Source organism: Pipistrellus kuhlii, unplaced genomic scaffold (genome assembly GCF_014108245.1).
Source record: "Pipistrellus kuhlii isolate mPipKuh1 unplaced genomic scaffold, mPipKuh1.p scaffold_m20_p_30, whole genome shotgun sequence".
In the NCBI taxonomy this organism is placed as follows: Eukaryota; Metazoa; Chordata; class Mammalia; order Chiroptera; family Vespertilionidae; genus Pipistrellus; species Pipistrellus kuhlii.
Genome location: NW_023425530.1, coordinates 4,478,828 through 4,614,019, shown reverse-complemented (window position 1 = coordinate 4,614,019; position 135,192 = coordinate 4,478,828). Strand labels below are relative to the sequence as shown.

General features: G+C 50.2%; 8 protein-coding genes, 1 long non-coding RNA gene and 3 other non-coding genes across 33 annotated transcripts; 5 read left to right on the top strand and 7 right to left on the bottom strand.

Annotated features, from left to right (window-relative positions):
- Positions 1–7,143: 7,143 nt before the first annotated feature.
- On the bottom strand, positions 7,144–14,451 carry MRPL4 (mitochondrial ribosomal protein L4). 5 transcript variants are annotated; one of them, XR_006743053.1, is made up of 11 exons: positions 14,213–14,451; positions 14,062–14,128; positions 13,832–13,982; positions 11,800–11,851; positions 10,514–10,631; positions 10,164–10,269; positions 9,468–9,574; positions 9,259–9,391; positions 9,020–9,185; positions 8,675–8,985; positions 7,907–8,034 (listed from the first exon to the last, which is right to left on the bottom strand). XR_006743053.1 is itself a non-coding variant. In XM_045589205.1 (10 exons), the coding sequence occupies exons 1-10, from the start codon at positions 14,267–14,269 to the stop codon at positions 7,889–7,891; spliced, it is 1,014 nt and encodes a 337-aa protein (XP_045445161.1). In that variant the 5' UTR covers positions 14,270–14,417; the 3' UTR covers positions 7,144–7,888. The 5 variants fall into 5 exon arrangements, 3 of the variants coding, with proteins under 3 accessions (XP_045445161.1, XP_036315505.1, XP_036315506.1); XR_004991831.2 differs by having other exon boundaries at positions 9,259–9,368; positions 14,213–14,423; XM_045589205.1 differs by lacking the exon at positions 8,675–8,985 and having other exon boundaries at positions 7,144–8,034; positions 9,109–9,185; positions 14,213–14,417.
- A 13,800-nt stretch (positions 14,452–28,251) lies between these two features.
- LOC123653321 lies at positions 28,252–29,716 on the bottom strand. Its single transcript, XR_006743051.1, has 2 exons — positions 29,573–29,716; positions 28,252–28,961 (listed from the first exon to the last, which is right to left on the bottom strand). It is a non-coding gene; the product is annotated as an uncharacterized LOC123653321 (long non-coding RNA).
- On the top strand, positions 29,205–37,339 carry S1PR2 (sphingosine-1-phosphate receptor 2). Of its 4 annotated transcripts, XM_036459653.2 has the most exons (3): positions 29,208–29,357; positions 31,291–31,368; positions 34,883–37,339. In XM_036459653.2, exon 3 carries the CDS (start codon positions 34,925–34,927, stop codon positions 35,981–35,983), a length of 1,059 nt encoding a protein of 352 aa, XP_036315546.1. In that variant the 5' UTR covers positions 29,208–29,357; positions 31,291–31,368; positions 34,883–34,924; the 3' UTR covers positions 35,984–37,339. The 4 variants fall into 4 exon arrangements, with proteins under 4 accessions (XP_036315544.1, XP_036315546.1, XP_036315547.1 ...); XM_036459651.2 differs by lacking the exon at positions 31,291–31,368 and having other exon boundaries at positions 29,205–29,357; XM_036459654.2 differs by lacking the exons at positions 29,208–29,357; positions 31,291–31,368 and adding an exon at positions 29,531–29,683.
- A 19,010-nt stretch (positions 37,340–56,349) lies between these two features.
- Positions 56,350–98,606, top strand: DNMT1 (DNA methyltransferase 1). 11 transcript variants are annotated; one of them, XM_045589196.1, is made up of 38 exons: positions 56,350–56,580; positions 63,011–63,047; positions 63,966–64,073; positions 64,264–64,498; positions 65,804–65,879; positions 68,028–68,103; positions 69,303–69,340; positions 70,205–70,268; positions 71,817–71,854; positions 72,295–72,358; positions 75,125–75,159; positions 75,500–75,545; positions 75,641–75,721; positions 75,797–75,906; positions 78,965–79,083; positions 79,373–79,465; positions 79,935–80,086; positions 80,244–80,431; positions 80,536–80,716; positions 82,418–82,515; positions 82,713–82,860; positions 84,370–84,485; positions 84,678–84,882; positions 84,957–85,090; positions 86,597–86,770; positions 87,701–87,922; positions 89,763–89,955; positions 91,237–91,321; positions 91,482–91,610; positions 91,759–92,041; positions 92,525–92,666; positions 93,812–93,978; positions 94,323–94,500; positions 95,568–95,763; positions 96,090–96,253; positions 96,460–96,576; positions 97,678–97,768; positions 98,202–98,606. In XM_045589196.1, exons 1-38 carry the CDS (start codon positions 56,369–56,371, stop codon positions 98,285–98,287), a joined length of 4,881 nt encoding a protein of 1,626 aa, XP_045445152.1. In that variant the 5' UTR covers positions 56,350–56,368; the 3' UTR covers positions 98,288–98,606. The 11 variants fall into 11 exon arrangements, with proteins under 11 accessions (XP_045445152.1, XP_045445151.1, XP_045445150.1 ...); XM_045589195.1 differs by having other exon boundaries at positions 72,292–72,358; XM_045589194.1 differs by having other exon boundaries at positions 70,202–70,268.
- Positions 63,126–63,282, top strand: LOC118731471. Its single transcript, XR_004991883.1, has one exon. It is a non-coding gene; the product is annotated as a U1 spliceosomal RNA (small nuclear RNA).
- Positions 98,607–109,605: 10,999 nt separating the features above from the next.
- Positions 109,606–114,367, top strand: EIF3G (eukaryotic translation initiation factor 3 subunit G). The gene is made up of 11 exons (XM_036459418.2): positions 109,606–109,729; positions 109,858–109,904; positions 110,448–110,531; positions 110,640–110,728; positions 110,851–110,910; positions 112,173–112,277; positions 112,369–112,558; positions 113,433–113,540; positions 113,643–113,779; positions 113,857–113,963; positions 114,240–114,367. The coding sequence occupies exons 1-11, from the start codon at positions 109,710–109,712 to the stop codon at positions 114,253–114,255; spliced, it is 963 nt and encodes a 320-aa protein (XP_036315311.1). The 5' UTR covers positions 109,606–109,709; the 3' UTR covers positions 114,256–114,367.
- On the bottom strand, positions 114,034–116,944 carry P2RY11 (purinergic receptor P2Y11). The gene is made up of 2 exons (XM_036459417.2): positions 116,880–116,944; positions 114,034–115,721 (listed from the first exon to the last, which is right to left on the bottom strand). Exons 1-2 carry the CDS (start codon positions 116,884–116,886, stop codon positions 114,619–114,621), a joined length of 1,110 nt encoding a protein of 369 aa, XP_036315310.1. The 5' UTR covers positions 116,887–116,944; the 3' UTR covers positions 114,034–114,618.
- A 279-nt stretch (positions 116,945–117,223) lies between these two features.
- LOC118731146 (suppressor of SWI4 1 homolog) lies at positions 117,224–121,052 on the bottom strand. Of its 4 annotated transcripts, XM_036459411.2 has the most exons (12): positions 120,961–121,002; positions 120,702–120,872; positions 120,112–120,213; positions 119,874–119,924; positions 119,595–119,765; positions 118,799–118,875; positions 118,499–118,606; positions 118,288–118,411; positions 118,128–118,206; positions 117,893–118,022; positions 117,654–117,817; positions 117,224–117,574 (listed from the first exon to the last, which is right to left on the bottom strand). In XM_036459411.2, exons 1-12 carry the CDS (start codon positions 120,976–120,978, stop codon positions 117,369–117,371), a joined length of 1,401 nt encoding a protein of 466 aa, XP_036315304.1. In that variant the 5' UTR covers positions 120,979–121,002; the 3' UTR covers positions 117,224–117,368. The 4 variants fall into 4 exon arrangements, with proteins under 4 accessions (XP_036315304.1, XP_036315303.1, XP_036315306.1 ...); XM_036459410.2 differs by having other exon boundaries at positions 118,128–118,411; positions 120,961–121,052; XM_036459413.2 differs by having other exon boundaries at positions 118,128–118,411; positions 120,956–121,036.
- On the bottom strand, positions 118,681–118,760 carry LOC118731480. The gene has a single exon (XR_004991889.1). It is a non-coding gene; the product is annotated as a small nucleolar RNA U105B (small nucleolar RNA).
- Positions 119,983–120,069, bottom strand: LOC118731479. The gene has a single exon (XR_004991888.1). It is a non-coding gene; the product is annotated as a small nucleolar RNA SNORD105 (small nucleolar RNA).
- Positions 121,053–122,098: 1,046 nt separating the features above from the next.
- ANGPTL6 (angiopoietin like 6) lies at positions 122,099–129,968 on the top strand. 2 transcript variants are annotated; one of them, XM_045589192.1, is made up of 7 exons: positions 122,099–122,239; positions 123,351–123,437; positions 126,123–126,699; positions 127,867–128,041; positions 128,553–128,740; positions 128,816–129,086; positions 129,562–129,968. In XM_045589192.1, exons 3-7 carry the CDS (start codon positions 126,130–126,132, stop codon positions 129,750–129,752), a joined length of 1,395 nt encoding a protein of 464 aa, XP_045445148.1. In that variant the 5' UTR covers positions 122,099–122,239; positions 123,351–123,437; positions 126,123–126,129; the 3' UTR covers positions 129,753–129,968. The 2 variants fall into 2 exon arrangements, with proteins under 2 accessions (XP_045445148.1, XP_036315308.2); XM_036459415.2 differs by lacking the exon at positions 122,099–122,239 and having other exon boundaries at positions 123,262–123,437.
- SHFL (shiftless antiviral inhibitor of ribosomal frameshifting) lies at positions 129,931–134,714 on the bottom strand. The gene is made up of 8 exons (XM_036459423.2): positions 134,557–134,714; positions 133,931–134,054; positions 133,685–133,734; positions 131,826–131,864; positions 131,484–131,633; positions 130,934–131,037; positions 130,646–130,800; positions 129,931–130,221 (listed from the first exon to the last, which is right to left on the bottom strand). The coding sequence occupies exons 1-8, from the start codon at positions 134,575–134,577 to the stop codon at positions 130,004–130,006; spliced, it is 861 nt and encodes a 286-aa protein (XP_036315316.1). The 5' UTR covers positions 134,578–134,714; the 3' UTR covers positions 129,931–130,003.
- Between the last annotated feature and the right edge of the window lie 478 nt (positions 134,715–135,192).

The window sequence follows — 135,192 nt, the reverse complement described above, 5'->3', positions numbered from 1 at the left end:
TGAGGACTCTGTATAATATTTTTTATTTCAGACAATGTATTCTTTATTTCTAGTTGATCCCTTTTCATATCCTCATAGGTCTCATTTATTTTATCGGCCTTTTCTAGGAAATTCTTGAAAAATCTTATAAGTGTGGTTTTGAACTCTATATCCAGTTGCTTCTTGTCCTCCATTTTTTTTGTTTGTGATCTGTTTCCTTGTCTCAGCATTTTCACAGCTTCCCTGAGTTGGTAGGGTGGCTTTGTGTGCTAAGGTGTCCTATATGGTTCAGTGGGCCAGCCTCCCAGTTACCTGAGGTGGACAGTCTTGGTGTAGTCCTTTTGGGCTGTGTGTGCAGTCTTGTTGTTAAGCCTTGCTTGTTGTTGGTATCACTGGGAAGTGCTGATCTTCAAGCCAGTTGGCTATGAGAATCAGAAGTGTCTCAGCTAGGAGGGTTTCTGTATTCTGCTTGGATGGGGCGGAGTCTCGGGGTGGCACAGACAAGCTTTGTTGAATCCCGCAAGATTAATTGCAGGTGTGTGCATCTCTTTGGTATAAGCGCAGACAAGCTTTGGATTCCTGTCTGTTCCTCTCTAGGAGAGTCCTATTTGCGGGCGAACGAGAAAGCTAGCCACTGGAAGGGCTTCTGGGCTCCGCTTGGATGGGGCGGAGTCTCGGGTGGTGCAGACAAGCTTTATTTAGCCCCTCCCTACGAGGGTCTGGTTTCTGAGACACCTCTGAGAGATCTCTGCCCACTGCCTGACAGTCTGGCCTCTCCCTGACTGGGGCCATCTATCAGAGCAATAGGGTGCTTCTGTTTTCCTCCCAAACCAGAAAGCCAGCCGCGCGTTAGCTGTCTGCCCTCTCCGTGCTGGGAGTGAGCCAGTAGCGAACTCGGCTCTGGCCAGCCTGCCCTCTCCTTGCTCCGCAAACAAGCCAGCAGCGAAGTCGGGCGGCTGCCTTTTTGCGGGCACAGTTCTCCGCACCTTCACAGTTCCTGAGGTTCAAAGTGCCTTCTCTCTCCTTCCCAGATGGCAGAGCCTCCTCTCAGCCAGCCATCCAGCGCCTCAGGGCGATGTTTCCCCTGTTTTCCAGTTCTAAGTTCAAATTTGTTGTGGTAGGCTGCATTTGGGTGTCTACCCTATGCCACCATCTTGGTTTCTCCAGAGAAATACATTGATCAGTTGCCTCCCATATGTGCTCCAAGCTGGGATTGAACCCACAACCGGTGGACACTTAGCCTGTTCCCATGTCTTGACGACTTTGTAAATAATGAACATGGTGTTGCATATATCTTTTCCAGGTAGTGATATTGTTTCCTTCAGATAAATACCAAAAGTGGAATTGCTGGATCATATCATAGTTCTCTTTCTCTCTCTCTCTCAAATAAATAGAATCAGCCCTAGCCAGTTTGGCTCAGTGGATAGAGTGTTGGCCTGCTATCTGAAAGGTCCCAGGCTCAATTCCGGTGAAGGGCACATGCCCTGGTTGAGGGCTCGATTCCCAGTGTGGGATGTGCAGGAGGCAGCTGATCAATGGTTCTTTCTCATCACGGATGTTCCTATTTCTCGCTCCCTCTCTCTTCCTCTCTGAAGTCATTGAAAATATATTGGAAAAAATAAAATAAAATCAATGGATCAAACAATATGTGGCCTTTGTGTCTGACCTCTTTCACTCAGCATGATATTCAGAATATTTACCATAAAGACTCATCCATATAATAGTATGCATCAGTATTTCTTTCCCTTTTTGGCTGAATAATATTCCAGTGTAAGGCTATATATCATTCTGTTTATCCATTCATCTGTAGATGGACATTTAGGCTCTTTCCACCTTTGGCTATTGTGAATAATGCTGCCATGAACATTGGTAAACAGACATTTGTCAGAGTGCCTGTATCTTCCTCTGTGTATACTTCATTCCTGTTTATAGTTGAACTAGTGGCCTGGTGCATGAAATACACGCATGGGGTGGGGGTTCCTCAACCCAGCCTGCACCCTCTCCAATCTGGGACCCCTTTGGAGATGTCCGACTGCTAGTGTAGACCCAATCCCAGGCCTAAACCAGGAGTTGGACATCCCTCTTGCAATCTAGGACTACTGGCTCCTAACCGCTTACCTGTCCGCCTGCTTAATTGCCCCTAACCACTCTGCCTGCCGACCTGATCACTCCCAACTACCCCTGTTCCAGCCAGCCTGATCACCCCTAACTGCCCCCACTTGCTGACCTGCTTGTCCCCAATTGCTCTCCCCCACTGGCTTGATCGCCCTTAACCATCTCTGCCTCAGCCCCGCCACCATGGCTTTGTCCAAAAGGATGTCCAGAAGGTCTCCCGGCCTAATTAGTATATATCCCTTTTATTAGTATAAATAATATTCCTTTTCATGGACATATCACTTTTTGTTCATCCACTCATTAGTCGATAGAAATTTGGGTTGTTTCCATCTTTAGGCCATTGTGGATCATGCTGCTCTGAGTATTTATACGTCTTTGTATGAACATGTTGTAGGATCTTTGGGGTATATGCCTGGAAGTGGAATTTGGGATCATATGGTAATTCCATGTTTAACTTTTTTTTTTTTAATTTAATATATTTTATTGATTTTCCACAGAGAGGAAGGGAGAGGGATAGAGAGCCAGAAATGCCTATGAGAGAGAAACATCGACCAGCTGCCTCCTGCACACCACCCACCGGGGATGTGCCCGCAACCAAGGTACATGCCCTTGACTGGAATCGGACCTGGGACCTTTTAGTCCACAGACAGACGCTCTATCCACTGAGCCAAACCGGTTTTGGCCCATGTTTAACTTTTTGAGGGACTGCCAGACTTTGCCACAGTGGCTGAACCATTTTACATTCCCACCAACAGAGGGCAATGGTTCAAAGGGTTCCCATTTCCCCACATCCTTGTCAACACTTACTTTTTATTATTATTATATTGCCATCCTATTGGGTAGGAAGTAGTAGCTCATTGTGGTTCTCCAGTCCTTCTGGCTTTCCGGTGTACCAGCCCAGCATAGGAAGCTGGGAGCATGCCTGGGACAGCGGGTGCCAAGGGGATGTGGTTGTTGACAGTGCCGAGAGTCCCGGTCACACGCTGTGACCTTTAGCAAGCCACTTCCCCTGTTTGCACCTTAATGGCTTCAGCTACAGAACTTGGAAACACACATCTCAAAGGGTGGATGTGAGAACAGAGAGTAGTACTTATTATACCTCTTGTTTGTTTCTGGAGGACTTGCTCTGAGAATCCATCTCACACTCCCCTGGGCAAAAATGCATGCTTCCTCCTTTGGATTCCCACAGATCATGTTCATACTGCACTACAGCTCCCCCTAGTGGTCCTAGGGTGCAGAGTGAAAATTCATGCAGTTGGATGTCATCAAAGCGACATTGCTTTTCCCTCGACCGCTTTATTCTATAGTGGAATTTGCTCTACCTGAGAATTCCCACTGGGACGCAGGCCCGAATCAGCATTACATCCAAATCCCCAAACTTGACTTGATGTCTGATGGGAGCCCGGGATCAAGCCTCTTCAGGATGGAGGCCTCAATGGGGAAGAGGGGCTTGGTCCCTTTGCCACTGACTTTCTTTCTGCCCACCCTTCCCCCTCTCACCAGCCTTTGGGTCCCTTCTGCCTAGACACAGGGAGGAGGGGACAGGGCAGTTCCTCCTTGGCTAACGGCTTTGTCCTGTTTGGATGACCCAGCAGTGTGTTCAAGTGGCGCCCCCTGGTGGATTTGGTGGGTATGTGATTTGAGGCTTTTTCTTTCCTGGGGACCCCTTCGCTGGGTTGGGGAATCTGATCCTGCTTCCAGGTCAACTGAGCACCAAGAGCAGACCCTCTGGCTCCATCAGGGCTGCCTCTTGTCCTCCACGTTTCCCAGGAGCCAGGTCCCAGCTTTCCTCGCCTGAGCCAGCCTACGTCCTGCCTGCCTTTACAAAGGACACTTTTCAAAAGCTGTGAAGTCCTCTCCCTCTCTGGGCTCTGGGCTAGCCCTGTCCCAAGAGGGTGGGATGGGGACTTGCAGGTAGCACAGCTCCCTCCTCCCCCGAAGAAATGTCTTCACCTCTCTCTCTCTCTAAAAAGGCTTTTTATTATAGAGATTTTCAAACATAGGCAACAGCAGAAAAGACATATGATGATGCCACATGTGCCAACTTCCAGTTCTCACAGCCCATCCTGCTCCATCTCTCCCCTTATATACTGTCATAGGCTCAACTGTTTCTCCTCCCTGCAAAATAATGATGATGATGATAATAATAAATTAAAAAGAAAAAGAGAAACTCCTCTTACTTCCAGTACCAGTGAATATGACTGTATTTGGCGATACGGTCTTTGAGGATGATGAAGTTGAGAAGAGGTCTTATGGTGGACCCTAACCCAACATGACTGGTGTCCTTATAAAAAGGATAAATTTGGACACACACACACACACACACACACGTGCATGCACATGGAGATGCCATTTGAAGATGAAGGCAGAAATTGGGGTGATATGTCTACAAGCCAAAGGACACCAAGGATTGGCAGCAAACACCAGAAGCCAGGGGAGAGGGATGAGACAGATTCTTCCACACAGACTCAGGGGCCAACCCTGCTGATCTTGGACTTCTGGCCTCAGAGTTGAGCTGATACATTTGTTGTTGAAGCCTCCCTCCCCCCCAATCTGTGTTATGGCAGTTTGAGCTCACACTCCCTCCCCCACCCCCACCCCACTCCCACCATTTAAAAGCATGTTCTAGCCATTGGACCTTTTTCTTTAAAAAATATATTTTATTGATTTTTATGGAGAGGAAGGGAAAGGGATAGAGAGTTAGAAACATCGATGAGAGAAACATCGACCAGCTGCCTCCTGCACACCCCCTACTGGGGATTTGCCCGCAAGCAAGGTACATGTTCTTTGACTGGAATCGAACCCAGAATCCTTGAGTCCACAGGCCGACGCTCTATCCACTGAGCCAAACTGGTCAGGGCTGGACTTTTTTTTTTTTTTTTTACTAGCTCATTTAAAAAAAATATATATATATATATATATATATATATATATATATATATATATATATATATTTTAAATTGACGTCATTTAATGGCTATATACTGTCCTGTTTAAGATCTGCCATTTTTTTATTTTTTTATATATTTTATTGATTTTTCACAGAGAAGAAGAGAGAGGGATAGAGAGTTAGAAACATCGATGAGAGAGAATCATCGATCAGTTGCCTCTTGCACACCCCCTACTGCAACCAAGGTACATGCCCTTGACCGGAATCGAACCCGGGACCTTTCAGTCCGCAGGCCGACGCTCTATCCACTGAGCCAAACCGGTCCCGGCTAAAAAATATATTTTTTTATTGATTTTTTTACAGAGAGAAAGGGAGAGGGATAGAGAGTTAGAAACATCGATCAGCTGCCTCCTGCATAACCCCTAATGGGGATGTGCTGGCAACCAAGGTACATGCCCTTGACCGGAATCGAACCCGGTACCCTTCAGTCCGCAGGTTGTCTCTCTATCCACTGAGCCAAAATGGTTTCAGCCAAGTTCATTTTTAAAAAACATTTTAAAAACTATATCTTTATTGATTTCAGAGAGGAAGGGAGAGGGAAAGATAGAAACATCAACGATGAAAGAGAATCATTGCTCGGCTGCCTCCTGCACATCCCCCACTGGGGATTGAGCCAGCAACCCAGGCGTGCGGCCTTGGCTCGAATCAGTCTGCAGGCCAACGCTCTGTCCACTGAGCCTAACCACCTAGGCGTAGCTCATTCTTTTTAAATTTAAATTCTTTATTGTTTAAAGTATTACATGTCTCCTTTTTTCCTCCATCGATCACTTCCCAGCTGCTTCCAACCCGTTTTTCACTTTTTAAAATTTATTTTTATTAATTTCAGAGAGCAAGGGAATGGGAGAGATAGAAACACCAATGATGAGAATCACTGGTTGGCTGCCTCCTGCACACACACCCACCTGGGGACCCAGCCCACAATGTGGCATGCGCCCTGACGGAGAATTGCCATGACCTCCCAACTCACACTCCACCACAAAGCCACACCGGCTGGGCCTTTTTTCATTCTGATCTGGCTGAGGGACTCAGTACAGGAAACATGTCCTGACCCATTTTTTGAAAATCCATTGGGCAGGGGCTGAACGTTCGGTTTCCTGATGACTGTGCTGTAGACAATTGAGCCTGTTACTTCCAGTTTTGACTCTCTAGACTAGGCTAGGTGCTGTCAGGACAACAGCTGGGTCTTATTTCAGGCCTTGACGCCTCACAGGGTCGGTCAGAGGCGCAGGGAAAAGCGGGTAACAGTCCGTCTCAAGCCCACACAGCACTTCCTGCTCAGCCTCTGAACCCTTCTTACTACCGGCTCCAAATGACTTTCCTGTTGTTTACTTAGCCAAATCTGGTGCTTTAAGGGTCAAACTTTATGTCCATTGAGAATTTTCAAAGAATGTGTTTCAAGTTCTGAAGTTACTCCCAAGGGAAGCATTTCAGAGATGTTTTTGGTGAGGGACAGCCCAGCTGGTGGGTGGTCTCTGTGGCTGCCCGGCCTGGCTGGGCCTGCACACAGATGACAGTTCTGGGTGACTTCAAAAAAAATCAGCCACATTATTTTATAGTCTGTATTATGATATCTTTAAAAATATTTTAAAGATTCCAGAGAGGAAGGGGGAGAGAGAAATAAAAACAGCAATGTTGAGAGAAAACCATTCGACTGCCTTTTGCACATCTCACACTGGGGATCAAGCCCATAACCCAAGCATGTGCCCTGATCAGGAATCGAACCGTGACTTCCTGGTTCATAGGTAGACATTCAACCACTGAGCCATGCCTGCTGGGCTGTATTATGATTATTTTAAAAATTAACTTGGAGCAGAGACCAGTTTGGCTCAGTGGATAGAGCGTCAGCTTGGGGACTGAAGGGTCCGGGGTTCGATTCCGGTCAAGGGCATGTACCTTGGTTGTGGGCATATCCCCAGTAGGGGGTGTGCAAGAGGCAGCTGATCAATGACTCTCTCTCATCCATGTTTCTAACTCTCTCTCTCCCTTCCTCTCTGTACAAAATCAATAAAATATATATTTTTTAAAAATTAACTTGGAGCCGTGCGGAGCTGGAGGCAACAGAAGGATTAATTCAGCAGATGCAAGAATTGGGATACTGGTTTGGTGTTTTAAAAAAATGTATTTATTCTCTCATTTATTGACCACCGTGATTCTGATTCTGAGCTCAGGGGAAATCAGGAGCGCACATGGCACCCACTAGTGGAATCAAGGCCCCACATTGGACCGAAGGACCATAACAAAGGGGACCCAGAGCCTGCTAGGAAACAGGTGTACAGCACTGTGAGCAACCACATCCCCCCGGCACTAGCTGTCCCAGGCACGCTCCCAGCTTCCTGTACGCCTGCTCTCCTAACAGGGTCCGGGCGCCCGAGAGCCAGGCCGTGGCAGGAGCAGGTTCCCAGGAAAGGGCAGTGCTCTCACCCAGGGAAGCTAACTCCGAGCCATTCCTATAAACAGCACTGAGGTCGCCCCTTGAGGAGAGGGACTGGCGGTGCCCAGCACCGAGGAAAGAGCCCGACTTGCCAGCTGGAATTATCCACAACATGGCAACGAGCTGTTCTGTTTCTCCTCTGTAATTAAAAAATAAAGCTTATCTTTAAAACAGAAGACAGAATTGGACGGGAGCTTGACTGGGCTCTCTGCCGAGCTGCCCTTCCCGGTCATGACCGTGTGGCCTGCCTGGCCTGCCCCACCACTCTTCCCGGCCTCAGCTTCCTACTGGGACGAGGGAGCCTGGGCAGTGCTGCCCTCACAGCCGCCGGGGTCTCTGCGAGGCTCAGCAGCACTGGCATGGACACTGCAGGAAGGAAGGCAGCTGGTGGGCCCTGGGGCGCAGGGGCGGGCTCAGGGGAAGTCGCAGTAGGGCAGGCGGAAGGGGTAGAGGGGCGAGTAGCGTGAGTCCTGCCAGAGCAACTTCTCCTCCAGAAAGGCAACAGTCTGCAGGGTCAGGACCAGTGTCTGGTGCTTCAGCATGCTGTGCACGTTCAAGCCTGGGGAGGCAGGGAGTGTAGTCAGGGCAAGGCTGTACCCATCTGCAGCCCCTTTCCCTCCTCCCGGGAGCACTTCCCCTTACAGAGATACCATGGTCTGGCATGGGGTCAAGAGCCCTGCAGCCTGGATTCAAACCCTGGCTCAGCAGCTCACCATGGGGGAACCCTGGGCAAGGGACTGTCAACCCATCAGCTTCGGACTGAGAGCCTCCCACGTGCCTGGCTCTGCCCTCTGCTTGGCCATGATTCCCATGGATGGAACCAACCACAGACAGAGCAAATGAAGAAAAACAATGTACCAAGGTACCCAGTGGGGCTGCAGTTAATAAGGAAGGAGAGAGGGAGGAGGGAGGGCAGGGATGGGACAAGGCAGGTCATGCAGGTCCTGGGGGGGTCTTGGGGAGGACTTGGGCTCCCCACCACCCCCGAGAGTGCAGGGGGAGCCATGCAGAGCTGGAGAGGGATGTGCGCAGACTCAGGTGCTCACAGGTTGTCGTCTGGCAGCTGGGGTGGGGGACAGACTGTGGGGATGAGAGCAGAGGGGGCTGTGCTGATCAAGGCAGCGGGCTGGCCCAGGGTGGCAAGAAGCGGTCAGCTTCTGGATGTGTAGAGACAGAGCCAAGTGTGTGAGCTGACTCACTGGGGCGGAGGGTGACGGCGTGGTGTGGGCCCAGGCCACTGGAGGGAAGGAGATGCCCAGGAGGCAGCAGGAATGCAACCAGGAGACTGGGAGAGAGCTCGGAATCAGTCGATGGGCAAAGCTGTGCTGTACTCAGGACAGACCTGACCCGGCCTCTCTGCCTCTGAGCGAGGAGCCAGGTGGGGACAGCCAGTGGCTCTCGCACTCACTCCACGCCCAGCACTGTGAGCGCAGTTGGACAACATGGTATCAGAGCATTTAAGACAGACATCGTTCTCCCAGTGCTTCGTTTGGCCTGTTGAGGATTCGGGGGGCGGGGGAGGGAATGAGGGGGGGATGGCGTAGAGGGTAGTTACTGTCCAGGGCCACTCAGTGATTGAGCGGCAGATACAGGACTTAAACTGGCCCAGGCACTCCCTGCACCCTTCACTCACCCACAGCTGGGATCAGGTTGAAGGTCTTCAGCCCTGATGTGGCAGCCACCATGTTCTGAGGCATGTCCTCGTGCACTCTGAAAGAGAGGCCGGAGGTGAGGCCTGCAGAGGGCGGAGCTCAGCCCCACCCCGCTCGGCCTGCATCCTCACAAGTCCACCAGCAGCACGGAGTCCCCCCAGCGGCGGTAGCAGGCCAGCTCCGTCAGGTACTGAGGGTCTGCAGTTGGCATCTCCAGGGAGTCCACGATGTGCAGGTTGTCCTGATGGGAGGAAGGACAGAGGTCTGCGCTACCATCTCCCAGGCCCTCACAGCCCGCACACAAACACCCCAGGGGCTCCCAATAGGACCGGGGCTGTACCTGAGCCAGCTTGATGGTCAGCGCCACTCTGAGGCCTTGCACCCGCATCTTCATGGGCAGCATGTAGTAGTAGCTTGTGGGGCCCCGGGGGCCATGGGCAATACCTCCTGTGGGCACAGAGGTGTGAACAGGTGAGGGCCCAGCTCGAACTGGATGTAAAAAATCAGCCCCAGTGGTAGGTGAGCGGGTGGGGGTGGGTAAGCTGCCAGCAGTCAGGCTCAACTCCAGCAAAGAGGGCAGGGAAGGATGGAGGGGAGGCCTGATTAGGCATCCCCTGAGACTAGTAACTTCACTTCTCTAGGCCTCTGTTTCTTCAGCCATCAAACCCCGAGTGAGGATTGTCCACCTGTATGTCCACCCTCCCCCTGGGCTCTGGAATACAGCACAGAACAAGATGGAAGGATCCCCGCCCTCACGCCATTCCTATTCCTACAGAGGCTTGATCGCGGAGGGAATCAGGGCTGGGCATGGCAGCCTAGGAGTTTGGGAGTGGGCGTGGACGGACAGGGAATCCAGGGGAGGTCATGGAGGGCTGCCTGGAGGAAGATGGCCCCGACACACCAGAAGCATGAGCAGAGTTGACCAGGCAAAGGGGAGATGACTAAGTCAGAGCTATCTGGGCGGAAAGGGTGTGAAGGGGACATGGGGAGGGTCCAGCAGCCATCAGTGCCTGGAATGGCAAGGTAAGGAGCTCATGCAAAGGCAGAAGCTGGGAGGTTTAAGAAGATCCTCTGAGTGTTGTGTGATGTGGGCCAGGAGAGATGAGATGTGAGGCAGGGCCAGAAGGGGCTGTGGCCATAGTCTGATGAGAGAGGCCAAGGCCGGAGTTGGCTGAAGGTGGGGAGTCGGGGAGAATCGGGGGATGGGAAAAGTGAACAACCCTCTGCCTGCATGTGGGCGGTGAGGTGTGTGCGTCTGAGTCTTGCTGTCGCTGCCCCAGGCGGGGTAGAGGGAATGGGACCAACAAGACAGCATGCCAGATGTGTAGAGAGAAACATCCAGACCCCGAGTTAGCCCAGAGCCTCCGGCCCGCCCTGCCCACTTGCCTCCTCTCCAGATTGGGGAGCGGATACTGCCATGCCTTGCACGCCCACTGCCTTTCTGTGGCCAGGGCTTCCGGCCACCGCCCCGCACCTCAGCTCTAGTCTTGGTCTTGGCATAGCTCTGTGGACACAAAGTGAGGGGGGTCAGGTTCATGAGGCAGACGTCACTGCGGCCAAAAGGCACCAAGCCCAGAAATATAGCAGCGACCTGGATGGACTGGGCCTGCCATGGGGAGCCAGAGAGGACACAGAGAATGGGGCTCTATCAGGACAAGCACAGGTCACTCTCAGAGGGAGGAAGGACAGAAAATCAAGAGTTCCCTCCTGCACTCCCAAATGTCAGTCCCAGAAAGGCAGGGACTCTGCGGCCTGGCAGCAGTAGGTGCTCAGTATTTTTTGGAATCATTCCAATGTGGCTGCAACTGAAAGGAAGGTGGAGCGTGGGGAAAGACACGGAGAATCAGGGAGAGGTGAAGGGTGGGGAACCATGAGGATCTTTCAATGCCAGGCTAGCCGCTTCATTCCTAGAGCAACAAGGAGCCAGGGAGGGTGTGGACAGGGGGAGAACTCGTTAAACTTCGGAGGTGGGCAGATGGAAGGCAGAGATCCTGACTGACGATGGCTTCTTCAACCTTGGTCTTCACCATGACTCCTGCTGACCTCTAAGCTCCACTGGGCTGTTTTTGGCCCCTGCCATAGGGCATTTGCATATGCTGTCCCCACTACCTCCACCCCAGCCCCACTGTTCCCTTCACCTAGTTCCTTTTAAAAAATATATTTATTTTATTGATTTCAGAAAAGGGAGAGGGATAGAGAGATAGAAACATCAATGAGAGAGCATTATTGGTCAGCTGCCTCCTACACACCCCACACTGGGAATTGAACCCACAACCCGGACATGTGCCCTGACCGGGAATCTAACCGTGACCTCCTGGTTCCTGGGTCAACACTCAACCACTGAGCCACGTCGGCTGGGCTCACCTAGTTACTCTTACTGCAGACCTGAGGTTAAATATCCCTTTCTGTGGGATAACTTCCCTAACCATACATTTACAGATTATCACTACTTGATTCACGTTCACCTCTCCGACTAAGCTGTAAGCTTCATGAGGGCAGGAATCTCTCCTGTCCCATCCTCTGGCACCATGCCCAGGGCACAGAGGGCGTTCAGAAAATGCTCAGCAAATGACCCGCCAGTGGATGGTCAGGAGAGAGAGATGGGCCCAAGCCCAGTAGTCTCGAGACAACACCCTGAGGGGCTTCCACCTCACCCCACGCAGGACACTCACAATTCTCTTGAAGTTCTTCTGCCAGATGGCGACCTGGTGCAGGATATCCAGCCTGTGGAGGAAGGAGACGCGAGAGGTCTCCGTCAGCTTAAAACCTTCCCCCAGTCCCCACCCACTAGATGAAAACCCAGGCTCCTCTCTTCCCCCGCCAGGGCTCTGTGTGGTCTGCCTCAGCCTTTCTTTGACCCCAGGTCTACACACTGCCCTCCATTCCATTCTGTGAAATGGAGTCTGGCCTCCAGGTCTTTGCATTTGCTGTTCCTTCTGAGCGAAACGCTCTTCCCCTGACTGGTTCCTTCTCAGCCTACAGGTCTCGGCCCAAACGTTATCACCCAGAGAAGCTCCCTTGCAAAAGAGAGAGCTACACCTTCCTTCTTTCCTACCATTACGGCTAACTGAATGCCACCTTCTCTGTGAACTGGTTTGACTCTTTAAACCTGCCCTGTCCCACACAGTAGACACTGGCCACATGTGTGGCTACTGAACACCTAAAATGTGGGCAGTGCCACGTGTTAAAATGACAACATTTTAGCTACATCAGGTTAAATAAATTATATTGAAAGCAATCTCACTTGTTTCTTCCCGTTGTTGTGAAAAATGTGACTAGCAGATTTTAAATTGCATGAGATGAGGCTCACATTATGTGGCTACCCTGCACACAGCTGCCAGGGTAACGGTGTGCCAGGGGTTGGAAAACTATGGCTAATAGGCCAAATCTGGCCTGCTGCCTCTTTTTGTAAATATGTTTTACTGGAACACAGCCATGATCATTTGCTTATGTATCATCTATGGCTGCTTTTTGCACTACATTGCTAGAGATCAATAGTTGCCATGGAGATGATAGTTGCAAAACCTAAAGTATTTACTATCTGACCCTTTACCGAAAAAGTTTGCTGACCCTTCCTCTAGATTAGGGGTGTCGAACTCAATCAGAGAAGGGGCCAAAATCTAAAATCCAGCCTAAATCGCGGGCCGAATGGTTTACTGAACAGTCATAAACTGTCATTGTGATGGAAACGCAGCGGAGTGCAGTGATGACAGCGCAGTGCGGGCCACATTGCAAGGCCTGGCGGGACGAATTTGGCCCGCGGGCCTTGTGTTTGACACATGTGCTCTAGATTGTAAGCAACATCAGTGTTCATTCACTACCTATTACAGTAGGTGCTTGATAAATATTTACAGAACAGAATATGTTGTTTTAAAATTTCTTTGTTACCCTCTATTAGATGAGGACTCTGTTCAGGCAGGGGCAAACCAAATCAATAACACTAAGAGGGGTGAATTAATAGCATCTATTATGGTACCAGACACCATTCACATGAGGAGCATCATACAGCTGGGCAAGCAATACCCCAGCCCTGGGAGTTGGTGCACATAAGATTGAGATCCTGGCTTTAAAGCTTACAAGCTGTGTGACCTTGGGCCAACTTCTTAATCTGTCTGTGTTCAGTTTCCTTATCTACAAAACGAGGATAACAGATCGCCTTCCTAGTGTTGCTATGAGATCTAGTTAACTAAAATGCAAATAGGCTGTACCAGGCACACAGAAAGGATTTAGACACTGCTAGTAACCGATTTTTGCAAACACCAGTAACAGCAACGATAATCAACATTTCTACTGAACTTATGTGCCGGAAGCATCTCATCTAATCATCAGGGCAGCCTCCGGAAGTCTGACAGAATGGGGGAAGGCAGGATTGGAAAGGCTCTGCATCCCCAAGCCCTGCAAACTCTGGAGTTCTGCATCCTTAACTGGCCTAGAGGCTGTTACCCTCAGCTCCCAACCTCACTACCATGCAGGAGGGAAAAAATCATCCCCCCCTGCTTTTTCCTTCTTCTTTCTTCTTCTTCTTCTTTTTTTTTTTTTTTTCAATTCGCGCCTCGGATAAAACTCATTGCCACTGCGCAAAGCTATCATCATCCCCTTTGGAGAGGTGGAGAACCTGAGGCTCCAGCCCAGGTCAACCTGATTCCTAAACCCGCGCTCCCTGTCCCTTTGCCACCCAGTTCACCATTTCGGCTCGCAGTTCACCTGGGCGCCGTGGAGAAAACGTCGGGGTGCAGCTCGGCCAGACCTACGCGCTCCTGCTCGAAGCCCCGCAGGGACTCGACCCAGGCCTGCACCGGACGCCGGTGTGAGGGCACGGGGAGCTCGCACTTTCGCAGCACCGGTGCCTGGGGACCTGAAGCAATTGGTAAGTCAGGGGTCTGGGGAAAGGGTTCGAGCTCCCTGTTGCCGCCCCAAGACCCCAGCAATCTCACCCGGGCTCGCCACCGGCTCCGGCTTCTCCGGTGGCTGCGCTGCCTCTTCCGCCAGCACGCTCAGCCGCTGTAAACGGTGGGCGAGAATGAGAGACGACCCCTGCACCCGCCAACCTTGGCCCTTCGACCCCACTCCCAGTCCCGGCCTCACCTGGCAGCGGGTGGGCGGGAGCCAGGCCCGCGCCCCGGCCCGGACCAGCCGCAACATTGCTCCGCAGCTCCGCGCGCCCCGAGGTCAGGGCTCCCTCTGCGCGCGGCGCCTGGTGATGACGTCACGCCCGCGCCGCCGCCGGCTCCGCCCCCATTCGGGGCCGAAAAGCCGAGCGTGCAAGAGTGAGGACGCTGAGACCCCACCGCCATCCCAGGACCCCCGTTTCCATTCCTGGCCTAAAGGGCCCCCTGGAAACGCGACCCCACAGCATGGAGCCCCCCAGGCCACCCTCCCCCTGGAAGAGCCTGTGCTCGTTCAGCCAATGGGCTTTAAGTCTGGAAAAGCGGCCCGCCCATGGCTGGGCGGTTCTGGGGGGGACACTTAGCAATGGTCGGCAAACTCATCAATCCACAGAGCCAAATAGCAACAGTACAACGATTGAAATTTCTTTTGAGAGCCAAATTTTTAAACTTAAACTTCTTCTAACGCCACTTCTTCAAAATAGACTCGCCCAGGCCTCGGAAGAGCCACACTCAAGGGGCCAAAGAGCCGCGTGTGACTCGCGAGCCACAGTCTGCGGACCACTGAAAGGGAACGTGACCAGTAGCTTTTACGCATCTGGTGGAAGCCACGACCTCCCGGCCCCGCCCCCCATTAGCCTCCTAGACTCCCCGATGGCTTTTCAAAGAGGTCTTGCTTGTTAGTGTACTTGCGGGGTCTTACTTTCTACAGAAAGCCCTCAGGATTGAGCCTGCAGGGCAGTGCCTATCCGCTTAGATTCCCCAGCGATGGGTGTCTCCCCCTCCCTGTCACCCAATCCCCTCAGAGTAGGTCTGTGTCTCCCGCCCGCCCAGGCCAGGTTCCTGTCCCGTCAGAGCACTGCCAGGGTTCTCCAAGGAGAAAGCAATGCGGAGAGTCCAGAGACCCCCATCGTAATCCAAATGCTCATTTATAAATTCTCTGCCACGTTCCCTGCACGACCTCCAGGGGCGCTACGAGCCCATAGCAGCCTTCCCTTCCTGGTCAGGCCTGGTCACCAGGGCGTAGAGGTCTGGACGGACCTCTGTCAGTTTTCCTATCTGGAAAATGGGGCGGTTGTAGGACTTTAATGAAATAAATGGAGGCAAAACGTTTCATGCTTGTCACAAGGTGAAAACTTAATACATCACATTATTATCATTTTTTAAAATATATTTTATTGTTTTTTCACAGAGAGGAAGAGAGAGGGATAGTGAGTTAGAAACATCGATGAGAGAGAATCAACGATCAGCCGCCTCTTGCAACCCGCACCCCCCACTGGGGATGTGCCCACAACCAAGGTACATGCCCTTGACTGGAATCGAACCTGGGACCTTTCAGTCCACAGGCTGACACTCTATCCACTGAGCCAAACCGGTCCCGACTATTATCATTATTATTAAAGGCGAATTTTGTCATTAAAATGAGACAAGAGCCAAGGAAGGGATGAGGGTGGACCCTGGAGGATTTGAAAGACGAGCTAAAGATACAGGCTTTCTCTTTTTTTCTTTTTATCTGATATATATCATATGAATATTTGTATGAAGTATTAATTAAAACTTACAATGTATTTCATTGTGTACTCTATCCCTGCAAGAATAAAAAATGTGAACGTGCCAAAACCGGTTTGGCTCAGTGGATAGAGCGTCAGCCTGCAGACTGAAAGGTCCTGGGTTCGATTCTGGTTAAGGGCATGTACCTTGGTTGCGGGCACATCCCCAGTAGGGGGTGTGCAAGAGGCAGCTGATTGATGATTCTCTCATCGATGTTTCTAACTCTCTATCCCTCTCTCTTCCTTTCCATAAAAAAAATCAATAAACTATATTTAAAAACAAATGTGAACATGTGTTTAAAATTCCACATTCTTTGCAGTTTAAAAAAGTCTTTTAGTCCTTTGTTTTGTAGAATTCTATTTATTCATTTTATGTTTGTGTTGGTAATTTGCACGTGGTAAAGAAATTTTCAAAAACTACAAAAAAGGTAACTAGCACGAAAAAATCTGTTTTCTCTAACCTCTGTCCCCTGACCCCAACTCAGTTCCCTTCCCAGAAGTCACCACCACAAACAGCTGTGTGTCTCCTCTCAGAACCAGTTTGATTTTACAGGCAGATTGCCAGGGGAGTTAAGATTTTTTGTGATGAATGATGGAATGGCACTTTGTTGCTTAATGATTGTATTAGGCACCTACTGTATACCACGGGAGTAAATCCAGTAGACACCCTTGAGATATAGTCCAGCGGAGAAGGCTGAGGGTTTGGAATTGGGGGGAGGGGTCTTCAGGGTCTGTGGGATGAGGTCTCAGATTGGCTTCTCTGAAGCTGTAACCGGGGAGTTAAGGGTTGAGGGTCCATTGGCAGTTTGTCCAGAGAAGAAACGGGCTGAGAGAACAGAATTTACTAAGCCTGGAAATGAGTAGAGTGTGAGAGGGCTGGGACCTGAATCTTCCAATGGCTGCATGCTTTGGTTGTCAGCTCCTTCACTTATGTTGAACCCACTTTAGGGTCTTTGCAAGAATCTCCCTGAAAGAATAATTGTAGATGTGCGTTTAACATTCCACACTGTCTCTTCTGCTTAGAGCATACTTTTCCCAGAGCTCCACATGGCTTCATCCCTCACTTCCTTGGATTCGTTTTTCAAAGGTCACCTCTAGCAAGAAGCCTGTCTTGACCACCATATTTTTTTAAAATATATTTTATTGATTTTTTTACAGAGAGGAGGAGAGAGGGATAGAAAGTTAGAAACATCGATGAGAGAGGATCATGGATTAGCTGCCTCCTGCACACCCCCTACCAGGGATGTGCCCGCAAACAATGTACATGCCCTTGACCGGAATTGAACCTGGGACCTTTCAGTCCGCAGGCCGACGCTCTATCCATTGAGCCAAACAGGTTTCGGCGATATTTTTTTGTCTTTTTCTATTGACCACCCTTTTTATTTTATTTAAAAAATATATATTTTATTGCCCTAGCCGGCTTGGCTCAGTGGATAGAGCATAGAGCATGTGCCAACGGCACATGCCTGAGTTTTGGGCTCAATCCCCAGTAGGGGGCATACAAGAGGCAGCCAATCAATGATTCTCTCTCATTGAGATAAAAAAATTAAAAAAATAAATATATAAAAATGTGTATGTGTATATATATATATATATATATATATATATATATATATATTATTGATTTCACAGAGGAAAAGAGAGATAGAAACACTAATAATGAAAATCAATGATCGGCTACCTCCTGCACACCCCACACTGAGGGTCAAGCCCACAACCTGGGCATATGCCCTTGACTGGAATCAAACCAAGGACCCTTCAGTCTACAGACTGACACTCTATCCACTGAGCCAAACCAGCTAGGGCTGACCACCCTTTTTAAAATTGTGGTCTCCACCCTTGCCCTTTTGACTCCCTTATCTTGCCCCATTTTTTCCCATCAGTATTTACTAGTATGTTTTAAAATCCTACGTAACCCTCCCCTTTTTATTTATTATTATTTTTTAAATATATTTTTATTGATTTCAGAGAGGAAGGAAGAGAGAGAGACATAGAAGTATCAATGATGAGAGAGAATCATTGATTGGCTGCTTCCACTGGGGATCAAGTCCTCAACCCGGGCATGTGTCCTTGACTGGAATTGAACCCTTCAGTCCCCAGGCTTACACTATATTCAGCGAGCCAAATTGGCTAGGGCAGTGGTCATTGGTCAACAGAGCCAAATAACAGTACAATGACTGAAATTTCTTTTGAGAGCCAAATTTTTAAAACTTAAACTTCTTCTAACGCCACTTCTTCAAAATAGAGTCGCCCAGGCTGTGGTATTTTATAGAAGAGCCACACTCATGGGGCCAAAGAGCCACATGTGACTCACAAGCCACAGTTTGCCGACCAGGGGGCTAGGGCAATCCTCCCCCTTTTTAATGCTTTTTGTCTGTTTTCTCTATTAAAGTATAAACTACTCCAGGGTAGAAATTTTTTATATATACATATACATACACACACACACACACACACACACACACATATACATATATATATATATATATATATATATATATATATATATATATATATATATATATATACTAGAGGCCCGTTGCATGAAATTCATGCAAGAGTAGGTCTTTGCAGTCTACAGATTCATGCACTGGTGGGGTCCCTTGGCTTGGCCTGTGCCCTCTTGCAATCCGGGACTCCTCAGGGGATGTCAGAGAGCCAGTTTCAGCCTGATCCACATAGGCCTGATCCATACAGGAGGGAGCCCAATCCTGTGCATTGAGCATCTGTCTCCTGGTGGTCAGTGCCCATCGTAGCAACCAGTCAACCTGTCATTTGGTCATTTGGTCACTTAGGCTTTTATATATATAGAGATACTGATTTCATAGAGGAAAGGAGAGTGAGAGCGAGACAGAAACATTAATGATGGAGAGAATCATTGATTGGCTGCTTCCTGCATGCCTTCTACTGAGGATCAAGCCAGCAACTCTGGCATGTGCCCTGACTGGTAATCGAACCACAACCTCCTGGTTCATAAGTTGATGCTCAACCACTGAGCCATGCCAGCCAGGTTCCAAGGCAAAAAGAAATTTTGCTTCCTTTTGTTCCCTGCTATAGCCCAGCATGCCGCCTCACACTTATAACACAGTAGGGGCTCAATACATGTTTCGAAAGTGAATTCCTTCTCATTGCCCTGTTGCCGAGGTATTATCAGAAACAGAGAGAGCACTTCCATTGTATTAAGGTCTCTAACCCCCTGGAGTCACAGGCGCATAGGTACCCAGTAAATGATAATTTACCCAGTGGCACTGGAGTCACATAGACACGGGTTCAAATCCAGGGGCTGCTGCTGATTGGCCACATGTTTAATCAGTAAGCATGACACACACAAACCTTCCCCGCCCCCGCTGAGCTGTGTGGAGGGTCAGAGTTCTCTTTCCTTTCACTTACACTCCCCTCAGTCCTTTTTATCCCACAGAGGGAACCTATAAACAGGAATCAGATCACATCCCTCCTTTGCTCAGAACCCTCTCACTTCCCGTTCCCTTAGAGCCAAAGCCAACGTCCTCACTGCATCCCACCCTCCTCCTCTATCACTCTTTGGTCTCTAGCCACAATGGTCTTATCACCAGACCTGTCCATCCCACACCAGTCTCGGGGCCCTTTCATCTGTCATTCCTTCTGCCTGGACCACTCTCCCATGAATGTCAATCTTCATGGCTCACCCCCACATCTCCTTACGGTCTTTGCTTAAATGTCACCGTCTCAGCTGACACTGGGTCTAAAATCACTGCTCCCCGCCGACCTTACATTCTGCTGCCTTCCCAGGTGTCACGTGTTTCCAGAACTGTCACCGTATACTAACAGACGACATCATGTTCTTATGTTCCTGATGCTTGTCTGTCTCCCCCACTAGAATGTCAGCTCCTAGATGGCAGGGTTCTTTGTTTCTTTCCCCACTGGACTCCCCTGCTGAGGAGGGCTCGCAGCATGTTCCCCATACACAGTAACTCAACAAACAGAACGTAGAGAAAGCACTTTGCACAGGGCTCCCCACTTCCCCCCACCGCCCTCTCCCCTCTGCCCCGCAGCTTATTGATTTTAAGCCTTCATGAAAGGGAAATAATGACCTTGAGTCGTGCATACTGCAAGGCTCAAAGTTTGACCATTTTGGCCTGAGCCTTGGTGGAGGTCAAAGATCAACATGTCCAGCTCACTCCCGTGGATCAAAGGCTCAACGGCAGGTAACCCCTGTCTCCACTATCAGCCTTGTGACTCTGCTGGCCACAAGTGTGATAGCAATTTAGGGAACACACATCATAAACTGGAGGGCCCCCCAACATCTGGTCTTTCCTGGCCTCCCTCCCCCCCAATCACTGTGCAAGGGTTTTCACAAAAGCCAGTGGTTAAGGCTGCGATATTGAGGGCAGCCCTCAGGAGATGCAGAGCATGGGTACAGGCTTCTTGGGGGGTTAGGGGGGATCTGACCTACTGGGGGGAGCTGACTAAAGTGCCCCCTCGCCACCTGCCCGAACATCTGCTGTGTGTTTGCAGCTCCGTTGGTGGGTAACTGCCAAACCCTGGAGGAGGAGTCTCCCATTGAGTCAGCCCTCCACCCCCAGGACGGGTCTGATTTGCATAGTCATTTCCATGCCTGTTTAGTTACCTTCAGTTTAACCGCAATAGGAATTTGGAACAAAAAAAAAAAAAAAAAAAAAAAAAAAAGGCACAGAACCAGCAGGTCTTGGCAGAAATTCAGACCCTCCTCAGGGGAGTAGGGCACCGCGGTTCATTGGGTCTCAATTTCCTCCTCTGTGAAATGAGGTGTAATGGGTCCTACCTCACATGGTTTGTACCCAGCTTGAGCCTGTGTACCCTCAGCCACCCACTTCCCCTGCTGGCCCTGTCCCACAGCTAGGGGCTGACCCCTGCACACAACATTTCCCTTGTCCATTGGTTTCTGCCCAGATTTTGCCAATGGCAGGCACTGAGGGTAGATTGGGAGGCAAGAGGATCTTTTTTTAAATGCATTTTTATTGATTTCTGAGAAGAAGGGTGTGGGAGGAAGAGATAGAAACATCAATGATGAGAGAGAATCATTGATTGGCTGCCTCCTATACACACCCCCACTGGGGATTGAGCCCAAAACCCAGACATGTGCCCTGACCAGGAACTGAACCATAGGTCCACGCTCAGCCACTGAGCCACATTGGCCAGGCCCTGTGTGCTAATTTCTAGTCTCACCCTGTTTACACTTTGGTTTCTTATCTGTGAAACCGCTATATTAAATCCCCTCTGTTTGAGATATTTATATTTTTCTGATGTAAGATAGCTGTGAAGGATTTTGTTTGCTTTTGTTTTAAGATACAACTTAGATACAGTAAGTCTTCCCTCATCAGTGTACAGTTCTGCAAGTTTCCACAAACATATATAGTCATGTAACCATCACCACAATGAAGACACAAAATGGTTCCATTACCAAAAAGTTTCCCTTTCTGTAGTCAAATCCTTCCTTAGCCCCAGGCCCTGCCAGTTACTGGTCTGTTCTTAGTCCCTATAGTTTGGCCTCTCCGAGGATGTCATAGAAATGGAATCATATAGCCTTGTAACCTTTGGTGTATGGCTTCTTTCCCTCCTTATAATGCATTTGAGATTCACGCACGTTATTTATAATTAGTTCCTGCCTTTTGGAACTGGTGGTTCCAAATATATTCCTGAGTGACCTGTGTAAGGATGGACTGCAGTTTGTCTATGTTCCCTAAGTAGGGCAGCTGCTCGGTTTGTTTGTTTTTAATCCTCACTGGAGAGTATTCCTTCCATTGATTTTTCTTTTTTCTTTTTTAGAGACAGTGGTGGGAGGAGAGAGAGAGAGAAACATCGATACAAATGAGACTATTGCCTCCCACATGTGCCCTGACGGGGCAATGGATCGAATCTGCAACCAAGGTACATGGCCTAGACCGGGAATCGAACCCGAGACCTTTCCTCGGGCCGGTCCTCTAACCACTGAGCTAAACTGGCAGGGCTGCTGTGAACTTTTCATGAGCTGATATTTGCGAAATGTTCAGGACAGTAACTGGTGCAGTAAGAATGTGTCAGTCATTGCTTTTATGCTGGGTGGCGGCGGGGGAGGGGGGGATGGTTACTGAGAAGTGGGTTCAGGTGTTCCCCTTCCCGCTAACGGCTTGCCTCCCTTGTCCGGAAGAGAGAGCCCACCCTTCCCAGGCTGGAAGGGCCACGGCTGCATCTGGTGCCGACGTGGCAGGAACTGGCCTCCCAGCCCATCCCTGAAGCTGAAAGTGGGCCCCGAGCCCATGGATGGAGGAAACGCCTGCCAAGATCAGCATCTGGAAAGCTTCTCTGCAGCTGGGGCCCCCTCCCCCAGTGCCGGGGTGATGATGAGAAAGTTGGGACCTGTCTCAGACACTTCTTTTTATGCAATTTCTCCTGCCAAAAGCGGAGAGCGGGGGTGGGGTGACAGTAGAGACCCAGAGAGGCTTGAGGACAGGCCTGGGCCTCCTTGCTCTGGGGAAGCTCAAAGAATCAGAGATCTGAGGGTTTCCCTCACCTGGATTACAGAGAAGACCGTCCCATATCTCACCAACGCCCCATGTGCTCCCGAGGAGTAGCCATCACCCTTCTGACCCTCTGGGGCAGGACTGAGCATAAACAAATTCAAATAATCCCCACTACTGTGTACCCCAGCTTCTTCACCTTTAAATTGGGGTGAGAAGGAAGAGGCAAAACTATGGAGACAGAGAAAAGATCAGTGGGCAGGGCATCATCAGTGCAGCCAAAGGTTGCTGGCTCTGTTCCTGGTCAGAGCACATGCATAGGTGTGGGCTGGATCCTGGCAGGGGGCATGCAGAAGGCAGCCTATGGCTGAAGCCGGTTTGGCTCAGAGCGTCGGTCTGCGGACTGAAGGGTCCCAGGTTTGATTCTGGTCAAGGGCATGTACCTTGGTTGCGGGCACATCCCCGGGGGGGGGGGGGGGGCAGGAGGCAGCTGGTCGGTGTTTCTAGCTCTCTATCCCTCTCTCCCTTCCTTTCTATAAAAAATAGATGAAATATATTTTAAAAAAGAAAAAAAAGAAGGCAGCCTATGGATGTTCCGCTCTCACATTGACATTTTTCTCTCTCTCCCTCTCCTTTCCTCTCTTTCTAAAAATCAATAAACTATTCTTTAAAAGAAAGAAAGAAAGATGCCGAGACCGGTTTGGCTCAATGGATAGAGCGTCGGCTTGGGGACTGAAAGGTCCCGGGTTCGATTCCGGTCAGGGGCATGTACCTTGGTTGCGGGCACATCCCCAGTGCGGGGTGTGCAAGAGGCAGCTGGTCGATGACTCTCTCTCTCATCGATGTTTCTAGCTCTCTATCTCTCTCCCTTCCTCTCTGTACAAAATCAATAAAATATAAAAAAAATAAAAATAAAAAAAAAATAAAAGAAAGAAAGAAAGAAAGAAAGAAAGAAAGAAAGAAAGAAAGAAAGAAAGAAAGAAGAAAGAAAGAAAGGAAGGAAGGAAGGAAGGAAGGAAGGAAGGAAGGAAGGAAGGAAGGAAGGAAGGAAGGAAGGTCAGGGGTTACCAGGGGTTTGGGTTAGGGAGGGATGAACAGGCAGGGCACGAAGCATCTCTAGGGGAGTGAAACTATTCTGTATGCGAACAAGTCACTGTATGTTTCATGAAACCCACAGAAGGTGCAACACCAAGAGCAAACCGCAGTGCACATTCTGAGCTTGGGGTGCTGGTGATGTATCCGCGTAGGCTCATCGATTAAAACCCAGCACCTCCGTAGTGCCATGCGGAGAGCAGGGGAGGCTTTGCGTGCCTGGGGGCGGGGGGACACAGGAGAAATCGCTGTACTTTCCGCTCGATTTTGCTGTGAATCTGAAACTGTCCTAAAAATAGAGTCTGTGTGAGACAATAGGATGATGATAATATTCCCCACCTCCTAGGACTGGGAGGATTCAGAGCTGCGCTCAGGACAGTCTGGGTCATGTGAGCATTAGCCATTGTCCGCGGCCCTATAATTAGTGGAGGCTGCTCGAGTCTCTTCACCTCTATGTTCCCTTCCTGGTAGCTCCCAAGAGAAGGGTCATTTCCTTCTTCGCCCACTGTTCCCTCTCAGGAGTCCCTTAGAGCAGCTTTCCCTTGGACGCCATCTCCCCCGCCCCTGCAGACTATCAGGAAGTCCAGGCCTCCCGTGCTTTCCAGCTCTCCAGCCCGTTCCCTCGGCTGACCCAGCCGAGACCTTGTGTTGCCCCAGAAGTGGGAGGTGAGAGGGCTGAGAAGAGGAGACGGAAGTTGCCTGTGGGTGTATCTCTGTGTCTCTGAGGGTGTCACCTTTGTCTAGTAGCCATGGTCTGTCTAGCAGGCGCCAGCTATGTCTGGCCTTGACTTCATCCCCACCCCCCAGGTCCCTGGAGGGATGGCAAACTGCTGAGCCAACTCAGGCAAGTGGGGGGGGTCACTTCCTCCCCAGCTTTTAGGTCCCCACAAAGAGCTCAGATTTCCGCTCTGATAGCTCCCCGTCGAGAAGAGACCCAGTTTGCTCTGTGCCTTGTCCCCTGTGTGTTGAACACCTGGTTTCGAGAAGTTGCCCGGGCAACACATGTCACTTGGCAGAGGACTCAGTGGGGTTTTGCTGAGGTTTCAGTGGACCCCAAGATCTGGCCCTGAAAGGAGTGGACGCTGAAACCTGGTTCAGGAAAAGGAGCAAAGTCACGGTCTCTTTCCTTATCTCTGCATCAAAGCCCCGTGGATCTGTATCAGAACTGTCTGGTTTCTTCACTGCCTCCTCCGTCAGTCAGGTATGGATGACAGAGACCAAGGAGGCATCATCAGAGCCAGCACAGAGCATTATATGAATATACTAGAGACCTGGTACACGAAATGTGTGCACTGACGGGGTGGGAGAAATGTGTGCACTCTCAGGGGCAGGGAGCCCTCGGGGGATGTCCGACTGACAGTGTAGGCCCACTCCCCACTTCTGGGCGAGCAGCGCTCCCTCTGTGGGAGCACACGGACCACCAGGGGGCAGCTCCTGCATGGAGCATCTTCTCCCTGGTGGTCAGGGTGCATCATAGCGACCAGTGGGTCTGCCGTTTGGTCGATTTGCACATTGGCCTTTTATTATATAGGATATGCTGCATACATATATGTCGCATTACTATAATCTTTATGCATTTTTTTGTTAATCATATAAACATGTTTTGTTTTGTTTTAACTCTCTTCACCTGAGGATAAGTTTATTGATTTTAGAGAGAGGGGAAAGGAAAAAGAGAGAAACATTGATGTGAGAAAAGTCAATTGGGGATGTGTTGCCTCCCGTACTTGCCCCAAACAACAGGTGATTGAACCTGCAACCCAGGTACATGCATGTCCTCGACCAGTAATCAAACCCAAGACTCTTTGGTTCTTTTTATTTATTTATTTTTTAATATATTTTATTGGTTTTTTACAGAGAGGAAGAGAGAGGGATAGAGAGTTAGATACATCAATGAGAGAATCATCAATCAGCTGCCTCTTGCATACCCCCTACTGGAGATGTGCCCGCAACCAAGGTACACATGCCCTTGACCGGAATTGAACCTGGGACCCTTCAGTCCGCAGGCTGACACTCTATCCATTGAGCCAAACCAGTCTCGGCAGACCCTTTGGTTCTTGGGCTGGTGCTCTAACCACTGAGAAAACTGACCAAGGCAACCTGTTTATTTTTTTTTAATTGTTTAAAAATATGTTTTTATTGGGTGGGTGGGAATAGATCAACCAAGAACTCGTATTCAGACAATAGGGTGATTAAAGTGTGGGGTGAGGGCAGGTTAGAAGGGGTCAATGGGTGAAAAAGGGGGACATATGTAATACTTACAACAATAAATATTTTTTAAAAGAACTTACATTATAAAAATATGTTTTTATTGATTTCAGAGAGGAAAGGAGAAGGAGAGAGAGATAGAAACATCAATGATGAAAGAGAATAACTGGCTGAAAACAGTTTGGTTCAGTGGATAGAGCGTTGGCCTGAGGACTGAAAGGTCCCAGGTCCGATTCCGGTCAAGGGCATGTACGGGCACATCCCCGGTGTGGGAGGTGCAAGATGCAGCTGATGGATGTTTCTAACTCTATACCTCTCTCTTCCTCTCTGTAAAAAATCAATAAAATATAAAAATGTAAAAAAATTAAATTAAAACATTTTTAAAAAGAAAGATCGGTTGTCTCCTACATGCCCCCGACTGGGGATCGAGCTTGTAACCTGGGCATGTGCCCTGACTGGGAATCAAACCATGACCTCTTGGTTCATAAGTCAATGTTCAATCACTTAAACACGTTAGCCAGGCAACATGTTTATTCTTAATAGAAATTTGTTAATATTGATAAGTTCAATAATAATATCAATATCTTTATTAATAGTATTTTGTATGTTTATATTGATCATTATTATTACAGGAATGATTTTACAACTAAAGGTCTGGTGATTTGTTACCTTTTATTTAAGTTTTTGAATTGGTAATAGGAACTAACCATTGCAAACAGTATTACAGGGCACAGGATGAAAAGTCTGACACCCCATCACCTGTCCTCCTGAGGTTAACCGCTGTGACGGGTGTCTTGTGCCTCTCCCAGAGATGGTCTGTGAGCCATACACAGGCAAATGCGCGTGTATTTATACAGCCCTTATAAATACACACAGAAGTTCAGGCAAACAACGCAAGCTGTTCTAATTTGTGTGTTTTTCAAGTTAACAGGTTGGAGACACTTTCACTCAGTACAAACAAGACTACTCCATTTTAATTCTGTAATAGGCATTAATGGATCTATTAAATTTTTTTTTATTGATTTCAGAGAGGAAGGGAGAGGGAGAGAGGTAGAAGCACCAATGAAGAGAATTATTGATGAGCTGCCTCCTGCACGCCCCCTACTGGGGATTGAGCCTGCAACCCAGACATGTGCCCTTGACCGAAATCGAACCTGAGACCCTTCAACATGCAGACGGATGCTCTCTATTCACCGAGCCAAACCGGCTAGGGCTCAATGGGCCCATTTTAATGTCCTTTTTTCATCATTTTGCTTTCCAATACCCTTTATGAAGGTATCAAGCAGTATAGTGTTCTCTTTGATTAATTTCAGCTTTATTGACATAAAAATTATAAGGTAGTTAAAGCACACATCATAGTAATTTGATATACGTATACATTCTGAAAGAGTTCTCCCATTGACTTAATTAATATATCCATCACCTCACTTATTTATGTTTTTGTGAGGTGTGGTGTGTGGTGTGTGGTGTGTGTGTGTATGAACATTTAAGTTCTACTCTCAGCAAATTTCAATATCATACGGTATTATCAACTATAGTCACCATGTTTCACATTTGATTCTCAGATCTTATTTCATGTTATTGCTGAAAGTTTGTACCCTTTCACCCACCGCTCCCCGTTTCCCCCACCCCAGCCCCTGCCAGCCGCTTTCCTGTTCTCTGTTTCTCTGGGCTTGACTTTCTTTTTTTAGATTCCACATATAAGTGATACCGTGCACTATTTGTCCTTCTCTGTGATTTTTTCTCTCACTTAGCATAATGCCCTCAAGGTCCATTCATGTTGTTATAAATGACAGGATTCTCCATATTCCATTATATTTTATATATATGAAATTATAAGTGGAAAATTATATATAGAAATATATATATTACATTTTTTCCTTTTTTGTTGTTAATCCTCACCGGAGGATATTTTTCCATTGGTTTTTAGGGAGAATGGAAGAGAGAGGGAAAGACTGAGAGAAACATCGATGTAGGAGAAACACACCAATTGGTTGCCTCCTGCATGAACCCCCGACTAGGGCCGGGGAGGAGCCTGCAACCAAGGTATTGTAAATGCCCTTGACCAGAATCGAACCTGGGACCCTTTGGTCTGCAGGCCAATGCTCTATTCATTGAGCCCAAACACTTATGGCTCACATTTTCTTTATCCAGTCATCCACTGAGGGACACTTGGCTTGTTTCCATGTCTTGGCTATTGTGAATAATGCTGCCATAAACATGGGAGTGTAGGTATCCTTTTTCATAATTTTATTGTTCGTTTGTTTTGAAGCACCTACCCTCTCCCTTCTTTTTTATTGCACTGTCTGGGTATCAAACAGTCTTAACTTTTTAAAAATATGTGTGTTTTTGTAATGTATTTTTAGTGGGCGTCAAGCCTGAAACCCAGGGCATGTGCCTTGACAGGGAATCTAACCAGCAACTTCTTGGTGCATAGGACAATGCTCAACCAACTGAGCCACACCAGCGGGGCAAGCAGGCTTAATTTTTAATTAATTGATTGTTGGAATATTTATTTATTTATTTTTAAAAAATATTTTACAGAGAGGGAGAGAGATAGAGAGTTAGAAACATCGATGAGAGAGTCATCAATCAGCCACCTCCTGCACACCCCTTACTGGGGATGTGCCCGCAACCAAGGTACATGCCCTTGACCGGAATCAAACCCGGGACCCTTCAGTCTGCAGGCCAACACTCTATCCACTGAGCCAAACCGGTTTCAGCTATTGTTGCAATATTTAAACACGTCACAGTATTGTGCAGGTTACAACAGCCAAAAGGCACAAAGGAATCAGAGTGAAACAGCCTCCTCCCCGGGACACTTACGTTTCTTCTTGCAATATTCTGAATCTTCTGTCCGCGTCAGGTAGAAATCAACCCCCCGGGGGACGCGGCGTGTTGCCTGCTTCGTCTCTACCCTTCAGGAGAGTGTCTGGCACAAACCAGGTGTCTAGCGTATTTGGTAAATGAACATATAAGCAGATTGTTTATGCGTGTTCACAACTAGTGCAGGCTGAGTGAGGAAAAGGGGTGGGAACTCAAGAACCAGGTAGAGGATGGGCCCCAAGTTGGAAGGCAGGATACGACTGGGACCTGGCAGCGAGGGCGGGGCTGCCGTGGACAAAGGCAGGTTAGGCTGAGGGTTGCGTCTCCCGGGCAGGAGGCGACGCGGGATTCTGGGATCCTATCAAGGCAAAAATCAGTTCTGTGTTTGGGACAGTGCGTGGCGCATGGTAGGCACTTGATTATCTTTTGAAATGAACACACCATAGGCCTTGATGCCTAACTGCTGCGACGGCACACAGTAGGTGCTTCATTGGCTCCTTGCTGAGTCAAGGGGACCCCGCGCTCTCCTCCCATCCCGGGGTCCCAGGGGCGGGCCGGCATACATCTGTCCTTGGAGACGGCTGTTTCGGGTTCGGGCCACCTGGCCAGGAGGGACACAAAGTCACGGGGCCGAGTGACGTCAGGCTCCAGCCGGTTCTCACGGGAGGGCCTGGGAGGGGCCGGGCCGCGGGGGGCTGGGGGGCGCGGACAAAGGGACGGGCGCACCACCCCCGCCGGCCCGCGCGCGCCGGCCCGGCCCGGCAGACCACATCTGGAATTCATTTCTGCCCCTCCCTCCCGCAAGGGGAGGAGAGGAGAGGAGAGGAGGGCGGGGCGAGGGGGGGCAGGCGCCGTCTCTCCCCGCCCCCCTCTCGGTCTCTACCCAGCCGGGACGCAGCCGAGCCCGGCGGGCAGCCCCAGCCCCAGCCGCGGCCGTCTGGGAGCGCCGATGCCAAAGCCCCTCGGGCCAGGGCAGGGACCCGGGCCGCCTCGCCAGGTGAGCATGCGTGGCAAGGGGTGGGGGGGAGTGAGAGGCGGGCTCGGTGCACTCGGGGCGCGGGATCCGAGCCGCGGGGCGTGGGTGGGGGGCCTGGTCGGGGCCGGGGTCGGGCGCGCTCCCGCTGCCCTGAGCGAGGAGGGGTCGCCGTGCGCCCTCCCCGCGGCTCCGATCGGCTCCCGCGGGCCCCGCCGCGAACCCCTGACTGCGCTCACCCGGCGGCAGGAAGTTGGCTCCGAGGAGGAGGCGGAATCCAGGCTCTTTTGGCCGGAGCCCGGGAGGCAGGACGGCGCGCCCGGGGAGTTTGGGGAGTGCGCGCGTAGGAGGCGGGGAGGGCGCCCCTCTGGGCTCACTCGGGTGGAGCCAAAGGTGCAGCGCGCCCTCCCGCCGCGGAGCTCCCAGGCCGAGGGGCGGGGCCCCCCGAAGCAGGCAGGCTTCACATCTGGCTCCCTGCCTCAGTTTCCTCGAGTAGTCTTCCGTTCCCTCCCCCTCCCCCGGCGGGGACCTGGCTTTGTTCTGGGAGAGAAGGGAACGTGGCCGTGTGGCTCCCGCGCCTCTTCTTCCTGGGGCCCGGCGATGGGGCGTGCGTGCAGGCGCGCGTGGCACGGGCCCCGCTGGGTCCCAGGCCCCGCAGAGCTTCCGAACCTCGCCCCCTCCTCCGGCACGGACTGACTCACCCGGGGATTTCCACCCCCTCCCCAAACTCTCTCTGGTCAGATGCTCCAGACGCCGCGCGCTGAGCCCACAGTCTCCCCTGTGGCTGAGGTTGGTAACCCCCTCTCCCCCCGTGTCCTCTGGGAGCACTGAGGCAGGGCGCCTGGCGGGACGGAGTGGAGCCCCCAGCCGCACTTGGAGATGTGGAGATACCGCGCTTGCTGGTGTGTGGGGCCAAAGAGAAAGGAGGTGCGGCCCCAGCAGCCCGGAGTGTGGATACCGTGCATTCCACCGCCAGATAAGGAGGCTGAGACTGTGGCCCGAGGCGGGGGCGGGTCCTGTCGCCGTTGTCTGGGCCTCTGGGCTTCGTTCGCCTCGTAGGGAGGACTGCCCTCAGAGGACTGCCTGCAGACCCCGGGCGTCTCCTTTGCTGCTTGGGGCTGAAGCCTCCACCCTCCCTGGCCCCCTGGGGCCTCATTGGTTTTTCATTGATTGGTTGGTTGATTGGTCCATCCATCATCCGTCCATCCATCATCCGTCCTCCATGGTTTCTGAGCACCTGGTGTATGCTAGGTAGCAACCCAAAGGGCCTGCACACGGACTTGGTTGCCGATACTTACATTCCACGGTGGAAGCCAGACAGAAAAGTAGAAATCATACTTTTCAAACTTGTTAAGGGCTGCGAAGATAGCAAAGCTAGAGGCTCTGAGGGGACAGTGGCTGTAACAGACCAGGGGGTCAGAGCAAGTCACCTTAAAACAAATCTGGAAGATGAGGAGACTCACGGATTTGGGGGAAGGGCGTGTCAGGTGGGGGAACAGCCGGGGCCAAGGCGAGGAGGTAGGGTTGGCCTGTAGGAGGCCAGTGTGGTTCCATGGCTCTGGGGGAGGGTGGGAGGAAGCTAACGGGCAGAGGGCCAGGTCCTTTGGGGCTAGTGGGGAGCCATGGAAGAATTTGGAGTGACATGTTGGAGCGCCCCTGGCGGCTGTACGGAGAATGGCAGTGCAGCAGGGCCCTGACAGCTGAAAAGAAACCAAAAGAAAGGGTTTGGGGCGGATGCTGCCCTAGGCAAGAGGCATGGGATCAGTGAGTGACCACTGGGAACTGAATCACAAGGCCTGCCTCAGTGGAACTTGGGGAAGGGGCTCCTGGAAGCCCTGAGCTTCCTCCTGCCTCCCTCCCTCCTAATCATGCCCCCCCTTCCCCCCAGTCTGTCTGTGTCTCCTTCCCTGCCCTACCCTGTCTCTTGTTCCCACTCGTCCTTCTTGCTCCATGTCAGGCCTGGACATTCCCTGATTCCGAGCCCAGTGAACTCTTACGGAGCCTCTGGGAGGGAGTCAGGGCGGCCTCGGCAAAGGTGAGCCGGAGTCAGGCCCGGTGTGTGGCCAGGCCTGGGAGCCGACACAGGGAGGAGCAGCAGGCAAGGCATGCATCTGCTGGCCCCAACCTGGAAAGCATCTACTTACCTTAATACTTAGCACAGCTCTAGTTGGGAAGATGAAGTAGTGTGGGCCTCAGTTTCCCCTTCTCTTACGAGGAGAGCCACCCCTCCTGAGGATGCCTACAAGCCTCCGGGGCTGCAGAAAATGAGCGTGCGGTGCCCTGGTCTTGTTTTCCAGGGAAAAGATAGACTTTTTGGTCCGTTCCTAGGATTCAAGGGCTGAATCCATTTCTGTTTTATTTATTATCCTAAATACATATTTTTATTGATTTCAGAGAGGAAGGGAGAGAGATAGAAACATCAATGGTGAGAGAGAATCATTGATCAGCTGCCTCCTGCACGCCCCCAACTGGGGACGGAGCTCGCAGCCCAGGCATGTGCCTTTGGCTGGAATTGAACCCGGGACCCTTTAGTCCGCAGGCCTGTCCTCTATCCACTGAGCCAAACGAGCTAGGGTTGAACCCATGTCTTATTTCCCCAGGAAGTGGCCGTAAATCTTTCTCTTGGCTGCCTGACTGGAGAGGGGGGTGGCCCCACTTCAGGGAAGGAGGGGGGCAGCCACAGGACACGCCCCGCGCTTCAGGCCCCACTAGCAAGGGTGCTTCCCAGGCCAGGGATGGGTTTTTGATTCTCAATTTTAAACTCCAGGAGGGTCCCAGTAGGCCCGGGCGGCCTGGGGATGTCTGGTGAGGATGACCTGGCGGTCAGACGGCAGTTCAAACTCTCCCCAGGGACGTTCACACAGTTTTAATTCTCCTCGGGAAGAAGCGAGTTCCAGCCTTCCAGAAAGAACCCATTCTGTGGTGGTAGCTGCTGAGCGCTTCCAAGCCTGGCCAATCAGATGCCGAAGATGGAAAGCTCAGGCCAGTGAGCGGATAGCTCAACACCTTGGGATTGAAAACAAGCCAATCAGGGGGCAGGCTGTGTCTGGCCCGACAGTGGCTGGTAGGGCCTAAGCCTGCTTCTGGCCCTCTGCGGGCAGAGGGCATCGGGGTGCCAGAGGCTCTGTCCTGCCCAGGAACAAGGGGCCTCTGTGTGGCGATCTGGGCAGGGCAGCGGCCCCGGGGACGCACACAAGCCCTTCTCTGTTCCCAAACTGGGACGGATGTCCCTTCGCCCGGAGGGAGCAGCTGCTTCCCTGTCAGGCCAAGGTCCGGGCCACCTCCCCGAGGGGGCACCGGTGACGGTGACGGTGACAGCGATAGCCGAGCGGCCCCGGAAGTCCCCCATCACTCCCCGGCTCGCTCAGAACCGGCCCAACCAGCCTTTTCTGGAAGGCGGCTCCTGGCGCACATGTGGTCCCTGCCAGGCCTTGGCAGACATGTGTCCAGGGATCTGGGGAGGGCTCTTCCTGTGCCCCATCCCCCAACCCCATTTAGCAGGCAGTTCCCCTCCTGAAAGGCAGACTGCACCGCTTTGCTCTGCTCCTCAGAGACACCTCCCTCCCAAGCTGGAGGGCGGCCATGGTGTCGGCCTTGCATCCTCTCTGCACCTCTTCCCGCCCCCTCCCCCACGGATTGGTTTTCCTTGCGAGGGGGTGACTCAGGCTTGCATGGAAACAAATCCCGTCCCCCTCCCCTCCCCTCCCCGCGGGGCCGCACGCCCCCTCACCTCTCACATGACTTCAGCGCAGCTGCCCCGTCCTCCCAGCCAGGACCTCCCAGGCTGGTCTCGGGTGTCTCCCCCAGCCCACCGCCCCCTCCCAGCCTTCCCCACAGCGGATGTGACTGGGGAACCAGGACTCCACCCTGTTTGTTCCAGGGGCCTCACATCTGGATTTCATCCTGCCTGGGAGGGGGTGCCAGCGCCCTGCCTCTCCCTCCGGACCCTCTGTCCCAGGGCAGGGCTAGATGGTGCTGATGAGAACAGGCTGTCGGGAATCTTGCTTGGCTGGCTCAGTCAGCATCCCCTCCCAAGAGATTGGGTGGAGGGCATCTAGTCCCAAGCATAGTGTGGCAGGAAAGAGGGAGCTAATCGTGCTTATTCCGGAAAAGGCTACCTCGAGCAGCGTTCAACAGGATTTTAAAAATATATATATTCTATTGATTTTTTTTTTTTACAGAGAGGAAGGGAGAGGGATAGAGAACTAGAAACATCGATGAGAGAGAAACATCGACCAGCTGCCTCCTGCACATCCCCTACCAGGGATGTGCCCGCAACCAAGGTACATGCCCTTGCCAGGAATCGAACCTGGGACCTTTCAGTCTGCAGGCCGACGCTCTATCCACTGAGCCAAACCGGTTTCTGCTCAGCAGGGTTTTCCTGTCACCCTGTGAAGTGGGCTTTCTTCTCCCCGATGCACAGATGAGGGTGTTGAGGCTGTGTGCCGATTGACTTGCCCAAGACTCCACAGCATGTCAGAGGGGGTGTGGCGTTGACACTAGATTGTCTCCCAGGCCTGTGTCCTCGGGGATGACATGACCTCTGGGGATGCTGGAACCTCAGGGCCAACCTGGTTTACCTCAAGACCTTATTTTGGGAGCACCCGTAGCCTCAAGGCTTACGCCCAGCCTGAAACCGAGGGCAGTGGGTGGTAATGAGCGGGGCATGGTGCTGTCAGCACCACGCATCTCTCTGACCCAGGTTAGCAGGTGGCACGAGGCCCAAGGCTCCAGTGTATTTGAGAAAAGGGGCAAGCCCTCCAGTTCCTGCCCACAGCTCCACCTCTGGGTAGGCGAGCAAGGCTTCTGGAAGGAAGTCCACTTGTGTCCTTCATGCCATTTGTGGGAGCTTCTGCGAGACAGTGTAGCCTAGAGCAGTGGTCGGCAAACCGTGGCTCTTTGGCCCCACCTGGAGTGTGGCTCTTCCACAAAGTACCACGGCCTGGGCGAGTCTATTTTGAAGAAGTGGCGTTAGAAGAAGTTTAAGTTTTATTTATTCTTAAAAATATATTTTATTGATTTTTTACAGAGAGGAAGGGAGAGAGATAGAGAGCTAGAAACGTCGATGAGAGAGAAACATCAACCAGCTGCCTCTTGCACACCCCCCACCGGGGATGTGCCCGCAACCAAGGTACGTGCCCTTGACCGGAATCGAACCTGGGACCTTTCAGTCCACAGATCGACGCTCTGCCACTGAGCCAAACCGGTTTCGGCAAGAAGTTTAAGTTTTAAAAATGTGGCTCTCAAAAGAAATTTCAGTCGTTGTAACTGTTGATACTTGGCTCTGGTGACTAATGAGTTTGCTATCGAGGCTTTGGAGCCGGTCTCTCTGGCTCTGCCACTTACTGACTTTGAGACTCTGGCAAAGTGAGTTGACTCCTCTGGGTCTCCCATCTGTGAAGCAGGGATCCTGATCATTTTTGACTTCGTGCTGGCCCCTCAGTGAGGCGTGCTGGCCCTGGGACTCAACCCCTCGGCGTCCAGGGTCAGAGCCCAGGCAGCGTCCACAGCCCCCTGACCTGTCTTATCTGTGTCTCTTCTCCCTGCAGCTCTGACAGCTCCATGGCCTCGGCTGGCCACTGAGCCCCACCATGGGCAGCCTGTACTCGGAGTACCTGAACCCCGACAAGGTCCTGGAGCACTATAACTACACCAAGGAGACTCTGGATGTCCCGCAGACGCTCTCCCGCCAGGTGGCCTTGGTCCTCATCATCATCCTGTGCTGTGCCATCGTGGTGGAGAACGTGCTGGTGCTGGTCGCCGTCGCCCGCAACAGCAAGTTCCACTCGGCCATGTACCTGTTCCTGGGCAACCTGGCAGCCTCGGACCTGCTGGCGGGCGTGGCCTTCATAGCCAACACCTTGCTCTCGGGCTCCGTCACCCTGCACCTGACACCCGTGCAGTGGTTTGCCCGCGAGGGCTCGGCTTTCATCACGCTCTCTGCCTCCGTCTTCAGCCTCCTGGCCATCGCCATCGAGCGCCATGTGGCCATCGCCAAGGTCAAGGTCTACGGCAGCGACAAGAGCTGCCGCATGCTGCTGCTTATCGGGGCCTCCTGGCTCATCTCGCTGGTTCTCGGTGGCCTGCCCATCCTCGGCTGGAACTGCCTGGGTCACCTCGAGAGCTGCTCCACCGTTTTGCCGCTCTACACCAAAGACTACGTGCTCTGTGTGGTGACCATCTTCTCTGTCATCCTGTCGGCCATCGTAGTTCTGTACGTCCGCATCTACTGCGTGGTCCGCTCCAGCCAGGCCGAGGTGGCTGGCACGCAGACGCTGGCCCTTCTCAAGACAGTCACCATCGTGCTGGGGGTCTTCATCGTTTGCTGGCTGCCTGCCTTCAGCATTCTCCTCCTGGACTACGCCTGCCCCGTGCGCGCCTGCCCTATCCTCTACAAGGCCCACTACTTCTTTGCTTTCGCCACCCTCAACTCGCTGCTCAACCCCGTCATCTACACATGGCGGAGCCGGGACCTGCGGCAGGAGGTGCTGCGGCCCCTGCAGTGCTGCCAGAAGGTGGCGGGGGGGCAGGGACGGCGGGACGGGACCCCCCATCACCGCCTCCTGCCCCTCCGTAGCTCGAGCTCGCTGGAGAGGGGCACCCACATGCCCTCGTCGCCTACGATTCTGGAGGGCAACACCGTGGTGTGAGGGGCACGTGAGCTGACAGCCAGGCCATGGCAGAGGGCTCCGTGGGGAGGTGCCGCGTGACCTCAGACAGAGGTGGGGCTGCCTAGCAAGGTGGCCCACGCCCCAGCCCTGGGTGATATTGAAAATATCTCATACCTGGGAAGGCCAGCGGAGGCCCTGACCTGCGGAAGGAAGAGCCACCGGCAGAGGCCTGGAGGCCAGGGCGGTGGCTGGTGTGACCCCTCAGAACTGGCTCAGGGGACGTCTGAGGTTCCCTGCAAAGGGCCTGGGTGACAGCAGGCAGGCACTCAAGGGGAACTCAGGGCAGGGGCCATTGACAACTCGGTACAAAGGATTTCGTTTCACGACCTCTCTGACTCTCCGCCTTGCCACATTCTGGCAACCTCAGGCCCCCTCCCTGGAACCAGTGCCCCGGGGCTGGAGGCCTCCTCCCTCACTGTCTGGGCAGCCCTGGCTGATAGTTCCCCAAGCCCGAGTCTACAGCTTCCCCAAATGTCAGCTGGTACTTGGCCACTTCTTCCCTTTCCTCTTACTCCACGGGATGCCAGGAAACCACGGATTCAGGGGGAGGGAGGGCCGGGCGCTGAACCCCATGCTCAGACCTCGTTGGCCAGTTGTACTATTTGGGGCACAGAGAAATCACCAAGGGCCGGGAAAACCTGTCTGCGGAGCGGAGGAGGGCTCAGCGTGGAACTTGAGAAAGTTCTGGGGGAGCTGTTAGCCCAGGACCCTTCCACCTCCCCCTCAAAACAACCACCCCCGGGCTACTCACACCTCCGGCCCCAGCTGAGGTCCCAGCTCTCCTAAGGCAGGGCGGCTGGAGTCCACTGGGCCTCCTTTCCAGCTGTAGCGACTGGAGCAGGGAGCCGGGGTGCTGAGGACGCTTGTGGGGGCTCTCCCCGAACCTGCTCCAGAAGGACTCTGCTAAATCCTGTGGATAAGTAGGAGGGTCCTTGCGGTACAAACATATTTATGTGTCTCTCGGTGTCTGTGCGTGTCCTTGTGTGTGCGTGTGCGATGTCTGCGACCTGTGCCCATGTGTCCCCAGGATGAATGCCATTCCGTCTCCTCGTGTCTGTGTTGAAGCTGCCAAAGAGGGGTCCGGCCCCACACTCAGACGCCTTCGTAATCGCCGGCTCATGCCCCCATGTGAGAGCTGGGCTGCAGCTCACCTGGGAAAGGAAACCTCATGCCTCAAAGTGACTTCTTGTGAATGCACAGGTTGGGAGGGTCTTTTGGGGGGCAAGGAGCCAGATGGGGGCTTGCCTCCCCTTATTTCAGCTCCCCAGATGCCCCCACGCCCCCATTGTCTGAGACCAGGCCCAGGCCAATAAACGGTTCAATTCCTCTTTCTGATGCCTGTTTGTCTTTTCAGGTTTACGGTGGTAGTTCCCCCATTATCGCTCCGTGGCTGGGGGTGGATGGGATGGGGGAGGGTGGCTGCTGCCCAGGCAACCCACCGCCCTTTGCCAGTCTTCCCATTCCGTGTCCCAGACCAGGGGCCGCAGTGGCTGCTGAGAAAACAGGGTCAGCGCTGGCATCTCCCCAGGACAGTTGTCCAGGGCCTTCCTCTTTTCCTTAAAGAAGGGTGTGGTGGCTGGTGGGGACCCCTTTGTCCAACCCAAGTACATGTCTCTCCCTGGGAGCTGGAGAGATTATCACAGGGTCCTCCTGAGAGCAGTATTCCCCAGAGAAATGGCTGACAGAGCATGTTCCAGGCGCGTCGACGTGACTCCCCAGCAGGACTCCTTCTGTAGGGCTGTGGGTCTAGAGAAGTGACGTGATCCGCTCAGGGCCACACAGCCCGCTGGAGCAGCACCGGTCCGGATTCGAACTCTGGGGGGGCTGACTTGAGATCCTGCCAGCTCTAAGCCTGGGCCAGGGAAAGGATCCCCCACTTTGCCATGCATGGGGCCAGCAGAAGCCCAGATGGAATGCAGCCGGAGGGTGGGTGCCTCGCTCAGCTCCAGGGTGACACCCCACTCCTTTGCCCAGACGCACAGGGCTCAGTGGCTCCTCTGGAGAGCTGCACTTTGTTTGGGAACACAGAGCCCAAGCTGAAGCCTCGCCCAGCAACGCCAGCACAAATACTAGGGCGGTCAGCGAGGGAGAAGTGAGGCAGGCGGCAGTCAGAGGCCGAAAGGCCTGCGCCCCCCTGGGGATTCCCCTCCCGCCAGTAGTGCAGAGACAGTCTCTGCAAACTCGAGGCCTTAGTAGAGTTTGGAGGGAAGAGGCAATGGTCAGGCAAGAATCAATACATTTCCCCCAGATACTTACATGCTTCCAACGCCTCCTCCTTCAGGCCTGCCCTAACCATCTCCCTTCCCATCTAGCCCATCAACCGGCAGTATTTTATATAACAATTTACCCCCCCCCCCATTAAAATATGAGAACCTGGATGTAAGGATTGTATTGTCTTCTTCACCACTGTGTCTAGCATGTTAAGCAGCACTTAGCTCTCCACCACAGGCCCTTTGCACCTGCTGTTCCCTCTGTCTGGAATGATTATCCCCCAGGCATCCTTGGAATTCTTCTCTCCTTCAAAACTATATCCAGATATACCATGGGTGAGGCTTCTAGCCTCGCCATACATGAGTTTCTTTTTTTTTAATTAAAAAAAATTTTTTTTTATTGATTTCAGGGTGGAAGGGAGAGGGAGAGAGAGAGAAACATCAATGATGAGAGAGAATCATTGATTGGCTCCCTCCTGCTCATCCCCTACTGGGGACTGAGCCTGAAACCCTGGTATGTGTCCTTGAACAGAATCGAAGCCAGGACCCTTCAGTCTGCAGGCCAAACCAGCCAGGGCTAGTTTCTTTTCCTATCTGCCTCTCTTGCTACTCTTTTAACATGGAACACGCTTTGCTTCATCCTGTTTATTTTTTATCTCCCCTTTACAATGCTAGTTCTATGACAGCAGGGGTTGGTGTCTGTCTTCACTGTTTGGTCCCAGAACAGTGACTAGCACACAGTAGGTTCTCAATCAATGTTTGTGAAATAAATGAAAGCAAAAGCAAATGATGGTCGTCTCAGTAAGTGGTACTCCCATCAGCACTGTAAAAGGTTAAGGAAACTGAGGCACAGAGAGAGCGAGTGAACTGCCCACGCTCATGTAGCATGTGAGTGGAAGTGTCGGGATTTGAACCCAGGCAGTCCTTGATTTAAAATGGCAATCACATCGGATCCTCCTCAGTATCCTAAAGATCCACGTTACTGATCTCTCAAATCTTGGAGCCTAGAATGGGGAGGGACCAACCTAGAGGGAGGCAAGGTGACTTTCACCTCCTTTCCTCCTAATGCCTGTTGGATATTAGGAAGCTTCAGAATCATCTGGAAGAACCTGTTAACATGCAAATTCTTAGGCGTTGCAGTGACAGATTCTGATTTGAATAGGTCTGAAGTGACCCCAGCAATGCCTGTTTTTCACCAAACACCTTTAGGCATCTTCTTGGGACCATAGTTTAAGAAGGTTTCAGATTCCATAATCTCAATAGAATTTCTTTTTTTAAAAATATATATTTTATTGATTTTTTTACAGAGAGGAAGGGAGAAAGATGGAGAGCTAGGAACATCGATCAGCTGCCTCCTGCACACCCCCTACTGGGGATGTGCCCGCAACCAAGGTACATGCCCTTGACCGGAATTGAACCTGGGACTGTTCAGTCCACAGGCTGATGCTCTATCCATTGAGCCAAACCGGTTTTGGCTCAATAGAACTTCTTGCATTGATGGAACTATGCCATATTAGCCCTGCCCACTTGTGAGCTATTTAGCACATGAAGTTTGGCTAGTGTGATGCAGGGACTAAATTTTAACTCTAATTTAAAAGTAAATGGCCATGATTGCCATTAGCAGTTCTACAGGGTGCACCTCTGCAGCCTCTGGGCAGCTGACCTCTCTTGGCATTATACCACCAATTCAACAAAAATCCTCAAATCTCACCATATCATTGTTATGAATGACACGGTCGCTTCCACATGTCACGCCATAATTTTGGAATATTTCTTTTAATAATGATAGCAAGGTTAAGCTCAGTGCCTGGCTGGCATGGCTCACTGGTTGAAGCTTGACCTATGAGCCAGAAGGTCACGGTTCGATTCCCGGGTTGCAGGTTCGATCTCTAGTGTGGAGCGTGCAGGAGGCAGCCAATCAATGATTCTTTCTCATCATTTATATTTCTATCTCTCCCAATCTCTCTCTAAATCAATAAAAATACATTTTAAAAATATAATAATTTAAAGAAAGATCAGGCTCAGCTGCAAATAGAAAACAAACTATTGGTAATTGAAGAAAGAGAAATGCGTGCCTGATGCCTGGCTGGAAACTTCATCCATGTTCATCAAATAAATGGACTCTCAGGCTTGCGGGAAGTGAGGGGAAGGAAATGGATTTCTCATATAAAAGCGTTCCAGAGGAAATTGGTCTGGGTAAGGAGGACAGATGCCTACTTCTTAGCATCCAGGCTCCCATCTGTTTGCCTGTCTGCCCATCCACCTGTCCACCCACCCATCTACCTAATCTACCTGTTTATCTAGTTATCATCTATCATCCATCTATCCTCCTGAATACTTTGTTTCCTAAGAACAAGGCATTCTCCTAACCCTGTGGCTGTGGTCGGCAAACTGGCTCACGAGCCGCGTGCGGCTCTTTGGCCCCTTGAGTGTGGCTCTTCCACAAAATACCACTGTCTGGGCGAGTCATTTTGAAGAAGTGGTGTTAGAAGAAGTTTAAAAAATGTGCTGTCAAAAGAAATTTCAGCCGAATCCGGTTTGGCTCAATGGATAGAGCGTCGGCTTAGGGACTGAAAGGTTCCGGGTTCGATTCCGGTCAAGGGCATGTACCTTGGTTGTGGGCATATCCCCAGTAGGGGATGTGCAAGAGGCAGCTGATCGATGACTCTCTCTCATCGATGTTTCTAACTATCTCTCTCCCTTCCTCTCTGTACAAAATCAATAAAATATTTTTTAAAAAAATTTCAATCGTATTGTTGATATTTGGCTCTGTTGACTAATGAGTTTGCCAACCACTGTCCTAACCTCAGTAAAATTATCAAAATGAGGAAATTTACAAACCTTCATCAGATTTCACCAATTGCCCCATTACTGACTGTTACCTTAGAAGAAAATCGCAGACCACGTGTTGAATTCATTTATCTCTTCAGTCTCTTCAATCGGTCGGGCATTGTCCCGTGCCCTGAAAGGTTGAGAGTTGGAGCATGTGCCCGGGTGTGGGCTTGATCCCCCTGGGGGGCGTGCGGGAGGTGGACCATCGATGTTCCTCTCCCTTTCCCTCTCTCTCTAGAAGTCAGTTTTTATTTTATTTAATTTTAAAAATATATTTTATTGATTTTCTTACAGAGAGGAAGGGAGAAAGATAGCTACCTGTGTTTCCCCGAAAATAAGACATCCTCCGAAAATAAGACCTAGCGCATGGAAGATAAGACATCCCCTGAAAATAAGACCTAGCGCAACTTTGGGAGAAAAAATTAATATAAGACACTGTCTTATTTTTGGGGAAATAGGGTAGAAACATCGATGAGAGAGAAACATCCACCAGCTGCCTCTTGCACACCCCCTACCGGGGATGCGTCCACAACCAATGTACATGCCCTTGACCAGAATCGAACCTGGGACCCTTCAGTCCGCAGACCAACGCTCTACCGCTGAGCCAAACCGGTTTTGGCTAAAAGTCAGTTTTTAAAAATAAAAATGAACAAATAAAGGATAGTTTCTGAACCTTTATCTTTTTCGATCTTGAAAAATCATTTTAGAAGAATATAGGCCCGTTACTCGATAGAATGCCCTTCAACTTGGATTTGTCTGATATTTCTTCATGATTACATTCAGGCTATGCATTTTTTGGCAAAAATATCACAGAAGTAATGTGTTTTTTTCTTAATTAGCCTCATTATCAACCATGCTAACTTTTATCACTTGGTGGTATCTGCCAAGTCTCTTCACTTTGAAGTTACTATTACCCCCTTTGTAATTATTAACTGTCTTGTGGGGTGGTACTTGGAGACTCTGTAAACAGCCTGCTACTCACCAAACTTTTACTCCTTTAGCATCCACTCTTGCCTGAATCAATTATTACTCACTGGATATCTTTAGGAAAATAGGAGGGCATCACATCATTTCATTTGTAAATATGCCACTTTTTATCTTCAAAAGAAAATAATATATTTTTTTCAACTTAAACACAAAACCATGATTATACTTATCAAAAGTATCAGTCAGCCCTAGCAGGTTTGGCTCAGTGGATAGAGCGTCAGCCTGTGGACTGAGGAGTTCCGGGTTCGATTTCGGTCAAGGGCATATGCCTGGGTTTCAGTGCTCAATCCCCAGTGGGGGGCATGCAGGAGGCAGCCAATAAATAATTCTCTCTCATCATTGATGTTTCTAGCTTTCCTTCTCCCTTCCTCCCTGAAGTCAAGAAACATATTTTTTTAAATTTTCCCTGTTTTCCTTTAATAGAGGTATCTCTTATTATTTTTCAATACAACCTGTTTTGCTTTCCCAAATTAATTCATAAGCCAGTATATTTAACATACATTTTCAGACATTTTTCTCTTCTTCCATTTGTTTATTGACATTTACATTCCTGCTGAAACCGGTTTGGCTCAGTGGATAGAGCATCGGCCTGCGGACTGAGGGGTCCCGGGTTTGATTCCGGTCAAGGGCATGTACATTGGTTGCGGGCACATCCCTGGTAGGGGGTGTGCAGGAGGCAGCTGGTCGATGTTTCTCTCTCATCAGTGTTTCTAGCTCTCTGTCCCTCTACCTTTCTCTCTGTAAAAAAATCAATAAAATATATTAAAAGAAATTTACATTCCTTCAAATTCTCATTCCAATCTTACCCTTATAAGATAAACCTCCTACAATCATGCTCATCTAACCACAGTTGTCTTTTTTTTTTTTTATTAACATTTTACTTATTTGAATTAGAATTCAAATAAGGTCCTCACATACATTTAGTTAGTGGATTTCGTAAGTATTGTTTAACAGCCTTTCCTTGTTAGACAATAGGCTTAAGCACCTATTTAACGTTGTTTAACTGAGGTTGAGTAACTATTTGTTGAAGAAATAGGTTTGCGAGTTTCATAATTTGTTATCAGCTGGTGGCATCCCCTTATGTCATGTTCCATTTCCCCAGTCAGATTTGAGATTGATATTTTTGGCTTCAATTTTTTATAGGAAGTGCTGGAAACTTCCAACAGGAGGATATGATATTTCGATGTCTCTCTCTCTTTTACTGGTGACTAAGACTGATCAGGGGGTTCAGAGGCCATCAGCCGACCCCACCTTTGTAAATTCCCCACCCACCCCGTCCCTAATGCTCTGATAATCCATGAACAGCTGTTGCCTGGACCCATCGTTGCATGAGCAGTCTTCGAAGGGTTTCTCATCTATCTCCCCATCCTCATGTCCTGGCCAGTTTTCTCTACAAGGCAAATGTACTTCCCCCAAAATCAAACCCACAACCCTGGTGTATTGGTCGCCACTCTAACCAACTGAGCTACCCAGCCAGGGCCAGGACTCTGCAATTTGACCCTGCGCCACTTCTGATGTGAATCATGTGTGGCTTACAGATGCTGGTCTGAGGGCTGATAAACGGCTGTGAAGATACTGCCTCCAGGAAATTGCTTCCTCCATTTCCTAAATCCCTCATTCTCATCCAGGATGATTCCACACCTCCAGGGGACATTTGGCAATTATAGAGACACGTGGTTTTCCCACCTGGGGTGGCAGTGCTCCAGGCATCTCGGGCATAGAGGTCAGACATGTTACCGATCGCCCTGAAATGCACAGGACTGGCCCCCATGACCAAGGACTATCCGGCTCCGGCTCCGAATGTCAGCGGTCCTCAGCTTGAGAAACAGCACGTGTCCCTCTAGCTCCTCCCACCTGGTCAGCTGGGTCAGGACTGCTAGGCCACAGCTGATAGAGGGAGGAAACTTCTAGAGATATCCCCCATGCGCCGATTGGAGACTCTGGCCCCATCTCTTTGCCAGGTAGTTTTAATTACGTGGTGATCGCCTTTGGAGAGGCGGTGGTGGTTAATTAGTGGATATTTCCCCAGGTCGGAGGAGCTCCACGTGCAGCGTCTCTGATATAAGGGCCAGGGCAGGCCCACGCCTCATCCCTCTCAGTGTGGCGCGGGCCATTTTCTTTGCAGTTCCGGAGCAGACGCCGTCGTGCTTTTACTTCCTGTGCCAGAAGGTGGGTGATTCACCCAGGGCTCAGCCCTGTTTTTCTCTAGGGCCCCAGGGACTGTCTTGGCCTGCGGGGACCCAGGCAGGCTGATGCTGGCTGGGCTGAGGGAGGAAAGGTGGGATAAAGGTCTTGGGAGGAAGAAAGGAAGCTCAAGTTTGAAGTGCATGAGAGAAGAGGGGATAAGTACCCTGGTGACTTATATAAACAAAGTCAGGTGATATGTACTCCTTTATGCCTGGTTAGTCTTGCACACAGACTAATGTTTGTTTGTTGGTTTGAGATTTTTCTATAGTTTTGCATGGAGTTGTCGAGTACTCATTCTTGATACTAAATACTAGTGTTCCGAAAACTAGGCCATATTCACCCCATAGCCTGTTTTTGTGTGGACTGTAAGATAAGAATGGTTTTTCCACTTTTAATTAGAAAAAAAAAATCAGAAGGAAGCAATATTTTATGACACGTGAAAATAACATTTACATTTCAGTGTCAACAAGTAAAATTGAACACAGCCATGCCCACTCATTTACAAAATCATCTGCGGCGGCTCTCACACTACCATGGCAGAGTTGAGCTGTTGTGACAGACAGTATGGCCCACAAATTCTAAGATATTTACTCTCTGACCCTTTGCAGAAAAGGTTTGTGACCCCAGTGTGTCGTATTCCACTGTATAAATATGTGGCTGCCATTGTTTCCATTGGTGTTAGACATTTACATGGCCTCCAGTTATGGGCTGTTGTGAAGAAAGCTGCTACGGACATGTTTGTATATCATTTGGTGGATGGGAACGCACATTCCAAGAGTGTAGTTGCTGGGTCACAGGGCAGGCATATATTTAGCTTTAGTAAATAAGCCAACTTGTTTTCCAAAGTGGACTGTACTGTTTTCAACTCCCCAGCAACACAGGAGCGTGCTAGCGTTGCTAACAACTGCCAACTTCTTCTTCTTCTTCTTCTTTTTTTTTTTTAAGAGTGTAAGATTTTTATTTTTATTTTTTATTATTATTTTTTAAATATATTTTATTGATTTTGTACAGAGAGGAAGGGAGAGAGATAGTTAGAAACATCGATGAGAGAGAGTCATCGATCAGCTGCCTCTTGCACCCCCCCACTGGGGATATGCCCGCAACCAAGGTACATGCCCTTGACCGGAATCGAACCCGGGACCCTTCAGTCCCCAAGCCGACGCTCTATCCATTGAGCCAAACCGGTCTCGGCAACAACTGCCAGCTTCTTTCACTAGCGCCCTCCTGGGTGGGTAGGAGCTGTTATTGCGCTGAGGCTTCTTTTTGCATTTTCCTGATGACTAATGATGTTGCATGAGTCTCTGCCATTTGGATATCCTCTTTTACGAAATGCCTGTTCAGCATTAATGTCTTCTTAGTAAAAAGGGAATTGTCTGTCTTTGTCATTCATTTGGTTGAGTCCTATGTGTATTGTAGACACGAGTGCTTGGTCGGCATATATGTATGGCTTGTCTTCAGGGGGGACCTTTAAGAACAAATTCGTTTTAATATAGTCTAAATGTTTTCCTTGATGATTAATGTGCTTTGTGGCCTATAAAAGAAACACTTGCCCATCCCAAAGCCACAAATATGTAGAATGTAGAGGTCTTATTTTAAAAGCTTTCTTTAACTTTTTTAAATTCATTGACTTTAAGTATATATATACTTTTAAAAATATATTTTTATTAAATTATTAACTGTGTACATATTTTAACATTGCCCCCCACACACACACATACCCTCCCTCCCCAGAGTTTTGTGTCCATTGGTTGTACTTACATGCATGTATACAAGTCCTTTGGTTGATCTATTATCTCCCCCAGATCTCCCTACCCTCCCTGCTGTAATTTGACAGTCTGCTTATTGCTTTACTGTCTTTATGTCTGTCTTTTGGATCATCAGTTTATAATGTTCTTTAATATCCATAAATGAGTGAGGTCATGTGGTATTTCTCTTTCATTGACTGGCTTATTTCACTCAGCATGATGTTCTCTAATTCTATCCAGGTTGCTGCAAATGATGAGAATTCCTTCTTTTTTATGGCAGCATAGTATTCCATTGTGTAGATGTACCATAGTTTTTTTATCCAATCCTCTGCTGACGGGCACCTAGGCTGTTTCCAAATTCTGGCTATTGTAGATTGTGCTGCTATGAACATCGGGGTGCATATATCCTTTCTGATTAGTGTTTCTAGTTTCTTGGGATATATTCCTAGGAGTGGGATTACTGGGTCAAATGGGAGTTCCATTTTCAGTTTTTTGAGGAAACTCCATACTGTCCTCCACAGTTGCGCCAGTCTGCATTCCCACCAGCAGTGCACGAGGGTTCCTTTTTCTCCACAACCTCGCCAACACTTGTCGTTTGTTGATTTGTTGATATTAGCTATTCTGACAGGTGTGAGATGGTACCGCATTGTTTTGATTTGCATCTCTCAGATAATTAGTGACTTTGAGTATGTTTTCATGTGCCTCTTGGCCTTCCTTCTGTCTTTTGAAAATATTCTATTTAGGTCCATTGCCCATTTTTTAATTGGATCGTTCATTTTCCTTTTACTTAGTTGTATAAGCTGTCTATAGATGTTGGAGACTAAAACCTTTATCAGTGATAACATTTGCAAATATGTTCTCCCATACAGTGGGCTTTCTTGTTGTTTTGTTGATGGTTTCTTTTGCTGTAAAAAAGCTTTTTATTTTGATGTAGTCCCATTTGTTTATTTTCTCTTTAGCTTCCATTGCCCTAGGGAGTATATATATACTTTTTTAAAAAAATTAATTTCAGAGAGGAAGGGAAAGGGAGAGAGAGAAACATCAATGATGAGAATCATTGATCAGCTGCATCCTGCACGCCCCCTTTGGGGATTGAGCCTGAAAACCAGGCATGTGCCCTGATTGGGAATCCAACTATGACCTCCTGGTTCATAGATCAACACTCATGTGTCAACAATGTCACACTGGCCAGGCTGACACTTTATTTTTAATTAGAGAGGGAGGAAGAGAAACATCAATTTGTTGTACCATTGGTTGCTTCTTGTATGTGCCCTGACCCCGTACCAAAACCTAAGTGTATTAGGATGATGCTCTAACCCAGTGATCGACAAACTCATTAGTCACCAGAGCCAAATATCAACAGTACAACGATTGAAATTTCTTTTAGAGCCAAATTTTTTAAACTTGAACTTCTCCTAATGCCACTTCTTCAAAATAGACTCACCCAGGCCATGGTATTTTATGGAAGAGCCACACTCAAGGGGCCAAAGAGCCACATGTGGCTCATGAGCTGCAGTTTGCGGACCACAGCTCTAACCAATGGAGCTACCTGGCCAGGGTTTAACAGCTTTCTTCACTTTGCTTTCCCATTTAGAGCTGCAAGATGTTTGGAACTGAATTATGGTTTGAGCTAGGGATCAAAATAACATTCTTCCATACGGCCATCCAACAGACCCAGCACCGTTTATTGCAAAGACCATCCATCCTTCCCCCACTGCTCTGCCAGTTGTCTTTGTTTGACATAAATAACATAGCCACATGCTCCAGTATTCAAAAGGGCAAAGAGATATTCAAAAGAATTCCTCTTCCTGCCCACAGCTTCCATCCTGCTAGTTAACACACTTTATCTCTAGGAAGTTATCTGTTTCTTTTCCAAGGTTTTATGCAGAGACAAGTAAATATACATAATTACTTCTACCCTTCCCCCCTTTTTACACAAACAAAGCATGCGATGAATTCTATTCTACATCTGTGTTTTACTTCCACTTATGGCTACAAAACTCTAGGATATTATGTGAAAAAATATCCTTTTGGTTTTTGTTGTTTGGGGTCTGTCCCTGTACGAATGGAACACCATTTCTCTAGCTAATTAGCGCTAATGGAAAACCAGGTTTTTCCTTCTTTACTACAGCCAAGGCTTAGTGAAAAGCTATGTATGCTTCTCATGTTACACAGGTGGATGAGTGGCTCTCAGGAGAAATTCTTATAAGTAGAATAAGTGAATCAAAGGGGGGGGGGAGTGCATTTGCTTTTGGATATTTGCAGACTGAGCACTTAATGTTGGGGAACAGGCGTCATACCCTAATCCTTAAATCTAAGTCTTTATTGCATGCCAGCTATATCCTGAGCACTATGCTGGACATAGGTGGAGGTATGAGTTACATAAATGATCACCCCAAAATGTGTGACTGCCAGCTGACGTAAAGGCTCTGAAAGAAAGCTGTAGCTCTTAAGAGCCTGGGGGATACCTGAGAGGGCTGGAGGAGGAAAGGAAAGGCGATGGTTAAGACCAAATAGGAAGAATGATTAGAGATTCTCCAAGTAGGAGAAGTGGACACATAGCACAGCAGGACTTTGCAGGCTAAGAGGAGAGCAGTGCAGGCGTTTTCTATGGCTGCCTAACCAAAAGCCCCAAAGTCTAGTGCCTTAGAGCAATACCCATGTATCATCCTCCAGGGTTTCTGTGGGTTGGGAATTTGGGGACAGCAAAACTGAGAGCCCCAGCTTGAGGCCTCTCATGAGGGTACAGACAGCTATTGGCCGGGGGCTACAGTCATCTGAAGGCTTGACTGAGGCTGGAGGAGCACTTCTAAAGTGGCTCACTCACCAGGCTGAGAAATTGGTTCCTCTTCCTATGGACCTCCCTGTAGGGCTGTCTGAGCATCCTTACAACATGGTGTCTGGCTTCCTCCATGAGAACAAGCTTGTATTGTGATGGCTTCTGTGGCCTAGTCTCAGAAGTCAAGTGCCTTTACTTCTACCGTCTTCTCTTGGCCACACAGACTGGCCTTGATTCTGTGGGAGACAACTCCACAAGGGCATGAATCTTTTTTTTTCAAATTTTTTTTAAATTTTATTGATTATGGTATCACATAATTGTCCTCATCCCCCCATTCCCATCCCAAACCCCTCCCCAAATATGCCCCCACCCCTTGTTGTCCATGGCTACTGGCTAAGCCCATATGCATGCACACAAGTCCTTTGGTTGATCTCTGCCCCTTACCCCCACCCTCCCCTACCTTCCCTCTGAGGTTTGAGAATCTGATTGCTGCTTCTCTTTCTCTGGGTCTGTTTTTGTACATCAGTTTATGTTGTTCATTATTTCCTTTAGAAGGGCATGACTCTTGAGAGGCAAGAGATGTTGCGGGCCCCATTAGAGGGTGGCTACCACAGGTCTTAGGCGAGAAGGGACTGGAAGAATCCCGGATGTAGCTCAGCTGGGGTGAGCAAGGGCGTGGCAGGGCTAGGTTAAGTAGGGGTTGGGGTTACCCTAAGTGCCCTGAGAAGCCATCTAGGTGTGTGGGAAGGGCTAGGGAGGAGATGGCAGGATCAGATTAGGATTCTGAAAAGATCCCTCCCCCGGCCATGTGGAGAATAGGTGGCGGGGAGCTGAATGGCAGCCCAGGAAGGCTGCTGGGCCAGTGTTCAGGAGAGAGGTGAAGGTGGCCTGGGCCAGGGAAGATCACCTAACGGACTCGGGACTGTTTGGAGGGAAAAAACAACAACAACCCACTTAGCTTGGCAGCCATCCTTGAGACTGCCGGGCTTTGCTCCAGGTGAGAGACCTTGGTGGCTGTGACTAATTCCCCAGCATGTGGGTATGACTCAGCGCGGACCTTCTGGCTGACCTTGGCTCAAGATTGTGACCACCCCCTCACCAGCCCTGGCCCGTTGGGCTGATGCTGGCCTCTTCTTCCTTATAACCGGAGGCTGGAAGCAGGGAGCTTGGGCCTGACCAGTCTTTTCTCCTGAGGGGTTTTTGAACACTACCAAGAGGTGGAGGTGGAGTGAATGCCCACTAGAGCTGAACCTGGTTTCTTCTGGAAGTTCCAGTCTTGCTAAAGGGAGGAGCCCATTTCTAGGTGGGAGAGGGAGTCTCTGGGGACCCAACCAGTCACTGAAGGTTCCTGAAGCCATAAGTATCCTTTCTCCGTTGATTTAGCTGTGTGTTTTTTTGGTGTGTGTTTTTTTTAGCTAGAAACTCTGGAATGAAGCAGGTGATTCATGAATGAGAGACAAACCTGAGCTGATTTGGGCCTCAGTTTCCCTGTTTGTAAAATGGAAATTACATTGTTCTGGGTGAGAAATCTGCTTGATACCTACCAACATTTGCATCAGGCATCTCCCATGTCCTATATATTTAGATTCCTGTGGATGGGTCCTTGCAGCATCAGCTGTGAAGGAGGCAGACCAGCACTTGCCATCTGGAGCTCATAACCTTTGCAGGGATTGGCCCACCATCTGTTTTGGTAAATACAGCCCAGGAAGGATGCTGGGCTCTTATTGGGACAGCCATACCTATTCATTTATGTATTATCTATGGCTGTTTTCATGCTACAATGGCAGGAGTGAGTGGCTGCAACAGAGAGATAGGACCCTCAAAACCTGAAACATTTACTACCTGATCCTTGATAGAAAAACGTGCTGATCCCTGCTCTGTTCTAATGGAGCAGACAGACTACCATAGATGTAAAGGGAGTCTCTGACAGTAAGTGCTATGAAGAAACTGGGTAATGGGATAGAGGGACTGGTGGTGGTGAGGGGTTGCTTCCAGGTGGTCAGGGAAAAGCCTTTATTTTTGTTTGTTTGTTTTTTTAAAAATATATTTTATTGACTTTTTACAGAGGGGAAGGGAGAGAGAGCCAGAAACATCAATGAGAGAGAAGCATTGATCAGCTGCATCCTGCACAGTCCCCACTGGGGACATGCCCGCAACCAAGGTACATGCCCTTGACCGGAATCGAACCTGGGACCTTTCAGTCCACAGGCTGACACTCTATCCACTGAGCCAAGCTGGTTTCGGCTAGGGAAAAGCCTTTGGGTAGCAGCAAACTTTGAGTTGTGAGACTATCCCAGAGGAGTGGCCTAGTTGCCTTGGCCAGTGTGGCTCTGTGGGTTGGAGCATCATCCTGAAATACACCAAACAGTGGCGAGTTCAATTCCAAGTCAGGCACATACTCAGGTTGCAGATTTGATTTCTGGTCAGGATGCGTAAGGGAGGTAGTAGAGTGATATTTCTCTCTCATATTAATGTCTCTGTGTGTCTCTCTTTTTAAAAAATATATATATATTATTGATTTTTTACAGAGAGGAAGAGAGAGCGATAGAGTTAGAAACATTGATGAGAGAGAATCATCGATCTGCTGCCTCCTGCACTCCCCCCACTGGAGATGTGCCCGCAACCAAGGTACATGCCCTTGATCGGAATTGAACCCGGGACCCCTCAGTCCGCAGGCCGATGCTCTATCCACTGAGCCAAACTGCTTTCGGCTCTGTGTGTCTCTTTCAAGTCAATAAAAAATATATATCCTCAGGAGAGGATTTAAAAAAAAAAAAAAAAAAAAAAGGTGGCCTGGACAGAAGTGACAGCAAAGGCCAAGGCCCCGGGGCACAGAAGAGCTTGAGAGACTAAAAGTGGGTCAGAGTTGGAGCTCAGTGAGAGGAAGGAGAAAAGGCCTTCAGGCAGGACCCTGCAAATGGAGTAAAAGACGTAGATTTTAGTTCAAGGGCTCCGAATTTTAGTGGGGAAGAGGAAAAGGGCTTGTTCCAAAACAAATTTTTTAAGGTCTTTGGATACAGTGGCCTGGGGGGGTCAGAGAGAAGGTTGCTAGAATAGTCCCGGTGAGTGACGAGGGCGGTCTGGGCTTAGGTGGTGGCAGAGGAAATAAGCAGAGACTTGGGCTAAATTTCAGAGGAACTAAGATTCCCCATGCTTTGCATGTGAGGGGGGGACGCGAGTTAGAGATGATGTCTGGCTTTTTGCCCCTGAGCAACTTGAGAGCAGGTCCAGTTGGGCTGGAAGCCCAGCTTTGGCACCAACTTGGGCTCTTGAACAAGTCTTGATGGCCGGGCAGCTGCGGGGCCCCCGGGCCGGCAGGATGGTCTGCTTATGTCTCCCCTTCCCTCACCTCCCTTCTGGTCCTGTGAGCACCCCTTTTCCTAAGGTGGGCTAGGGGCCCAGATTCAGGCTTCTGACAGGTCTATGGGGCTTGAGCCTCACTCTGGTCAGGTTGTCTTCTATCTGCTACTCACTTTCTGCCCCTCTCCTCAGTCCAACTCCCCAGTGCTGTCCCTTTGGCATCCAGGGCCTGACCACAGGCTCTTCTCCATGCAGGCTCCAGAGCTAAAGATACTGAGATCATGGTCCCCGCTGCTTACTGGTCCCTGAGTTTATGATCTTGGGTAAGCAGCCTCTGAGCGGGGCTCCATTGTAATAGCTATCCTTGGCCACGGGAAATGGGGTCCTGATATCTCCCTTAATGCTTAAGAATTAAATAACTTCTCTAAAGAGCCTGGTGCAGTTCATAAGTGCTGATTAAATATTAAATTAATAGTTATTAGCTGAAACCGGTTTGGCTCAGTGGATGGAGCGTCAGCCTGCGGACTGAAGGGTCCCAGGTTCATTTCCAGTCAAAGGCATATACCTTGGTTTCGGGCACATCCCCAGTGGGGGGTGTGCAGGAGGCAGCTAATCGATGTTTCTAACTATCTCTCTTCCTCTCTGTAAGAAATCAATAAAAAATACTGAAAAAATTTAATAGTTAATAACTTCAGTTCTAATATTTCCATTCTCCTGGATCTTGCCATGTGTGGGTAACCCATAGCAACCAGATGTCCACTTCTGGCCAGGCTCACCCCTCCCAGCTGCTGTGCAAACTAGGTTTGTTTGTTTATGAACACATTCATTTACACATTCTGTAATATAAAAATGTAGAGCTATCTCATTATTTTTATATCTGTTTTGGTGCTTCTGTTATGGCAGATAAAGTATTTAAAAAAAAAAAAAAAAGCCGAAACCGATTTGGCTCAGTGGATAGAGCATTGGCCTGCAGACTAAAAGGTCCTGGGTTCGATTCCGGTCAAGGGCATGTACCTGGGTTGCAGGCACATCCCCAGTAGGAGATGTGCAAGAGGCAGCTGATCAATGATTTTCTCTCATCGATGTTTCTAACTCTCTATCCCTCTCCTTTCCTCTCTGTAAAAAATCAATAAAATATATTTTTTTAAAAAGTACTTAAAAAAAAAAACACCAAAGAACATCAGCCCTAAAAACAAACAAAAATAAACAATAAGATAGGCCTTTTTTTGTTTTTTTTTTTATTGTGGTAAAGTAGTATTTGCCATCTACAGTATTTGCATATTGTACTATAATACGGGACAACATTGTTAACTATATACACTTTGTGCAACAGATCTCTGGCACTTTCGTCTTGTAAAATGAAACTCCACTCTATTGAACAACTTCCCTTTTCTGCCCTCCCACTAGCCTCTGGTAATCACCATAGTTCTTTCTCTACCCGAGTTGGACTACCTTAGATATCTCCAATAAATGAATCATAACAGTATTTGCCTTTTGAGACTGGCTTATTTCACTTAGCATAATGATCTCAAGGCCAGGCCAATAAGAGAAGGACAGGTACCATGTAATTTCACTTATGTGGAATCTAACGAACACCACAATCTCCAGATCCATCCATGCTGTCACAAAGAGCAAGAGTTCCTCCTTCTACAGCTGCACTGAATAATATTTTTTTAAATATTTTATTGATTTTTTTACAGAGAGAAAGAGAGGGATAGAGAGTTAGAAACATCGATGAGAGAGAATAATCGATCAGCTGCCTCCTGCACACCCCCTACTGGAGATGTGCCCTCAACCAAGGTAAGTGCCCTTGACCGGAATCGAACCCAGGACCTTTTAGTCTGCAGGCCAATGCTCTATCCACTGAGCCAAATCAGTTTTGGTTTGCACTGAATATTAACAATAATTAATAACAATACTAAGGCTGAATAATCCATTGTATGTATATGCCACACTTAAAATATTTTTATTGATTTAGGAGAGGAAGGCAGAGGGAGATAGAAACATCAATGATGAGAATCACCAAGCACTGCCTCCTGCGCACCTCCCAGTGGGGACTAAGCCTAAAACTCAGGCATGTGCCCTGACATGTGCCCAGGCATGACCTCCTGGTTTATAGGTTGACACTCAACCATTGAGCCATGCCAACCAGGCTATAACACATTTTCTTTTAAAACATTTTTATTGATTTCAGAAAGGAAGAGAGGAAAGATAGAAACATTAATGATGAGAGGGAATCATTGATCAGCTGCCTCCTGCACACTCCCCACTGGAGATAGATGCGAGCCTGCAACCCGGGCATGTGCCCTTGATTGGAATCGAATCCGGGACCCCTCAGTCTTCGGGCTGATACTCTATCACTGAACAAAACTGGCTAGGGTACCACATTTTTTTTTATTCACTCATCTAGCAATGGACATTTGGGTTGCTTCTACCTTTTGGTTACTGTCAATAATAAAGCAATGATCAAACTGAGTATGCAAATCTCTTTAAGATCCTGTTTTCAATTCTTCTGAACATATATACCCAGAAGTGGGCTGGATCATATGGTAGTTCTATTTTTATTTTTTGAGGAACTTCCACACTTTTCTGTAGCTGCTGCATCATTTTACATCCCTACTAACAGTGCACGTAGGTTCCGAACGCGTCTTTGTCAAACTTCAGTTTGGATAATGGCCTTCCTCGTGGGTATGAGATATTTCATTGTGGTTTTGATTGTCATTTCCCTGTTAGTTAGTGTTGTTGACCATCTTTTCATATGCTTATTGGTCATCTGTGTATTTTTTTATTTCAAAAGGAACTTGGAATGTGTTATGCAAATCCTTTCCCATCTTTTAAAACGGGTTATCTGTCTGAATTGTAGTTCTTTATATTCTCTGGATGTTAACTCCTTATGGCATATATGGATTGCAAATATTTGCTCCTATTCCATAGGTTGCCATTTGTTGATTCTGTTGCTGTGTATAAATTAAATTCGATGTAGTACCATTTGTCAATTATAGTTATTGTTTGTGCTTTTGATACATACCAGGAAATCAGTCAATTCCATTGTTGTGAAGCTGCCCCCTTCAGGTTTTCTCCTAGGAGTTCTAAAGGTTTGGGCCTTACATTTAGGTCTTTAATCCATTTTGAGTTAATTTTTACATATGGCATTAAGTAAGGGTCTAACTTCATTCTTTTGCATATGAATATCCAGTCTTCCCTGCAGCATTTGTTGAAAACGACCCTTTCCCAAGGTTCTGGTGCTCTATAACAAAACAAAATACCCTTTTATTTATTTAAGCCCTCACTCCAGGACATTCTTAGAGAGAGGAAGGGAAAGAAAGAGAAACTTCAATCGGTTGCCTTCTGTGCACTCAAACCTGCAATCCAGGGATGGGCCGACCTGGAATGAGCTGACAGCCTCCTGGTGCACTGGAGGACGTCAACCAACTGAGCCACTCAGACAAGGTTCTGGTGCTTTTTCCAAACATACAGGCTGTAGAAGTAGCCCGGGTCTCCCTAAATTGAGATCCTTGGTGCTAGTTATAAATCCTGATAATTTTTTTTTTTAGTAGATGCTATTAGCCTTCCCCCCACCCCCTTTAATATTTCCATTGACTTTTCAAGATAGCGGAAGGGAGGGAGGAAGGAGGAGAGACAGAAACCTCAATGTGAGATACTAATCAATTGCCTCTGGCATGGGCCTTAATGGGGGCAATGGTCGAACCTGCAACCCAGGTATGACCTTGCCACAACCTTCCCGGGCGTGCGTGGGTTGATGCTCTAACCCACACCGGCCAGGGCTAGCTCTTTTTTATTATATACATTTTTTACGGATTTCAGAGGAAGGGGGAAGAGAGTGATAAAAACATCAATGATGAGAATCATTGATCCGACTGCCTCCTGAACACCCTCTACGAGCCCAGAGCCCACAACCCAAGCGTGCTCTGACCATAATTCTTCAGTCCGCAGGCCCACACTATCCACTGAGTCAAACCGGCTAGGGCTAGCTCCTTTTTATAGATGACGAAACTAAGGCTGGATCCAAATGACCTGCCCAAGGTCCTTCGAGCGAGCAAAGATGTAGAGATGGGATAGGAACCGAGAACTTGAATCCAAGGCCTACATGCTTGAATCCCGTGGGGATCCTCCCTTTTTTATTCCCAGCATACTGGAAAGAATGAATGAATGACTGTCTCTGGCAAAAAGCTGGGAGCAGACGCTGGATCTTGGACAAGTCCATTGCTCCACGCGGGGGTGCACGTCCGCCTCGCGCATGCGCACCCCCTGGGCACAGCAGGCTCCGCTCTGTCTGTCCGCAACTGTTACAGGCTCTGTCGGCATGGTACGTCCCGCATTCCCCCATGCCCGGGCCGGGGTGGTACGCGCCACCTCCGCCAGCCCCTCCCTGTCGGTTTCCGCGCGAAAAGCCAGAGCTGCCCGTGCCGCCGACACCTCTGTTGCAGCTTCCAAGATGCCTGCCCGAACCGCCCCGGCTCGGGTGCCCGCGCTGGCCTCCCGGGCCATCTCACTGCCGGACGATGTCCGCAGGCGGTAGGTGCTGCAGGGGACCGCGAGCTCCGTGGGGCGGCATGCCGCTGGGGTTGTAGAGGTTGCTTCCCTTCTGGGTAGCCCTTGGCTGCTGCTGACAGGCGGGCGCGCATGCGTGGGGTTGCTTGGCGGCAGTTGGCGCGCATAGGGCTGGACTTCCGGTCGCGCGCATCTCGGGCAGTTTGGCGCGTGTCTCCGGCAGTTTGGCGCCAAAATGGGCCAAGGCCCTTCACGGTTCCCTCGTGACTAGGAACTTGGGGGGTCTCCCCTGACCTCGGAGGAGAGCAAACTCCCGAGTTTGCTTCAGGGATCCCTTTCCCAGAACAGCCGCCCGGCTGGTCTCCAGCTTGGTCGTACAGGAAGTGGGCAGCCCACGGCCGAGCCACCACTCGGCCCGGCACTTTGGCCTCCACTTCCGGTGCACACTGTGGGGAGGGGGGTCGGGGGGGTCGAGGGGCCTGGCCGACCTGGCTTCAGGGTGTTTCAGGGAACCCTCTTGGCGTTCCGTACCAACATCCCGATGGCGACCCCCAAAGGCAGACGGCGCCGGTTGGGGCTCAGGTTTGCGAGTGCCGTTTCTTTGGGGAGGCTCCCTCCATCTCCAGCCGCTGGGAAGTCCGTATCCTGGAAAAAAATCCACCATGCAACGAGGGCCAGGGCTCCGGCAGCATGAAGACTGAGTAGGCTTTTCTAGTAATTCGCCTCTTGGTGGTTTAGTTGGCTGGAGCTCCGTCCTGGGCGCGATTCCCCGATAGGACACCTACCTAGGTTGTGCGTTCGATTCCCCCCAATCGGAGCGCATACAGGAGGCAACCCATTGATGTTTCTCCACCTCGCTCTAAAAATCAGTTTTATCCTCCGCTGAGGATTAAAAAAAAAAAAAATCCTCAAAACACTTATTAAAAAAAAACTTTATATTGTTGAAAGTTATTACATATGCCCTCCTTCCTTCCACATCCAAATAGTTTTTAAGCACAGAGAGGGGAGTGCTTTTGAAGAATCTGTATCTATTTCCCGCCCCACCCTCCATCCCCCCAAGATATAACATGACTCGGATTGGAAATGGGATTATGAAAGTGTCTGGCCTTCATGATGTTAGATCCAATGCGGAGATGCTGGGCCTGGCCTTTATTCTGATGGTGAGGACGCTACCTCTCCTGGTTTTGTTTGACTTTGGGCAAGTGTCCTAAACAAGCGGTACCTGTAGACTAGGGTTATTCATATTATGCATTATAAAGTGGTATTGGAGCTCATGAGAATATGCCTGTGGAGCTTTTTCAGATTTCTGCCTTAGACCACGTGGTAGACGTTGAAATTGTCAGCTTATGAGGTCCTCTCAACAATCCTTTCTTACATATTGAATTTCCATGTGCAAAATACACAGTCGTGGCATTAAACACTCCCCTAAACTTAGATTTATAAATGCAGGTAGAACGCTTCTTGGCTTACGAAAGTCAGAGATGAGTACCCTGTTACAGGACAGGATCCTAAGTACGTTAGAATACCGTAGGAGCAGAGTTTAGAACCCGTCCTTATTTTTGCATTTCTGTCGGGGTTTTTTTTTTTTTTTTTCTAACTTGTGTTTCTATGGCAGCTTCTTTTAAAATGCGCATATAGTTAGTTCCATTACATATGTAAAGAAACGACAAAGTATTTTCAATGATTGGTCTTTAACTTCTTTATTGAATCATTACTTACCTGCCCTAGCTGGTTAGCCTTAGTGGATAGTGTCAGCCTGTGGACTGAAGGGTCCCAGGTTCGATTCCAGTCAAGGGCACATGCCTAAGTTGTGGGCTTGATCCCCAGTGGGGGGAGGGGAGGTGGCAGGAGATCAGTAATTCTCATTATTGATGTTTCTAACTCCCTCTCCCTTCTTTCTGAAGTCAATAAAAAAATATTAAAATAGGAAATATTACCTTAAGTCTTCTAAAAAGCACGCTTTTCAGAACAAGCCACATTTTTTCCATTTGATTTTTCTTACTCGACCCAAACTGCTATCACTTGTATAGAAAAGTGATAGTCTTCCATTTGTCTTCCTGTTGCCACTTAGGTCTGTTTTCTGTACGTGGAAACTCATCCTCTTACAAATAAGTTTGACCCAGTGGTTTTCCTGCCCCTTTCCTCTCTGCTCCCCTCGCCCCCCCTGTCTGGTACACTTGGCCTGAAGTCCAGAATTCCTGTCCTCTTGTCTGAGTCATCGTGTGTCCTCACAGGTCACACAGGCCGCCTTTTAGATTCCCTGGGCTTGAGACCATGCAGAGTGAGCAATGTGAGGCCGGGCTTCATCCCTTTATTCTTAAGATTGTATCCAGAAAGACAATCGCCTTCCCCCACTCTGGAGAAGGGAGTTCGTGCACCTCGCATGCTGCCTTGCAACTCTGGAGTTGATTTATTGTCGGAGCATGTTTTCCTTATTCCTTGTTTCTGCGGTTTGGTGGACAGTAAGCTCTCAAATGCTTGCACGTCAAACTCTCCCCTTTAATGGAGCCTGGGTTTACACATGATTCTAGCAACCTTGGCGCAACTCCAATTAGCCTTTGTGATTATGACAGCTTTCTTATCTGCTAGTCATTCTGAGATTAGATTAAGCCTGGTCTTAGCAGTTCTGAACCAGTTTCATGGCTCCTGCTGAGTAGGTATTGGATAGGGGAAAACTGACTTAACCTCTTCTAGTTCTCCCTGCAGTAGGATTCTAGGTGCAGGCCGCTGGGGTTCAAATCCCACCCCGCCACTTGCAGCTGTGTGGCTAACCTCTTGGTGCTTTATCTGTAAAGTGGGGTGGAGGTGCCTGTTCTACGTCATTATGAAGACTGACTGAGCTGACAGGTGTAGACATGGTAGAGCAGCACCGGCACAGAAACCTACAGTGCTTATCACGTGGTTAGCTGTATAATTTTTAAAAACTATATTTTATTGATTTTTTTTTTTTTTACAGAGAGGAAGAGAGGGATAGAGAGTTAGAAACGTCGATGAGAGAGAAACATCGACCAGCTGCCTCCTGCATCCCCCCCCCCCCCACACACACACACACACACTGGGGATGTGCCTGCAACCAATGTACATGCCCCTGACCGGAATCAAACCTGGGACCCTTCAATCCACAGGCTGACGCTCTATCCACTGAGCCAAACCGGTTTTGGCGGTTAGCTGTATAATTTATTTCCATTAGAAGAACATAATTTAAAGCACTAACATGCTCCTCTTCTACGAGCCAGGTAGTAGCATTGTATAGAGATGAGATATATGCCAGCTTGTTCCAAACTTCCTTTTTTCCTGGCTTATGTAGCACGGTCTGGACTTGCCCTTCAACTGCCACCTCAGCTTTTGTGCCAGCTGTCCGCTCCTTCTCTTGCGTAGGCATCCTTTTCTTTAGGGTTGAGGTGGCATTCCGTCTTCTTTCAACTCAGCGTACTGCTTCTTAATTCTTTGTATCCTTGGTGTTTGCGTTGCTGTCTACTACCAGGGAGCCTCTTCCTTCCCTGATCACCCCACTTCCCCATCCCCTTTCTTTCATTCTTAGCCCCTTATCTCTTCTGGTTGTGGGACTTCTGCTTTCAGCAATTGGGATGCCTGCTGGAGATCGATACCTCCAGTCTTGATGCTTATAGGAGAGCCAGTTTTATTTTTAGTTATTTGTTTGTTTGTTTTTGTTGAAGGAGAGCCAGTTTTAATTTCTAGCTGCTGAATAGCCATCTGGGTAGCTGCTGTTCACTGAAACATCATTTCTAAAACTTGTAGCCTGGGTATACTCTCCTTATTTCCCCACCAAAGAGTTCTGAATTTCTGATACTATATTCATTTTCTTTTATTTCCCATCACCATTTATCCCCCCTATATCCTCTTCCTTCTCTACCCACTATCTCTTTCTGATACTGTATTTTTAAAAATACATATATATTTTAATGATTTCAGAGAGGAAGGGAAAGGGAGAAAGAGATAGAAACATCAGTGATGAGAATCATTGATTGGCTGCCTCCTGCACGCCCTTCCTGGAGATTGAGCCCCAAACCTAGGCATGTGCCCTGACCTGGAATCAAACAGTGACCTCATGTTTCATAGGTTGATGCTCAACCACTGAGCCACACTGGCTGGGCCCGAGAATATTTTTCCACTGAAGAGAGGGAGGGAGAGGGAAAGGAGGGAGAGACATACACATCAGTGTGACAGAGATACATTGGTTAGTTGCCCTCTGTACCCAGGTGGGGGATCGAACCTGCAACCCAGGTAGGTGCCCTTGATTGGGAATTAAACCCACAACCCTTTGGTGCATGGGCTGGCACTGACCACTGAGCAGCACTGTCTAGGGCTTGAGTTTAACTTTTTTTTAAAAAACATTTTATTTTATTATTATTTTTTTATATATATATATTTTTTTTACAGAGAGAGAGAGCTAGAAACGTTGATGAGAAACATCGACCAGCTGCCTCTTGCACGCCCCCTACCGGAGATGTGCCTACAACCAATGTACATGCCCTTGACCAGAATCGAACCTGGGACCTTTCAGTCTGCAGACCAAAGCTCTACCGCTGAGCCAACCCGGTTTCGGCTTGAGTTTAACTTTTGACTCCCACAAACTTAACTAATAGCCTACTGTTTTTTTTTGTTTTGTTTTTTTGTTTTTGTTTTTATTGATTTCAGAGAGGAAGGGAGAGATAGCAACATCAGTGATGGGAGAGAATCATTGATTGGCTGCCTCCTGCACACCCCCTACTGAGGATCGAGCCCGCAACCCAGGCATGTGCCCTTGATTGGAATCGGAAACCGGAAATCTTCAGTCCGTAGGCCAACACTGTGCACTGGCGATTGGGGTCAATGGGGGCCTGCTGGACCACGGGAGGTTGGCTGGCTGCTGGAGATTGGCTATAGGAGCCCACTGACCACCAAAGGGCAGCTCCTGTGTTGAGCATCTGCCCCCTGCTGGTCAGTGTGTGTCATAGCTACTGGCCAGTCATCCATAACGACCACTTAGGCTTTTATATATATATATAAATACCACATTCCTACAGTAAAGGAAGCTAGAGCAAAGAAAAACATTAAAATCATAAGGAAAATATGGTTATAGTATTTTGAAAAAAACATATAAGTGGCCCTGTACAGTTCAAACTCAGGTTGTTTAAGGGTCATCTGTACTACCCCTGTAGCTGCAGTCTGCTGGGAGTTCTGCTACAGAAAGGCCTTTCCTGACCGCCCAAGTCAGGAGGTCCCTACCTGGCAATGCCTGTGTCCAATCACCCAGCCCGTTGCCTGGAATAGGGCCTGGCTTATAGTAAGGACTCACGGATGTGAGTGCCGATCAAAACTAGAAGCAGGGTCCCCATCCACTTGGAACAGATACTGTAAGATGTTGGTCCAACAAAGCCTATTGCTCAAATTCCTGGCTGTGCTGATAGCACTGCCCTCAGGAAAAGCTCTGTTCCTGCCCTTGGGGCTAGTGATAACAGCCTGTGGGTGCTGGGCCGGAAGACCCAGAAGCAGTTGAGGCCTGTCCCTGCCCAGTGTGCTGCCACTCCACTGACTGTTGCTCGCCTAATGGTTAGACCTTTTGTCACCCCACTGCCCACAGTCAGCACTCAGACAGGAGCAGCTGCTCCACCTTTCCTGGGTGTCTATTGTTCCTTTATTCTTTTTCTCCCTTCCCCACAAAGAAGCAAGATACCTCTTCAGTAATCAAATCAGACCATGATTTTCCAGCCAGACTCCTGACAGTTCTGCACTTCTGAATGTTTAGGTACAAACATTCCAAAGGATGAGCTTTTGGGCCAGGTGCCAGCCAAGCATTTCCCCCTGCTGTGGGCACCGCTGCTGCCTTAATCTCCCTGTGTCATACTGTCCTCATTAGAAGGCTTTTAGGAATGCCAGCTGTCTGTTCCCCACAGCATCCCGTGCCTCTGGTTCTCTCATTCTGACACTGACCACGATAAGAAGGTGTACCTTCTTCTTGGCTCTTCTCAACCCCAACTAGAGAAAGACCACCTTTTTTTTAATTTACAGAATTAAATTTACAGAAGGACCTTAATTTACAGAAGGACTCAACTGTGACCTGCTTCCTTTCCCATACCTGTTAAATTATATATACTGGTGGGAAAAAGTAGGTTTACAGTTGTGAGTACAGGAAATAGTTTATTCTTGTATAATAACTGTATTTAGTTGTATTACAACGGCACATTTACTTTTTACAACCCTGTATTGTTATAAAACTCCTGTATCATCTCTCACCATCATTAAAAGAAACTACCCCAAAAAGAGGACCTCATTTCAATCAAAGAAAGGCATTCTAGACATGGGGTTGGTGTGATACTGTTTTTCCCCCGTAACACTCATGTATTAATAGGTTAAATTTATTTCCAAAGTTCTTTAAAACTGTGGTATTCTTAAGGTAAACAAAGTTGCTTAACAATTGTTTTTTCCTTTTCCCTTATTTTTCTTTCCCCAGGCTCAAAGATTTGGAAAGAGATAGCTTAACCGAAAAGGTAATCACTATCTTAAAATATTTTTACTACCAAATGTGACTGACACCTCACTCTGTAGCTTGTAAGAAGATTAAGGGGATACTGATCTGGCAGGGAGATACTTTGATCAGGAAGGTGGTTTTCCTAGGGTGGGGCTTACCCATTGCACTCAGGATGTGCTGGCCTTTGCAATTTCCCCAAATGTGGGAAACTCAACTGCATAATTTGTGGAAGCGGGCAACCTTGTTTGTGCTCTCCCCTGAAAAATTTTAGGTGGAATCGTTTTCCCCCCATAAAGTTTTGAGATAAATTGGAAATGTTCTTCTTGTTTAATGTGCTTTGTTAATACTGCTAATACTAATTGACTTTCGGTAACTTGTTGACAAGTTTACCAATCTGAGTTCCAAACCATCAGTTCTAAACTATAACTTGTCTTGGTCACACTGTTTTCAGAAGTGAAGTTTTGTTCTAATGTGCCATGTATGTCTGTCTTGCCTCATTCTGGAAATGATGTGATATGATCTTTTTCTTTTTTTTAAAAATATATTTTATTGATTTTTCACAGAGAGGAAGGGAGAGGGATAGATAGTTAGAAACATCAATGAGAGAGAATCATCGACCAGCTGCCTCCTGTACACCCTCTACTAGGGATGTGCCCGCAACCAATGTACATGCCCTTGTTCGGAATCGAACCTGGGACCCTTCAGTCGGCAGACCAACGCTCTATCCACTGAGCCAAACCGGTTTCGGCATGATGTGATATGATCTTAATGGAAACATCACGAAAGTGTCTTGGTGAATACTTAGGTTTTTGGCAGTCAGCATTGCCTGCCATTCAGTCATTGTTATGTGACCAGGCAGCCTAATTGTGTATTAATAATGTCCATTAGTTAGTAGCTTGGGAGTTTGGGGACTTCTAAACCTGTATCCTTCCCTTAGGAGTGTGTGAAGGAGAAATTGAATCTCTTGCACGAATTTCTGCAAACAGAAGTAAAGAATCAGTTATGTGATTTGGAAACAAAATTACATAAAGAAGAATTATCAGAGGTAAGTTTTCAGCTTCCCGGCATCCAGAAAATGTCTCCTCTCAGGCGGCTTGTCTGTGACCAGGGAGGCGGAGTGATCCCCAGCTCCCCTTGTCACCCGATAGTTATAAAGGAAATGCGTTTGTTTCCTTATTCTCTGACTGCCACTTGTTTACATTCACTGCTACTTAAATTATCCTTTCCTGCTATAGGAGGGCTACCTGGCTAAAGTCAAATCCCTTTTAAATAAAGATTTGTCCTTGGAGAACGGAGCTCATCCTTTCAGTCGGGAAGTGAATGGATGTCTAGAAAACGGGAGTCATTCAAGTGGTGAGGACCGCAGAGTGAGAATGGCAGAGGAAAACAAGTCACCCAAATCCATGTCCAAACCTTGCACGCCCAGGAGAAGCAAGTCTGATGGAGAGGCCAAGTGTAAGCCCTTACCTCGTTTACCTTGATGGAAACTGTTATCACATAAAGAAGGGGACAGTCGGACCTGGAGCCATAGTCCTCCTGGGCAGTACTTCCTGGTTTGTTTCGTGTGTATCCCCCTAACTAGTAAATTATACTTCCTAGCTAGCTTAGGTATATGCTAATCTAAATTTTGTGTTTGACCAAGTCTTGGGCATGAGATCTCAAAACATAGCTAAGCTTATAACGTATAAGGTAACAGGAACTACTAATACTTAAGTTACTTCTGTTAATATGCCTATTGAAGCTAAACGTTTATTTTTAGACTCTTTTCCAGTTTGTAGTCAAAGTAACTTTTCTAGAATCTTTACATACAAAAGAGCATGGACATGAGTTCAGGTCCAGCTCTCAGCCACTTCACTTTTTATTTTTTATTTTTTCAACATTTTAAAATATATTTTCTTTAATACTGATTTTTAGAGATAGAGGAAGGAGATAGACAGAGAAGCACTGATATTGGCTGCCTCCTGCACGCTCCCTACTTGGCATCCAGCCCACAACTCTGGCATGTGCTCTGACTGGTGATCAAACCTGTGACCTCTTGGTTCCTGGGTTGATGTTCAACCTTTGAGCCACACCAGCCAGGCTACTTTTTTTTTTTTTTAATCCTCACCAAAGGATATTTTTTCCAGTACTTTTGAGGGGAAGAGAAGGAGGAAAGGAAGGACAGAAACATTTGTGTGAGAGACACATAGACTGGTTGCCTCCTGCACAAGCCTCGGCTGGGGGCCAGGAATTAAACCTGCAACCCAGGCAGACGCCCTTGACTTGGAATCGAATCTTATGTGAACACGCTGTCACTCTAACCACTGAGAAACAGGCTTCACTTTTTGACGGTCAGGCTCCTTTTCTGGTTCAGGGTTGGCCCCTCAGTAAGAGTCTGTGTAGAACTAGCAGGTAGCTGCTAATTGCCAGTTTGTTTTGTTGTTAATCCTCACTGGAGGATATTTTTCCATTAATTTTTTAGGGAGTGGAAAAGCGAAAGACAAAGAGAAACATTAATGTGAGAGAGACACATCGATTGGTTGCCTCCTGCATGTACCCCAACCTGCAACCAAGTTACATGCCCTTGACTAATCGAATCTGGGGCCCTTTGGTCCGTAGGCCGACGCTCTATCCACTGAGCCAAACTGGCTAGGGCCTGATTGCCAATTTTATCAAGACAGCTGTGGATTAGAGTACGGGAAGGACACAATCCTCTTCATTAACTTGGTGGTGCTGAAGAACTGCACCTTTGCTGTAAACTTTTTTATTCATGGTGGCTTTTTCTTCTTTAAACAGCTGAAGTCTCACCTAGCCCCAGGATTACAAGGCAATCTACCAGGCAGACCAGCATCACCTCTCATTTCACAAGGGGGTCAGTATATAAGGAATTGACAGCTGCCTTTTCTAGGGGCTAACTGCTTTTGTAAAACATATATGGAATTAGACTTCCCATGTTGCATAGGTTTGCCTGTGGAGTTTTATTTATTAGACATTTATGAACAGTATTTTTTTTTACATTCAATACTTTGTCTAACCATTATGCTGTACACCTGAAACTAAAACAATTAACTTTATAAAGTATTCCCCTGATATTTTGAGTACCCACCTGGCACCATACATAGTTATTACAGTAGGTCCTCGGGTTATGTCGGAGATCTGTTCTTACAATGCAATTTTTGCCTTAACTCGGAACCCACCTACATAAGCACCTACGTCCCTCACATGGAGCACATAGTAGTAATGAAGTGAAACAGTAAAAAAATTTAAAAGAAATAACAAGTCCTGACCTTTACTTGTGGTAAATACGGTAAATAATAAAAAACATAAAGTACATATGTACGTAACATCAAAACAGTGGAATTTTTTTTTTATAAATGGGAGATGGCGACGTAACCATGAAATGACATATGTCAAGTCCGACGTAACCAAAGGACTGCCTGTACAGTACTAGAGGCCTGGTGCATGGGTCCTTCAGCCTGGCCCATGGGGATTGGGCCAAAACCGGCTCTCTGACATCCCCTGAGGGGTCCCAGATTGCAAGAGGGCACAGACCAGGTTGAAGGACCCCACCAGTGCACGATCAGGGCCAAGGAGGGACCGCGGGAGGGCTCCAGGGCGTGTCCAGCCTGCCTTGCCCAGTCCTGATTGGCTGTATCCCAGCAGCAAGCTAATCTACAAGTCAGAGTGTTTTCCCCGTGGTGGTCATTGTATGTCATAGCAACTCATCAAACAGTTGGAGGGACACTTAGCATATTAGGCTTTTATATATATAGAATATAAATTCTTTCTTAAAAAATATTTTTTATAGATTTTTTTTTACAGAGAGGAAGGGAGAGGGATAGAGAGCTAGAAACATTGATGAGAAAGAAACATCGACCAGCTGCCCCTTGCGTACCCCCCACCAGGGATGTGCCTGCAACCAATGTACATGCCCCTGACTGGAATCGAACCCGGGACCCCTCAGTCTGCAAACCAACGCTCCATCCACTGAGCCAAACTGGTTTCGGCTAGGATATAGATACTTGACTGTATTCCCTATGCTGTATTTATATCCCTGTATGAATGGCATTTCTGAATGCCTCTTTTATTTTTATTCTTAACTACAGGAAACTTAAAAAAAAAAAAAAATTGAGGATAGTAAAATGCATTCCTAAATAACCTGTCACCTAGTGCTACCAGTTAATAGCTCCTGGCCATTATTTCATTTATACCACATATACTCCAACTGGGTTACTCCAAGTGGATTACAGCTCCATGTACCCCCAAGTCCCCCCAACTGGATTGGAAACAAATCCATAAATATTTCAGTAGATTTCTAGGCAAAGAAGTCCCTTTCTCTGACAAACTTTCGATTCATATTTTACTATAATTGCTAACAGTTAAAAAGACATAACATACTATTTTCATGCCTTATAAAATGTAGCAGTTCCTTACGGTCATATACATAGTCAGTGTTCACATTTCCCCTGTGTAGCAAACGCAGTGTTTGATTGACTTGTTCCTTAAGCCTTTCAACTAGATTCCTTCTTATTTTCTTGCCATTTGTTTGGGGAGGAAAAAATGGGTCATTTGTCCTATTTTCTAGATCTGTTTGTATCCTTGGTGGTTAATGTGTTCTCTTATTTCAGTTTTCCTATAATCTGGTATTTAGGTCTAGAGGCTTGATCAAATTCCAGTTTTGGGGTGGTTTTTTTTTTTTTCTTTAGACTTCTTCATAGATAGCCCTGTAGACTTCTCAGAGGCATGTAATGTCCCTTCTGTGATACCAGCAGCCAATGATCAATGTCTAGATTCATAATTTTTTAGGATTTGCAAAATGGAGATACTCTATATCACTCAAAGAAATATTACATTTAAAGCCTCTTTTAATATCCTGACGGTAAAGCCTCTCCTTGGAGGGAAGAGGGCATCCATGCCCTGAATCTGCCCTATGGAGGGTGGGAGGCAGGTGAGTCATTCCACACCTGCTGGAGGTCTAAGGTCTGGCCAAGCTAATGGTTGGCTTTACTGTGTTTAATAGCCCTGCTAAGCGGAGATCCGAGGAAGACCCTGGAAGAGCCAATGTGGACAGTTCTGACGATGAAGACAAAGAGCAGGTAGAGCTAGCTCTAAAGTTTCTTCACTCTGCCTTTTTTGGGTACACTTGCTGATAACTGTGACTTTATACTTAGTCTAATAGACTTAAAGTGACTGAGAAGGTGTTAGATGTATCCCTGGACTCAGGGCAAGGCAGCCCCATCCAGAAACGTTGGAATCTTTTTCTTTTTCTTTCTTTTTTTATTTTAGTTTTTTTATTTTAAAAATATATATTTTATTGATTTTTTTACAGAGAGAAAGAGGGATAGAGTTAGAAATATCGATGAGAGAGAATCATCAATCAGCTGCCTTTTGCACACCCCCCACTGGGTATGTGCCTGCAACCAAGGTACATGTCCTTGGCCGGAATCAAACCTCTGGGACCCTTGAGTCGGCAGGCTGACGCTCTATCCACTGAGCCAAACCGGTTTCGGCAGGAATCTTTTTCTTGTTTTCCTTCCCACCTCTAGGACCCTTCAGTCCGCAGGCTGATGCTCTGTCCCCTGAGCCAAATCAGCTAGGGCCCTCTGTTTTTGTGAGTGTGTGTTTGTGTTTTTTTTTTTCTTTCTGTTTTTTTTTTTTTTTTCCTTTGGCGAAAATGAGACTTTTGATAACTCTTGGAAGCAGGTACCCATTTTACAGGATCACTTATTTTGTTTTAAATATTTAATGGTAACAGAGAGGGAGAGAAATAGAAACATCAATGATGAGAATTATTGATGAGCTGCCTCCTGCACATCCCCCACCAAGGATAGAGCCCACAGCCTGACCATGTGCCCCAACTGGGACTCCCACTGTGACTTCCTAGTTCATAGGTCAATGCTCAGCCACTGAGCCATGCTGGCCCGGCCCTCTGCCTATTTTTATGAATAAAGCTTTACTGGAACACGGTCATGCCTTTTCATTTACACATTGTCTCTGGTTGCTTTTGTGCTACAGAAGCAGAGTTGAATGGTTGTGGCACAGACCATGTGGATTGCAAATCTGAAATGTTGTTTTAGGCCTTTTTTAGAAATAGTTTATCAACTCCTAATCAACTCTTGGTTGTAGAGTATAGGGAGCTGAGTTAAAAATTTGAAGCCTCATCTCTACCTAGATTCTTCTGTTACCTAGTTCCACTGTACTGCAGTCACTAGCTGATACTTCAGGTTGGGTTTAGGTCTTTCTCAGAGGCTAATTTCCCCCTCTTTATCTCTCCATCCCTGCTTCTCCCTCTCAGGATGAAAAGAGGCAGCGCAGAAGTCAATCCAGAGACCTGTAAGTAGTTAAAATGCTTGCACCGTTGTGTTGTGCTATGTGTACTTCTAGTTGCTAAAGTAACTGTTCTAGAGACCCGTGACTATGTAGAGAGGATTACAGGGAGTTGCTGATGCTATTGAGAGACTGGATGAGGGGCAGGGTTGGATAAGAAACCAAACTGGGCTCTTACTTCCTACCTTCTGCATGTCCGTGGCACTCCTGTCTGCACAGGCATGTGTATCCCTTAGCTTCTAGCACCGCTCATTGGGCCTTCCACACCTGAGGGATCACAGGGGCTTCTGAAAGCCTTGTTGCAGGATTACGAGTTAGCAATGTGCCTTTAGAGCCGTGGTTCTCAACCTTTCTAATGCTGCGACCCTTTAATACAGTTCTTCCTGTTATGGTGACTCCCAACCATAAAATTATTTTTGTTGCTATTTCATAATGGTAATTTTGCTACTGTTATGAATTGTAATGTAAATATCTGTGTTTTCTGATGGTCTTAGGCTCTACAGCAGTGGTTCTCAACCTGTGGGTCTCGACCGCTAGCAGGGTCACCTAGGACCATCGGAAAACACAGATATTTACATTACGATTCATAACAGTAGCAAAATTACAGTTACGAAATAGCAACAAAAATAATTTTATGGTTGGGGGTCACCACAACAGGAGAAACTGTATTAAAGGGTCGCGGCGTTAGAAGGGTTGAGAACCACTGCTTTAGAGCCAAGTGACGCGTGACTCTCTTTTGGACGGGGACAATGTTTCCCAGATGTATTCTGAATATTTTGCTTTTTCTTAGGGAGTCATTGGTTTGTTGTTTGCAAGCTGGCAATTAGTTTTTCTGAGCTAATAGTCGGCATATATTTGTTTAACCAGCAGAGCTGCCAAACGGAAACCTGAAAAAGAATCACAAGATTCTGATGGAAAAGATGAGGATGAAAAGGTAAGGCCTTGCTTTTTCACTGTTACCACATTTTATACACCCATTGGCTGGAATGTGAAAGTGGCTTTTTAAAGGTTGCTTTTTTGTGTGCCCTGACTAGTGTGGCTCAGGTAGTTGAGCATGGTCCCATGCACCAAAAGGTCATCAGTTCTATTCCTGGTCAGGGCACATGCCTGGGTTGCAGGTAGCTAGATCTCTCCCTCTCCCCCCACCCCTCCCTCTCTAACATCAATGAAAACAAAATTTTTTAAAAATTGCTTTTTTGTTATGGAAATATTCAAACATACCAAAAAGTAGGCAGAATAGGGTCGGAGATTCTCATTCTTGTAATCCTTCAGCAGTTATTGTCTCGTGACCAAATGTGTTTTAGCCAACCCTCACTCATTCTCATTACCCTCTCTTCACTGGATGATGAACAAATCCCAGATATATTATTAAAATATTTACAGAACTGTCCTGGCTGGTTTGGGCTCAGTGAATAGTGTATGTTGGCCTGAGGACTAAAGGGTCCCAGGTTCGATTCTGGTCAAAGGCGCATGCCCGGGTTGCAGGCTTGATTCCCAATAGGCATGCAGGAGGCAGCCAGTCAGTGATTCTCTGTCATCATTGATGTTTCTATTTCTCCCTCTCGTTCTCTGAAATGAATAAAAATATATTTTAAAAAATATTTACAGAACTGCTTATAAAAGGAAAGGACTCTTTGTTGTTAATCCTCCCCCAAGTATATTTTTCCATTGATTTTTGGGGGAGGGAGGGGAAGAGAGAGAGAAAAATCAATGTCAGAGATACACATCCATTGATTGCCTCCTGCATGCATCCCTACCAGGGCCAGGACCAAGGTTTGATTCTTTGACTGGAATTGAACCCAGGACCCTGCAGTCCTCGGCTAATGCTCTATCCACTGAGCGAAACCAGCTATGGCCCTCTCTGTCGTTTTTTGTTTGTTTGTTTGTTGGTTTGTTTTTAATATTTCTTGATATCAGAGGAAGGGAAAGGGGGAGAGAGATAGAAACATCAATGATGAGAGAGAATCATTGATCAGCTGCCTCCTGCACATCCCCCCATCAAAGATCGAGCCCACAGCCTAACCATGTGCCCCAACCGGGAATCGCACTGTGTCTTCCTGGTTCATAGGTCAATGCTCAACCACTGAGCCATGCCGGCCAGGCCCCTCTATTTTTATGAATAAAGCTTTACTGGAACACGGTCATGCCTTTTCATTTACACATTGTCTCTGGTTGCTTTTGTGCTACAGAAGCAGAGTTGAATGGTTGTGGCACAGACCATGTGGATTGCAAATCTGAAATGTTGTTTTAGGCCTTTTTCAGAAATAGTTTGCCAACTCCTAATCAACTCTTGGTTGTAGAGTGTAGGGAGCTGAGTTAAAAATTTGAAGCTTCATCTCTACCTCATAGATCTGCCCAGATTCTTCTGTTACCTAGTTCCACAATACTGCAGTCACTAGCTGATACTTCAGGTTGGGTTTAGGTCTTTCTCAGAGGCTAATTTCCCCCTCTTTATCTCTCCATCCCTGCTTCTCCCTCTCAGGATGAAAAGAGGCAGCGCAGAAGTCAATCCAGAGACCTGTAAGTAGTTAAAATGCTTGCACCGCTGTACTGTGCTGTGTGTACTTTTAATTGTTAAAGTAACTGTTCCAGAGACCCGTGACTATGTAGAGAGGATTACAGGGAGTTGCTGATGCTATTGGGAGACTGGATGAGGGGCAGGGTTGGATAAGAAACCAAACTGGGCTCTTACTTCCTACCTTCTGCATGTCCGTGGCACTCCTGTCTGCACGTGTATCCCTTAGCTTCCAGCACCGCTCATCGGCCCTTCCACATCTGAGGGGTCATACAGAGCTTCGGAAAGCCTTGTTGCAGGATTACCGAGTTAGCAATGTGCCTTTAGAGCCACCATGAAAATTTTGCTTTTTCTTAGGGAGGCGTTGGTTTGTTGTTTGATGCAAGCTGGCAATATGGTTAGTCTTTCTGAGCTAATAGTCGGCATATATTTGTTTAACCAGCAGAGCTGCCAAACGGAAACCTGAAAAAGAATCACAAGATTCTGATGGAAAAGATGAGGATGAAAAGGTAAGGCCTTGCTTTTTCACTGTTACCACATTTTATACACCCATTGGCTGGAAATATTAAAGCAGCTTTTAAAAGTTCTTTTTTGTGCCTTGACTAGTGTGGCTCAGTTGGTTGAGCAGTCCCATGCCCCAGAAGGTCATCAGTTCTATTCCTGGTCAGGGGGCATAGGAGGCAGCTACTCAGTGTTTCTCTCACACATGGATGTTTCTTCCTTCCTCTCTCTCTCTCTCGCTCTCTCTCTCTCTCCTCTCTTTCTCTCTCTCTCAAATCAATGAAAACAAAATTTAAAAAAAAATTTTTTTTTTGTTATGGAAATATTCAAACATACCAAAAAGTAGGTAGAATAGGGTAGGAAACACTCACATTCTCAACCTTCAACAAATATCATCTTGTGACCAAATATGTTTTATCCAACAAATCCCAGATATATTATTAAAATATTTACAGAACTTATAAAAAGAAAACTTTTTTGTTGTTTTGTTAATCCTCCTCCCCGGATATTTTTCCATTGATTTTATTTATTTATTTGTTTGTTTGTTTGTTTTGAGTGGAAGGGAAGTGGGGGCGGGCCGTTGGGACGGAGAGAAACATTGATCACTTGCCTCCCACATGTACTCCAACCAGGGATGGGGACTGAGTCTGCAACCCTGGTATGTGCCCTTGACCAGAATTGAACCCAGGACTCTTCAGGCCACTAGCTGACACTCTATCCACTGAGCCTAACCCACTAGAGTGGAAAGAACTCTTTTTAAACTTTGGCACAATCTCATCATCATAACACAATAATATTGAGGTATAGTCTGTTCAAACCTCCCTGCTAGTCTCCATGTGTTTTTTGTGGATTAAAACACACACACACACACACACACACACACACACGCGTGCGCGCGTGCGCGTGTGGGTGTGTATAAATTTTTATTGTGTGTATAAATTTTTATTTCAGAGTGAGAAGAGAGAATCATGGATGATGAGAGAGAATCATTGGTCAGCTGCCTCTTGCAGGCACCCTACTGGGATTAAGCCCACAACTTGGACATGTGCCCTGACTGAATCGAACCCTGAACTCTTGGTTCCTGGGTCAGTGCTCAGCCACTGAGGCACACAGCTGGGCTCCATTTTTTATTTATTTAATTTATTGATTAAGGTATCACATATTTGTCCTCATCCCCCCATTCCAATCCCCCACCCCTCCCCATTCATGCCCCCATCCCTCCTATTGTCCTTGACCACTGGTTAGGCTCATATGTATGCACACAAGTCCTTTGGTTGATCTCTCCCCTTTATCCCCACCCTTCCTCTGAGGTCCAACAGTCTGACCCATGGCTTCACCCATTGCCTCTGGGTCTGTTCTTGTTTCCATTTTGTTTTTACAGTTTATTTAAATCAGAACACAAAGTCTGTACAGTATATCTGGTTGATACTTGTCTCACCAGAGTTTGATCTCTCTCCTTTTACTTGTCATATATGGAAGGAACCTGTTTATCTGTAGTTTCTGGGTTCTGGATTTAGCCCCTTGCACTCCTCTTGCATTTAACATTTCCTCTAACCCTGCAGACTGATAAGTCCAGAGGCTTGACCAAAGCTTGACCAGATGCAGGGCTTTTGTTGTTGTCCAGAGGACTTACATCACACCAAATGGCAGTTTCTCTTTATGGTGTTAAGATTGATCACTGGGCTCAGATGCTGTGTGCCTGATCCATTTATTATAGAGTCCCCCTCAGTTTTTCACCTGTTTTTAACAGTCATTGCTTAACCCCATTATTTCACCAGGAGTTGGAAAGTGGTGATAGTCTTAATCCCCTCATTCCTTCATTTTTGCAAAATAATTCTAGAAATACGTTTCCCCTTGTATTCATCTGCTCCGGCTGCCATAACTAAACACCACAACCTGGTTGGTGTAAACAAGACATTTTCTTCCGTTCTGGAGATGGAAGTCTAAGATCAAAATGCTGGCAGAGTTAGTGTCTGGGGAAGCCTTGATCTCTGGCTTGCTCACAGTCACCTTCTCACTGGGCCCTCATGTGGCCTTTCCCTGTGTGAGCACAGAGGGAGAGTGAGCTCTGGTGTCTCTTCCCCTTATAAGGACACCATTCCTATTGGATTAGTACCTCAGCACCATACGGCTTCATTTAACTTAGTCACTTTCTTAAAAGCCCCGTCTCCAAATAGTCACATTTGGGATTAGGGTCTCCATATATGAATTGAGGGTACAATTCAGTCCATAGCACCCCCTCTTCAGTTATTTTGAGTTACCACTTGTATAGGAAGCTAAAGGGTGTGTGTGTGTGTGTGTGTTTGTGTGTGTGTGTGTTAATTGGTCTCTTAAGTCTTTAAGGAAGTCTTTGGTTATAAGGATTTTGATAAGTCTACACACTGGAGATGGCTCTGGTCTCTCTGGTTCTTTGCCTTCTTCCCTACCTCTGACTAGATTTTTTTAAAAATGTTTTTATTGATTTTTTAGATAGAGAGGAAGGGAGAGTGAGAGAGACTGAGTGGGGGAGAGAGAGAGAGAGAGAAACGTCAATGGGCTGCCTCTTGCACACCCCCGCTGCAGATAAAGCCTACAGCCAGGGCATGTGCCCTGACCAGGAATTGAACCGGTAACCTCTTGGTACATGTGATGATGCTCAATTGCTCAACCCACTGAGCAACACCAGCCAGACTTGACTAGGTTTTGTCACAACCACATATGTAAAATTCTTAACTCTGAAGCATTATGCAGATGTAAAAATACTTTCTTAGTCTTCACTCTGATTTCCCATTTAGGAGGAGAAGAGACGGAGATCAACATCCAAAGAACCGTAAGACCTTAGTTTTGTCTTTATACATAGCAGATAATCATATTAAAATAATTGTTCTAGAAAGGAAAAGAGGTTGTAGTGACTGGCCAGGCTAGCCTTAGCTTTAAATCACATAGGTTGGGTCTGTGAGCAGAGAACCAAGACGTTCCAATACTTCCCAGTAAAGCAGGTCCCCTTCGTGTGGTAAAGAGACACTTGTGACCTAGCCCCTTGCCCCTTAGGCAGCCTGGTAATCATCTGTGTCAGGTGGTTTAGGTATGACTTTGACAGTGGATTCTAATAGTTTCTCTTTTCAGTCATTTCAGAACTTACCTTGTGTTTTGTTTTGTTTTCCCTCCAGTGATGAGAAAAAAGTAGCTCAAACCAAAACAATACTGTCTCCCAAGGTAAGCATGCATCTGGGGATAAAACCGTTAATACAACACTAATGGGGTTGCTTAGGGCTGGCTCTCTGAGCCCCATTTGTGTCATGCCCCCACAGAACCAGCTTCAAAAGTGCCTTCAGTGTGGACAGTATCTGGATGACCCTGAACTAAAGTATGAACATCATCCCCCTAACGCAGTAAGTTCCAGCTCTATCTTCAGCTTTTTCTTTCCTGTCTCTTATGCCTCTGCTTAATGGTCCAATGTCTCTCAGGTGGATGAGGTACCGATGTTGACAAATGAAAGACTGTCCATCTTCGATGCCAATGAATCTGGCTTTGAGAGTTATGAATATTTCCCCCAAAACAGACTGACATGCTTCAGGTACTGATATGCTTCTTCATTGTGACAGGGCACTTCCCTAAAGATGCCTAAGTTCTTAATATCTCTAGCACCGCACCTGCAACATTTCCAATGTTGCTAACACTGGATGGATAAAAGCCACAAAGCCCTGGTGGAAGTATAGTAGATATTTGCTGGGGGCTGGTTTTTTTGTTTTGTTTTGTGTGTTTTTTGTGTGTTTTTTTTGCGTGGGGGTTTATACTTGTCAAGTATTCAGTTTGTATATATTCTGGAGGTCATTTCATTCAAATGAGGACCAACTTTGTACTAGGTACTGCACTAGGTGTTATGAATATAGCACTTCAGATCCCTGCTTTTACAGAGGCAGAACAGAAGTTATGCCTGTCAGGTAGGTAGGATGATAACACAAGTAAAAAGCATGGTAGCAGAGAGGGTAGGAGAAAGAAGTTGTGTTTAGGTGGTAGAGAGCCGTGGCCAGTGTGGTTCAATTGATGGAGCATCCTGGGTACCAGAAGGCTGCAGATTCGATTCCCAGTCAGGGCACATACTTGGGTTGCCAGTTGGATCCTCAATCGGAATGCGTTCAGGAGGCAACTGGTCAATTTTCTCTCTCCTTTCTCTCTAAAAAATAAAGAATGGTGGGGAAATGACTTCAGCAAGACTCAGTGGCATAAGAGAACAGGCCAAGGGGATAACTAGCGAAAGACATCTCAGGAGGAGGGAATAGCAGGTACAAAGGCTCAGAGGTGGACATTGGTTGGCAATGGAAGATTCAAGTGATGAGGCTGGTGGGGCTCGGGGGAGGCCAAGGTGTGGAGTGAGAGTTAGCGGGTGTAGCAGGGAGTCAGGGAGAGGGCTAGATCATACAGCGCTTTGCAGGCTATGCTATTGACTCCAGGATTTTCTGATGTTCCATGGTGTGTGGACTATATCTTTGGCAAGGCTCAAACAAACCCTTGAGTGAACAGAATCCCCATGCTTTTCACCACCTTTCAATTTAGTCAGCTCCCTCTTGCTGAAGGTGCAGCTGCTTTGTGCAGAACAGAGGCTTCACTTTGTTCCTTCGTGGTAAGGGCTTGGCTGCAGGACCAGCTCATGTCTCTTTCAGGCCTTGGCACATGCTGCTTCTCTTCCTGAAGAAGTATCACAGGGGCAAGTGGATCACCTCAGTAATACCTGTTGTTAGCCGCAGGTGGACATCAGTTCTGGGCAGCCCTTTCTGACACCCTGGCCCCATAGCGGGTCGAGGGGTTCCTATGCCCTGGGACAAGACCCCAGTGTTCCTTCTGTGGCACTTCTCACACTCCTGTGGTGGATTGGTTGTATGCCCCTCTCCCAATACAATCAGGATTCTGACCCATTTTGGGATGCTGTTTATCTACCGGTGACCTCCTGGGCCTGGCCCAAACCTCTGCCTAATGACACAACCAAATATGCTGTGTTGACGTAGCTGGCATTCCTGTAGGATTGTGCTTCCTGTAGCATTGCTCAGGCCAGAGGCTGGAAGAGGACTAGAAGCGGAAGCCATGGTGTGCTGTAGATTCATTCCTGTGTGGTTGGAGGGTAGCAGTAAAGACAAATTCCCAGGAGAAATGTGCCTTTTAGCATCAGTCCGTCAAAGCCAGACTGAGTTATTAAGGGACTTTGCTTACCTTTAGTACTTGGGCTGAACGTGTGGGTGGAAACAAGTCAGGTGAGGTTCATCCTGTAAACCAGTGGGTCCTGCCCCCACCTAGAACTTAGAGCTCCTTTGACGTCACATCTACTGATACAGCCCAGTTGGCTGGGCGGTGAATCCTTGTTTTCTGTGGGTTTGCAATATGTGCCTTCCCTTGATATGTGTCCATCTTTCCCACCGGACTTCAAGTCTCAAGAACAGGGCTGCCTGGCACATAGCAGAGGAGCTCACCTCAAGGTGTTCATTTCTCTTTTTAAAAAGGTTTTGTGAGATTTTAAGATGAGGGTTTCTGGCTTCCAGGCCCTTACACTATGGGAGCGGTGGGAGATGGTCCAGGAGACTGTACAGGACCCATGTGGACCAGCTGGGACTCGGGGATAGCGTGGCATCTCCAGTGTAGGAGCATAGTCCCTGAGACCAGCATGAGCAGGTCCCTAAGCAGAACCCCTGATTGATCCTGCTTAAGGAGGAACTTTCTTCCAACTGTCAAGGAGTGTCTCCGGAAGGTGGGACCATGGATGCCCTTAAACCTGAGCTTTACCCCTAGACAGAGGCAGAAGCCTTTCACATATCCCTGATGTACCTCACTTTTTATGACATTACACAATATGCTTTATTTTATTAAATTTTTTATTGAGACAAAACTCCTGTAACACAAAACTAACATATAAGAAATATTTTCAGAGGTAAATCCATAGAAACGGAAAGAAATCTGTGGTTGGTGGGCGTGGAGAGGGATTAGGGAGTGACTGCTTACTGGGTATGAGGTTTTATTTTGTTCAGTGAAAATGGTTTGGAGCTAGATAGAGGTGGTCGCACAACTATGAGTAGAATGTGTTTAAGAGTGATGTTTGTTAGCATCATGCCAAGCGTGGGTGCAGTGAGTTGCTCTGAGATTTCTTATCATTCACTGTCTCATTGATCTCTTGGTGTTGCCTTTGCAGATACCTGTACTTTTTTATTTTTTAATATGTTTTTATTGATATTAAAATATGTTTGGAGACGGAGAGAGAGAAACATCAATGAGAGAGAATCATTGATTGGCTGCCTCCTGCACACACACACCCACTACCACCCCCTCTACCCCCCACACTGGGGATCGAGCCAGCAACCCGGGTATGTGCCCTGACAGGAATCCAACCATGATCTGGTTCATAGGTTGACGCTCAACCACTGAGCCACACTGGCCAGGCTACTTGTACTCTCGATGCACCGGTGGGAGGATCAGGTAGAAGCTGTTTGGGTCAGAGAACACTGTACTCATCTAGAGATCTGGCCACAAGAAAGATAAGAGTCTAGGAATTGCAGGTAGTCACTGTCACCTTGTGTCTGAACTTGACTCGGTGCTGCAGTTTGCCTTCACTGGTCAGCTGGCTAACACACTCTTTGTTGCCCATCTAGTGTGTACTGTAAACGTGGTCATCTGTGCCCCATTGACACTGGTCTCATTGAGAAGGATGTTAAGCTCTACTTTTCTGGTTCAGCAAAACCGATATATGATGATGACCCGTCTCCTGAGGGTAAGTGGAACGTCCCTGCTTATGTTTGGGACAGATATTTTAAAAACAAACAACTCGCCTACAAAGCACTGTTCAGCTGGAATTCCTGCCTCTTAAAGTCAGGGATCATGGTCTCTGAACAGCTATAAGGAAATGCTCTCTGCCTGATGAGGACTGCCTGCCTCGGCTGATAAGGGATGTCAGCTCAGCTGGGCACTTTGAGTGCCCCTGGGGCCTGTGAGATTTTTATAGGAATCATAGCTCTGAGTCCATTTCCTTTCAAGAAACTGTCCTCATTTCCATCTCTTAGGCGGTGTTAATGGCAAAAACCTTGGCCCCATCACTGAATGGTGGATCACTGGCTTTGACGGAGGTGAAAAGGCTCTCATTGGCTTCAGCACCTGTAAGTATGTGGCTAACGGTGGACTGTTCTGGGTTATGAAAGGAGACTTTGCTTCCGTCCTCCCAGGGGCTTGGTTGGGCTTTTGGATGTCTCAACAAGCTCACGTGAACACCACTAACCATGTGGTAATCAAGTGGGGTTCTGGGATGGCCTCTCATGTTAATTACAACCGGCCTTGGAATCAACCCTCTAGTTATATGAGTGGGTCATATTCTTGCAACTCAAACCCAGACAAAATTTCAAAAGCCAGAGATGAGCAAAGTGGAAACTCCTCAGCCAGTTCTCCAATCGGCTCAAATAGGCCACTTCTGAATGCACTCATAATTCTGATTGCACTTGACATTTGTGACATTAGCTATGGAATGACTTAGACTCCTCCTAAGCTTCATAGACTCATCTCTGCTCTTCAGCCACCATAGCTGCCATCAGGTTCAAACTGCTTTCTAACAACACCTTCTGCTCACTGCAGCCTATGCGGAATACATTCTCATGGAGCCCAGCCCAGACTACTCACCCATGTTCAGCTTAATGCAGGAGAAGATCTACATAAGTAAGATAGTCGTTGAGTTCCTGCAGAGCAACCGTGACGCGACCTATGAAGACCTGATCAATAAGATTGAGGTACGGGGTTAGGTAATTTGTAATCTGGGGCTCACCCCTAATTATATGCAATGTATAGATCTTGCTGGAAAACGCATGTCTAGAATTAGCAGGAACTTTTTTAGTTCGATTAGAATGGGTTTGCTTAAGCCTGAGAAACTTCTGTTATTTTTTAAAGACCACAGTTCCTCCTTCGGTGCTCAACTTGAATCGGTTCACTGAGGATTCTCTCCTGCGACATGCTCAGTTTGTGGTGGAACAAGTGGAGAGTTACGACGCGGCTGGGGACAGTGATGAACTGCCCATCTTCCTGACCCCCTGCATGAGGGACTTGATCAAGCTGGTGGGGGTCACCCTAGGAAGAAGGTAAGGCGCAGCAGGAATAGAATTGAAGACCTGATTGCAGAGAAGGCAGAGTGTCCCATGCCCTCTTCCCCAATCCACTAACATGATGGGAACCTTTCTCCCAGAAATGAAAAACGTCGAGCCATCAGTCACTCCACCAAGGAGAAGGACAAAGGCCCCACGAAAGCTACCACCACCAAACTGGTCTACCAGATCTTCGACACTTTCTTCGCAGAACAAATCGAAAAAGATGACAGAGAAGACAAGGAGAATGCCTTCAAACGCCGACGGTGTGGCGTCTGCGAGGTATCCTCATCTGGGCTGGGCTCGCCATGTAATCTGAGCAGCTCGCTTCCTCTTTCTGGCCTGAGATGCTGACAGTTCAAATGGGACCCCTAGGACATACGCTGGGAGGAAGTGGGTGATCTGGGAAAATTGCATGCCTTGGAGAACAAATAGGTTGACAGATAGCTGTTGAAATCCGTGTGCTCAGATGTTTGCTGTTAATGCCCCTCTCACTAACTCAGGAGCCTATCCCACTGGGTGGTGTTTGCTTTGCCTACATCTCATTGTGTGTGAAGGTCCCAGTGTGAGGGCAGAGAGAGTGACTTCCTCCGAGGGGAGGACATCCTCCCAGGAGCCTGCCTTGTCTTATTCCATAACTTTCCCAGAAAAGTGGGGGATCTGTCAACTTAAATTAGAGATTTGAGGCTTTAAAAGACTTCTTTGCCCAGCCAGTGTGGCTCAGTGGTTGAGATCGACCTATGAACCAGGAGGTCACTGTTCGATTCCTGGTCAGGGCACACGTCGAAGTTGTAGGCTCGATCCCCATTGTGCGGTGTGCAGGATGTTTTCTCATCAGTGATGTTTCTGTCCGTCTGTCTCTCTCTCTTTCTCTCCCCACCCCCCTCTAAAGTCAATTAAAAAGAAACACACACATACACACACCTCTACCTCTTTCTGTGAATTTTAAATATTTGAATCCCCCTAATCTTCTATGACCCAGATGTATTTTGGTATCTGTTATTTGACTTATTTTGGATGAAAACTTGGATGCAAAAATATAGCAGCTGCCTTTAGAACCGCCCTGTGTTCACACTGTCCACTGGATTCAGAGCTTTTTTTTTTTTCTTTAGTGACAGCCCTTAACAGGAATTTGCACATTCTTACCATTCATGTGTTGGTTTTACTTTTTTCATCTAGCATATGTATCAAGCCTTAAAAATATTTGTTTAAATATACATAACTGGTATTTTTGTAGTCATGTTATGTGTTCATGTAGGTAGATCTAGTTAATTCATTTTGACTATTTCATCATGCTGCTTTATATGACAGTCCCAACTTGCCCCTCAACAGTGTGCAACTTTTGATTTTATAACTTTTGATATTATGATATAGCAGCATCCTTGAACGAGACTTCCGTGTCTACCCCTATTTCTTTTAAAATTTTTTATTAATCCTCGCCTAAGGATATATTGTATATTCCCATTGATTTTATTTATTTATTTATGGAAAAATGGAAGGGACGGGAAAGGCAGAGAGAGGGAAACATTGATGTGAGAGATGCACATTGATTAGTTGCCTCCTGTACACATCCCAAAGGGGGCGCGGGATTGAGCCTACAACCGAGGTATGTGCCCTTGACCTGAATCAAACCCAAGACTCTCCAGTCTGCAGGCTGACACTCTAACCACTGAGCACACTAGCTAGGGCTGCCCCTATTTTGAAGTAGAATTGCTGGGTATGGGTTCTATACTTTGATAGAGAAAACTGCTCTCCAAGAGGTGCTACCAACTTAAACCTGTGAGCAGAACCAGTTTCAACACCAACATACCCCACTTAACCTTTGCTAATCTGGGGGGTGTGACTGGTAGGTACCTTGTTCTTAACTCCCTCAGCTCCCTTATCTCAAAATGAGGCTAACTCTAAAAGTTCTAACATGGTAACCAGGTTTTTAATGAATTACAAATTGTTACTAATGGTCATTTGACTTTTTAAATCTTTCAGGTTTGTCAGCAGCCCGACTGTGGAACGTGTAAAGCCTGTAAGGATATGGTTAAGTTCGGTGGCAGCGGCCGGAGCAAACAAGCCTGCCTAAAGCGGAGGTAGGCTTTGAGCATGCTGGTCTGGTAGCTGAGGGCTGTGCGCTGGGGGGGGGGGGGAACTGTGTTGAAATGTGCAGAACAGGCAGCAGTGCTTCACCTCCCTTTGCCCCTGGGCCTGGCCTGTTATCTGACCCAAACAGCCCTAGGCAGTCTTACTTAAGAAAGGGACCTTATTTAATAATCAAGAGAGTTTGTAGGTGTCCCAATATGGCCATGAAGGAGGCAGATGACGACGAAGAAGAGGATGACGATATCCCAGAGATGCCGTCACCCAAAAAAATGCATCAGGGAAAGAAAAAGAAACAGAACAAGGACCGGATCTCTTGGATTGGAGAAGCTGTTAAGGTAATCCTGCAGCAGGTTCTCTGCCTTCTTAACGCCACCCTCCTGAGAAGCAAGCTGTTTCCTGGTGTCTCGCCACCAGGCCTCTAAGCAGCCTGAATCCTGCTCGCTTGCCTCATGGGAGGGAAAGGCCATGGTCCAGGTCCATGGCCACACACAAGAAGTGTTTTTATTTGTCTGCCCAAAGACTTGGTTTCCTTAAAGTTCCAAAATGGGTAATTGACACAGTTTAGGGGTGTCAGACTGCTTCCCCTTCAAAGCTCATTTTGAAGATTGTCAACGTCTCTTGCCTGGGAGTGGGTGTCTTTCAGCACCAGCAAATCCCTTACTGGTCATTCCGTGGTTATCTCCCCATTTAAGGCTCAGTTCCTTTACCAAAGTTAGAGAGTGAGTGTCCTTTGCACTGCTTTCTCCATGTTTATAAGAGAAAGACACAAGTCGGTTCATTCAGCGAGCGTGAGGCCTCCCTCCGCCGGGTGCTGCTTCAGGCCTGGGTGTGACTCAGCCCTGCCCTGTGGTGGTGATGCTTCAGGACAGGACAGACACATGCCCGCTGGGCTGGTAGAGAGGAGGAAGGGGCCTGGGCCCCGAGGCTTTCCTAAGGAGGCGACAGCTGAGCTGGGACCCAGGAGGTGGGAGAGGAACCATCTAGGAAGTTGTGGGGAAGAACCAGGGCAGAGGCCCTGAGGTGGGAATCGGCTCTCCTTGTGGGAGAAGAGGAATAATAAGCCCTGTGTGGCCGAAAGGAATCAGGGATGGGATGTAGCTTTAAGACCACAGTGAAGCCGAAACCGGTTTGGCTCAGTGGATAGTGTCGGCCTGCGGACTGAAAGGTCCCGGGTTCGATTCCGGTCAAGGGCATGTACCTTGGTTGCGGGCACGTTCCCAGTAAGGGGTGTGCAAGAGGCAGCTGATCGATGTTTCTCTCTCATCGATGTTTCTAACTCTCTATCCCTTTCTCTTTCTCTCTATAAAAAAAATCAATAAAATATTTTTTTAATGTATTTTTATTGGTTTTTCACAGAAAGGAAGAGAGAGGGATAGAGAGTTAGAAACATCGATGAGAGATAATCACCGATCAGCTGCCTCTTGCACTCCCCCTATTGGGGATATGCCCGCAACCAAGGTACATGCCCTTGACCGGAATCGAACTCGGGACCTTTCAGTCCGCAGACCGACACTCTATCCACTGAGCCAAACCAGTCCTGGCTCAGTAAAATATATTAAAAAAAAAAAAAAAAAAAAGACCACAGTGAATAGTTGGGACTGGTGCTATTCACATGGAATATTGGGCTCTGATTTGCTGCTGACTAGCCAGGGCGCAGCTGAGAGTAGATAGACAGTAGGCGTGCTTCCAGCGTAGGGAGGGGGATGTTCCCTAAAGGAGCCAGGGCAGTAGCCATGCCTTCTTAATGAAATCATTTTGGATTTTGCCTTTATGTTAACAAGAACTCCATGCTTAGCATGGACTTTTAAACCCATCTCCACCTGAAATAAGCTCTTTGTTTTCAGACTGATGGCAAGAAGACTTACTATCAGAAGGTGTGCATCGACTCAGAAACCCTGAAAGTGGGGGACTGTGTCTCTGTTATTCCAGATGACTCTTCAAAACCACTGTACTTAGCAAGGTTCGTATATTTCTCTTCGCTTGACTTCAGCACACACTTTCTCTTGAACAGGTAGGAAACGCCTATTGGCAAGAATAGCAACAGCAGATCTTTGCTTGAGACTGAAACAAACAAGCAAAAAAATTTCCCACGTAAACTCAAAGATCAGCCGGTGAAATTAGAACTTCCTTCCCTTCTTTCTTCTGACACCAGGGTCACGGCGTTGTGGGAGGACAGCAGCCAGGGACCGATGTTTCATGCCCACTGGTTCTGTGCCGGCACAGACACGGTCCTGGGGGCCACATCGGACCCCCTGGAGCTGTTTCTGGTAGACGAGTGTGAAGACATGCAGCTGTCGTACATTCACAGCAAGGTGACGGTCGTCTATAAAGCTCCATCGGAAAACTGGGCCATGGAGGTGAGTACTAGCGTCCCTCGTGTGCCCTCTCTCACTGTGGGGTCATGCCTGACACAGCGTCCTTGTCCCCAAAGGGAGGCATGGATCCCGAGACCCTGATGGAGGAGGACAACGGGAAGACCTATTTCTACCAGCTGTGGTACGATCAAGACTATGCAAGATTTGAGTCCCCTCCAAAAACCGAACCAACTGAGGACAACAAGTACAAGTGAGTGCCAGCACTGGGCCTGGTATCCTCACCTTCTTGGCGAGGACACCATGCTTCTGTGTGAACCACTCTAGTTTTTCACATGTTTCCATCTGCTGGGTTTGCTTCCTGGAGCGCTGATTGTTTTTCTTGTTAACCCAAGACCAATCTGGCTTTGAAAAATTTTTTTTAAATCCTCACCCAAGGATTTTTTAAAAGTCACTTTTAGAGAAGAAGGGAGGGAGAGAAGCATCGATTGGTTACCTCCTAAAGGTGCTCTACTGAGGGGTGGAACCCACCACCTAGGTAGGTGCCCTGACCAGGAACCTGCAGCCTGTTTGGTGTGGGGGATGATGCTCCAACCAACTGAGCCACCGGTCAGGGCCCAGCCTGGCTTTGTTGCAGTGTCTTTAAGGGTATGGCTGGCCTGGGCATGGAGCTACCTTCGTAAGAAGCTCTCTTGTCCAGGAGCAGGATTTATATGTTTTTTTATAATATATTTTATTTATTTATTTTTTTTTTACAGAGAGGAAGGGAGAAGGATAGAGAGTTAGGAACATCGATGAAAGAGAAACATCGATCAGTATCAGCCTTTTTGCATGTTCTTGCATGTTCTTCAGTGTCTATACCACAAATTTCATGTATCTTTTTCTTAGGTATCTTCTAAGTGAGATCTTTGACTTCATTTTATTCTAACTGGTGGGTAACTGCTTTTAGGGAGTCTGCCTTTTTTTTTTTTTTTTTTTTTTTTTAAGTCCTCACTCAAGGATGTTTTTTCCATTGATTCTAGAGAGTGGAAGGGAGGGAAGATGCGGGGAGAGAAAACATTGACTTGGAGAGAGAGATATCAATTGGTTACCTCCGGTCCATGCCCCGACTGAGGCTGGGGAACCTGCAACCGAGGCACATGCCCCTTCCAGGAATCCAACTGTGGCCCTTCAGTCCGAGAGCCAGTGCTCTAACCTCAGAGAAAACTGGCCTGGGCCTGATCTCCATGTTAAAGGCAGTCTCCAACTCTCCTTTAAGCAAAAATATTGAACTTTACCAAATACCTCTTCAGCCTTATAGAGAGAGAGGCCCGATGCACAAAATTTGTGCAGGGGCTCCGTCCCCACCGCCGTGGCTTCGTCTGGAAGGGCGTCCGGAAGGACGTCGAGTCCAATTAGCATATTACGCTTTTATTACTGTAGATTATTATAGACCGCATGAGGCTGCTCTGATATTTCGAGTTCCTAACTGAACCACTCTGTATTCCCGCTCCTGGTTTATTTTTTACCCTATTCCAAATTCTGTTTAATGTCTTAGGGCTTTTAGAGCAAATACTCAAAAGTGGGATGGACTTGATGTCTTCTTGTGTTGTATACATCCCTGGACTTTGGTCCCAAATAAGTGCTTTCAAAGTGTGAACATAAAGTACAGGAAAGCCGTTCCTTCAGGCATCTGCAGATGTTTTCACTTGGACACCGGAATCTCTGGGTTAAGCCAGCAGCTCTGTTGCCTTTTCCTTTTTGTCCTTGGCTCCTTCAGATTCTGTGCCAGCTGTGCCCATCTGGTTGAAATGAAGCAGAAGGAAATTCCCAGGGTCCTGGAGCTGCTGGAGGACCTAGAGGACCGGGTTTTCTACAGCTCAGCCTCCAAGGATGGCATCCAGTACCGAGTGGGTGACGGCGTGTACCTTCTCCCCGAGGCCTTCACATTCAAGTGAGTGCCCCCTTTGCCCAGTTCAAGGCCCAGCCCCCTGGGCCACTACAGAGTTGCTTTGGAATATCCCCACTCTGCACCCCTTGTACCAACTGTTGCCTTAGCCATTGTCACTGGTCAGTCATGCTGAGCTACCTACTTTTTTTTTTTTTTTTTTAATCAATCTTTATTGTTCATATTGTTACAAAGGTTCCTCATTTCTTCCCCCCTCCACCAGGCCCCCACCCCACCCTCCGCCCCCTCCCCATCCCCCATTGTCCTCATCCATAGGTGCAGTTTATTTTCAATCTCTTCCTCCCTCCCTTTCCCCGATAGTAAATCCCTTTTCAGATAGTAAATCAGTTACTTAGCATTTTCTCATATCAATAATACCACCACATGCCCAATGATACATTTCACACAAAAAACATTTCCAAATAGGTCAACCAGCCTCATCCAGGCCCCACCCAAGGCACTCACAGATCAACACAGATCAACACCCCAGCCCTATACTAACTCAACACATCCAGATATAAGCCTTCATCACTTGATTCAGCAGACCCTCAAGTTCCCACAAAAGTTTCCAGCCATGTCTGAGAGGCAGCCGTGGGGCAGGGGCAGGCGAGGAGCGAGCTGTTCCGGGCCTGGCTGCTCCGGGCCTGGCCTCTGTTGCTCTGGTCCGTTCCACAACCAGCTGCTCTGGGTCTGGTCACCGCCGCCCCGACCTAGTTGCTCTGGACCTGGCTGCTGCTGCTCCGGGCCTGGCCGCACCCGACCCGGCTGCTCTGGGCCCAGCTGCTCCCAGCCTGGCAGCTGCTGCTCTGGGCCTGGCCGCTCCCAGCCTGGCAGCTGCTGCTCTGGGCCTGGCCGCTCCCAGCCTGGCAGCTGCTATGAGCTACCTACTTTTTAAGGCTTAATGTTCAGTTATGTGTAATGTTTGCTGTTCTGCAGCATTAAGCTGTCCAGTCCTATGAAACGCCCACGGAAGGAGCCTGTGAATGAAGAACTGTATCCAGAACACTACCGGAAATACTCTGACTACATCAAAGGCAGCAACCTGGATGCCCCCGAGCCATACCGAATCGGCCGCATCAAAGAGATCTTCTGTGTCAAGAAGAACAATGGCAAGCCCAATGAGACAGACATCAAGATCAGACTGAACAAGTTCTACAGGTCAGTGGTATCCTCCGCTCTCCCTGGAGACAGCAGACTCTTCCAGAAAGTTCTGCCTGAAATGGATTGTAATGTAGTACACAGTGATGTTTGAAGAGTTAGGTAGAGCACTAGCCTGTTTGTCTCAGTGGTTATAGAGTGCCGGCCCTTGGACTAAAGGGTCCCTGTTTGATTCCAGCCTAGGGCACCAGCAAGTACCTTGGTTGCAGGTTCGATCCCTTGCCCCAATTGGGGCGCTTATGGAGGCAACCAATCAGTGTGTCTCTTGCATCAATGTTTATCTCTGTCTCTCCCCTTCCTCTACTCTCTAAAACTCAACGGAAAAAATATCCTTGGATGATATAAAAAAAAAAAAGTTATGGAAAGGTAGTCTGTTTCTCCAAGTGTTTCTGATGATCTGATGAGTGCTGACAGCGATTCAAATTATATTTCATACCCTTGTTTTTAGACTTTATTTTAAAGCTGCTGAATTCTCTCCAAAGAAATCCTTAAGCCCCAATTCAGAATGTGACAAAGGCAGAGGAAGAATGTCCTGCGCTCTGCCTGAGGCCCCCAGAGAACCTGCAGTTCTACTTACGGTCATTCCACCCTCTCTCCGAGTCCCTCCCAGCTGTGTGCTGTTCCAAGGTTTTGACTGCACCGAGTCTCTTTCTGGGACCCTAGTAATTTATAGTAGTCAGGAGTTAACCTGAAACTAAGACATACAGATGTTAGAACATTGCTTCATTTCTTGACTAATGTGTATCAAAGACTTTCTGGCCAAAACCGGTTTGGCTCAGTGGTAGAGCTTCGGTCTGCGGACTGAAAGGTCCCGGGTTCGATTCTGGGCAAGGGCATGTACCTTGGTTGCGGGCACATCCCCGGTAGGGGGTGGGCAAGAGGCAACTGGTTGATGTTTCTCTCTCATCATCGATGTTTCTAGCTCTCTATCTCTCTCCCTTCCTCTCTGTAAAAAAATCAATAAAATATATTAAAAAAAAAAAAAAAAGACTTTCTGAAGGCCTTGTAATAATCACTTGTAATGGGAAAGAAAGGAGAAGTCTGGATTTGTAGGTGAGAAAAAGAAGCTCTAGAAATGCTTAGTAGGAGGCAGGCAGTCACAGCCTTTTTTTTTTTTTTTTTTTTTTTTTTTTGAGAGAGAGAGAGAGAGAGAGAGAAACATGGATGTGAGAGCAGAACCTCGCCCCCTACCAGGGATTGAGCTCACAATCCAGGCATGTGCCCTGACTGGGAATCGAACCAGAAAACTTGTTGCACATGATGATACCCAACCAACAGCTGGCCGGGGTGCAGCTATAGTCTTGACCCAGGGCCATTCTGTTTGGGTTGCAGTGGAGAAACGAAGAACAAGCAAATGATTCAACCAACCGAACCCCCTTAAGGTTTAATGTTTAGTTATTCATAATGGTTTGCTGTGGAGAAGCTTACAACTGTCCAGTTCAATGAAATGCCATGTTTGTTGCAAAGAATTCCACTGTCATAGTGTCTCGTGCCAACTAAGGATAGTTATCAAGCTGACCTGATTGGGGGTCATGGTCTTCCCCCGTGGATTCTTGGAGCATCCCGGGAATGTGCTGCCATTTAACTCATTGTCAGTCACAGCAACAGAGAATTGCCGCCCGGCTAGTGTGGCTCACAGGAGGTCACCAGTTGATTCCTGGCTGGGCACATACCCAGGCTATGGGTTTGATCCCCAGTAGGGAGTGTGCAGGAGGCAGTTTTGATCAATGTTTCTCTCTCAATAATGTTTCTCTCCCTTTCCCTTCCTCTCTATGAAATCAACAACAACAAAAAATGCTTTTTTTTTAAAGAATTGCTAACAAAGACTCTTTGCTTACAGGCCAGAGAACACACACAAATCCACTCCAGCAAGTTACCATACAGACATCAACCTGCTCTACTGGAGCGACGAGGAGGCCGTGGTGGACTTCAGTGACGTGCAGGGCCGCTGCACCGTGGAGTACGGGGAGGACCTGCCGGGGTGCGTGCAGGACTTCTCAGCTGGCGGCCCGGACCGCTTCTATTTCCTGGAGGTACTGCTCTGGGCTTACGGGAGGGAGGGCGCTTGGGTCACATCCACTGCCGCTGAGAAAGCGGTTTAATTATACATTTAAGTCTGAAACTTAACTTTTGGCTTTTTTGCTTTTCATTTATTTTCTTTCTTTTTAAAAAAATATATTTTATTCATTTTGTACAGAGAGGAAATGAGAGAGATAGAGAGCTAGAAACATCGATGAGAGAGAGTCATTGATCAGCTGCCTCTTGCACACCCCCTACTGGGGATATGCCTGCAACTAAGGTACATGCCCTTGACCAGAATCGAACCCGGGTCCCTTCAGTCCCCAAGCCGACGCTCTATCCATGGAGCCAAACCAGTCTCGGCTCTTTTTTTTTATTTTAATAAGCCTTTATTTGAGCCAAATTGATAGCAATTGCTGGGAAGCAAAGATCTCAAATGCTTCTACATTTGGCTTTTGAAAAAGTACAATGAACCCTGGCTGGTGTGGTTTAGTTGGTTGGGTGTTCCATGCACTAAAAGATCTCTGGTTCAATTCCCAGTCAGGGCACATGCCCCATGCCCTGGCTTCAGGCTCAATCCTGTTGGGGGTTGTGCAGGAGGCAGCCGATCAATGTTTCACTCTCATGTTGATGTTTCTCTTCTCTCTCCCTTTCCCTTCCTCTCTCTAAAAATCAATTTAAGGAAATACAAAAAGTACAATGATAAGAAGAGTGATATTTGAGTGTCCTAATGGCAACTAAAATTTCCTTGAAGGCCTCTTCCACCTTGGCTTAGTGCCTTAATGTGTGAGTTAGGGACAGGGGCCCTTTTCCCCGGGAGACAGCCCTGCCCTCCGTCCCGTCAGCTGTGTCTGTGTCCAGACTGGGACCACACGCCGGGCAGCTGGCCCTTGTTATTGAGAGAAGATCCAGGAGTTTGTCAACCAAGCTAATCACTTTTTAAGTGTCTGAGCATGGCCTTTTGTGTTGGCACACTTAAAATGACACGTGTCTGTTTCCCAGGTTCCAGCGTAGATATAGATAGCCTCGTTAGACTAGTCTTTTGGTATAACACTTGCTTATTTTTAGAATGAGTAGTCCAGGCACTTAAAAGAGCAGGATTCTCAATGTCAGCCACAGAATATTTGTATTAATACAGTTGATTTTCATGTAGTAAAATCAAAGTACTCTTATTAGTGGCTCATTGTTTATGGCCACATTCAGGGAGAAATTAAGTAGATATTTTTCAAACTAACTTGTTAGAGAGCTGACCAATGTGTTTCTCTGCCAGACTGTTGTGATTCTTCCCTTCCCAGGCCTATAATGCCAAGAGCAAAAGCTTTGAAGATCCTCCCAACCATGCCCGGAGCCCTGGAAACAAAGGGAAAGGGAAGGGGAAAGGTATGTTGTCATTGCATAGGGTTCTTTTCAAGTCCATCTTTTATAACTCGGGGTATTTATGGTCCGTACAGAACAGCCTCTGATGTTACCTCATTCTGTGTTAAAAACTCAGTGAGGCCGTCTCTGACACAGTAAGGTATTTGTGGTTTATGTCCTCCAGGGAAAGGCAGGCCAAAATCTCAGAAAAGTGAGCCAAAGGAACCCAAGGCGGACATTCAGCTGCCCAAACTGCGGACCCTGGATGTGTTCTCTGGCTGTGGAGGGTTATCGGAAGGATTCCACCAAGCAGGTAAAGGCCAGGAGGTCTTTCTCTGGAACCAGTACAACCAGACGGGGCACATTCTGCCTGGAAGGGCTTTCTGGCTCTGGTCACCTTTCTGACTCAAGAGCCTCATTCCAGGGAGGTCAGAGCCCATCTTTGTCCCTTTATCTGCCAGGCATCGCACAAACACTGTGGGCCATTGAAATGTGGGACCCTGCGGCCCAGGCGTTCCGGCTGAACAACCCCGGGTCCACGGTGTTCACGGAGGACTGCAACGTCCTGCTGAAGCTGGTCATGGCTGGAGAGGTGACCAACTCCCTGGGCCAGAAGCTGCCTCAGAAGGGAGACGTGGAGATGCTGTGCGGCGGGCCGCCCTGCCAGGGCTTCAGCGGCATGAACCGCTTCAATTCCCGGACCTACTCCAAGTTCAAGAACTCTCTGGTGGTCTCTTTCCTCAGGTAAATGCAGCAGATTCTAGTCCCTGTTGCACAGGTAACTAGACAGCCAACCCTGGGGCTGCGGTGCCAGCTGACCGGTAACTGCTGTAGCCTTGCAGCTGCTGAAGGCCATGTGCCAAGGTGAAGCATTCCGCGGGTCAGAGACCTTAAGACACATGTGTCAAACACAAGGCCCGCGGGCCAAATCCATCCCGCCAGGCCTTGCAATGTGGCCCGCACCGCGCTGTCATCACTGCACTCCGCTGCGTTTCCATCACAATGACAGTTTATGACTGTTCAGTAAACCATTCGGCCTGCAATTTAGGCTGGATTTTAGATTTTGGCCCCTTCTCTGATTGAGTTCGACACCCCTACCTTAAGAGTTGGGGGTTTCCGTCTCTTAACGGCCGAACATTGACCTTTTGGGAATGGCTTTTGGCCGAGCAGGTCCTTTTTTTATCTTGATCCAAATGGTGACTCTGCTGTCTCACCTGCCTTCTACAGCTACTGTGACTACTACCGGCCACGGTACTTCCTCCTGGAGAACGTCAGGAACTTCGTGTCCTTCAAGCGCTCCATGGTCCTAAAGCTCACCCTCCGCTGCCTGGTCCGCATGGGCTATCAGTGCACCTTCGGCGTGCTGCAGGTGGGCTTCGGGGAACGGGGCAGAGGTGGGGGGGGTGAATGAGGGGGGGTGAATGTGGGTGGGGAGGAGGGTCAGCAGTCCCTGGCTGCAGCAAACTGTCTCCAGCTGAAAATAGGCTCAAACGGTCAGGCCTTAGACTCTAAGGCTTAGAGGGTAGCCTGTGGGGCTGGCGAGGACAGGGAGATGGCTGCTGAGGCCTGCACCCACCACTGTGAAGCCCGCAGTTCGCAGGTCTGAAAGCCCAGCCAGTGTCCCGGCAGGTCCGCCCTTCGGGTCTTCTGGAGAGCTGCTTCCCTGTGTAACTGAGCAGGGACCGCATGCGAGGGGCTCCTGGCGGCTTTGTTGGCAGCCCTTTCCCCCATCGGGCACGTGGTGGGCGAGTCTGATACTCGAGGCAGCAGTTAGGCTCCATGGAGGGAGGGGTGAGGCCAGGCTGGCAGAACCACACCAGGCCAAGCTGGTCCAGGGTAAAACCGTGTTTCCTTTGGGTGAGCACGTGTGCATACAAACTAGAGAGGAAAAGGGGCTACTAGTGGCAGGGATAGCGATTTGGGGTGACCCGTAAGGAGTAGGCCTTATCTGAAAGCAGCCACTCTGTATCCATTCATTCACTGTTGGCTTAATAACACTGAGGTGGTGTCAGAAAGGGAGGAAGGTTGGCTGGAAACCATGAGCGAGGGAGTGCCAGGGCCGCACCGCTGACCCTTGTTCAGCCTCGGGGTCTCCAGGCTCATGGTCAAGCCTGCTTGGCCGCCGTGTTCTCTGTCCCCGCACCCGTGGGCTGGCTGGGCTCTGCGGTCTCTTCTCCGCAAGTGCCGAGACCGTGGGGCGGCTTACCGTGCTCTGTGAGGAGCTGGCTGGACCCCAGCAGGGTTCCCTTCCATCTCCAGTGGCCACCACATGGACTCAGGTTCTTCCATCTAGTCTCACTTTTGTTTTTTGTTTTTTTTTTTCTTTTTGGGCCAAAATTGATTTTGGAGAGAGAGAAATATTGGTCTATTGTCCACTTTTTAACGCATCCATTGGTTGATTCTCTATGTGCCCTGACGGGGATTGAACCCACAACCTTGGTGTATCGGGATGACGCTCTTGGTTCAGCCAGTCGAGGTGCCCGTTGACCCTGTGTGTGGCTCTCCTGTGCGCAGGCTGGCCAGTACGGCGTGGCCCAGACACGGAGGCGAGCCATTATCCTGGCGGCGGCCCCTGGGGAGAAGCTCCCCCTGTTCCCAGAGCCGCTGCACGTGTTCGCGCCCCGGGCCTGCCAGCTGAGCGTCGTGGTGGACGACAAGAAGTTTGTCAGCAACGTAACGAGGTAGGAGCCCCGCTCCCTGCTGTGTCAGTGTTTGTGAGCGTTACCCGGAAAAGCTTGCCATCGGCACTCTGCCACTGCCAGTCTCAAGTTCTGGTCTCCATGTAAGCGCCTCGTGCAGAGCAGTGGCTAGATGCCTTGCTGCAGTCATTAGCAAAACCCGAATGTAGTGTCTCCTTCCCAGACAGTCTCAGAAGAATGCTGTTTGTGTGACCTCGGGCAGCCCTTTGACCTCTGAGCTGGGTTGTCCTCGCTAGAGAGGGCAGTGCCAACAGTCAGGAGATGGCAGTTGTGATTTGATGGACGGCGGCAACACGTGTCCCCAGAAGTGCCATGCTCTGTTGCAGGCTGAGCTCCTGTCCATTCCGAACCATCACCGTGCGGGACACCATGTCTGACCTCCCTGAGATCCGGAACGGGGCTTCAGCACTGGAGATCTCCTACAACGGGGAGCCCCAGTCCTGGTTCCAGAGGCAGCTCCGCGGCTCGCAGTACCAGCCTATCCTCAGGGACCACATCTGTAAGGTAACATCGCCCCCCAGAGGGCCCTCCTTCCAGCTGCCTCACAGGACCTGGCCTGTGGGGAGCCCAGCCAAGGCTTGGGTGGGAAGCAGGATCTGACCCCAGCCCCTCCAGCTTCTCTGCTCCTGGCTCCTAACCCAAATCACTGTCCTCTTTAGAGAGGAAGGGAGAGAGAGAATAGTTCTCATCATTGATGTTTCTTTTAACACCTGCCTCCTGCACTTCCCACACTCCCCGGACTGAGCTCACAACCCAGGCATATGGCCTGACCTGGAATCAAGCCATATCCATAGGTCAGTGCTCAACCACAGAGCACACAGGCCAAGCCCAAATCACACCATCTTGCCCCCAGCCTCACTTTCTCATGTCTCTTCTTGCCCCAACCCCCATGCCCCAACAGCAGCATCTATATATATAAAAGCTAATGTGCAAAGTGTCCCCTCGGGAGATCCGAATGGGAGAACAGGGGTTTAATTGCTCACTATGATTTGCGCTGACCACCAGGGGGCAGTGTGAAACATGACAGGTGACTAGCAATTGGGAGGGTGCTGAGGGAGTGAGAGGAGTGGGGGGTGATGGGTCCTAGTCGCTGGCCAGGCCTAGGGACCCTGTCCGTGCCCAGACTTTATGCACCTGGCTTCTAGTGTAGTCATATAAAGCAACAGTCAGAGCTCTTGCTCTTCCTGGGATAGGCCCAGAATGTCACTGCCCTCCTCTGACTGGCCTCTCTCCCCATTCTATTCTCTGCATGTTGTCCCAAATGCGCCAAACCTGGCCTTTTCATGCCCTCGATGCTGGCTCCTCCTAATACTGCAGGGCTCAGCTCGGGCACCCTCCCCCCCACTTTCCTAAGCTGTTCCTCACCTGTTCCCCCCACATTCTGCACCCCTGCTCTGTCTCCTGGCACATGTATAATCCCTCAGCTGTTCGTTCAGGTACCCCAAATGGGATATAGGCCCTTGGGGGTTCCTGGTTATGGGGGAGCTCCCAGTGCCTAGAGCAGTGGTGCCCAGGCCACTGCAGAGGCTCCCTGAGCTGAGTAACAGCTGGGCCTTGCCACACTCTTCTAGGACATGAGCGCGCTGGTGGCCGCCCGCATGCGGCATGTCCCTCTGGCACCGGGCTCAGACTGGCGCGACCTGCCCAACATTGAGGTGCGGCTCTCGGATGGCACCATGACCCGGAAGCTGCGGTACACCTACCACGACAGGAAGAACGGCTGCAGCAGCACCGGGGCCCTCCGAGGGGTCTGCTCCTGTGCGAGCGGTGAGACCCCTGTGTGTGCCTGACGTGGCTTCCCCGAGGGTCCGGGAAGCCAGCCCCTTCAGGTCCTGGTTCCCCCCGGCAGCCAGCCAGCCAGCGCGGTGAAGGAGCACTGTCACCTGGGGTCGCCCAGTAGGAGACACTGGATGCTGCTGCTCACTCACCCAGGGGCCCTGGGTAGGGCACCTATGCCAGGCTTGGGCACCCACACTGTGACGGCTGTGCCCAGGGAACGGGGACTGTCAGCTGCTCTGTCCCTGGGGTACGTACTTCCGGGCCTTTCCCTTGTTCTGGAACCTTGGCCTCATTGCAGCCCTCTCTCGCCACAGGCAAACTCTGCGACTCCACGGCCAGGCAGTTCAACACCCTCATCCCCTGGTGCCTCCCCCACACCGGGAACAGGCACAACCACTGGGCCGGCCTCTACGGGCGGCTCGAGTGGGATGGCTTCTTCAGCACAACTGTCACCAACCCCGAGCCCATGGGCAAGCAGGTAGGACGGAGCGCCGGGGTCAGGCCTGGGAAGGGGACAGCGGGTGGGAGTGGCCGGTGCGGAGTCGGCACCCCTCCCCTCCCGCCTTGGTGCTGATGAGACCCGCTCCTGGCTGAGGCCTAACGCTGGACGTCTCCACGGCGTACTTCCCCGCCTGCCCGCATGGCAGGTCTTGTGCCCCTGCTCACCACGCCTCTCGCCCCCAGGGCCGTGTGCTTCACCCTGAGCAGCACCGCGTTGTGAGCGTGCGGGAGTGTGCTCGCTCCCAGGGCTTCCCGGACACCTACCGGCTGTTTGGCAACATCCTGGACAAGCACCGGCAGGTCAGTGGAGTGGCCTTGAGGAGGGCAGACAGGAGGAGGCCCTCTTCCACCGCCCCCTGCACCAGGCACAGCTCACACGGGGCCGCTGTTTGGCCTCAGCAGGCCCAGCGGGGGCACCACCAGGGCAGAGTCCCTGTCTCTGGGCCCAGTGCTCACGGGCTAAGCATGTTGGTTGCTGCTCTGAGGGAGATTTACCCCAAAAGGAACATTTCAGCACAGTGAACTTGAGAGGCGGCTCAGACTAAATGTCTGGTGGTGAAAAGTCACTATTGTTTGTGGCCGTGGCTGACTTGAAGCTGCTCTGTAAGGTTTGCTTACCGACTCATGACTTAGTGATCAAATGGTGCAGTACGTTGTGCATTCTGAATTTTAAAAGTTTTTTATTATGCATTATATCACATTTACCACTTGTGGAGTGGAAATTAAGACCAACAGTTCCTCACTGATTCTGAGCGTGTTAGGTTGGCTTTTTTTTTAAATCCTCACCCCAGGATAAATTTTTTCCCATTGATTTTTTAGAGAATGGAAGGGAGAGGGGGAGACACACACCAGTGTGAGAGAGATACATCACATTGGTTGCCTCCGGCACGTACCCTGACTGGGGCCAGGGAATCAAACCTGCAACCCAGGTACGTTCAATTCCCCTGACTGGGAATTGGACCCGAGACCCTTCAGTGCACGGTCCAATGCCCCAACCGCTGAGCAACACTGGCCAGAGCAGGTTGGCTTCTTAACTGAATGTATTTCCGTCCAAGTAATGCACACACATGGCTTTAAAAGCTCAGAGTGCCTGGGGTTATAGTGGGCAACTCCTGTTTCACCCCCTTCCCCCAGTCCTGTTCTCTGAAAGCAGCTACTCAGCTAACGTGAAGCAAGGTGGCTTCCACATCCGGATCTTTGCCCGTTAAAGGCCCCTTCTCTGCGGGTGGTCCTAGATGGGTTGGTGTTTGGGGTGCGAGGGGTTATCCTGTAGAAGAGCTTTGGGGACCCGCGTGCGTGCGCCTGAGGCCAGGAGCCCGTGTCGCCATCACAGAGCTGAGTGGGGGCTGGCGCTGGCCCTGGCTGTGCCAAACTCGGCATTGCCCTCCTTCCCTCCGGCAGGTGGGTAACGCCGTGCCGCCCCCCCTGGCCAAAGCCATTGGCTTGGAGATCAAGCGCTGCATGTTGGCCAAGGCTCAGGAGAGCGCCTCAGGTATGTGGGGGAGGGGGAGGGGGAGGGGCTGGGCAGCCCGGGTGCGGCTCTGGGCTCTGGCGCTTAGGGGAGTCCACTCCCTCGTGGCCTCATTTCTCTCTGGCTGCCATGAGACGGAATGAGTCACACATGTTAAGAGCTCAGAACAGACCGGCACATAGTGAGGGGGGAGGGGTGTCTCAGGGCCCTTTCCCCGGTGCTGCCGGGCGGGCCTGCCTCAGCCTCTGACCCAGGCAATCCGGAAACTTCTAGGGAGCACCTCTGAGCGCACTCAGAAGGTTCAATCAGAGCTGCTACGGGCTCTCTTACAGCCGGCCCCTACCACCGACGCCTGCACATTAAGGTGGTTCCTGACCTAATGTGTCTGATGCTCGCCTGTTGTAGTGGGATGTGTATATTCCCTGTGGTGACTCTCCCTTTTCCTTCTCTTCAGTTAAAACCGAGGAGAGAGCTGCCGAGGAGGAGAAAAACGCCGAAAAGGAGAGAACTGCCAAGGAGGAGAGAGCTGCCGAGGATTAGCTCCGCCTCCTGCGCCCTTGTCTCCGGCACCAGGGACCCCAATGTGCACTGATGTTGTATTTTTAACATGTTGAAATCTGTCAGTTCAAATGTGTTGTACACGGTGTCTGTGGCCTTGGCTGACATGGAACTGTTCTGTAAGGTTTGCTTACCGACTAATGACTTAGTGATCAAATTGTGCAGTACTTTGTGCATTCTGAATTTTAAAGTTTTTTATTATGCATTATATCAAATTTACCACTCTTTGAGTGGAATTTAAGACTTTATGTAGTTTTTATATGTTGTAATATTTCTTCAAATAAATTGCTCCTATAAATCATCTTGGGTGGTGACTCATTATTTACAAGCTGAGGCTGGATGAGAAGGGGTTCCTTAGTGCTGAAGGGGGTCCCACAGGCGTTTGTATGAAGTTAGGTCCCTTCATGTGTCCGTGTGTGTGTGTGTGTGTGTGTGTGTGTGTGTGTGTGTGTGAGAGAGAGAGAGAGAGAGAGGGGGGGGGGGGGGGAGTTGGGAGGTGTAGTTTGGCCAGGGAGCTGCAAGTGGAGCTTGCTGGGGTAGCTTCCAGGAAGGCCTTTTAAAGGAATAGTCTAGGTTGGCCTCACCCATGGCTTTCAGGCCTTGGGAGTGGGCTGTGACCCCTGGCAGTGCAGCAGCCTTCTTGTGACCATGGGAACAGAAGCCCCTGGCGTGGGGGGTGGAGCAAGGAGAGAGGAGCCCCGGCCTGCCACCCCCAGTGGTTAGAGCACATGTGTCAAACACAAGGCCTGCGGGCCAAATCCGTCCCGCCAGGCCTTTCAATGTGGCCCGCACCACGCTGTCATCACTGCACTCCGCTGCGTTTCCATCACAATGACAGTTTATGACTGTTCAGTAAACCAGCGTTTTTCAACCGCTGTTCCGAGGCACACGTTGCCTGGTGTGCCGTAGGTGCAGATAAGACAAGAATTTTATAATTTTTCACTATTTTGTTTACTTAATATTTCATAATAAAGTAATTATAAAATACTTTCTTTGTGTTTATTTGATTCCTATTCAAGAGAATTACTTTATATATAGTCAATATAGGCACAGAGTTAAATTTTTTAACATTTTCTAATGGTGGTGTGCCTCGTGATTTTTTTCATGAAACAAGTGTGCCTTTGCCCAAAAAAGGTTGAAAAACACTGCAGTAAACCATTCGGCCCGCGATTTAGGCTGGATTTTAGATTTTGGCCCCTTCTCTGATTGAGTTCGACACCCCTAGGTTAGAGTGTTGGCCCAGGCACGGAAGGATCAAGGGTTTGATTCCCAGTCAAGGGCATGTAGCCGGGTTGCAGGTTTGATTCCCTGCCCCAGGTGGGGTGTGTGTGTATGGGAGGCAACCAACCAATGTGTCTCACCTCAGTGATTCTCTCCCTCCCATTTGCTGTTAAAAAAGGAGGAGGGGAGAAATATCCTTAAGTGAGGACTAAAAAAAGAGAGGAGTTAGTTGGAGCCCTGGCCTGCCACCCCAGACAAACCCCTTATTTGCTTAAGAACCTGTAGGTGGGCTTTCTGGGCTTCTGCCTAACTCAGTCCTGAATTCCAAGGTGAACAAAACTTGTCTTTGGTTTGTCTTTGGAAAGGACTGGCTGTAAGAGCCAGCAAAGCAGAAGCAGACAAAGGCATCCATCACCAGCCCAGGACCCGGAGGGCCACGGGAGGATGTAAGTGGCCCCTGCTCCACGTCCTGGACATGCATGTTCACACATGTCCTCAGAGGCGCAGCCTGTAACTTTCCACTCACAAATCCCGGATCTTCCAGTCATACAACCAAAGGAGTAAACATAGTTGAAGTGCAAAATCCACTAAGCTCCTTACCGTAAGTAGTTAGGTGTTCGCCTCTTTTCGCACTGAAATATCCTCTTCCATCATCTCCTCAGGGAGCCACCTCAAGAGGTTCTGAGATTATCGAGTATAAAAGCTTTTCTGTTTCCGTTACAGAACATGTGGCTGCCCCTCCAACAGCACAAACTTCCTTTAGCCTGCCCTGCCCTTGACCCCTTTAGTCCTTGTCGGGAGAAGTGAAAGTCTGGTTAGCATTTTTTAAGAAGTGATTCAACACTTCCATGTGTCTAGTGGCCACTGGAATCTGTTCCTTTTCTGTGGTGACACGTGACTCTGTCTTCTCTATCCCTCTCCCTTCCTCTCTGTAAAAAATCAATAAAATATATTTAAAGAAGAAAGAAAATGTAGCCGGGACCGGTTTGGCTCGGTGGTGGAGCGTCGGTCTGTGGACTGAGGGGTCCCGGGTTCGATTCCGATCAGGGGCATGTGCATTGGTTGCGGGCACATCCCCGGTGGGGGGTGTGCAGGAGGCGGCTGGTTGATGTTTCTCTCTCGTTGACGTTTCTAGCTCTCTGTCCCTCTCTCTGTCCCTCTCTCCTCCTCTCTGTAAAAAATCAATAAAATATATTTTTAAAAAAAGAAAAAGAAAAAAAAAAAAGAAAGAAAATGTAAATGGTGTCACTGAGCTTCCCTGCCCCTGGGCCAGGCACCTCTCCGGGTAAACAGCTCTCCCCTCCCTGGCCTGCTGTGCTCCCAGCCAGCCTGCTTTACGCTGTACTGGTCTGTTCTTGGTGTTTCTGCTCAGCCAGGGAAACTCAGTCTTCAGTCTTAGGGTCAAAAGGGAAAGCGTGCTCTCAGAGCCAGAGGGGAGCTGGCTCATACAGACAGAAGGCCCCCCCTCCACCCCCCTGCCCTGGTCATTGATTGGTCCATCCTCACACAAATGCGGACTCCAAACCCTCATTTGATGGGTCCAAATGGCATTGTCCTGACTGATCAAAAATGAGCTGTTCTGATGGGCCAGTGAAGGTGTTGATGGGGGACAGAGCGGCACAGCTCAGGTGGGATGGGAAGCCTCAGTCCGGTGGGTTGAAGTCGTGTTCCAGTCCCTCCTGTGTCAGGGCTGGCTCAGACGGCAGACAGTGCAGGCAGGCGAGTCAGCGCAGGCTTCTCCCTGGAGTGCAATTTGTGTGAGAGGCCCCCGTGTGAGAGAAACATCAATTGGTTGCCTCCCATATGTGCCCAGACCAGTGATTGAACCCGAAACCTAGGTATGTGCCCTAACCTGGAATCAAACCTGCAGTCTTTTGTGGACAGGCAACACTCCAACCCACCAAGCCACCCAGCCAGGGGCAGGCTCTGTTTTTTAAAATTTAAGCCCAGTTAACCATCAGGAGCCCTTCTTCTTTTTTAAAAATATATTTTTATTGCTGAAACCGGTTTGGCTCAGTGGATAGAGTATTGGCCTGTGGACTGAAAGGTCCCAGGTTCGATTCTGGTCAAGGGCATGTACGTTGGTTTCAGGCACATCCCCAGTGGGGGGGGTGCGGGAGGAAGCTGATGTTTCTGTCTCATTGATGTTTCTTATTCTCTGTCCCTCTCCCTTCCTCTCTGTAAAATATCAATTATAGATAGATAGATAGATAGAGAGAGAGAGAGAGAGAGAGAGAAACATCCATGATGAGAGAGAATCATTGATCGGCTGCCTCCTGCAAGTCCCTCACTGGGGATCAAGCCCACAACCCAGGCATGTGCCCTTGACCGGAATCGAACCTGGGACCTTTCAGTTCACAGGCTCTTGACTGAGCCAAACCGGCTAGGGCACCAGGAGCCCTTCTTTGTCAGTATCTTCTTTCTCAGGGTCCACAGTACACAGCATCAGACAACCACTAACCCACTACCAGCTCTATGACAGTCCCACTTCTGGGGCTGGACACATAGCAATAAGGCAGGCTAACACCCCCACACTGCCTCAAGCACAAGGCAGGCAGACAAACTCCGCAGCAAGTGAGGTGAATTTTAAGAGTGAGAAATGCCACAAGTAATTAAAACAGAGAATTGGGATAAGTAACTTTGAAACTTGCTTTGTTCCCTTCCAAATTTTATTACTAAAGTGCACAGCTTTGGTTTGAATTTGTGAACTGTCCGTTGCATGTAAATACAATATGCTCTTTTGGTTGTAAATCTTAGAAATGCAGGATGAATGTTGTTAATAAAAGCATTAATCCAGACTACAACAACAAAAGAAAATAGAAATAAAGTGCACAGCTTTTAAAAAAAATATGTTTTTATAAATTAGAGAGAGGAAGGGAGAGGGAGAGAGGGAAAGAAACATTGATCGGCTGCCTCCTATATGCCCCTTCCTGGGGATCGAGCCCGCAAGCAGGGCATGTGCCCCGACTAGGAATTGAACCAGTGACCTCCTGGTGCATGGACAGCACCCAACCAACTGAGCCACACCAGCCAGAGTGAAAGTGCACAGATCTCATATGTGCAGCGGCATTCTTGTCACGTGTGTATGTGTGTCACCAACCACCAAAATCAAGATGTAGACAATTCCCGTTACCCTGGAAGGATGCCTGGTGCCCTTCCCAAGCCCATGCTCTACCGCTAAGAGATCGTCACAGCAGTGATTTCTGTTAACGGTCCATTCGTTTTGTAGCTTTGGAAATATTCACACAAAGGGAATCTACGGTATTTGGCCTTCTGTGTCTGTGACTGCATCCAAGTCATTGTGTAGCTCAGTTGTGTGTATCAGTTGTTTCCCCTTTTTTTGTTGCTATGTAGAACTCCATCAGACAGATGGGTCACAGTTTATTTTTTAAAATATATTTTTATTGATTTCAGAGAGGAAGGGGGAGGGAGAGAGAGATGGAAACATAAATGATGAGAGAGAATCATTGATCGGCTGCCTCCTGCACGTTCCACGCTGGGGACGGAGCCGGCAACCCTGACAGGAATTGAACTGTGACCTCCTGGTTCATAGGTCAACTCCCAGCCACTGAGTCATGCCAGCCGGGACACAGTTTATTTTGTTGGTTCCTTCATCTGTCGATGTACTTTTGAGTTGTTATGGACTGATTCTGTTCCCCCAAAATTTGTAGGTTAAAGCCCTAACTCTCAGTACTTCAAAATGTGAGTGTATTTAGAGAAAGCATCTTTTAAAAAGTGATTGAGTTAAAGCGAGGTCGTTAATCCAAAAAGACTGGCTTCTTTATTTTTTGTTTTTAATACATTTTATTGATTTATTACAGAGAGGAAGGGAGAGGGATAGAGAGTTAGAAACAAAGATGAGAAACATCCATCAGCTGCCAAGGTACATACCCTTGACCGGAATCGAACCTAGGACCTTCCAGTCTGCAGGCCAACGCTCTATCCACTGAGCTAAACCAGTTTTGGGAAGACTGGCATCTTCAGAAGGACCATGTGAAGACACAGAGAAAACAGGCTAAGGAAAGCTGACTCCTTGATTTTAAACTTCTACCCACCCCCCCAAACTGTGAGAAAATACACTTCTGTTTAAGCCACCCAGACTATAGCACTTTGTAATGGTGGCCCTAGCAAGCTAACTCTGGGTTCTGGCCGTTGTAAATAGGGCCGCTATGAACATGTGTGTAGGTAATGTCACCCGGCTTTTTCTGTGGACCTGCGCTTCCGATTCTCATGGAGAATACGGAGAAGTGGGATCCATGCTGTGGTTACAGTGGACGCCCTGCGGCGGCTGCAGCTCCCAGAGGCTGGCTTCCCGCCTCGTGTGCAGTGCAGGGCGGGTGCTCTTTCCCGGCTGTGTCCTTGGAGAGGCTGGATGTGGGAAGAACGTTGGCGCCACCCATTCATCCTCACTTAGGCATCTCCCCTGCCCTGTGCTCCCTCAGCTTCCCTTTTGTTTACCTTTGGGAAATACCTGACTTTTTAATAAAAGTGTTACATGCTTGTTAGGCTAGTGGATGGAGTGTTGGCCTTCGGACTCAAGGGTCCTGGGTTCGATTCTGGTCAAGGGCACATGCCCAGGTTGCAGGCTTGGTTTCCAGAGGAGGGCATGCAGGAAGCAGCCAATCAATGATTCTCTCTCATCATTAATGTTTCTATCTCTCTCTCTCCCTCTACCTTCCTCTCTAATATATATATATATATATATATATATATATATATATATATATATATATATATATGTGTGTGTGTGTGTGTGTGTGTGTGTGTGTGTATGTATATGTATATATATATATATATATATATATATATATTTTTTTTTTTTTTTTTAATGTCACATGCTTGATGTTTAAGAAAAAGTACTCTACCCCTAGCTGGCTGGCTCAGTGGTTAGAGTGTCTGCCTGCAAACAGAAACCAGGTTCGATTCTGGTCAGGGGCATTTACCTGGGTTGCAGGCTCGATCCTGGGTCCTAGTTGGGGCAAATGTGGGAGGTGGCCAATTGATATGTCTCCCTCACATCAATGTTTCGCTCTTTGTCTTTTCTCCTCTCTCTAAAAAGCAATGGAAGATCAACCAAAGGACTTGTATGCATGCATATAAGCCTAACCAATGGACACAGACAACAGGGGGGTGAAGACATGAGGGGGCAATGGGGAGATAAGGACACATATGTAATAATCAATAAAGAAAAAAATAAAAAGCAATGGGAAAAATATCCTTCGGTCCGGATTAACAACAACAACAGCAAAAAGCATTTCATACAGAAAAATACAAAGGGAGGAAGTAAAGACGAGGCCAGATGGAAACACCCAGAAGCATCCATGTTTTCTGGCCAATCTTGTCTGGGCAGCGCGGTTGCTCTCCAGGGCTGGTGCTTGTATGGACGATGTTGCATCTAGCTAATTTTTTATTCATGGTGGTTGTGTAGTTTTCATTTTCCAGTCTTTCCTAAAAAATATATTTTGCCGGGGCTGGTTTGGCTCAGTGGATGGAGCGTCGGCCTGTAGACTGAAGGGTCTCAGGTTCCATTCCGGTCAGGGGCATGTACCTGGGTTGCAGGTGCATCCGCAGTGGAGGGTGTGCAGGAGGCGGCTGATCGATCTTTCTCTCTCGTCGATGTTTCTAGCTCTCTGTCCCTCTCCTTCCTCTCTGTAAAAGGTCAATAAAATATCATATATATATATATATATTTTAGAGAGGAAGGCAAAGGGAGAGAGATAGAAACATCAATGATGAGAGAGAATCATTGATCGGCTGCCTCCTGCTCAGCGGTTGAGCATTGACCTAGAAACCAAGACGTCACCAGTTCATTTCCAGGTCAGGGCACATGCCCAGATTGCAGGTTCTTGTTGATGCTTCTATCTCTCTAGCCCTCTCCTTTCCTCTCTCTCCTCTAAAATTACTAAAAACATATTTAAAATACATGCACATGTTACATCTCACATGTATTATATAAATACACACTACACATTAACATCTAAGGATATAAAGTAAATGATTTTATACTTATGTATATATTCATATTTAAATCAAAATAATACATACATATGGTAACAAATTTAAATATAACAGAAAAGGCTAAAAAAGAAGCCTTTCTCTCCTGATGCCTTCCTCTCAAAGCATCCCTCAGGAACAATTTGATATTTCTTTTCTGAAAACAGTTTGTATACATCCACATATCTAGGTGCTATTAAAGATGTACACAAATTGGTTCCCATAATATATGCCATTTTACATCTTGCTTCCTTCTCTTACATTGGCATGCTTTTTAACATGAGCACAAATGGATCTACTTCCTTAAAGACTGCATAACATCTCATCGATTATGGCGGAGTGTAATTTAATCTATCTAACCAGCCCATATGAATGGACCCTGGGCGTTCCTGGGTTTTGCTATCATGAACTTCACTGCATGGATGTCTTATTCTCACATCTCTGTAAACATTTGCAGGTTTCCATCACAGGCTGAATTTCTACCTGGTTCAAAGGAAAAGACATCTGTGCAGCTTACGTTTTAGTAGATGTCAAATTTCAATCCAAAAAATTTGCTTAATTTCATGCACCGACAATGTGTGTGTCTGCTTCTCTACATCTTTGCAACTATGGGTAATATCACATTTTATTTTATTATTTTATTTTATGTATTTTATTGCTTTTTACAGAGAGGAAGGGAGGGAGATAGAGGGTTCAAAACATTGATTCAGCTGCCTCCTGCACACTCCCTACTGGGGATGTGCCCGAAATCAAGGTACATGCCTTTGACTGGAATTGAACCTGGGACCCTTGAGTCTGCAGGCCAACACTCTATCCCTGAGCCAAACCAGGTCATATCACATTTTAAAAGTTTTGCCCATCCGTTATGTTGCTTGCATTTTACATTTTTTGGAGTAAATTTGAGTAAGTGCACAAATGTGCCTTGGTTCTTTGTACAAACTTTATATTTTCATCCTTATTTCCAGACCACCCTCTTTCTTTCAGTAATTTTCTGTCTCCCTCAGGTCTCTTGCTAATTTATCCTTTCCACTCTATCCTCTTCAAGCTTCCAGAATAATCTTCCTCACAAGGAAATCTGGTCACACTGGGTTACCACTCAAAATATGTTGGTGACTTCACTCACACCCGCAGCCTATAAGTTAAAGAGCCTACACTCTTTAATGTGGTTTAAAAATCCTTTGTAATGTGGTTCCCTCCCTGCTCCAAACGCCCATTAATTGAGCACGTACCCTGTGGGCGCTGAGGACCCAGAGGCGAACAAAGCAGGCAAGTGTTTGCTTTCTGCAGCAGACATTCTAGAGCATGTTTCTCAGACTTTTTCTCATCACTGCCCTTCTACAGAAAAAAGGGGAATTCTCTCAAAATTTAATTTAAATCAATTTCAATCCAATTACATTTAGTTTCTCTCTAATTATGGAAATTAAATGCTCATTTGGGTGGGTTGGCTTTATTTTGTTATTTTTTGGGGGTGGGTTGCTTTTAGAAGGCCAACAAGCCATTGTAGAATTTGAGGTTTTTGGTTTTTTTTAAAATATATTTTATGGATTTTTTACAGAGAGGAAGGGAGAGAGATTGAGAGTTAGAAACATCAATGAGAGAGAATCATCGATCAGCTGCCTCTTGCACACCCCCTACTGGGGATATGCCCGTAACCAAGGTACATGCCCTTGACTGGAATTGAACCCGGGACCCTTCAGTCCCCAAGCCGACACTCTATCCATTGAGCCAAACCGGTCTCGGCTGTTGTTGTTTTTTTGCCCCCTAAGAATTAATTTCGGCCCCTGGAAGAGCATATCAACCACATTGAGAATGTATGCCCTCCCTGGCCAGCCTGGCTCAGTGGTTGAGCATCAACGTATGAATCAGGAGGTCAGGGTTAATTCCTATTTAGGGCACATACCTGGGCTTGATCCCCAGTGTGGGGCATGCAGAAGGCAGCCAATCAATGATTTTCTTTCATCATTAATGTTTCTATCTCCTCCTCCCTCTCCCTTCCTCTCTCAAATAAATAAAAATATATTTTAGCAATAGTTTTTTATTTTTAAATTGCAGTTGACACACAATATTATGTTAGTTTCATGTGTATAACATAATGATTAGACATTTATATATATAACTCACAACATGATCCCCCTGATAAATGTAGTACCCATCTGACCCCAGGCATAATCATTACAATGTTATTGACTATATCCCTTCTTTTTTTTTTTTTTATTGATATTTTACAGAGAGGAAGGGAGAGGGATAGAGAGCTAGAAACATCGCTGAGAGAGAAACATCGACCAGCTACCTCCTGCACACCCCCTACTGGGTATGTGCCTGACCTTGACCGGAATGAAACCTTCAGTCCACAGGCCTACGCTCTATCCACTGAGCCAAACCAGTTTCAGCTCCCTTGTTCTTTTTTAAAAATATATATTTTATTGAAATTTTACAGAGAGGAAGGGAGAGGGATAAAGAGCTAAAAACACCAATCAGCTGCCTCCTGCACACACCCTACCAGGGATGTGCCCACAACCAAGGTACATGCCCTTGACCGGAATCGAACCTGGGACTTTTCAGTCCGCAGACCGATGCTCTATCCACTGAGCCAAACCGGTTTTGGCTATACCCCCTGTTCTTTACATCTCCGTGACTTTTTATAAGTGGCAATTTGCACAATTTAATCCCTTGGCCCTTTTCATACAACCCCACAATCCCCTTCTATCTGATAACCCACAGTGTATTCTTTGTAACTATGAGTTTGTTTCGGTTTTGCTTGTTCATTTGTGTGTGTTTTTTTTTCCAGGTTCTATGCATAAGTGAAATCATGTTCTTTTTAAAAAACATGTGTTTGTCTTTCTCTGTCTGACTTACTTCACTTAGCATAATACCCTCTAGGTTCATTTATGGTGTTTCAAATAGCAAGACTTAACTCTTTTTTTATGGTGGAGCAATATTCTATTGTATATACGTACCACCTCTTCTCTATGCATTCTTCTACGGATGTCATTGAGGTTGCTTTGGTATCTGGCCATTGTAAATAAGGCCGCAGTGGGCATGGGGGCGCACGTCTTTTTAGAACATTTTTAGTGTTGAAAGTATTACATATGTCCTCCTTTTCCCCATTGACCTCTTCCGGCCTGCCCCCAGCCTGCACTCTGGCCTTCACCACCCTATCCTCTGTCTCCATGGCTTATGAATGAAGTTCTTTGATTGATCTCTTCCCACCCAATTAGTGTTTTGGGTTTCTTCAGATAAATACTCAGAAGTGGACTTTTCTCTTGTTGTAGCCTTTGTTTTAAAGTCTGTTTTGGCCCTGGCCAGTGTTGCTTAGTTGTTAGAGCATTTGCCCACAGGAAGGGTCATGGGTTCAATTCCCGGTTGGGGTGAGTGCGGGAGGCAACCTCTCTCTCTCTCTCTTTCTCTCTCTCTCTCTCTCTCTCTCTCTCTCTCTCTCTCTCTCTCTCTCTCTCTCTGTGTGTGTGTGTGTGTGTGTGCCTCTCCCCCTTCTTCTCTCCCTCCTTCCCACTTAAAAATCAATGGAAAATTCACCACCCTCGAGTGAGATTACAAAAAGAAAACCTATTTTGTATGGTAGAAGTCTTGTTACCCCAGCTTTGTTTGTTTGTTTGTTTCCATTTGCATGATATACCTTTCCCCATCCCTTTACTTTCAGTCTCTGTGTGTCTGACCATCTGAAGCAGGTCTCTTGCAGGCAGCATATGTAGGGTCTTATTTTCTTACCCACTCAGCTACACTCAGCTACCCTATGTCTTTTGATTGGATCATTTCATCCATTTGCACTTAAAGTACTTATCTATAGGTATGTTGTCATTGCCATTCTATTATTCATATTTTTTTAAATATTTTTTCCTTCGCGTTCCTGAAGAAGTCCGTTTAACATTTCTTGTAATACTGGTTTGGTTCATTTTCTTTTTAACATTTTCCCTTGTGTATTTTCCTTTGGTTCTTTTCTTGTCTGGGATTTTGAAACATTTGTCAAGGTAATGGGTTAAGCCCTGAGATACGCCTCTGCTCCTTCTTACTTGGGTACCAGCACCCAGACGCTCGCACAGCGGGCATTCCTGACTGCAGGGGGCGCTGTGGGCGCTGCGGCGGGCTGGTGTAGGCCACGAACCGGAAGTCTCGTTCTCCCTCTACTTCCGGTCTCTGGCCCAGGCTTGGGCTGCGTGGAGGAGTTTTTGCAATGCCCACCGGGGACTTTGAGTGAGTTGAGGGTCGGGAAGAGGGGCCGGGAGGCGAATCGGGGGAGTCCTAGAAGGGTAATTTGGGGCCTGGGTGGGCGGAGGCTGCGGAAGCCAGGCCTCGCTGACTCTGCAAACTTGTCCCCGCAGTTCGAAGCCCAGCTGGGCCGACCAGGTAGAGGAGGAGGTAGAGGACGGTGAGTACGCCTGGTCGCCCCGGGTCACCGCGGCCAGCCCCAGCCCCCAGCCCGGCCGCTGCCGCCTGCTCCAGCCCCGGCCCCCCGCCCCGACCATGTCACCGCTGTCGGACCCCGCGTTTCCCTTCCCAGCCAGCCTCTGCCCGCGCCGTCCTTACAGGGGCCAGGCTGTCGCCAGTTCCAGATGGTCCCTGGCCAGCCCCTCTTCCTCCCATGCCGCCGCCCAGGCCCTCCCAGCCGCCCCTCTGCTCCGCGGAGGACGTTGTAACAGTCGGCCTCCTGCTTCGTGCCTGCGCCCAGATGCCCCGGTGGCCTGCCCCTGCCTTCATGCCAAGGATGCCCCATGTTTGCAATTGCTGCAGGTTATTACGGCCAGCTCGCGTGTCCCCGCACGGCTGTCCCAGGGCACTTCCTGGCCAGTCCTCTGGCCTCTTGGTCCTGCCTTTTTCAGCTCTTGGCTCAGGCATCATCCCAAAGGTCCCTTTTTAGCTTGGGAACTCCTGCCCCTCCACTTCATCCCTCTCCCCTTGCCCCCTCTCACAGACAAATGTGTCACCAGCGAGCTCCTCAAGGGGATCCCTTTGGCCACTGGGGACACCAGCCCAGAGCCTGAGCTACTGCCAGGAGGTGAGTGACAGCCTCCACGCCATCCCTGGACCACCTCTCCCTAACCACATGCCCTCCCGACCCCCGTGGCAGAGGGCTCAGTTCCTCTCGCCCCTTCCCCCGTCCCAGCTCCACTTCCGGCACCCAAGGAGGTCATCAATGGAAACATCAAGACAGTAACCGAGTACAAGATAGATGAAGATGGCAAGAAGTTCAAGGTGAGGCTGGGTGAGGAGGTGTGGCACGTGGACCGGGAGGGGTGGTGTGTGGGGTGGGTTGGTGAGGAAGGTCCCCTGGGCCTTGAGGCCTGGGAAGCCCACTCCTCTCTGCTCCCATCCAGATTGTCCGCACCTTCAGAATCGAGACCCGGAAGGCCTCAAAGGCAGTTGCAAGGAGGAAGGTAAGACCCTACTCCTTCCTTGTTTTGGGTCCCTAAGGGCTGACTCAGAGGAATGGAGAATTCTTTTCCCCAGTGCCTTTGTTTTTAGAAGTGAGGTGTAACTGGTTTGCCTTTTTTTATTGGGGAACTGAGGCCTAGGGGTGTGTGTACTCTGTTGGGGTCCCCAAAGCCCAGGAGCTGGTGAGGCTGTTTCTTACTCTTCTTGGCTTCTCTACCTGGAGGGACAGAGTCAAGAGCTCCCCCGAGGTGGCCGCAGCAGAAGTGATAGTGATAAATAGATTTGGCACAGTTACCTTCACACCGTGTGCCAGCCCCCGTGCCATATGCTTTGTAGAAGTTTTCTCCTTTGATCCCCGTAGCGACACAGGGAGGTGGGGAGTGTTTGTGGTCCCACCTCGTAGGGGAGGAAGCTGAGGCTCAGGTTGTTCAGCCCAAGGCCCCTCGAGTCTGGGTGAGCCCTGCAGCCCAGCTCCCTCTGAGCATCACTCCCTGCTGGGAGCTGGTCTGCCACCTGGATGGCCCCCTAGGAAGTGTTGACTGTGGAGCTGTTTTCCCCTGGGTTTCGTTTGCTCATTTAAGACATGATGCTGAGCCGAGATCGGTTTGGCTCAGCGGATAGAGCATCGGCCTGCGGACTGAAGGGTCCTGGGTTCGATTCCGGTCAAGGGCATGTACTTGGTTGCGGGCACATACTCAGTAGTGCGTGTGCAGGAGGCAGCTGATCGATGTTTATGTCTCATCGATGTTTCTAACTCTCTATCCCTCTCTCTCTCTGTAAAAAATAAATAAATACATACATAAATAAATAAAAATGTTTAAAAAACAAAACAAAAAACCATGAGGCTGAGCTGAAACCAGTTTGGCTCAGTGGATAGAGCATCGGCCTGCGGACTGAAAGGTCCTGGGTTCGATTCCGGTCAAGGGCATATACCTTGGTTGTGGGTCCGTACCCATTAGGGGGTGTGCAAGAGGCAGCTGATTGATGACTATCTCTCATCGATGTTTCTGATTCTCTGTCCCTCTCTCTTTCTGTAAAAATCAATAAAATAAAAAAACAAACAAAAAAAAAACGAGGCTGAGAGCTGCCCTGGCCTCCTGGAGCTGACATGAAACTAGGGTCTGGCACGCACTTGGAGAGAGTGGAGAATGGATTTAAGGCCAGGACACCCTGAAAGGGTCTCCTATAGGCCTGGGGTCCAGAGGGGAGGGCCTACCTGCTCTGCCCTTGTCCTGACCGGTCCCCCACTCTGCCCTGCGCCCAGAACTGGAAGAAGTTTGGGAACTCAGAGTTTGACCCACCGGGGCCCAATGTGGCCACCACCACAGTCAGTGATGATGTGTCCATGACTTTTATCACCAGCAAGGAGGTGAGTGGGGCAGCCGGGGGGTGTGGTGGTAGCCAGGGTGGTGGTGGTGATGTGGCTCCCCCCTCTGAGCTGCCTTCGTCTGCCCTGCCAGGATCTGAACTGCCAGGAGGAGGAGGACCCAATGAACAAGCTCAAGGGCCAGAAGATCGTGTCCTGCCGTATCTGCAAGGGCGACCACTGGACCACCCGCTGTCCCTACAAGGACACGCTGGGGCCCATGCAGAAGGAGCTGGCTGAGCAACTGGGCCTGTCCACCGGCGAGAAGGAGAAGCTGCCTGGAGGTGACGGGGCCTGCGGGTGTGGCTGGCAGGTCAGGGAGGAAGTGCGGTGGGGAGGTGCTGTGAGTCCTAGGTTGTCCCCTGCTTTGTGTGAATGGGCCGTCCCCATCACCTCCGATCAGCGTCCGCACTGCAGCGCCCGCACTGCGAAGGCTGTGGTCACAGTCCCTGTCCGTGAGAGAGACCAGCCGGCTGGCTGCTGGGACTGCTGGTGGGTCACCTGTCTCTTGTTGGGGGCTGTGAGAACCACCCGGGTGCGCGCCTTTGTGTGTGAACTCCACGGTGCGCGATTGGGAGGCGGTGGGCCCCTGATGTGGGACTCTCCCCGAGATTCTGCTGATTTTGTGACGGTCCTGACGTGAGTGCGCTGTGCCTGTCCACATTGGACACGGCTGCCACCTGCGCATGTTTTTGTGTGCGCACACGCACACGCACACGCACACCTATGAGTGGTCACACACGTGGCTGTCCATAGTCCACATCCTTCGGTGTGATTTGCTGATGGTGAGTTTGAGTGTGAGTTTGAGTTTGCACAGTCTCCATCTGACCTTGGTGTGCAGCATACTTAACTGCCATGTGTGTGGCACCCAGAGACTGTCCCTGCCCCATGTGCTGTGTTCCTCTGTTGGCTAGGCGGGCATTCCTCTAGCTCTCAACCCTGTAGGCTCCTCAGACCATATTAACACCTGTGGCTGCTTGCTCTGTGTGCTGCTGGTTTCCTTTATGTCGTCATGGCCACCAGGTCTCTGAGGGACCGATGCCTGGGCTTTGACACACAGCACCTGGGCTGGGTCAGGGCGGGAAATGCCGGCATCCTGGGTGGGTCTGCCCTCTGTGTGCGAGGGTGAGGCCTCACCCGACTGCTTTTGGTTTCCAGAGCTGGAGCCGGTGCAGGCGGCCCAGAACAAGACAGGGAAGTACGTGCCACCGAGCCTGCGGGACGGGGCCAGCCGCCGTGGGGAGTCCATGCAGCCCAACCGCAGAGGTGAGGCAGTGAGGGCACCTCCCAGCACCCAGTGAATATCGTGTGGGTGGGGCCCAAGCTGGCCTGGCCACTGACAGCTGCCTCTTCCTGCCCGATGCCCAGCTGACGACAATGCCACCATCCGCGTCACCAACCTGTCAGAGGACACCCGCGAGACAGACCTGCAAGAGCTCTTCAGACCCTTCGGCTCCATCTCCCGCATCTACCTGGCGAAGGACAAGACCACTGGCCAGTCCAAGGTGGGTTGGTGGCCGTGAGTGGGGAGGGTCATCCATCTGGCCGTGCCCTGAACGCCCTTCTTCCTCCCCTTCCCCAGGGCTTTGCCTTCATCAGCTTCCACCGCCGTGAGGACGCCGCCCGCGCCATTGCCGGCGTGTCCGGCTTCGGCTACGACCACCTCATCCTCAACGTCGAGTGGGCCAAGTAAGACCCCGCCCCGCCCCATGTGACAGACACAGCCCCACACCGGTTGAATAATTGCCAAGCCTGTTGGGAGGTGCAAGTCATTTATTGTCCTTTATCTTGAGGAGGGGCCACTGCCATCCAGGGTCAGGCTGGTCACTGATGGTGTGGCTCCATGTCTTGCCCCACCCACACTGAGGCTCCAGTTTTGTGCGGGGGTGGGAGGGTCTTAGGACTCCCTTTGGGGCCTGAAGCTCCCACACTTTCCCTTCTCATCACTCCTGTCTTCCTCTCTAGGCCATCCACCAACTAAGCCAGCTGTCACTGCTGCTGCTGTTCGGCACCTGGCCCTAGGACCCTGTGGCAACAGAAGGCGACCTCTACAAGGAGGGAACACCAAGGGCAATAAAAAAGCTCCAATTGCCCTGTGCGTGTCCTGTTTATACATAAATATCACCCACCTGTGGTGGTGGGGCAGCCCTCCCCCTCCCCCTGCATGGCTTGCCTCTGTAGCCCTGCCCATGGTTAGTGCTGTGGCAGAAACCTGGCCCAGACTGCCCGTCTGGCCTGAGTGCTCGCTGCTCCTTTGAGGAAGTGGTTTGATCTTGCTGTGCTCTCACCCGTTCGGCTCCTGGGTCCCAGTGCCTTGTGGGGAGGAAGCTCCAAATAGGTCAGGTTATGGGCTCAGCTCAGGGGACTGGGGCCCTGAGGTCTTGGTGGCTGTGGCAGTGAGGGCCAGGGGTCGGCTGGAGCTCTCGGCAGTCTCTGAGGCCCGGCCCCCCCCGCAGCCGAGGCAGCACTGGTGGCAGCAGCCTGTGCTGGGCGCCACAGCCATGTAGAGCAGCGGGTGGATGCAGATGGCCAGGGGCACGAGGCCCCGTGTCACCTGGTGGCCCACGTAGGACCCCAGGTCCAGTGCCCTCACAGCCTGAGCCTCGTCCACAAAGGACGGGCAGCGGGCTGTCCAGCGCTGCCGGGCAGACACGTTGATCACCCGTGTGACAAAGTAGGGCAGGTAGGAACCAGCATAGAGCACCACACCGCTGGCCACCAACACTGCCACGTGCATCTTCTCGGCTGCCGTCATGCCGTGGCTGCGTAGCACGGCCCGGCTGAGGGCGCCGTAGGCCGCCAGGGTGAGCAGCAGCGGCAGGCCGCAGCCCAGGGCCATCAGCACCAGGCTGTAGGCTGTGAAGGCCCTGAGGTGGCCGTCACTCGCGGTCCCCAGGCACTTGATGCAGGCCTCGGGCCTGGCCACGGAGCAGTTGCCTTGTTGCTGCGGGGTCGTCAGGTGGGAGAAGCTGAGGGTGGGCGCTGCCAGCAGGGCCGCCAGCACCCAGCCGGCAGCACTGACGGCCCAGGCGTGCTTGGGCCGCAGGTGGCTGCGGGTGAAGAAGGGGTGGACGACGCCCAGGTAGCGGTTGAGGCTGATGCAGGTGATGAAGATGATGCTGCCCAGCATGTTGCAGATGAAGAGGAAACGCTCGAGGCGGCACATGGCCTCCCCGTAGCGCCAGTGCTTGGGTGGGTAGAAGTAGGCAGCCAGCGGGGGCAGTGTCAGGGCGTAGAGCAGATCGCTGACAGCCAGCTGGGCCGAGAAGATCACGGCCGGGTGCCAGGGGCGCGGCTCCCGCGTGCCGAAGCGGTAGAGGGCCAGGCTGTTACCAGCCACGGCCACCAGGAACTCGGTCACCAGCAGGGGCCACAGGAAGCCTTCCTGGAAGCCACTGAGGACCCGGTCAGCAGCTGCGGAGATGTTGGCTGGGCAGGATGGGGCACCTGTGGACCAGGGTGTTGCTGAGTCCCCACCTGAATGTGGTCCCTTTCAGAGCTGCATTGTATTATGGGTCAGTCCTGAGTGCCTGCTGGGCGCAGGCCTGCATTACCCCTTTGTAAGAGGACTTTTTGATGAGTCCAGCTCCTTTCTATGGAGGGAATCGGGCCTAGAAAGGTCAGAAGCCGAGTCCCATTGGGATCCTGTCACACCCTGTAAGATCAGGTGGGGCAAGAACCAGAGGGAATTGCCTACAAAGGACCCACGTAAACCGGTAATGACTGGGACCCATCAGGACTGGGATGGAGAACAGGAGTTGGGAGTCTGACCCCACTGCAATCCACCAGCAAGTACCTATCTTCAAGATCTGTACCCCCTTGCCCTAACTGGTTTGCTCGGTGGATAGTGTCGGCCTGTGGACTGAAAGGTCCCAGGTTCGAGTCAAGGGCATGTACCTTGGTTGCAGGAACATCCCCAGTAGGAGGTGTGTAGGAGGCAGCTGATGGATATTTCTAGATCTGTCACCCCCTTAACACCACTTGGGTCCAGCCCATGTCATCCATCTGGACTAACAGTTGCGTAGGCCGGGTCTCCCAGCTCCCATCCTCACCTGATCTACTCTCCCAGAGCCTCCAGAGGGCGCCTGGGAGCACCTATCAGGCCACGTGCTCAGACCACTCTAGGGATTCTTCCTTACTAGGTGGAAAAGCCAGTGCTTGCCTCATCCCACAAGGCCCTGAGGGAGGTCTGACTCCCACCCTCTGGCTTTTATCTTCTCCAGGAGACTTCCAGTCTGCTTCCTGGATATTTCTTAGGCACATCTGCTTCAGGGCCTTGCACTGGCCGTTCTTTTTGAGTCACAGACATCCTGAAGGCTTGTCTTCCTCCAGTTCTAACCATCCTAAGCTTTCCATTGTACCCCTAGTCCTGCACTTCCCCAATTCTTTCTCCCAAAACAGTCTGTTTCTCTGATCACCGTTTAAAATCCCCAGGAACAAGTCCTGTCTGAAGACAGGATGTGTACAGACCTCCCTCACCAGACTTTCCACCCCCTCCTTCCTGTTCTAGTTCTCCGCTTCAGCCGTGCTTCTTACACCATCCCCACTCCCACCTCCACCCCAGCCCGGGGTACACAGGGGCCGGGCCCTGTGCTCCCTCCTCACCTGACATTGTGTCCGCCGTGGCCGGAGCCCTGCCTTTGGGTGTCCGGCCCACAATGTGTCCTGTCCCTCCCCCAGTGAACAGCAGCGCGTTGGCCACTCCCCCACAGCCCCACCCACCGCCCAGTCAGGTCTAGTCAGGCGCCAGCCACCAGCCACCAGCCCATTTCCTTCCGCATTGCACTCTAGACCTGGGGCAGGCAGGAACCCTCAGTCTGAGGGAGGTTGGGAAGGGGCCCAGGACCGAGCCGCCAATGACCAGGATCAAATCTGAGTTCCACACTTCCAGGCCCAACTCTCAGGGCTACTGGCCTCCGAACCCCATTCCAACGGCAGCCTCTGACTCGTGGGAAATCAGTGTTTATTAGAAGGTTGGGGAACCAGCTCCTTTATGAAAGGAAAGAGGGCTGCCCCTGGACGCCCCGGCAGGAGCCCGGGGCAGCATCTCTGGGCCCCAATCTGGGGCACTTAACCCGCTGCTCAGGTGCAACCTCAGGCCACTCTCTTCAGTCGCTGTGCTCGGCCTCGGCCATAGTTCTGAACAGCCCCTGGAGGCCCCTTGGCTTGGGTCCCCCGGGGCCTGCCTTTGGCTTTCGGAGGCCTGTGGTCGCTGCCCCGGTCTGGCCTCCGCTGCTTTAAGCGCTGCTTCTTGCTTGGAGGCCTGGTGGACCGTCTCCGCCGGGCATTTGGGAACATGTCTGCAAAGAAATATGGTGTCAGGGTCACCTGGACAGGGACAGGTTCCAGCACCCGGCTGCACTGCTCCCTGCCAAGCACCTTCGTCAGGCTCCTCGCCCACTGCTTGGCGGAAATACTCAGCTTCATCCTCCTCCTCCTGCTGGCCAGCTCTGTCTGCCTCCGGGGGGGCCCCGGGGTCCTCGGCATCACTGTCCCCATCAGCCTCTGCCCGTGTCCGCTTCATGCCCGCCAGGCTCTTCTTCCTGGAGGAGAGCAATGTTCGTGTTGGTCAGGGTAGCAGCCTGCACGGGGACCCGCCCCACCCGCCGACCACACACCTGTGGGCCTCTCGCTGTTCCTTCTTACGCTGGACATTCTGGGCCTGCTGGTCCTGCCTCTGGGCCTTCAGCCGCAGCTTCTCCTCCTTGGCCGCCAGTATGGCCTGCAGCTCCTCCTCTGTCTTGTGCACTTAGAAAGAAGAACCGGTTCACCAAGATCCAGGTGTGCCCAGTGCACCCAACAACCCTCCCTGGGGGCCTCGGACCCGGGCCCTGTGCCCGCTGCCGACCTCACCGAAACTATGGAAGAGCACGTCCCCCTCCCCGACACCCTCCTGAATCTTGATCAGCTGCAGCGTCATCCGAGGTCCGATCTGGAGGGACAGGGAGGAAGAGTCAGTCCTCCTGCAAGGCGGGGGCTGCGGGAGGAGGTGCCTCAGCCTCGGGGGCCTCACCTCAGTGAGCCTCACGGCGCTCTGCTGGGCCCGCATGTTGCCGCGGCCTGCGATGGCCTGGGGCAGCTCTGTAATGTTGTGTTCGCCGTCGGGCTCTGCCTCACTCTCCGACAGTCCTGCACCCCTGTGCCAGGGACACACGGCTCAGCAGGGAGCCGCAGGCTCCCGGGGTCCCCTGGGCCATGGCAGCCTCCCTCTGCCCCTTCCTCACGTGGCCAACAGCTCGCTGATGTCCTGCAGGCGGCTCATGTTGGGGAACTTCTCTTGGAGAAGCTTCTTCATCCCACGACTTGCGCCCACAGGGACAACTTTGATGCTACTGCAGAGGCCGGAGTAATGAGGTGGGGGGTTAGGGGCCACAGAGGCAGGGGCCAGCCTTACCCTCTGCCGTTTTCATGGAGCGTCAGGGCGTTTACTTCGAGACTGAGCAATCACTGAGCCTCAGCAGCAGCATTGTCATCAGCCGCACCCAGAGCAGCACACCCCTCCTACCCTCTGCCCCTGCACTCACTAATGGCGGAAATCCAGTTCCTGGGAGTCAGGGTTGTAATTGATGAGAAGGCAGCGCTTGATGGTATTCAGGTTCACCTGGAAAGGACACGGCACCATGGCAGCTGCCTTTAGGCCTCACTGCATACTGGAGGCCAAGCCCAGCCCTGCAGGGACTGATGGGGCTGCAAGTGGTGTCCATGGACTGCTGGCTACAAACCTGGTTCCAGCACCCACCGAGGCCGCCCACTCCAAACTCCCTGATGACCGTATCTAACGAGAATTTGAGGCCCACTGGTGCCAGGGCTTAGGAACTGTTAGCCTTCTAACTAACCTCAGACTTCACAGGTCAGCCTGCTTCCTTAAGGGGGACGGGGCATGACAACACAACGTACACTGCTTAAACTAGCACTCAAGAAAGCACCACTGGCCTGTGGCCTGAAAGGTCCCAAGTTCGATTCCGATCAAGGGCACATGCCCGGGTTGAAGGCTCGATCCTCAGTAGGGAGTGTGCAGGAGGCAGCCGATCCATGATTCTCTTTTATCATTGAGGATTCTCTCTCTCCCCTCCTTTCTGTATGAAATCAATAAAAATATATATATATTTTTTTAAATATTGGCATTTTCCACCTGCTATATGGGAAGGCAGTTCAAAGGGAGTCCCATGCCATACAATGCAAGTGAGACTTGATTTGGGGAGTCAGAACTCTCGGCCTCAGTGCTGGGAGGTGAGGACTGAGCAGTCAGCCCTAGGGCCTGTGTGGTACCTGCCACCTGCGCCATCCACCCACACCTGCCACCACCCAGGCCCTGCCCACCTTGTGCACGTTGATGGAGGGGAACAGGTTCTGGAACATGGTAGCCATGAGCTTCACGTGCATGCCAAGGGGGCCGAAGCTGTTGAGCACCAGGAGGGGAGGGTGGGTGAACTGCTGCTCATGCATGCGGTGGCGGCGCAGCGAGGAGACCACGTCGCGTGTCAGTGTGTACTGCAGGGCGGGGTGAGGAGTGGGTGACCACCCACTACACGTGGCTGGCGTCACTCCCCAACCCAGCTCCTGCCCCACACGGTTTCCATTACCACCTCCGAGCCTTACCTTGTTGACCCGGAAAGTCAAGGTGGGGCCTCCTGGGAGGCGCATCAGCTTCTGCGGAAGAAAGGATCAATGAGGGTGGAGGCATCCAGGCTGGGAGCAGGGGTGGGATCCATCGCCCCATCTCTTCAGAGCGTTTACTTTGAAGCCAGAATCATGGCAGCTCAGAGGCACATGGGTTCATCAAGAGAGCTGGGGGAGGAGGGGGGTATGGGGGAGATGGGTGCAGGAATCCACTCACAAAGTAGATATTAGTCTCCGTTTTGCTCAGTATCAGGAAATGAGTGACCCCCAGGGGCCCAGCCACTGCCACACAATCCTTCAGAGAATTTTTCTTCCGTATCTGGATATTAGAAAAATAAAGAAATGATCAAAGACATTCCTCTTTCGAGCAAAGACTATAAACTTAAACCCGTTATGCCCTTTCTTGCATCTAATTTTTCTGAAAAGGGGGTGAGGAAGGAGTGGAATGCTCTTGGCCTTAAATCCTCTGCCTCTAGAATTCGAGTCCTGCGCCTGTCCCTGGCTTGCCCCGCATCGCCCCCTTTTGCAAACAGGCCAACCAAAGCCCAGCGAGGTTAACTTGCTGCAGGCCTTTGAAAGAAGTCAAGTTTCCAACTCAACTCTGCCGATTCCAGAGTCCCCTCTTCACCACAAACTTCAGGTACCCAGCCAAGCCCTAAGCTGAGTGCCATCAGGCACTCCCTCGCTGCTGCGAAGCTGGGAGGCGGGGGCGATGGTCCCCACAAAGGACCCTTTCTCTAGCCAAGCAAAATGCGGCCCCGCGAGGGCGGCCTCAAAGGGCAGTGAAGGTGGCTGGAGGGTGCCGACCTGCAGGCGGGTGGCGGTGAGCGGCTCCATGACCCGCCGTAGGTCCAGGCTGAGCTGCCGGACGCCGCGACCCGCGCGGCCCCGGGCGAACACGAACGAGTGCGGCTGCGCGGCGTAGGCCTCGAGGTTGCGCTGCTGAGCCTGGGCGCGTGCTCGCTTCTGGTGCCGGGACTGCGGCGAGAGGGGAGAGAAGGTGAGCCCTGCGGATTCCGCGGGGCCCACGCCCGAGCTGCCCGCCTCCCGGGCCGCCGCACCTCACCCGCCCCGACTGCCCCATGCTGGCGTCTACTCCACGAGGACCTTCCTCCGGCCGCTTCCGGCGCTGTGCCGTTCACTTCCGGCACGGGAGTGTGGTCACGTGAGGCGGCGCTGTGCGATGACGTCACCACACGGTTACGCGTACGCGCCAGATAGCGTGATGGGGGCGGGGAAATCATCGATGTGTTGCTATGGAGACACTTGGTGCCTGTTTCTACCGAAACCGGGGCGGGGCCGCGCGGCTCCGGGAGCTCTGGAGCGCTCTGAGAAAGGAAGAAGCTCAGGTTCGAATCCCGCCTCGGTCACTTCCGCCAGCGGTGCGATTTTGAGAACCAATTCCTGCACTCCGAGGCTTCTAGTGTATCCCAAAGTGAATATGATAAATCATTTAAGTCCTGACCCGTGAATTAAGAGAGACGGTGTACACACAGTGCTTGGCACACAGGCACCAGGTGCTTCGGGAGCAACCAGAAAAGGGCCGATTACTCATTTGGGCCCCCAGCTCCTGAGGGCCAGCTGTCTCCTCCCCAGAGAGTCTTGCCTGCGAACTGGCTGAGGATGGAAACTCCACATCACCTCTGGAAACTCCAAGCAATTCGGCGCTTGGTGAAAAATTCATCACCGGTTTCCGCTCAAAGCCCCAGTCTTGGCCTCAGGCCTCTGGCTTCTTCCCCAGAATCTTGGGGTGAGGGGGAGGGATGCCCCCCAACATCTCTCTCTGTCCCATTTGCTTCCTTTCCCATCTGCCTTCCCTCCCCCATTTGCCTTCCTTCTTCCTCTGTCTCCCCCTCCCCAATTCTTCCCCCTCTTTGTCTCCTCCTCCCCACCGCTGTCTCCTCCCTGACTCTCCCTCTTCCCCAACTTTGTTTCTGCCATCAATTCTCTCTTTCATTATTTCTAAGTTTCCATCTTTCTCCTCTCTCTCTGTCCCTAATCCCATTTCTCTCCTATCCTCTCTCTCCAGACTCCCCATTTCCCCCATGTCTCTCCCCTTCCCTGGCTTTCACACTCCCTTATGTCAGCCTCTCTGTCACTTAGGAGGTTTTTTTCTCTCTCTGCTGCCAATGGGGGAAACTGGAAGGGGCTGCGGGTGGGGGGCCCAGTCCAGGCTGGAGCCCAGCTTGGCAGCCTCTCTTACATCTGGGAGGACCATTTCCTCTTTCAGCCCGGGAGTCCACTTGGGTTGCGAGTTGAGGACAGTAGGAACGCGGGAAAGGCTGCTGGTGGAGGAGGCCTCCGCACAGGCTGCGGATCCCAGACCTGTGCTCTGGAGGCTCCGCGTGAGTCTTTCTGTTCCCCGGAAAAATGGCTGTATGATCGCTGCTGCCTGTTTCTGTCCCTGCATGACTTGCCCAGCGTGAGGATGTGACAGTGTGTGTGTGTGTGTGGGGGGGGACAATGGAAACATGTGCACTATGGTGTGGGTGGGGGCACGTATGTGTATCACTTTATAACCAGAGCACACTGATCTGCATCTCTGTGCTTGTCAGTGTGTGGCCTCGTGTACCTGGGTGAGTATGTATGTGTCTGGCACACAGGTACAGACAGGATCAGTCCGCAGGACCTTTCCCTTTACGTTGTGATGTGTGTGTGTGTGTGTGTGTGTGTGTGTGTATGTGTGTGAACATATTTTGAACACTGCTGCCTGAATCTGTGCCATGTTTCCAGTCATGTCTCTGGCAAAAGGCGTCTGTGTATACACGGGCCAGGCAAATACCCACCCACACACACACACACAGATTCTGTCTATTTTTGCTGCTTCGTGCAGCGGCCTGCATGTCTTGGGATGTGCACAAGGGTGTGTGTGACTGTCGTGATATATGTGTGCACGTTTTGGAGTCAAGCTACTGGGCCAGATTCCGCTGTGGGTCCTTTTGGTCTGTGGGGCCGGGCCGTGAGCAAGTCACTCACCCTCTCTGAGGCTCAGTTTTCCCTGTTGCAAAATGGGGCTGCCCACAGAAGCCCGCTCAGGTTGCAAGGGTTAAATGAGATGAGAGGTGCAAAGAGTTTAGAGCCAGGCCTCAGGCACAGCAGGTGCCCCTGCAGAGGTTGGCCGTGGTCCTTTTCTGTGCGTGTGCGTGTGTCTGTGTCTGATGCTGGATCTTCCCGGCTTCCTGGGGCCTGCAGCCTCCCACGCTCTGTGTCCTGCTAACGGGGGGAATGTCCAGGCCACTGACCTGTGTTATCCGGCTCTGGTGGCCTGGGCAGGAGGGTCTGGCAATTCGGCCTCAATTCTCATGCGGAAAATGCTAAATATTTACAGTTTGAGCTCCTGGGCTCAGCATCACAGCTCTAGTCCCAGGCTCTGATGGGGGGGCTGGTAAGGGTTGGGGGGTTACCAAGTCTCCTCCTCCCTGCTCTCCCACTGGCCTCTTCCCTTCCCCTGCTCAGAGGCCCCCGCTGGACCCTTGGCTCCTCCTCTGACTTCTGTGCCTGCCACGGGCCTCCTCGCTGGATTCCGGATCTTGGTTGTGAGAGGTGAGAGGGCAGGAGGGTGGCAGGGCCGGTGGAGGCTGATTCTGTCCTGGGGGGAACCCGGTCGGCTCCTTGGCTGGAGGCTTCCCAGGCCTCCTCCTCCCCTCAGGCCGAGATGCTGGTAGGCAGTGGGTGGTACACACTCTAGCTCCAGAGAAGGCAGTCCTTTTCTGTAGAGTGGGGCCTGGTGTCTTTGGGGGGAGGGGGGAGAGAAGGAGGCTGTGGGGCTAGGAGAGGACCCTGCTCCCTGCTCTGCCCTTGGAAGCTCCTGCTTGATGTGTAAGTTTATTTTATTTTTAAAAATATATTTTTATTGATTTTTTTTTTTTTTTTACAGAGAGGAAGGGAGAGGGATGGAGAGTTAGAAACATCGATGAGAGAGAATCATCGATCAGCTGCCTCTTGCACCCCCCCCCCACTGGGGATATGCCCGCAACCAAGGTACATGCCCTTGACAGGAATCGAACCCGGGACCTTGCAGTCCCCAAGCCGACGCTCTATCCATTGAGCCAAACCGGTCCCTATTTTTAAAAATATTTTTTTATTGATTTTTTTTTTTTTTTTTTTACAGAGAGGAAGGGAGAGGGATGGAGAGTTAGAAACATAAGTGAGAGAGAAACATTGATCAGCTGCCTCCTGGGCACCCCCTATTGGGGATGTGCCCGCAACTAATGTACGTGCCCTTGACCGGAATCGAACCTGGGACCCTTCAGTCCACAGGCCGATGCTCCATCCACTGAGCCAAACCGGTCAGGGCTTGATGTGTAAGTTTAGTGGAGAATGGGCCTTTTCCCAGCCCAGAGCCCCTCCTGGGTCTCACCAGTTAGGGTAAAACCCAGGTCCTCCTGGAGGTTCTCAGGGTGCTGCTCACATCCCCCCTCACCTCTCAATGCTTCCTTCCTTCCACTCCCCCCCCCCCCCCCCCCCCGTTCCAGCCACACAGCCTCCCTGCTGTTCCTTGGGCGTACCACGCCAGCCCCCACCTCAGGGCTTTTGCACTGCTGTTCCCTTTGCCTAAATGCTCTGTCCCTTCTCTCTCTTCCTTCAGGTCTTCATTCAAGTGTCATCTTCTCTCTAAATAGAGGCCCGGCCCTTCTATTTAAAACACCACCCCAGCCCCTTCCCTGCTTGAGGTTCCTTCTAAGCACTTACCACCCACTGACCTATCCATCCACCGTCCATTTTCCCAACCAGGAAGTCAAGTTCACGAGGACAGGGAATTTTGCCTGTGTTGGTCATGCCTGTGTCCCCATCGCTTGGAACGGCTCCTGGCACACAATGGGTGCTCAAGGAGTGTTTGCTGAATGTGTGGATGAGGCAGTGGGTGTGACGATAAAGACCATGGGACATGTGCCTATGTGGCCACCGGGAAGTGGGGGTCAGGTCAGGGTAGAACTTAGTACAGATAGGGGTGACGTGTGGATACGTGAGATGTGTTCTGGGTTGGCACGTGCACACGGGAGTCATGTGTGTCCCCACCTCAGAGGCTGTGAACCCAGGAATGAAGGCAATGGGGCCTGTGAGTGGACCTACAGGGGCAGAGGTAGGTGGCTACAAGTTTACAACCTTGTATACTTGTAGAGGACGCTCAGAGGAGGTCACCTGTGTAAACTGGGGAACACCTGGGGGACGCAGCAGACGTGGGGCATGTGGATGTTGGGGTGTGGGTGTGGCACCAGGCAGTTCTGATGAGGACATGGGGAAGGGGGTGTCCTGAACTGGACTGAGTCAGTGAGACTTGCCCCTCACCCCACCTCACCTCCTTCCAACCATGCTTCCTCTCTTCAGCTCCAGCCTCCTGAGGTTCCTTTAGTACGTCAGGCGTGACCCAGCCTCAGGGCCTTTGCACATGCTGTTCCCCCTGCCAGGGCTGCTCTTCTCCCTGAGACATCCCCATGGCTTCCTCCTTCAGGACTTTGTTCAGACGTCACCTCTCCAGCAGGCCTTCCCTCCTTTCAGATGGCCTCACGTCTCTCTGATCTTTAACTACCTTTAGCACTTAGTGCTATCTAAAACACCTTATTTAAAAAAAATATATTTTATTGATTTTTCACAGGGAGGAAGGGAGAGGGATAGAAAGCTAGAAACATTGACCAGCTGCCTCCTGCACCCTCCACCCCTGGGATGTGCCTTGATCAGAATTGAACCCGGGACCCCTGAGTCCACAGACTGACACTCTATCCATTGAGCAAACTGGTTTCGGCTTTTATTGATTTTTTATAGAGAGGAAGGGAGAGGGAGAGTTAGAAACATCGATCAGCTGCCTCCTGCACACAAGGTACATGCCCTTGGCCGGAATCCAATCTGGGACCCTTGAGTCCGCCGGCGGACACTCTATCCACTGAGCCAAACCGGTTAGGGCTAAAACACCTTATTAATCTCATACTTTATTTTGTCCCTTACACACCAGGCAGGAATTTTATTTTGTTTCCGATCATGTTCCCAGCGCCTTGCACTGAGGCTGGCACATAGTAGGCACTAGGGAATGCTCGTTGGCCGGGACCCCACTGTTAGCCTCCAGCCTTAGGGTGGGAGGACGGAGGTAGGTCTGCGTGGACCCGGAACCACGCAGGTGTACACACACTGCATTGGGAGCAGTCCGATTTGGCCCGGCCTGAGAGCTGGGGGTCGGGTCTGGGTTCCCGGGGTGCCTCCCTCTCCTTCCCCGTTTGTCCTCTCTGCCTGCAGGTCCGCCATGGGGGCACCGGGGCTGCGCGCGCTGCAGCTGCTGCTCCTGCTGGGCGCGTCCTGGGCGCGGGCGGGCGCCCCGCGCTGCACCTACACCTTCGTGCTGCCCCAGCAGAAGTTCACGGGCGCCGTGTGCTGGAGCGGGCCGGCGGCCGCGCGCCCGGCCCCGGAGGCCGCCAACGCCAGCGAGGTGGCGGCGCTGCGCGCGCGCGTGGGCCGGCACGAGGCGCTGCTGCGCGAGCTCCATCGGCGCGCGGCGGCGGACGGCGAGGTGGCGGGCGAGGTGCGCGCGCTGCGCAAGGAGAGCCGCGGCCTGGGCGCGCGCCTGGGCCAGCTGCGCGCGCAGCTGCAGCACGAGGCGGGCCCCGGGGCGGGGGCGGGGGCGGAGCCCGGGGCCGCGCTGGCCCTGCTCGGCGAGCGCGTGCTCAACGCCTCCGCCGAGGCGCAGCGCGCGGCCGCGCGCTTCCACCAGCTGGACGTCCAGTTCCGCGAGCTGGCCCGGCTCGTCAGCCAGCAGAGCGGCCTCATCGCCCGCCTGGAGCGCCTGTGCCCCGGGGGCGCGGGCGGGCAGCAGCAGGTAACCCTCGCGGTTCCCCCGCAGCCACTTCCTGGGCGTGTTAGCCTGGCAGATGGGCCTCCTGCAACCCCAGGGTCTCTCTCTTTCTCTCTCTTTTTAAAATATGTTTTATTGATTTTTTTTTTTTACAGAGAGGAAGAGAGAGGGATAGAAAAATAGAAACATCTATGTGAGAGAAACATCCATCAGCTGCCTCTTGCACACCCCCTACTGGGGATGTGCCCGCAACCAGTGTACATGCCCTTGACCGGAATTGAACCTGGGACCTTTTAGTCTGCAAGCCGATGCTCTATCCACAGAACCAAACCAGTTTCGGCCCCACAGTCTCTTATCTGCAGTTCCCAAACCCGAAAAGTTCCAAAGCCCAGATTCCTACATTTCCTCCTAGAATCCTATGGATCAAAAAACCGCAACGGGTGGCTAAAGTCTTGACTCATCCACTTCACATGAATAGCCTTAGAATGCTTCAGTCAAGCACATTATGTGGATCAAGACCAAAGACCCACGTTGTGGAGGTGTTCTGTAATATTACAATACCGGCTGTATGTTTCTGTCCTTAACTCCTGCCATATTATTCTGAATTCTGGAACGTGTCTGGCCCTGATTTTTAAAAAAATATATTTTATTGATTTTGTACAGAGAGGAAGGGAGATAGAGAGTTAGAAACATCGATGAGAGAGAGTCATCGATCAGCCACCTCTTGCACACCCCCTACTGGGGATATGCCCGCAACCAAGGTACATGCCTTTGACTGGAATCAAACCCGGGACCCTTCAGTTCCCAAGCCGAAGCTCTATCCATTGAGCCAAACCGGTTTCGGCTGGCCCTGGGTTTTGAATAAGAAAGAGATTGTGGCTCTGGGACAGTCCCTACCGTACAGGGTTGTTGGAAGCATTCAGCAAGTTATTACTCATTGTTGCAGGCACTCATTATTTCCACTTGAAAGAAAAGGATTTGGAGGCACGGATGGGTTAAGCCGTGCCCACCAGAGCAGGAATTTAAGCCCAATTCTGTCTGTCCTTGACAGCTAGAATTGGGCATTTAGGGCAGTTCAATTCCTGCCCCTGCCTGACCTCCTACCCATGGGGATGCTGAGAGATTGAGATTGAGGAGCCCAAGGTGGCCTGGGCTGAGGGTTGATGCGATCACGATTCTCTGGTCACCCAGGTCCTGCCACCGCCCCTGGTGCCCGTGGTTCCAGTCAGTCTGGTGGGTGGCACCGGCGACAACAGCAGGTTAAACCCAGCCCCAGAGTCCCAGAGTGACCAGACCCCGAGACAGCAGGGGCCCTTGGCCTTTCCCTTACCTGCAGGGCACCCAGCTGTCCCCACCAAGCCAGCAGGTAAGATGAGGGCAGGGCTGTCGGGGGTGTGATGAGCCAGGTTTTAATGGTATATTCCTCTCACGGCGAGAGGACAGAAGGAAATACGTTTAATCCTGGTGGCTGAACCAGGAGTTGAGGCTCTTACTCTGATAACACCCAGAATTCTTACTCTGGCATGAAAACAGGAAAGAAGGCACTTTTATTTTAATGAGGGGCCGGGGAACTTAAGACTGCTACTTTGGTGAGAATTTGAGCTGGCTCAGAGGGCCGTGTTCAGGACTCTTATTCTGGTGAGGAAACCATTTTGCCAAGATTTAAGAACTCCGGGATCTACGTGTGCTGTAGTGAGAGAAGAGTCCCTCAGTCTTACTCAGGTAAGGAAATTGGGACTGGAGCACTTTTTCTGGAGAGAGAATGGAAGAGAAAAATCTGCTATTCTGGTGAAGGGACCTGTGCAAGTTAGGACTCTTATTCCCATAAGGGGTTGGTCGGTCCAGGCTGTACTGACCCCACATCTCTGTGCCCACAGGCCCATGGCGAGATTGTGCAGAGGCACAGCAGGCAGGCCATGGGCAGAGTGGAGTGTATGAGCTGCGACTGGGCCGGCACGTGGTGTCAGCGTGGTGCGAGCAGCAGCTGGAGGGTGGAGGCTGGACTGTGATCCAGAGGCGGCAAGATGGCTCAGTTAACTTTTTCACTACCTGGCAGCACTACAAGGTGAGCGCAGGCAGGTAGGGGCAAGGCTGGGCAGGGAAGGGGGACCTGCTCCTAACCTCCTGCCTCCCCTGCCAGGCGGGCTTCGGGCAGCCTGATGGGGAATACTGGCTGGGCCTTGAACCTGTGCACCAGCTGACCAGCCGTGGGGACAATGAGCTCCTGGTGCTCCTGGAGGACTGGGGAGGCCGTGGTGCACGTGCCCACTACGACGGTTTCTCCTTGGAGCCTGAGAGCGACCACTACCGCCTGCGGCTTGGCCAGTACCATGGAGATGCGGGAGACTCTCTTTCCTGGCACAACGACAAGCCTTTCAGCACCGTGGATAGGGACCGAGACTCCTATTCTGGTAAGGAGCTCTTACTGGAGTGTGGGGGGGATGGAGGGAAGGGGTAGGCGGGGAATAAGGAAGATGGTACTTCTAGTCAAAGAATGGAAGGGATGGGTAAGATTTCTCTCTGGTAAGGGTATGCAAGAGAACAGAGGACAGGACTCCTGGTGAAAGGCAGAGCAAGCATGTGGGGAGTGTGGGGGCAGTGTATGAGAGCTAGGACTCTTATTCTAGAAAGAAAGTAGGTGGTTTTTTTTTTTGGTCTCCCCCCCCCCCCTGGTAAAGGAATGGGAGGTAGAGATCCTAGTTTGCAGAAGAGATAGGAAAAGTGTGACTTGTACTTTGGTAAGGGGATAGGGAAGGAAGGAAGGCCATTACTCTGAAGAGGAAAGTGGTGGTGGTGATGGGGATGCCTGGTTAAAGCCTTGCACTAGTGGGGTACTGGTAGAAGCTTTTATTATGGCGAGCGGACATGGACTCTCTCTCCCCTCAGGTAACTGTGCCCTGTACCACCGGGGAGGCTGGTGGTACCATGCCTGTGCCCACTCCAACCTCAATGGGGTGTGGCACCACGGTGGCCACTACCGCAACCGCTACCAGGACGGCGTCTACTGGGCTGAGTTTAGAGGCGGGGCTTACTCTCTCAAGAAGGCAGCCATGCTGATCCGGCCCCCGAAGCCCTGACCGTCTGTCCCCGAGGGGATGTCCGTCCCGGCCACACCTCCTTCGTGGTTCCGTGTGAGCCACGCCCCACAGACCTTCCCACTGTGGACCTGCTCCCCAGGACCCTGGAAGTAGGACCCAGGACCCCCCTGCCAACTTCTCCAACCCACATGGCTCCCCAAGGGCACGTAGATCGCGGTTTGAGCTCATATTTTATAACAACACAAAATGTCTACAGACTGTGTCTGGTTTGCATCCACACCTGGTACAGGTCACTCCCGGTGCCCACCCTCCTCCTCCTCTTCCTCCTCCTCCTTCAGGTCCTCCAGGATGAGGTTGTCCAGGTCTTCTAGGAGGCTCCCCTGGCTCAGGCAGGTGCCCACCGTGGAGCCGCTGCTGATGTGGGGGTCGCTGGGGTACAGGACTTTGGGCAGGTGGTTCTGCTGCCGGCTCTTGGGGTGTGCGCAGGATGTCCCAGGCACGTGCGGCTCTGGGGAGGGAGGGGTGCTGAGGTCCCGGAGCTTGAGGTCACATGAGACTCTGGGGTCAAGGGGGCCGAGGCCAAGGGGGCTCTGGGGAGGGAAGGGACTGAGGATACAGGAAACTCAGACGTAAAAGTCACAGGTGTCAAAGCCACAGAGCCCCAGGGACCTGGGCTTCGCCTGAGACTTCAGAAGACAAAACAGGAACCAAGAATACAGAGCCTCCAGGGGCAAGACCGTGGGAGGCGGCTGGTGCAATGGGAGGCCATAGAGACGCAGGGCGCCAGAGAAGACAGGGAAGAAGGGGCTGATGCCATGGGAAGTGGCCAGGGGGACTGAGACCTTGGTACTTAAGAACCCCAGAAGTTGATGTCCTAGAAGTAAAAGCCAAGTAGACTACCCAGAGGCGGGGGAGGCCACGCGGGCCCTTACCTCGCCGGTTGAAGCAGTCGGCAGCCGAGCAGGAGTGGGTGTGGGTGCTGCGGTGATCCGTGTCCCGGCCCCGGCGCGGGGGGAGGATCCGTGTCGGATACACCGGAAAGCCACACCCGTAACAAGGGGATGGGGACCCCATCTGAGCCCAGCCCCTGTGGACAGGCAGGGCCATGAGGGTCTGAGGGTGAGGGAGAAGCTGAGCTGCAGTGGGGCCAGGGCAGGGAGGGATGGCTGGGGTGGGGCAGGGCTGAGGGGTGGGGTGGGGTGGGGGGTCAGCACCCTCACCGGAAGTTGTGCCCGCACTTGGGGCAGTGGAACTCAGCCACACCCCACATCTTGTCCGGGGGTACTGGCTCATAGCGCTTTCGGCACCTCCTGCACCGAGACACCTGTGGGTGTGGAGAAGGGTGCAGGCTTTCTCTCGGAAGAGAACCCTGGGAGCCTGATATTGGCCACAGTGGGAATATTTACACCATGGAAATTGGTAAACGCTACAAATCTAGGGTCCATCCCAGGCCTACGCTTCAAGAGTTGGTCCCGAAGCATTTACCAGGAGCACATCATTGGTTGTGTGTGTGTGTGTGTGTGTGTGTGTGTGTGGGTGTTCAGAAGCCAGATTTGGGGTTGTGGTCTCAGAGTCAGCTTTGATTTCTGTGGCAGCTGTCCAACTGGGGAGTCAGAGCTCCGGGGTAAGGGCTGGAGGTAAGAAGTCCAGCTCGGGGTTGGGAATTGGGGACGAGCTCTCAGAGGCTGAACATTTGAAGTCAGAGCTTTGGCTACCGAGGGTGGGGGACACGACAGAGTCCAGGTGTCCAGGCCCCGGCTGGGTTATCACCTCCTTCCGCTGAGGCACACGGCGCCACCAGACGTGGTCACAGGAGGAGCAGGCAAACTGCCGGTCCTCGGCGGGGATAAGGTCTTCCTGTGCGTGCTGGAACATGCGCAGGTTGGCTTTCGTCAGCGGCAGGAGGGAGGTGGCCACTGCCTGTGGAATGGAGGGGGGGAGGGGGGGCGGTGGTGAGCACGAGAGGGTGGTCACCCCTCCTCCACCAACATAAACGTAGGTCAGTTCTGCTATCCCGACAGGTGGGCACCCTCGTGCCCCTAGGATGTCCCTCTCCCCCCACCATGGATGTCCTCCTGCTCCCCCTCCCCCATTCCCAGATACCAGACTCACCTGGATGTCTTGGTCCTGCTTCATGTCCTCTGGCGGGTCCTGGGTGGAGATACCAGGGGCAGAGGCTGGGGATTCGGCGGCTCAGGCCTCTTTTGACTTGTGTGTTGGGGGAGGGTCCCGGCCCCATATAAGAAGAGAGTGCCCCTAACTCATAAGGAGCTGGCTGAGCAGCCGTCACTGAGAGCCAGGTGCATGGCCCCAGCTATCCTCACATAGTTTTTAAAAAATATATATTTTATTGATTTTTTACAGAGAGGAATGGAGATAGAGAGCTAGAAACGATGATGAGAGAGAAACATCGACCAGCTGCCTCTTGCACACCCCCTACCGGGGATGTGCCCACAACCAAGGTACATGCCCTTGACTGGAATCGAACCTGGGACCCTTCAGTCCACAGACCGACGCTCTATCACTGAGCCAAACTGGTTTCGGCATCCTCACGCAATTCTTGAGAGGTGCATACTTGTTACCCTCATTGTTCAGATGGGGAAACTGAGGCCCAGAGCCAGGAGAGAGCGTGCCTGAGGTCACCCTGAGAGAATGCAGTGAGGCAGGCCTGGACCCCGTGCTCCCATCCCACTCCCGAATGCCACGCACTCGGCACAGGGACGGGTGGCCTCTCTGAGGCCCTGCTGCTTCAGGCTGAGCATTCCAGCTCCGGATTCAGACAGAAGCAGGTGCCACCCCCCCTGGCTCCATTACTTTTGGCGGCGGTGGGAATGTGACGCCACAAGCCACCCCCCTGCGTCCCTAACGAGGACATCTCAGAGCTCAGACGCTGACTCTGGGTGCTTGGGGTTCAAATCCCAGCTGCCACCTGCGTGCTGCGTAATCCTGGCCAGTGATGTCATCCCTCTGTGTCTCCGTTTCCTTATCCGTAAAAAAACGACAATAAATAATAGGGCCTGTCTCCTGGGGCCACTGTGGCAATGAAATGAGTCAACTGGTAAAATTCCTGGAGTCCTGCTGCAAGGGATGTGCTCAATCAATGCTACTCTTTGCTATTATTATTTAAAAATAGGTATTTAATGACTTTAGAGAGAGGGAGAGGGAGAGAAACATTGATGTGAGAGAGAAATATCAATCGGTTGCCTCCCGTACACACCCCAACTGGGGACGGAACCTGGGCATGTGCCCTGACTGGGACTTGAACTGGAGACCTCTTGGTGCACAGGGCAACGCTCAGTCAACTGAGCCGCACCAGCCAGGCTCGTTGCCATTATTTTCTATCATAACTCTTTATAGGTACAGATGCAAGAATATAATACATATTTTATTATATCTTTAACAACTCTAAGCTGGGCCTTTCAGGCCGGCAAAATCCACAGCTACCAAAGCCATCCACAGGGCAAAGTGGCCATGATGTCCCTGTGCCTCAAAGCCTTTCATTCATTCACTCACTCATTCATTCACTCAACACGTGAGCTTCTCTGCCCCTCTCTTGCCCCATCTGCTGCTCATCCCAGCCTGTTTGCGTTCCTTCGCTCAGCCAGTCCGTCTTCCAGGAAGACGGATTCTGACCCCTCCATTTCCAGCACTAGTCTCCAGCCTTAAAGAGGTGGCAATACTTCCTCCCCCTCCCGCCCCCCTTCCAGGAAGCTCCCCCTGGCCCTAGGCCCTCTATGATGACACTAACTTAATCCTGGCTCCGGTCACTGCCTAGTTTCCTGTTTCCCCCCCTCACCTCCCCAGGTACCATCAGCGTGTAATGAACATCTTCTGTTTGCACGCTCCCTGCAACTGGGGAGTGAATGTGGTTGGACCATGAGCAGTGACGTGGCAGTGCACTGAGGGGCGCGGGGCTCCCCTGTTCTCCCTCCCCGGTTACCCTGTCCTTCCAGGAGAGGGAGGCAGTTTACCTGGGCCGCCAGGTCCTTACTCAGTTCCTGTCCATCTTTCTGCTTTACTCCTGGTGGGGAGAGGACGTGTGAATGGAGGACCCTTGAAAGATCTCCTGGGAGTTTGAGGTCCCCAGACCCTCCCCAAGGGAGGATCTCAGGGCCTCTTTCCACCTTCCTCAGACCATGCAACCCCTACCCCCGCGGGGAATCCCCACCAGGCGTGGGAGGGGGGACCCCGGCCCGCCCGCCCGCCCGCTCGCTCACCGTACACGATGGAGCGGCCCACTCCAGTGTGGTCGCTGCCAAATTTCCTCATCAGAGTCCCCGCCTTCCTGGAGGAGACCTTCCCGTGAAACTTCTCCCGGAGGCGCCGGACGCTCTTCTCCAGCTGGGGTGGGGACAGGGGGGCGCCGATGGGGCGAGGAGGGGAACCACTGCCCTTCTCCCCCACTGCCAGGCATCCTTCTCCCGGCCTGAACTTGACCCTTAGTTTTGGCCTCCGCACCTCCCATCTCCATCCTCCATGGCATTTCCTGGAAAAAGCCAAAGTCCCCACTGGACACTGGGGGAGGGTGGTGCGCACTGGGGCAAGCTTCCCAGGCTCCAGAGGGAGGCCAGCCAGGTGTCCCCTGGCCTTTGACCCTTGACCCTGTGGCCCCCGCTTTCCGTCGAGGAGGCCTCATGCCGCTCTGGGGGGGAGAGGGGGACGTCCCTCTCCTTCCTGACGGGGGTGGGGAGTGGGGACGCGCGCCGGCCGGCGAGGAAAGGTCTGGGGTTCCGGATGGAGCCCTCCCGCCCCCCGGGACGTGCGAAGCCCCCTCCGCAGCGGCCGCGGTCCCCCTTCCTCGGCATCCTGCGCGGGCCCCGGCCCAGCCGCCGTCATCCCCTACCTCCACGCCTTCCTGGGACATGGTGGCGGCCGCGCCGGGGCCGGTGCCCGGTGCCGCGGGTCCGCACTGCGCGCTCGCTCCGCGCCCCCCCGCAGGGACCAGCCCGGTCCAGGGCGCGCAGGGCAGGGGGCGGGGCTCCGGGCGGCCCCGCCCTCCCTGCCTTTCGCTTTCGATGGGGGGTGGGGGGGAGGATGAAGCGCGGGCCCCGCCCCAGCCCCGGCCCGGCCCCGGCCCGCCTCTGCTCCTGCGCCCCACACCCCGCGCGGCTGGGTCTGCGCCCTGCGGCGGCGGGGTGCGCGGACCCGGGGCTCCGGGCTGGGGAGGCGGCGCGGCCTCGGCGGCCGGTCACATGGCCCCGCGCTGCGCGGGGGCCCGCGTCTCACGTCCCCCGTGGGGCGGGGCCGGGCCCCACGGCCGCGGCGGATGGGCGCGCCCCCGCCCCTCGAGGTCTGGGTCCCTCAGTTTCCCCCCCATCAATCAGGCGTTAATGAGGACCTGGACCCACACCTCTTTCTCGAGTCACTGGCCAGGTTCCCTCTACACCTCAGTGTGCCCCCCTGTGAAATGGGGATGATCATACTGATGACTACAGCTGAAACCGGTTTGGCTCAGTGGCTGGAGCGTAGGCCTGGGGAC

Bases quoted from the DNA above. Each gene is read 5' to 3' on its own strand.
- MRPL4 (XM_036459612.2), bottom strand. From the start codon at position 14,269: ATGTTGCGGCTGGTCCGGGCCGGGGCGCGGGCCTGGCTCCCGCCCACC. The intron at 10,270-10,513 runs GCAAGTGGGCAG...CTCTCTCATCAG, and splicing joins CTCCCCAATCTGGAGAGGAG to ACTATGGCCACAGCCCCTTC. The intron at 8,035-9,108 runs GTGAGTGAAGGG...CTGCCTCCCCAG, and splicing joins CAACCTGATCCCAGCTGTGG to GCTTGAACGTGCACAGCATG.
- S1PR2 (XM_036459651.2), top strand. From the start codon at position 34,925: ATGGGCAGCCTGTACTCGGAGTACCTGAACCCCGACAAGGTCCTGGAG.
- DNMT1 (XM_045589193.1), top strand. From the start codon at position 56,369: ATGGTACGTCCCGCATTCCCCCATGCCCGGGCCGGGGTGGTACGCGCC. The intron at 65,880-68,027 runs GTCAGTATATAA...TGTGTTTAATAG, and splicing joins ACCTCTCATTTCACAAGGGG to CCCTGCTAAGCGGAGATCCG. The intron at 96,577-97,677 runs GTCAGTGGAGTG...TCCCTCCGGCAG, and splicing joins TCCTGGACAAGCACCGGCAG to GTGGGTAACGCCGTGCCGCC.
- EIF3G (XM_036459418.2), top strand. From the start codon at position 109,710: ATGCCCACCGGGGACTTTGA. The intron at 109,730-109,857 runs GTGAGTTGAGGG...TTGTCCCCGCAG, and splicing joins ATGCCCACCGGGGACTTTGA to TTCGAAGCCCAGCTGGGCCG. The intron at 110,911-112,172 runs GTAAGACCCTAC...CCCTGCGCCCAG, and splicing joins AGGCAGTTGCAAGGAGGAAG to AACTGGAAGAAGTTTGGGAA.
- LOC118731146 (XM_036459410.2), bottom strand. The intron at 119,925-120,111 runs GTGAGTGGATTC...TTTCTTCCGCAG, and splicing joins CGGAGACTAATATCTACTTT to AAGCTGATGCGCCTCCCAGG. The intron at 118,607-118,798 runs GTGAGTGCAGGG...CGGCCTCTGCAG, and splicing joins GAACTGGATTTCCGCCATTA to TAGCATCAAAGTTGTCCCTG.
- ANGPTL6 (XM_036459415.2), top strand. From the start codon at position 123,268: ATGGGGGGGCTGGTAAGGGTTGGGGGGTTACCAAGTCTCCTCCTCCCT. The intron at 128,042-128,552 runs GTAAGATGAGGG...CTGTGCCCACAG, and splicing joins TGTCCCCACCAAGCCAGCAG to GCCCATGGCGAGATTGTGCA. The intron at 129,087-129,561 runs GTAAGGAGCTCT...CTCTCCCCTCAG, and splicing joins GGACCGAGACTCCTATTCTG to GTAACTGTGCCCTGTACCAC.
- SHFL (XM_036459423.2), bottom strand. From the start codon at position 134,577: ATGTCCCAGGAAGGCGTGGAG. The intron at 134,055-134,556 runs GTAGGGGATGAC...TCCCCACCCCAG, and splicing joins TGTCCCAGGAAGGCGTGGAG to CTGGAGAAGAGCGTCCGGCG. The intron at 130,222-130,645 runs GTAAGGGCCCGC...CTCCCTCCCCAG, and splicing joins CGACTGCTTCAACCGGCGAG to AGCCGCACGTGCCTGGGACA.